This window comes from Oncorhynchus nerka, linkage group LG4 (genome assembly GCF_034236695.1).
Source record: "Oncorhynchus nerka isolate Pitt River linkage group LG4, Oner_Uvic_2.0, whole genome shotgun sequence".
NCBI classification, from domain to species: Eukaryota; Metazoa; Chordata; class Actinopteri; order Salmoniformes; family Salmonidae; genus Oncorhynchus; species Oncorhynchus nerka.
Window position 1 is genome coordinate 15,864,178 of NC_088399.1, and position 143,086 is coordinate 16,007,263.

Genomic DNA, 143,086 nt, shown 5'->3' on the forward strand with positions numbered 1-143,086 from the left:
CAGTTTTGCACATCGAGAGACTGAATTTTTTTCCCATTCCTCCTTGCAAAACAGCTCGAGCTCAGTGAGGTTGGATGGAGAGCATTTGTGAACAGCAGTTTTCAGTTCTTTCCACAGATTCTCGATTGGATTCAGGTCTGGACTTTGACTTGGCCATTCTAACACCTGGATATGTTTATTTTTGAACCATTCCATTGTAGATTTTGCTTTATGTTTTAGATCATTGTCTTTTTGGAAGACAAATCTCCGTCCCAGTCTCAGGTCTTTTACAGACTCCATCAGGATTTCTTCCAGAATGGTCCTGTATTTGGCTCCATCCATCTTCCCATCAATTTTAACCATCTTCCCTGTCCCTGCTGAAGAAAAGCAGGCCCAAACCATGATGCTGCCACCACCATGTTTGACAGTGGGGATGGTGTGTTCAGGGTGATGAGCTGTGTTGCTTTTAAGCCAAACATAACATTTTGCATTGTTGCCAAAAAGTTCAATTTTGGTTTCATCTGACCAGAGCACCTTCTTCCACATGTTTGGTGTGTCTCCCAGGTGGCTTGTGGCAAACTTTAAACAACACTTTTTATGGATATCTTTAAGAAATGGCTTTCTTCTTGCCACTCTTCCATAAAGGCCAGATTTGTGCAATATACGACTGATTGTTGTCCTATGGACAGAGTCTCCCACCTCAGCTGTAGATCTCTGCAGTTCATCCAGAGTGATCATGGGCCTCTTGGCTGCATCTCTGATCAGTCTTCTCCTTGTATGAGCTGAAAGTTTAGAGGGACGGCCAGGTCTTGGTAGATTTGCAGTGGTCTGATACTCCTTCCATTTCAATATTATCGCTTGCACAGTGCTCCTTGGGATGTTTAAAGCTTGGGAAATATTTTTGTATCCAAATCCGGCTTTAAACTTCTTCACAACAGTATCTCGGACCTGCCTGGTGTGTTCCTTGTTCTTCATGATGCTCTCTGCGCTTTTAACGGACCTCTGAGACTATCACAGTGCAGGTGCATTTATACGGAGACTTGATTACACACAGGTGGATTGTATTTATCATCATTAGTCATTTAGGTCAACATTGGATCATTCAGAGATCCTCACTGAACTTCTGGAGAGAGTTTGCTGCACTGAAAGTAAAGGGGCTGAATAATTTTGCACGCCCAATTTTTCCATTTTTGATTTGTTAAAAAAGTTTGAAATATCCAATAAATGTCGTTCCACTTCATGGTGGTGTTGATTCTTCACACAAAAATACAGTTTTATATCTTTATGTTTGAAGCCTGAAATGTGGCAAAAGGTTGCAAAGTTCAAGGGGGCCGAATACTTTCGCAAGGCACTGTATGTTGAACATTATAAAAAGTTCTGGAAAGCTTTTCTAAGAGACGAGGCACAACAGTAAATAACAGTATCATCAGCATAAAAATTAAGTTGCGCATTTTGGACATTTTTGTCTAAATTATTTATATAAATAGTGAATAAGAGAGAACCAAGTACAGAGCCTTGGGGCTCACCATTACAGACAGACAATTTAACAGACATGAGCCCATCAAATTGAGTGCACTGAATTCTATCAGACAGATAGTTAGCAAACCATGCAACTGCATGCTCCAAAAGACCTACACTCAATAATCTCTGCCTTAGTATAGCATGATCAACTGTATCAAAAGCCTTAGAGAGATCAATAAAAAGTGAGACACAGTGCTGTTTTTTCTCAAGGGCTTCTGTGATATAATTTAAAACCTTCATGGCTGCTGTAATTGTGCTATGCTTCTTCCTGAAGCCCGATTGGTACATTGATAAAATAGAGTTAGTAAATAAAAACCCTTTTAGCTGTTCACTCACAAGGGTTTCAAGTATTTTCACCAGGGGTGACAGCTTTGAGATTGGCCTATAATTATTTAAAAGAGTTGGATCTCTCCCTTTTAAAAGTGGTAGGACAAATGCTGATTTCCAGATCTTTGGAATCTCATTACATTCCAGGGTTAGATTGAACAGATATGTAAGTGGTTCAGCTATGAAATCAGCTGCCAGATTTAAAAAGCAGGGATCCAAAAGATCAGGACCTGCAGGCTTTCTCTGATCTAAGGATTTCAGGGCTTTATGTACCACCTGCACTGAGAATGGCAAAAAGCTACAAGTTTGACCAGCTCTCACTGGTTCATCCACACAGGGTTGTACAGAGACAGAGGACACTGAATCAAACAGCCTACCAGATGATACAAAATGCTTATTGAAACAATTCAGCATTTCAGTTTTGTCATATACATTTATTCATTAACATTACTGTTACCAGACATAGACTTAATAGCCTTCCAAAATGTTCTAGGGTCATTCAGGTTATCAGTGGTAACAGACATAAAATATTCAGACTTGGCCTTCCTGAGAAAAAAAGAAGACTTGTTTCGTAACTGCCTAAAAATAAGCCAATCAGCATCAGAACATGACTTCCTTGCTTTTGCCCAGGCTAGATTACGGTTGTGAGTAATACAAGACAGCTCAGAGGAAAACCATGGATTATCTTGCCCTTTAACCCTGAACCTGTGGAATGGGGCATGTTTGTTTACTATTTGGAAAAAACCACCATGAAAGAATTTCCAGGCAGTTTCCACATCAGGGATAAGCTCAATCTTGCTCCAGTCAAAATAAAACAAATCATGAAGGAATGCCTGCTCATTAAAACACTTCAAATTTATCTTATGAATAAAACGTGGGTTTGTCTTAGGAACCTTAGTATTTCTAACAGCAACAACAGCACAATGGTCACTTAAATCATTACAGAAAACACCAACCGCAGAATATTTATGTGGAACATTTGTCAATATCGAATCAATCAGGGTAGATAAGAGGAGCGAACACACTCCCCTTCTAGCGTCATAAGACGAGCACACACTCCCCCTCTAGCTTCATAAGACGAGCACACACTCCCCTTCTAGCGTCATAAGACGAGCACACACTCCCCCTCTACGTCATAAGACGAGCACACACTCCCCCTCTACGTCATAAGACGAGCACACACTCCCCCTCTACGTCATAAGACGAGCGAGCACACACTCCCCCTCTACGTCATAAGAGGAGCGAACACACTCCCCTTCTACGTCATAAGAGGAGCGAACACACTCCCCCTCTACGTCATAAGAGGAGCGAACACACTCCCCTTCTAGCGTCATAAGACAAGCACACACTCCCCCTCTAGCGTCATAAGACGAGCACACACTCCCCCTCTACGTCATAAGACGAGCACACACTCCCCCTCTACGTCATAAGACGAGCACACACTCCCCCTCTACGTCATAAGAGGAGCGAACACACTCCCCTTCTACGTCATAAGAGGAGCGAACACACTCCCCCTCTACGTCATAAGAGGAGCGAACACACTCCCCCTCTACGTCATAAGAGGAGCGAACACACTCCCCCTCTACGTCATAAGAGGAGCGAACACACTCCCCTTCTAGCGTCATAAGACGAGCACACACTCCCCCTCTAGCGTCATAAGACGAGCACACACTTCCCCTCTACGTCATAAGACGAGCACACACTCCCCCTCTACGTCATAAGAGGAGCACACACTCCCCCTCTAGCGTCATAAGACGAGCACACACTTCCCCTCTACGTCATAAGACGAGCACACACTCCCCCTCTACGTCATAAGAGGAGCACACACTCCCCCTCCAGCTTCATAAGACGAGCACACACTCCCCCTCTAGCTTCATAAGAGGAGCACACACTCCCCCTCTAGCTTCATAAGAGGAGCACACATTCCCCATCTACGTCATAAGAGGAGCGCACACTCCCCCTCTAGCTTCATAAGAGGAACGCACTCTCACCCTCTACGTCATAAGAATAGCAAACACACTCACCCTACACACACATGCTTTTACTGTTGTACAGCACACGCACACAGTAGCATGTCTAATGACTGGGCAGGCATGGTTGAATACACATGTGAAAGCACAGACAAAGACACATACACACACACATAGGAGCACACACACACGTAGGAGCACACACACGTAGGAGCACAAATACGCACACACATAGGAGCACACACACACGTAGGAGCACACACACACACACATGTAGGAGCACACACACACGTAGGAGCACACATGTAAGAGCGCACACACACATGTAGGAGCACACACACACACACACGTAGGAGCACACACACACACACGTAGGAGCACACACACACGTAGGAGCACACACACATGTATGAGCACACACACACACACGTAGGAGCACACACACACGTAGGAGCACACACACACACACGTAGGAGCACACACACACGTAGGAGCACACACACATGTAGGAGCACACACACATGTAGGAGCACACACACACACACACGTAGGAGCACACACACACCCGTAGCAAGGGGACAGTTGGGTGATTGTGAACATGAACCAATCATTGATTTAACTAGAAATAGTTAAAGGTTCAATAAAAAATACAATTACATTTTTTTATGTTTACATTTTTTAAATGTAACCTTTATTTAACTAGGCAAGTCAGTTAAGAACAAATTCTTATTTACAATGACGGTCTACGCCGGCCAAACCCTAACGGCTCTGGGCCAATTGTGCGCCACCCTATGAGACTCCCAATCATGGTCGGTTGTGATACAGCCTGGAATCGAACCAGGGTCTGTAGTGATGCCTGAGACTGCTGCACCACTCGGGAGCCCATGTTGCAGGTAACTGGCCTCCATTTGCATATTACACTGTCTTCAGGGTAGGCCTTGTTCCACGGCAGCATTCTAATACGCCTTTCCAATGTAAAGCATGGCATTGTGAAGCTAGTCAAAAGTCAAAAACTAGGTAATAAGCAGTCATGGAATTGCTTATGACAGAGTGATATTTCCATCGTACATCAATGATAAAGACGAAGTGTAGAGAAAAATGCAGGCACAACTCCCATTCACATTCACATCCCCAGCAGTAGCGTATTATCATTTATATGCTATGATATCAGAAAATGTATACATAGCCTATGACATACAGTCCCTTCAGAAAGCATTCACACTGCTTGACTTATTCCACATTTTGTTGTGTTACAGCCTGAATTCAAAATGGATTAGATATATATTTTTCAACTATCTACATACATGACAAACTGAAAATAGTTTTTTGAAATTTCTGCAAATGTATTGAAAATTATATTCATAAATATCTAGTTTATGGAAGTATTCACAACCCCTGAGACAATACATGTTAGACTCACCATTGGCAGCAATAACAGCTGTGAGTCTTTCTGAGTAAGTCTCTGAGATCTTAGTACATTATAATTTAAAAAGTTCTTCAAACTCTGTCAAGTTGGTTGTTGATTATTGCTAGACAGCCATTTTCTAGTCTTGCCATAAATTTTCAAGCTGATCTAAGTCAGAACTGTAACTAGGTCACTCAGGAATATTCAATGTTGTCTTGGTCAGCAACTCCAGTGTATATTTGGCCTTGTGTTTTAGGTTATTGTCCTGCTGACAAGTGAATGAAAGGTGAATTTGTCTCCCAGTGTCTGTTGGAAAGCAGACCAAACCACATTTTCTTCTAGGATTTTGCCTGTGCTTCCATTTCTTTATATCCTAAAAAAAACTCCACAGTCCTTGCAGATGACAAGCATACCTATAACATGATGCAGCCACCATCATGCTTGAAAATATGAAGAGTGGTACTCAGTGATGTGATGTGTTGGATTTGCCCCAAATATAACGCTTTTTATTCAGGACATAAAGTTAATTTCTTTCCCATATTTTGTGCAGTATTACTTTAGTGCCTTGTTGCAACAAGGCACTAAAGTAATATTCCAAAACATGCATCCTGTTTGCAAACAGGATGCATGTTTTGGAATATTTTTATTCTGTACAGACTTCCGTCTTTTCACTGTCATTTAGGTTATTATTGTGGAGTAACAACAATGTTGTTGATCCATCCTCAGTTTTCTCTTGACATTGTTATTAATCTCTGTAACTGTTTTCAAATCACAATTTCGTTCCTCTCTGGCCACTGAGTTAGTAAGGACTCCTGTATCTTTGTAGTGACTGCGTGTTTTGATACACCATCCAAAGTGTAATTAATAACTTCACCGTGCTCAAAGGGATATTCACTGTCTGTTAAAACAAACAAAAACCAATAGGTGCCCTTCTTTGCGAGGCATTGGAAAACCTCCCTGGTCATTGTGGTTGAATCTGTGTTTGAAATTCACTGCTCGACTGCGGGACCTTACAGATAATTGTATGTATGGGGTACAGAGATGTGGTAGTCATTTAAAAAAATCATTTTAAACACTATTATTGCACACAGAGGGAGTCCATGCAACTTATTTTGTGACTTGTTAAGCACATTTTGACTCCTGAACTTATTTAGGCTTGACATAACAAAGGGGTTGAATGGTTAAGACCTTTACGTTTTTTATGAATTTGTACAAATTCCACTTTGACATTATGGGGTATTGTGTGTAGACCAAAATATCAATTTAATCAATTTTAAATTCAGGCTGTAACACAATAAAATGTGGGAAAAGTCAAGGGGTGTTAATACTTTCTGAGGGCACTGTATGACAGATACACATTTGACTTGTTTTATGAGGAAGGCCATCCTACTCTTCCTCCCTGGATGAGCCTCCTCTGTTTTGTGGTAGACTGTTAGCCTTTCTAGTGTATGCCCCTTACACATCTCAGATAAATAAGTTGTATAGTGGTCCGAATGAATATCCATGTCCTTTCAAAGTCCTCCAGGTAAAAACGTCAACAATGCATCCAAAGTGGTGCCTAAATTAGCATTTACATTTGGTCCAAAAGGGATTTAGCCATGTCTAGCCAACATGGAAAATGTGTAATATCTCACAGTTATGGTGGTTATGACTAAAACTTCTGAAAGTTAGAAAATCACTTAGGAGGGCAGTGCTACGTTTCAGTGCCCTCACCTGGCCCATTTGCCAAAGTGCAATTCTCCTCACATTGATTTGATAAGCACTTGTTGTTCCCCCACCAGTGACTTGTTCACTACAATGGCCTTACAGCAACCTAGGGGTAGAACACAAGCACTTTCATTACCCAGAATAATAGATAGTACTAATATACACTCCTAAGTTTCAATGAACCACAGACAACTACTAATGATGTTGACCTTTGCCCTCTGATGGCTATTGTGGGTGGATTGAAAATCTTGTAAAAATGTGAAGGTTGAAAACTGAAAGTGATCGCCTCACAACTTCTTTTAATTGGGTGTTCGTAGACTTTTTCATTCTTCAGTGGGACAAGAGGGGAATGTTTAATGTAGCCTACCAAAAGCATGCAAATCGATACATTTAGGAAATAGGTTTTGGAGTCTTAAAACCTATTTGACACATGTAAGCATAGGTCTATATTCAATAGGCTACAGACACTAAAGTGACTTTTACATGTACACAATAAATGGTTCAGTTCTTCTTTTTCAATGGGAGAAGACAGTATTACCAGTTTACAATCAGTGGAGGCTGGTGGAAGGAGGAAGGGCTAATCGTACTGGTTGGAATGGAATAGTGGAACGGAGTCAAACATGTGGTTTCCATATGTTTGATGTGGTTGATACCGTTCCATTAACTCCATTCCAACCAGTACAATGAGCCCGTCCTCCTATAGCCCCTCCCACAAGCATCCAATGTTTGAAATGTCCCCAATTCAACATTCAGTGCACTAACTCTAGATTAAGCTCTAGTAGACACCAGGGATGCATGGACCGAGAATACCAACTGCATGAAGCACAACATTGCCATCTAGCGGTAGCCTGGAAGAAAGCAGATAGGTTGTTATTATCTATTAAAGATATAAGCCTGTAGTGTTCTCTGATCTACATGATGTCATTTTCTGCTCTCAAAAGTTCCATCCATATCCCTCTTTTTTTTGTTGTTGTTTACAATTCATCCTCTTCCTTGTCATAAAGTCAAATGTGTCACAATCACATAGACTCTTTCAAGCTAACTCCAGCCTGGACAGTGCTGTTTTTTAAAAGAGCTATGGTAGAATCTCAATGAGGTCTTCACTGCGGCATCAGCTAGTGAATTGATGCAGATTCCTATACATTTCATTTCATTGATATTATCTCTTCACATAGAACATACAGGTATCCTTGTGTGATAAAACTGAACTAAGAATTCTGATACTGAATGGAATTGTTTGGTTTTATTATTTCAAAATGCCACAAAAATAAGAAAAGATATTCCACATCAAGCTCTCAATTCAAAGAGGTGCAGCAACATTTCTGTGTAGCTCAATTCAGTTCATGTGTGTCAGGTGTTGCTAGAAGCAGTCCCCTCCACAGTAACAGTGACACAGCACAACCCTTCAGAGGGACCAATCAGATTTATGGCTGGTCGGTGGTTGGGACATCCTCGTCTGATAGACCTCGGCCTGTATTCATAAAGCTTCTCACAATAGGAGTGGTGACCTAGGATAAGGTCCCTCCTGTCCATATAATCTTATTAACTATAATCTAAAATGCTAAACTGATCCTAGACCAGCACTCCTACTCCGAGGCACTTCATGAAAACGGTCCCAGGTAATGCAGACCTCTTGGAGTAGCAGCTAGGGTGTTGGACTTTGACTGACAGACATCAGTACGATTTATGAATTTAGCCCAGCTACAAGACATAGACAATGGACTAGAACAGACTTAGATACTGGATTATGTTAGGATAATACAGTCGTACGAAACTCTAAGGCATTCATTCATAAGTTATATTCTTCAAGAATCAAATTACCGTTGAACAGCAGAAAATCTTGTAGATTTTGGATTTAACCAGTTTAGATAGTCTTCTTGGAGTTACCGAAATGCCTTCAGAGAACATTTAGATGACAGTCCCACAATATTGTACAATAAATGACACCTAGGAAGACCACAGTTATGTCCTGCAACCACAATGTTGGCAAAACATTTCTAAAATATTCATATCTCAGAATTAGGTCATGGCCTTATTACAACATTAAGAGAATGTTATTGTTGGGTTGCCATACTAACCTGGGCTGTATTCAGAGTTGAAATATTGAGAATGTTGCAGAAAGAACTGTAATAGATATGGCACAATGTCAGTCAATCCTATCTGTTCATATGCATTTCTTTCTGAACGTTCTGTAACGTTTCACCCTCCGAACAGGCCCTTTATTGGCAGACAGACTTCTTTGCCATTAAGTTTGATTGGCTCCGAGTTTTCCTGCTTCCCTCTAATTGAACGTCTTCCAGATCTCAAGCAACGAGACTGTAGATCTGTCAAAGCTCAGTGTAATGACATTTTTATATGGAGGAGACACAAATAAGTGTCACCTATATTGATGAGGCCTCTGCACTTCACACGTATTTCACACTGAATTGATAGTCACGTAAACCATAAGGCAGCACTTTGGTTTATATTTCAGATATACTTCTCGTGTAATATATGGGAGTCTAGTATTTTTCTCATGTAAATTTGGCTCCGTGATATTGGTAAGACCCTTGGGTTGGAATTTATTTTGCCTGTTGTAATATTTAAATACAGTCAGAGCCCAAAATTCGTCTAACTACGGAGTATACTACAGACAAAGAATGGATTTGAAATGAGCGTGCAACTAGAAATACTGTGATTTATACCTAATTATTGTTGATTTTTTTATCAACAAAAACAAAATACTTACATTTTGGATTCCAATCCTCAAATCGAGGGTTGAGTGAGTCACAATGGGGCATATGACACCTGGGGGAAAATGTGTATTCTGTAGTAATAGAAAGCTCTTGATGAGATCTACCCAATGGCAAAAAATCTACCTTAACATCAATCACATGAACTCAGCAAGGTGTGGGACAGGGGCTTAGCAGTCTTGGCATGTTGGTATGCATCTGCCCTGTGAAGTGGCGGCTTCACATGGAAGTGTTTCCTGTGTAAGCGAGTGTGCGTTTGTAAGCATGTACGGTATGTAGATGATGGCCCGGCAAGGCTGTGACCTTGTGCTTATGTGGATGGTGGGGGGATGAGGCGAGTTTCCGGATGTGATTAGGATGATGAGTGTCGCCGACTGACCTCAACCCCTAGTGAGCACCAGCTTACCCATCAGCTACCCCCTACCCAACCCCCTTCTCTCCATCTGTCACCTCCCAATCCCACTACTAGCATTCTAAAGATGGTGACCTTGGAGAAGTTCCTTGTTAAAGTACTCTTTCTCAATTCATCTTTCCTCGATTCCTTGCAATCATCTCTCTTCACCTCCTTTTCAAAATGCATAGAAAGAGAGGTGGGACCTTGGACCTTCTCTTCCAGTACTGTTGAGGAGGCAAGGACAGGAAGGGATTTGTTAGCATGTTGATCTGCCCAGACCTAAATCTTTGTCACACAACTTCAATAAGTCACATAATTTCAATTTAATTCAGGACGTACAGTACAGAAATATAGCATCCACCTATAAAATTATGTGGAAGATGCAAACAATCAAGTCGAAGACAGACACCGCGAGACAACAGGAGACACAGAAGGACACAAGAAAGGACAATTATTTGAAGAGGAAGTCTGTCGAGAGAGCAGACGGAGAGATGGTGGAGGTAGAGAAAAGCGTGGAGAGATGAAGGTAGGGAAGGGATTCTCAGGCTGGCGTTGCTGACTAAGGACTATCTGATAAAAGTGTTGATTTCCTCTCCATTTCCCTGCTGCTGCTTTGTAATTCTAATGAGCAGGGAGAGTGTCAGGCAGAGACAGAGAGAGCAGATCAGATTAGATATCGACTGACTTGGGGCTGTCCAACTTCCTGACAGGCAAGCATTGCACTGAGTCATCAGTGAGCACCGCCAACAGCTGGTGAGGAGGACAGAGAGAGAGAGGCAGAAACAGAGAGAAGCAGAAAGAGAGATAGATGGATAGATGAACAGATGTACGACAGACCATGTATACACCCTGCACACCCATTGACAAACAAACAAAACAAAAGCAAAGTCTTCTTCTCATGCTTTGTTGATTTCAAAAAAGTTTTGACTCAATTTGGCATGGACAGTCTGCTATAGAAATGTATGGAAAGCGTGTTGGGGGGGAAAACATATGACATTACAAAATCAATGTTCACAAACAACAAGTGTGCAGTTAAAATTGGCAATAAACACAGATTTCATGCCAATAAAGCCCCCTTGAATTGAAATTCAATTGAGAAAGGCAGGGGGAGTGATGGAGAGAGTGAGGAGAGTGAGAGACCAAGACAGAGGAAATTCAGAGAGAGAAAGGGATAGAAAGAGAAAGAAAGCGAATTGCTTATTTCACTTGCTTGAGCAATGTAAACATTTCCCATGCCAATAAAGCCCTTTGAATTTAATTGAGAGGCAGAAAAAGAAAGAAAGCAAGCGAGAGAGATAGAGAGAGAAAGAGCGAAAGAGCAAGATCAAGAGAGCAAGAGAGAAAGCGAGCGAGAGAAAGAGGGGGGTGGCTGATATAAAGTGGAGAGGGGTGGTGGAGAGCATAGACAACAGCGAAATGGACCAGAGGGAATGGGTGGAGAAAAGGGTGAGAATAGCGGGAGACAGAAAGAGAAAGAGGGGGGTGGCTGATATAAAGGGAGGGGGTGGTGGAGCTGATATGGAAAGGGAATGGAGAAAAGGGAGAATGGTGGATATAAAGTGGAGCAGAGCATAGACAACAGCGAAATGGACCAGAGGGAATGGGTGGAGAAAAGGGTGAGAATAGCGGGAGACAGAAAGAGAAAGAGGGGGGTGGCTGATATAAAGTGGAGAGGGGTGGTGGAGAGCATAGACAACAGCGAAATGGACCAGAGGGAATGGGTGGAGAAAAGGGTGAGAATAGCGGGAGACAGAAAGAGAAAGAGGGAGGTGGAATAGAAGCAGAAGAGAAGTAAACAGTTACAGTAGAAAGAAGATATGGAGGCATTGACTGATAGAGGGAGAGATGACCATATGAGAGGGTAATGGGGGGACTATGGAGAGAAGGGTACGGCAAGACAGGCCAGACAAACCCAACTTCTTCACGACACAACCAAATTCTCATGAATTATGATCTCTGCTGATGCACACACATACTGTAGCCCAACACATAGCCTATCTGTAATTCCGCGATAAACCACTGAGTGGAGACAGTGAACTATCTCATGCCACAAGCGCAAACCAAATAAGGAAATTGCGTGGACTGCAAGGCGTTTGGCAGTGTGGTGTACAGGGATGCGTTCGGCAAGCAGAAAAAAGCACGTTGGCACTTGATCGAGGTGTTTGGTGATTTAAGACGTACGTACGTGAAGGTAAATTGCCGCATCTCAGTTTGTAAAGATTAGCTTTGATTGAGGTCAGATGTTGGGCGCATTCAACTTTACAGCCTTGTCAACGCACTGATTCAACATGCGCTACCTACCGGTAGCTAGCTAAAGCTACTACGTGCTAGCTACTTTTCATCATTGATGGCTAAGTCAGTGGTTATCAGTCCTTGACAACTGTCTGCTTCCAAAAATAGATCCTTAAAGTAAAGTGCCTTGCTGTCATAACCACTTTGCTTGCTAACCTCCCAGATAGCCAAACTAGAAAACCATTGGCATTGCACTTCAACAAACAAGCTAGCTACCAACTAGCTAACATGGCAGTTTCTGGCTACCTGACCCCCATGTTCATTGTCAACGTGCACATTGGTTACTAGTTAGATTTGTTTTCAACCAGTAAGCTTTCTTCAATATTGGTGCATGTCACTAGTCGTGTCTGCCTTGTACATTTTGTTACGGTTGGTTTGATCATAGACCCTGGCCTGATCTGCGGAGGGTCGCCCTCCCAGTTAGACCAGCGAGCTACACTACTTGGCAAAAAGTATGTGGACACCCCTTCAAATGAGTGGATATATCAGACACACCCGTTGCTAAAGTGTGTATAAAATCGAGCACACCACCATTAATCTCCATAGACAAACATTGGCAGTAGAATTGCCCGACTTTCAACATGGCACCGTCATAGGATGCCACCTTTCCAACAAGTCAGTCAGTTCGTCAAATTCCTGCCCTGCTAGAGCTGTTATTGTGAAGTGGAAACGTCTAGGACAGGGCTGCCCAACCCTCTTCCTGGAGATCTACGGTCCTGTGGGATTTCAGTCCAACCGTAATTTAACACACCTGATTCTACTAATTAGTTGCTCAACAAGACCTTAACTAACTGAATCAGATATGCTAAATTAGGGTTGGACTGGAAACCACAGGACAGTAGATCTCCAGGAAGAGGGTTGGGCAGTCATGGTCTAGGAGCACAATAACGGTTTGTCAGAATCTGGGTTTCCATGGCCTCACACAAGCCTAAGATCACAATGTCAAGCATTTGCTGGAGGGGTGTAGCTCGCTGCCATTGGACTCTGAAGCAGTGGAAACGTGTTCTCTGGAGTGATGAATCACGCTTCACCATCTGGCAGTCCGACGGATGAATCTGTGTTTGGCCAATGCCAGGAGAACGCTACCTGCCATAATGCATAGTGCCAACTGTAAAGCTTGGTGGAGGAGGAATAATGGTCTGGGGGATGTTTTTCATGGTTCGGGTTAGGCCCCTTAGTTCCAGTGAAGGGAATTCTTAACGCTACAGCATACTATGACATTCTAGACTATTCTGTGCTTCCAACTTTGTGGTAACAGTTTGGGGAAGGTCCTTTCCAGTTTCAGCATGACAATGATTTGTGCACAAAGAACTGACCTCAACCCCATCAAACACCTTTGGGATGAATTGGAATGCTGACTGCAAGCCAGGCCTAATTGCCCAACATCAGTGCCCGACCGCACTAATGCTGTTGTGCCTGAATGGAAGTCCCTGCAGCAATGTTCCAACATCTAGTGGAAAGCCTTCCCAGAAGAGTGGAGGCTGTTATAGCAGCAAAGGGGGACCAACACCATATTGATGCCCATGATTTTGTAATGAGATGTTTGATGAGCAGGTGTCCACATACTTTTGGCTATGTCGTGTACTTGGTTAATTCTCTGCCATGCCCCACAATAACCCTGGTCACAAGATGAGTGCTGAACTGGGGCCAAGTTGGGCCACATTTGGCTACTCTCTGTGTGTGTGTGTGTGTGTGTGACAGGTGAGGATAAATGCAGACCTCTCACGTCATCACTAGGACTTGGGAGTAAGGTTAAACGTGTCTCCTAGGGTTTCCCGGGGACACATGCTGGAGAGAATACAAGACGTCAGCTAATCATACCATCATGAATAACATCAAGTCGGCGTCTCGGAGAGGAGTGAAGAAGCCTGGGAGGGGAGTAGGCACTGCTTCAACCAACGTAACACAAGGTGCAGGCCCTACTAAGGCAAAACATCTGATGGTCAGGTAGCCAGAAACTTACTAACTAGAAGTCAACCTAGATGTGGCATGTTCCCTGCATTGCTCACAATAAGGAGAAATAACTAAATAACCTTCCCCAAAGTCATGGGTCAGACCTACTAGTTGTTTTGTTATTCTTTCACTCTGTGTGACTTTAGCTTTAGTCAAAATAATCAACTTTATAATGAAGGCCCGAGGGGGTGTGGTATATGGCCTATATACCTCCACTAAGTGTTGTTCTTATGCACGACGCAACATGGGAGTGCCTGGATACAGCCCTTAGCCGTGGTATATTGGCAATATACCAGAAACACCAGAGGTGCCTGCCTTATTGGTATTATAAACTGGTTACCAATGTAAAAATGTTTTTTTTCATACCCGTGGTATACGGTCTGATATACCACGGCCTTCAGCATTCAGGGCTCGAACCACTCAGTTTATAATGATGCATATGTGGGCAGTCCTACTTACCTCAGCCCCTTGGGTTCTTCAGATAGGATGGGTGACGGTGTGCAGAATGAGACCGTTTTCTACTCCAAGGCTGAAAACTACTGGAGAGAAGTGGCGCCCACTGTGGATGGCATGCTAGGAGGCTACGGCAAGATCTCTAACATTGACATTGACGGCTCCAAGAAGTTCCTGCAGAAATTCCTTGGCGTAAGAACCAGTTTCCAAACTTCTCTGTAGAAACACACTTGAAGCGCATCATGTTAGGCTATTTATTTACATGCATACTTTGTTTGCACACATAACGAAACCTAATGGGGGGGGCGCATGGCTTAAAACATTTCAGAAAAATGATGGGCCAAGTATAGAGCATTATCTGGTGCTGACATGTCAAGAAACCCACTCTAACCTCTCTCTCCTGGCACTAAAAGCAGGGTGAAGGGAAGACCGGCAATGGCTGCGCCCTGGACTGTGGTGCCGGAATAGGGCGCATCACCAAGCGACTGCTGCTGCCCCTCTTCAACACTGTGGACTTGGTGGACGTGACTCAGGAGTTCCTGGACCAGGCTAAGGTCTACCTGGGCGACGACAGCAAACGGGTGGAGAACTATTTCTGCCTCGGCCTGCAGGACTTTATCCCACAGGACAGACGCTACGACGTCATCTGGATCCAGTGGGTCATTGGTGAGTCCTCTCAACTCACAATTCTAAAAGAAAATTGGGGTTAACTGACATACTGTAAGACAGCTCTATGTTTAACTTGCTTAATTCTCAGACTTAATGTTCTGTATTTATTTTACTCAGGCATATTGCAATTCAGCTTTCAGCTGCAAATGTGTACAACATTATGCAATAAAACCAGACTGTTAAGCTAGAGCTAGCCGCCCTTCCCTCCTTCCCCTCACCTCAGGCCACCTGACTGACGACCACCTGGTGGAGTTCCTGCACCGTTGCCGCGGCGGCCTCCGCCCTGAGGGACTAATTGTCATCAAGGACAACGTGGCCTATGAGGGCGTGATCCCCGACGATGTCGACAGCAGTGTGTGCCGGGAACTGGCTCTGGTGAAGAGCCTGGTGACCCGGGCAGGCCTCACTATCGTCTGTGAAGAGCAACAGATGAACTTTCCTGACGAGATCTACCAGGTCCACCAGCTGGCCCTCCGATAGGGACAGAGATGGAGACGGACGGGAGTAGAGGTGTGGAGGATGGTTGCCAATGCCAAAATGCTGCTGCCCATGCTCAAGCCATGGGACCTTCATGACAAGCCTCCTGTCCACTGAAAGTTGGACAGTCCAGCTTAGTGTGTAGGCGTGTTTGTCTAATGGCGTATATATGACCCACTCTGTGTGAATACATCAGGTAGAGGTTTTATGAATCGGCAGTGTAATTTACTAAAGGATAATTGTGACTGATTCTGGGATCACCCTTAGGAATTATGGATGTACTGTATGGGGGCAGATCAGGTAAGGCTCAGAAATGCAAATGCCACTGAGTCAATTCTTTACTGGAGGACATGAGTTACAGCACTTGAGTTCACATAGGACAGGGAGCAATTCTTTTCAGGGCCATGTTCCATAGGGCACACAGTTTTGCAATGGAAACTACACAAAAACGTATTTGGTCAAGTTCACGTACCTTATTGTAAATGACCCAGGTTCTCACTTTTGCCTAACGCACAATTCATTCATGTCACTGAATGCTCAGAGTATCTGGTCACATCTGTTTCCCCAAGTCGGAATTAGATCGAGCAACAAATCAGAAACAGAGTTTCCCATCACTGGCATATATTCCTCCACATACCTGTTTATGTAATTTATTCACAGTACCAAGAATACATAGATTGGCTGTTTGTAAGATGTGGCAAATACTGATGAAATTTAAGTACTGTATCTTTCCCATGAGTGTTTGAATGTCAAATTAAACAACTTTTCAGGGAATCTCATTGTTTTGTGGTTTAGGTTACTGGTTGTGGGGGTGTGATGAATCTTTGGTCTAGTAGTTTCTACAACATATGTTTTGATACCTTTATTTACATCAAGATAATGGTCAGATCAATGTATATATTCTATCTCAATTGGTCCACTAAAGGGACAATTCAAATTTTAGTACCTTCAGTGTCTCAACTTAAACATGTTTTTTTTGCATCTATTTATTATCTGCAATTTTACAGATAGTATGTGCATGGCAGTCAAAGTAATGAATGTCAGACTTAGTCAAATACACTTTGGAAACATTTAATAGCGCTATGCAGTGTTGCTTGTAGTAGTGCAGTAGTATAATATCTAGTAATATTTGACACCTATTTTCTAAGCTGATACCTAAACCATGGTACAGAAGTGGTATGGTGTTGATTTTGAATTCCTCTGCAGTGAAGTCACCAATAATTATCAAATGAAAGCACTTGGAGCAGTATACTGATAAAGCTTGCTGCGTTTGAATAGCACCGCCATGTGATCAGGACCAGGTCTCGCTCTGGAATCGGCCTGCCCTCTCCATGGCGACCAGCATCTCGTCCGCCTCTGCAGAGGACACGCCCCCTTGGCTCTGAAAGCCCTCCTTCAGGGCGTCACACACTGCCGTCGGCATCTGTTTGGCGTTGCTGGATACGGAAGATATGCATCAGTAAAGACCTAATCTGGGGTTGTGCTCATTAGGGCTGTGCTCATTAGAGTTGTGCTCATTAGGGCACACCATGCACATTCTGATTGGGAAAACATTCAGCTCTGTATTTCATTCCATTTTGTGTCTACTGAACACGACCAGGGTAAGATGCCCACACATTTACCAAGCACCATTTTATCAATGTAGCACACATTTCAGCATGTTAAAGTATACTCACCCTGCGATGTAAAAGTAGCCGTTCTTATTGGCGATCAGGTCCCATAGCAGCTCAGCTTGCTCCTGCACACGCTGTTGCACATAAATCTTGTCTTCCTGCAAAAATCACACAGAAACATACCCATCCATTAGAGTGAAGTGAAGTGTGCGTGTGTGAAGACAGGCTTTTGAAGAAGTGGCGAATCGCATCTCTGCATGTCTGGCAGACATATCAGTGTGGATGACGGATCACCACCTCAAGCTGAACCTCGGCAAGACGGAGCTGCTCTTCCTCCCGGGGAAGGACTGCCCGTTCCATGATCTCGCCATCACGGTTGACAACTCCATTGTGTCCTCCTCCCAGAGCGCTAAGAACCTTGGCGTGATCCTGGACAACACCCTGTCGTTCTCAAATAACATCAAGGCGGTGGCCCGTTCTTGTAGGTTCATGCTCTACAACATCCGCAGAGTACGACCCTGCCTCACACAGGAAGCAGCGCAGGTCCTAATCCAGGCACTTGTCATCTCCCGTCTGGATTACTGCAACTCGCTGTTGGCTGGGCTCCCTGCCTGCGCCATTAAACCCCTACAACTCATCCAGAACGCCGCAGCCCGTCTGGTGTTCAACCTTCCCAAGTTCTCTCACGTCACCCCGCTCCTCCGCTCTCTCCACTGGCTTCCAGTTGAAGCTCGCATCCGCTACAAGACCATGGTGCTTGCCTGCGGAGCTGTGAGGGGAACGGCACCTCAGTACCTCCAGGCTCTGATCAGGCCCTACACCCAAACAAGGGCACTGCGTTCATCCACCTCTGGCCTGCTCGCCTCCCTACCACTGAGGAAGTACAGTTCCCGCACAGCCCAGTCAAAACTGTTCGCTGCTCTGGCCCCCCAATGGTGGAACAAACTCCCTCACGACGCCAGGACAGCGGAGTCAATCACCACCTTCCGGAGACACCTGAAACCTCACCTCTTTCAGGAATACCTAGGATAGGATAAAGTAATCCTTCTCACCCCCCTTAAAAGATTTAGATGCACTATTGTAAAGTGGCTGTTCCACTGGATGTCTTAAGGTGAACGCACCAATTTGTAAGTCGCTCTGGATAAGAGCGTCTGCTAAATGACTTAAATGTAAATGTAAATGAAGCCTGGTCTACCTACCTGATCCCTGGAGAAAGCTGTGAAGAGTGTCAGCTGCCCTGCTTTCTCCATCTCCTCCCATTCTGAGCTGCAGTAGAAATCCTTAGACTGGGACCGACAGCCAAAATACAGCACATTGGCTAATATACAAGAGGAGAAACAGGATTCAATTTACTAACCGGTATACAAACAGAAGGGAACAAGTATAGCAACAAAGTTACAAATGTCTGTTACTAGGTAGAACACACATTGACTGACTCATACAGGAAATTATTGACGAGAGTGGGGAGAAAGCTATGACTAAATCATTGACAAGGCCATCGATGACATGACACCATTCACTCCTATGTGAAGAGTCAACAGCACATTTGAAGCCCAGGAAGTCGGTTTTTAGCTTGCCAAGACTGCATCTCATGGAGACATGTGTAGTTTGAGCTACTCCAGGAAGTGACGTTGCAGGCTCAAGGTGCTGCCCCCTCGCATTGAGGATAAAAAATAAACTGAATGGAGCTAACCACACAAAATCCTAGAGGAAAACCTTGTTCAGTCTGCTTTCCACCAGACACTGGGAGATTAATCCACATTTCAGCAGGACAATAACCTATAACACAAGGGCAAATCTACACGAGTTGCTTACAAAGAAGACCGTGAATGTTCCTGAGTTACCGTTTTGACTTAAATCTATGGCAAGACCTGAAAATGGTTGTCAAGCAATGATCAACAACCAATTTGGCAGAGTTTGAAGAAATTTGAAAAGAATAAATGGGTAAATGTTACACAATCCAGGTGTGGAAAGATCTTAGAGACTTTCCCAGAAACACTCACAGATGTAATTGCTGCCAAAGGTGCTTCTACAAAGTATTGACTCTGGTGTGAATACTTATGCAAATGAGATTTCTGTATTTCATTTAATATATTTGCAAAGAATCCTAAAATATATATTTTTACTTTGCCATTATGGAGTGTATTGTGTGTAGATGGGTAAGGAAAAAAAATATTTTTAATACATTTTGAATTCAGGCTATAACAAAATGTGGAATATGTCAAGGTGTATGAATACTTTCTTAAGGCACTGTAAATTATCCTTAACTTCTCTGTGCGATTTTTAAATAAAAAAAATAGGTTGAAGGACATACACTACCATTTCAAAGTTTGGGGTCATTTCGAAATGTCCTTGTTTTGGAAAGAAAAGCTCATTTTTGGTCCATTAAAATAACATGAAATTGATCAGAAATACAGTGTAGACATTGTTAATGTTGTAAATTACTATTGTAGCTGGAAACGGCCGATTTTCTATGGAATATCTACATAGGTGTTAATAGGCCCATTATCAGCAACCATCACTCCTGTGTTCCAATGGCACGTTGTGTTAGCTCATCCAAGTTTATCATTTTAAAAAGGCTAATTAATCATTAGAAAACCCTTTTGAAAGTATTTTAGCACAGCTGAAATTAGCCTTTTAAAATGATAAACTTGGATGAACTAACACAAAGTGCTATTGAAACACAGGAGCGATGGTTGCTGATAATGGGCCTCTTAACACCTATGTAGATATTCCTTTTTTTATTTTTTATCAGCCGTTTCCAGCTACAATAGTCGTTTACAACATGAACAATGTCTACACTGTATTTCTGATCAATTTGATGCTATTTTAATGGACCAAAAACAAGGACATTTTTAAGTGACCCCAAACTTTTGAACGGTAGTGTACATCTAGTGTATTAGAAGTAACTATTGATACCATGATCGTCTGCGAAACATTTATTTTTTAAATCTATACGAAGATTGGAAAAATGGCAATATTCGTGGCGATTCACTATAATGGGGGATCCTGTTTTCTGCTAACAATGCCTGCAGTACCGCGGTCTGCCTTAAACTACCGTGGATTCAAATGTGTATTTTTTATTTATTTAACTATTCAAGTCAATGAAGAATAAATTCTTATTTACAATGACGGCCTACAAAAGGCAAAATGCATCCTGCGGGGACGGGGGCTGGGATTAAAAATAATAATATAGGACAAAACATCACAAGAGACACCACTACAGAAAGAGAAACCTAAGACAACAACACAACATGGTAGCAACACAACATGGCGACAGCAGCACAAAACATCACAAGAGACACCACAACACTACATAAAGAGAAACCTAAGACAGCAACACAACATGGTAGCAACACAACATGGCGACAGCAGCACAAAACATTGCAAGAGACACCACAACACTACATAAAGAGAAACCTAAGACAAAAACACAACATGGTAGCAACACAACATGGCGGCAGCAGCACCAAACATGGTACAAACATTATCAAAGGCAAGAAGGTTGAGACAACAATACATCATACGAAGCAGCCACAACTGTCAGTAAGACTGTCCATGATTGAATGAAGAGATAAACTGTCCAGTTTGAGTATTTTTTATGCAGCTCGTTCCAGTTGCTGAGAGAGGGGGCAGTTCTTCTCCCCTACTAGAAAGGATTGGTTCGGAATTGGGGCCATATTTAATTCAGTAAATGTACAGTGTTGTGATAGAGGAGTGATGTTAATTTCATTAACAATAACAAAAAACATTTCGCCAACCACCTATTTTTCCTGACAAACTAATGAACATATCGAGATGCCCTGAAAAAAACGATAACTTAATTTAAATCGACAAACAAATGTAACGAGACGAGAATTCCACGAGACTAATGGACAGTTAATGTGACGTGAACCTTTTCATCGATGTTGTCCAATCAACATGGATGAAAAGGTATACCGGTATAATGCAATCCTCCCAGTAACCATGTTTTTATGGGATTAAAGTCCTACCGTATTAAAAAAGTTAATCACGAAAGCTGTGCTGGAAGTTTCCGTACAATTTTATAAATGCAGACAGATAATTTGTTCGTTAACAAGGTGGGATTTGTTTTGTGTTGGTAAAATGTATTATGCGAGAAATGGTGGTGGAAATGCCTTTAAAGCAAAAATATTGAAATAATAACCATCATATCGAAGTAAACTTGGACTCAGGAAATGTTGTGTGGTCCTCTCACTACGACTCATCTGGAAAACATGCATATTATTAGGCTACACATTCAATAAATTAGCTTTACAGGTTGGTCAAATTATACAGTGATCTTGATGCTCCTTTCAAATAAATATATATTTTTTACATTTAAGTCATTTAGCAGACGTTCTTATCTAGAGCGATTTACAGGGGCAATTACGGTTAAGTGCCTTGCTCAAGGGCACAGACACATTTTTACACCTAGTCAGTGCAGAGATTTAAATCCAGTTTCCTTTCAGTTAGTGGCCCCAAATGCTCTTAACCGCTATGTTATCTTCCGCCCTATATATCGAGGGTCTTATTCTGGTGACAAGATGATCGATGCTTGACTGCCGTTTAACAAATAAACATATTCTCGCTATTATCTATAATAATCTCATCATGTTGACTAGCCAACCCAAACTGTATCTGCAAGCTGTTGGCTAGCCTCTAGTAACTACCCATCCTGCATGAGGGAGCGTAATCATCGACTGACACTAATTAGCATAACGTAACGGACATAAATATTCCTAGAAAATATTCCTATTCATGAAAATCACAAGTGAAATATATTGAGACACAGCTTAGCCTTTTGTTAATCACCCTGTCATCTCAGATTTTCAAAATATGCTTTACAGCCAAAGCTAGACAAGCATTTGTGTAAGTTTATCGATAGCCTAGCATAGCATTTTGTCCAGCTAGCAGCAGGTAACTTGGTCACGGAAATCAGAAAAGCAATCAAATTAAATCGTTTACCTTTGATGAGCTTCGGATGTTTTCACTCACGAGACTCCCAGTTAGATAGCCAATGTTACTTTTTTCCAAAAATATTATTTTTGTAGGCGAAATAGCTCCGTTTGTTCTTCACGTTTGGCTGAGAAATCGCCCGGAAATTGCAGTCACGAAAACGCCGAAAAATATTCCAAATTAGCTCCATAATATCGACAGAAACATGGCAAACGTTGTTTATAATCAATCCTCAAGGTGTTTTTCAAATATCTATTTGATAATATATCCACCGGGACAATTGGTTTTTCAGTAGGACGGATTGGAATAATGGCTACCTCTGTATTTTACACGAGAATCACTCTGGGAGCCATTAGGTGACCAGTTGCCCAATGTAGCCGCTTACGGGTATTCTTCAACATAAATGCGTAAAACTACGTCACAATGCTGTAGACACCTTGGGGAATACGGAGAAAAAGTCATCTGGTTGATAGCCCATTCACTGCTCAATGGGGACGCATTGGAACGCAGAGTTTTCAAAACATGAGGCCTGCAACATCAGTTCTGTTATACTCACAGACAATATTTTTACAGTTTTGGAAACTTTAGTGTTTTCAATCCTAAACTGTCAATTATATGCATATTCTAGCATCTTGTCCTGACAAAATATCCTGTTTACTACGGGAACGTTATTTTTCCAAAAATGAAAATACTGCCCCCTAGTCACAAAAGGCTAGAGCACATATGCCAAAACCAGAGTAGACACATTTGCTATTAAACTCAACAGTTTTTTTGTGACAAAACTATCGGTAGAGTTGAAAATGCGATGCAAATACATTGAACTTTAGATTTTTATTCGTTATATGAAAAAGTACATTTTGTGTGCACTACGTATGTTTGGTGGAAACACCACTGGTGGGAAAATATGCATATTTTCGTTATGCAGATTTCTTAATATTCACATGAAACCTAGCTATTGGCTTATTGAGCTGATATGCCCGATCTCCCACACAACTCCCATGAGGTCACTTCAGTCACTCATCAATCTTTTGACCTGATGCCAGGACACTCCATTGTAACAAACCTCAACTAGAAAAAATTTACTTACAAACTTCAACTGCCTATTACCATGTGCACGGTTATTCATCAGTATTTCCGTTTCTTGCGGTCCACTACTGCGAGTGCAGTTGCTTTTTCCCGATTGGAAATACTCATGCTATTTGCTGAATATTTGACATACAGTAATACTTCTGGCATTGTTAGAAAGCTCAGATTCTCCCCCTTTGTCACTTATGTACCCCATCACAAGGCTAGGATGGGGAGCAAATCAGAGCTGTAGGCCTAAATTGTTTAACCCGTAGCCAAGGCTTTGTAACCTACAGTGGGGTAAAAAAAGTATTTAGTCAGCCACCAATTGTGCAAGTTCTCCCACTTAAAAATATGAGAGAGGCCTGTAATTTTCATCATAGGTACACTTCAACTATGACAGACAAAATGAGAAGAAAAAAAAAATCAGAAAATCACACCTACAAACAAGCAAGATTTCTGGCTCTCACAGACCTGTAATTTCTTCTTTAAGAGGCTCCTCTGTCCTCCACTAGTTACCTGTATTAATGGCACCTGTTTGAGCTAGTTATCAGTATAAAAGACACCTGTCCACAACCTCAAACAGTCACACTCCAAACTCCACTATGGCCAAGACCAAAGAGCTGTCAAAGGACACCAGAAACAAAATTGTAGACCTGCACCAGGCTGGGAAGACTGAATCTGCAATAGGTAAGGAGCTTGGTTTGAAGAAATCAACTGTGGGAGCAATTATTAGGAAATGGAAGACATACAAGACCACTGATAATCTCCCTCAATCTGGGGCTCCACGCAAGATCTCACCCCGTGGGGTCAAAATGATTACAAGAACGGTGAGCAACAAATCCCAGAACCACACGGGGGGACCTAGTGAATGATCTGCAGAGAACTGGGACCAAAGTAACAAAGCTTACCATCAGTAACACACTACGCCGCCAGGGACTCAAATCCTGCAGTGCCAAACATGTCCCCCTGCTTAAGCCAGTACATGTCCAGGCCCGTCTGAAGTTTGCTAGAGAGCATTTGGATGATCCAGAAGAAGATTGGGAGAATGTCATATGGTCAGATGAAACCAAAATATAACTTTTTGGTAAAAACTCAATTTGTCGTGTTTGGAGGACAAAGAATGCTGAGTTGCATCCAAAGAACACCATACCTACTGTGAAGCATGGGGGTGGAAACATCATGCTTTGGGGCTGTTTTTCTGCAAAGGGACCAGGACGACTGATCCGTGTAAAGGAAAGAATGAATGGGGCCATGTATCGTGAGATTTTGAGTGAAAACCTCCTTCCATCAGCAAGGGCATTGAAGATGAAACATGGCTGGGTCTTTCAGCATGACAATGATCCCAAACACACCGCCCGGGCAACAAAGGAGTGGCTTCGTAAGAAGCATTTCAAGGTCCTGGAGTGGCCTAGCCAGTCTCCAGATCTCAACCCCATAGAAAATCTTTGGAGGGAGTTGAAAGTCCGTGTTGCCCAGCAACAGCCCCAAAACATCACTGCTCTAGAGGAGATCTGCATGGAGGAAAGGGCCAAAATACCAGCAACAGTGTGTGAAAACCTTGTGAAGACTTACAGAAAACGTTTGACCTCTGTCATTGCCAACAAAGGGTATATAACAAAATATTGAGATAAACTTTTGTTATTGACCAAATACTTATTTTCCACCATCATTTGCAAATAAAGTCATTAATAATTTTCTGGATTTTTTTTCTAATTTTGTCTGTCATAGTTGAAGTGTACCTATGATGAAAATTACAGGCCTCTCTCATCTTTTTAAGTGGGATAACTTGCACAATTGGTGGCTGACTAAATACTTTTTTGCCCCATTGTATATGGTAAATCATGGCTTGCATTGGTTACAATCTGCCACAATAGCTATGTGCCAGCTATATGAAGGAAAGTAGGCCTAGTTGGACAAGGCTATCTTAATGTGCACATCATGGAAGTTACCAGTAAAAATGTGACTAAAAGTAGACTGAAATCTTCCAGAGTTTTAGTCAACTGATAATAACTAAAACTAAGGATGAAATGACTAAGACTAAATCTAAAATAACACGGTACAGGAGTGGTGAGTGGAGTGTAAAGCCAATCCAAGGGTAACTCACCAGTCTTGCCCTGGGCTATCCTCTCCTGCAGAGCAGACCTGAAAGGAGCCACTCCCGTTCCAGGCCCAACCATGATCACAGGGGAGTTGGGGTCCTTAGGGAACTTCATACTCCCCTTCTTCACCCACAAAGGCACATAAACGTCCTCTGCAAATTGGAAGAGTCAACAAATTGACTGATATGACAGCTGATATAGCTACTGTGTTAATACTATTTCTTCTAATTGAATTTGATATTAATTCAAATTCAATTTACAAGACTTTCTTTACCCAAAATGTGCTTGGCAAAACACTGAACGTTCAGTAGCTACTAGCTACCTGCATACTGCATTAGAGTGCCACCATTGCTAAAACCATGTAGTAGACAGTGCTAACAGACCTTGTGTGGGGTCCAGTGAGGCTAGCCAGGAGGAACACAGACCCTTGCGTGGCAGGTGCATCTTGGTTTTGTAGTGCACCACAGCTAGCAGTATCTGGATCCTGTTGGGATGTGCCTGTGTGGAGAGAAAACGGAATGGTCCAAGGGCCAGTGTAGGTGCAGGTTTTTGCTCCAGCCAAACCATTAACAGTTAATTCAACTAACAAAGTCTTGGTTGAACACAATTAGTTGAATCCGGTGCATTAGTGCTTTGGCTGGAATAAAAGCCTGCACCCACAGCAGCCCTTGGGGAACATCATTGCCCAACCCTGACATGGGGCCTTTCAGTGCTGTAACCTCACCAGCAGGGAGGAGGCAATGGAGAAGGAGCGAGGCTGAATCTCAGGGAACAGGTCCAGTAGGTAGTCTACACTCAGCTCTGCTGTCGTGTGGGGGAAGTCGGTCAACACCTGAGGACCATGCACGCACACACACACACACACACGACCCCACAAACACACACAGGGAGTGGGAATCTGGACGCAGTCCTGCCGTATTGACCTTTGACCTGGCTCACCAAATCTATTGAACATAATATTGATTATTGTTGTAAGAAGTGGGATCAACTGAACTTCCATCCTGTGCCCCCAGGTGGCAGCATAATCACATCATTACAGGTCCCTCTAACCTCCAAGGCGGTGCGTCGCGGCCTGTTGCAGTAGGCATGCAGCTCGTCCTGGCCCTGGGCAGAGTTAAACTCAGACAGCTTCTCCCGCTCCAGCTCATTGGTGGCAAAGGTGGCGAGGAGCTCGAAGAAGGAGCGACGAGGCACTGCCGCTATGTCCAGGAAGCTCTCCACCAGATGCCGAACCGTGCAAGGTTGGGCCAGGCGGGCTGGGACCGAACCTGGGGAGACAGGGGAGAGGGTGAGGGGGTAAAAGAGGGACATTATGTGGTTGTGGATGTGACCGTCTCTCACGTACACCGATACAGGCAGTCAAATATGACAAGCACAAACCTGTGTCGCAGTTTGTGGGGCTGAGGGTGAACTGGCGATCAGGGTCCAGTCTCAGGAGCTGACAGAACTGCTCCACGTCCTCAGGGGTGTTACAAGGTCTCATCATCACCACATCCCCAGCAGTGAACCTGCCAATGACACACACACACACTTCAGTCAACCAGTTAAACATTATCATCTAAAGTCAAATCCTTTTTAAGCACAGTTTAACAACCTCAGAGCAAGATGGTTCACCATCACAAAATACATTTTAGACAGTTACATTTCAAGAAATCGGTCAATAAACATGGTAGCAATTTCTTAAGGCTCAGTACATTAGAGCACTCACTCAATATCTGAGCCTGTGATGTCAAACTCAATGTGTCGAACATCCTGGAAGTGGGAGGCGTGCGTAACCCTTTTATTGGATACCACCCTGCCTGGAAAGGTGTTTGTCTGAGAGGGCGAGATCGGCGTCTCTGGCACGCTTCGCCTATCCGCCCTATTCTCAGTGACATCATCCAGAAATCTGAAAACGAACCTCGGAGGGAGTCTGTAAAATGAAAAACGGTAAGGGTACAGTTACAGTACATCATGGGAGCATATTCAGACGTAATATTAGACACATTGATTTGTCAACAGTCAAGTAAAGGAGACTTACGGTTCATCCACACTGATAAGACTCTGGCCTGCAGGTGTTGGATATAAAGCTTGTGCCCTCTCCCAGAATGACGTGAGCCAGGGGTCAATCACCCCATCTGCGCTGTTGAACACAATGGTTGAACAATCCAAACGGTCAACAAAAGTTACGAGAATTAAGTGATATAATGTACTGACTTTACAGGTTACAATATTGAGCCAACATGGCATTATGAAGAATACAGAGTATATAAAACCAATAGAGGAAAGACAGAACGGGCCAAAGACAGATCCCTGAGGAACCCCATGCAACGGTCTCTCACCCCAGGTCGTGCTGGTCATCTGCCAGTCCCACAGGCAGCAGCACACTGGCCCCCAGCTGCATAAGGCGCTTGTGAAGCTTCTTCGCCACAAAGTTGAACCTACAAGTAAAAATCTAACTGTATTATTCAAAGCTAGGGTATGTTATTTTCCAGATAGTGCCTCATACAGGGTACAGTTTCCAATTGAGTCAATGCGGGAAGTGACTTCACGTAGAAGTCCACATAGAAAAACAATGGGGAAGTTTTGATTCATTAATCAAATTTCACTTAATCTCTCTTCCAGTCATTGACATGCGTGCCGTGATCCATGTTTGGGTTGGTAACTCACTACCATCGTAAATAGATTTCAATGGTGTTGATGTATAGACAAAGGGATTTCGAATGATTTATGTGGTTGCGTTTTTGACGAAAGCCCTCACTTGGGATAGGAGGAATCACCCAAGCCCAGCACGGCACAGTCTAGGCGACACAGAGATCCAACGGGGAGAGACTTCCTAAACACGAACCGCCAGAAATTCTGCAAAGGAAGTGAAGAAAAAATTATACATAAAAACGTCCAAGTCACTTTGGATGAAAGTGTCTGCAAAATGCCATATATTATTAAGTGCAAATTGAGAGAAGCACACAGCAGCTTTTACCACAGACACACACAGTTTGGGCACTATTATCTGATACCTTCATGTTGTCTGGTGGATCTCCTTGGCCAGTGGTGGAACACACGAATACAACCAGTGACTCAGAGATGAGGTTAGCCTGTTGAAGAAACACAACCCTCAGATGCATGCCAAATACAACACCCTCTTTAATTGAGCTGAGCTCTAACCTTGTCAACTTAACAAATCCTATTTAAAGCACATAGCTCAGCCTCAGAAATATCATAGCAATATACTGAGAATACCAAACATTAGGAACACTTTCCTTATATTGAGTTGCCCCCCTCAGAACAGCCTAAATTTGTTGTTCCACAGGGATTCTCACCCATGTTGACTCCAATGTTTCCCACAGTTGTGTCACGTTGGCTGGATGTCCTTTGGGTAATAGACAATTCTTGATACACACGGGAAACTTTTGTTCATGGAAGACCCAGTAGATTTGCAGTTCTTGACACAAACCGGCACGCCTGGCACCTACTACCATACCCCGTTCAAAGGCACTTACATTTTTTTGTCTTGCCCATTCAGAGTGTCAAATCGGAGGGCATGCTGTCCGGTCCTCTGGCAGTCTCTATGGGGGTACCACAGGGTTCAATTCTTGGGACGAATCTTTTCTCTGTATATATCAATGATGTTGCTCTTGCTGCGGGCGATTCCCTGATCCACCTCTACGCAGACGACACCATTCTGTATACTTCCGGCCCGTCCTTGGACACTGTGCTATCTAACGAGCTTCAATGCCATACAACACTCCTTCCGCGGCCTCCAACTGCTCTTAAATGCTAGTAAAACCAAATGCATGCTTTTCAACCGTTCGCTGCCTGCACCCGCACGCATCACCACCCTGGATGGTTCCGACCTAGAATATGTGGACATCTATAAGTACCTAGGTGTCTGGCTAGACTGTAAACTCTCCTTCCAGACTCATATCAAACATCTCCAATCTAAAATCAAATCTAGAGTCGGCTTTCTAATTTGACCTACCTCATCCCCATACTGTTTATATTTATTTACTTTTCTGATCTTTTGCACACCAATATCTCTTACCTGTACATGACCATCTGATCATTTATCACTCCAGTGTTAATCTGCAAAATTGTAATTATTCGCCTACCTCCTCATGCCTTTTGCACACAATGTATATAGACTCTCTTTTTTTTCTACTGTGTTATTGACTTGTTAATTGTTTACTCCATGTGTAACTCTGTGTTGTCTGTTCACACTGCTATGCTTCATCTTGGCCAGGTCGCAGTTGCAAATGAGAACGTGTTCTCAACTAGCTTACCTGGTTAAATAAAGGTGAAAAATAAAAAATAAAAATGTTTTGTATACTCAGTGTATTCAGCTTTAACAAGGCAAGCAGATTCAATGGAGAATACTTATTTTTCATAGTAGTAGTGCTGTATGTTTGAATTATTTTAATTATTTAGGCACTGTGTGGCTCTCTTATCTCGCTTGCTAACTGACCACATTGTAACTGTCAAGAGCCTCCGCTTTCACTTGCATTCCCCTCCTTTGCGCCTGACGTCCAATCCGCTCGGCCGTGTCCTGGGCAGTGCCCGTCTGGCTCCCATATAGAATCAACAGCTTTGGGGCTGACATTCTCACTGTGGATAAAGATGGGCACTTAAATTATGATTCTTCCAATATAGCAGGCTGTACACACTAATCCGACATGTTGGACATACTGTATGTAACAGCAGTGTGTCAAGACACACAGAATAGCTAACCTAAAGAAGCATCCCATTGATGGCCTACACAATGGACACTTGATATGATATTGACATCCTTGAAAATTAGCTAGCTGTCTTTAGTCTGTTTACTCTTTTGGCAATTTACTTAGGTATTGACAAATGCATATGTAAGTTGCACCCAAGGTTATCTGTTTACACAGCCTTAGTTACAATCAGACTCGGTGCATGGTTATCTGCAGAATTAGTTACTGTTACAAAACTCAGCTGGAGTTTATCAGGACCACCATGTGACTTCAGGTAAAGTTTACTACACTACCTCCAGTGCCGTAAAGGGTCTGGACCGAGACTGAACTCCTATAAAGCAGGTTGATGTTTATTGTCATGAATCTTGCCCTGGAGGCAGAACTGAGCGATTTTGGCTAGATGGGCCAGCTGCAAATTCATAAAAATGCATCGAAACAAAAAAAAGTTTTTGGTCTTAGGGCTAGGATTGTGGTTAGGTTTAAAATCGGATTTTATGACTAGCTAGTGACCACTCTGCAGAGGGTGGGTATAATTTGTTGAACGTTCCAAAAACTTCGTAAATAACAAGGTTGACAACAAGTAACGCATACAAAGTTGTATAGCGGCAGAATAAGAACCGGGTATGGAGTGGACTACTTCATTAAGTTTTTCACTCACCACGTTTATACAAAAAAATGTCTGTCCTCACTCTGGTAGCCTATGGATAAACGTTAAGAATAAGCTACGTGTGAGTTGATGCCTATTCGGCAGCTAGTTAGCTAGGTCAATTGATCAGGCTACTTTGTATGCGTTGTTTGTTGACAACCTTGTTATTTACGAAGTTTTTGAAACAGATCCCTGTTGGAACGTTCCACAAATTATACCCACTTCCCTGCAGAGCTTCCTCCAGGTCAAGATTCATGACAATAAATGCCAACCTGCTACTGTAAACCCAATGCGAGCAGGGTCGTAGGTCCGACAAAAGGGCTGAAAGAGATAGGTGAAATTGATGGGAGATAATTCTACTAACTGTTAGTTTCATTTAATTAATTAGCTAACCTCTAGCTCTCGAGAATGGAGCCCAAGATGGCTTACAGTCTATTTGAATGGGCTAGCTAGCCTCTCGAGCAGTACCAGTGGCTAGTTAACTAACTAGTGGATACGTGACAGATCCCTCGTTCACGAAATACATCCATAAAAGCCGGATAACAGCCCTGCTCAGTTCAAGATGCTCACCTACGGTAGCTATAACAGATTATCCTAGGGGTCTTTGACAATCTCGAAAGTGAATCTAATAATAATGAAAAACTCCTTTCTTCGACTAGGACTACATTTCCTCCAGCGTGTTGTTGTGTTTGCGCTTTACGACTGCAGAGCTTGAGTTTTGATTGGTTACTGGGCCGTTTTACGACAGTAAGTTGACTAGTCAGCTGAGGCCATTCTACATGAAATGAAGGATGGAGGCATATTTGAAGTGTATCACTTGAACGTGCTGTTTGTGTGTGATGTTTCGCTAGACATAAAATACCCCCTGTATTTTTCTATTCGAAGGGTACGACACAGAGTTCTAGACATGTTTTGTGGTTATCAAGAAGGGGATTTTCTGTTGCCTAAAGGCGGGTGAGTTTACAGAGAAAAGGTAAACGCATGTGCAGTTGTTTTTTTATTTGCTTGCGAAGCGCATTGTCTTTTGATTGGATCATTCTTCATACACTGAGAAGAGGGAAAAGTCATGTTTTTTCATTGTAAACGTTGTTTCTTTTTTTAAACAATGTGTTACAATGTAACTAACAGTATCAACGTTTATTAGGCTACAGACTATATTTAGGGATGCATGAAAATAATTCAAATAATTGAAAAGTAGTGCAGCAAGCCTAAAAATAATATAGAATTAAATAGTGATTTAGATATTTATCTCATCTTCCTCCCAAATTGTTTTGCAGTCCTTAACCACGTGCATTGGATAAATCTTAACTATAATTTGTGAGTCTGAAGTGGCTATGTTGAAACAGGGGTGCCCTATGGACTTAGTCAAAGGTGGCATTATTGATTTTGGGGAAACTAATTTGGTGGAATGTGTGAGAGCCTCATAGCTTGGGTAAGCTAAACAAAAACTATTCAATTTAAACCAATGGATTGTGTAAGGGATAATCAACAAGGGACTCTGGAAAATAATGAACTCATAGCCCCTGGTTGATTATCCCTTACTTGGGATGTGACAGAGCTAGGCTGAGAAGCCTGTCCCACCTATGCAATGGTAGGGAACACAATGAATGGGAATATACCAATTAGACCACCTATGCTTTATCGCGATGTTTTCTGGTATGGCACCATAGCAGCATGGACCGTACTGCTAAATGGTTCCTTGTCATAACTGTATGGAACCGAGAGGATAGGATCAGAGAAACATCTGGCAGGGCACACAATCTGTTTGCCAGCCAGCTCCTCTCCTACCTGCCCTCCCCTTCTCGGTGTCTTCTTCATCTGGCACAGGGCCTCTGTCAGAAGCTACAAACTGGCGACCATGTCTGTAGTGTGGCATACTGACTACCTTTGGTGGGAGTTCCATGGGTCAGTATGTTCTGTGTACATGTGTTCTTTGAGAGAGAACCTAACCTCATCCCTAGGCTATTGTGCACAGAGGTCTGGAGTGTGAGACTAGAGAGAACCTATCATGTAAGTAAACATGGGGGGACTGGCTGCTTGTCTATTGGTTGAGTGTTGAGTTTATTTAACCAAAGGTTCACTGCTTTGAGTGCTGCTGTAGTTAAAAATATGTTTTAGCTTTCTTGAGGAAGGGGCCACCAAGGGTGGGTTAAATAGATATCATGGGATGCTGATCTCTATAGAGCGTGGATAGGCTTGCCTGGGGATGTCGTGTTTATGTCATGGGATGCTGATCTCTATAGAGAGTGGATAGGCTTGCCTGGGGATGTCGTGTTTATATCATGGGATGCTGATCTCTATAGAGAGTGGATAGGCTTGCCTGGGGATGTCGTGTTTATATCATGGGATGCTGATCTCTATAGAGAGTGGATAGGCTTGCCTGGGGATGTCGTGTTTATGTCATGGGATGCTGATCTCTATAGAGAGTGGATAGGCTTGCCTGGGGATGTCGTGTTTATGTCATGGGATGCTGATCTCTATAGAGAGTGGATAGGCTTGCCTGGGGATGTCGTGTTTATGTCATGGGATGCTGATCTCTATAGAGAGTGGATAGGCTTGCCTGGGGATGTCGTGTTTATGTCATGGGATGCTGATCTCTATAGAGAGTGGATAGGCTTGCCTGGGGATGTCGTGTTTATGCCATGTGGGTCTGATATTCCCTGCTAGTAATGCACTTTATATTGCATTTAGCACAGAGGGCGAGGAAATGTTATATTTTGAAGAATGTAAGTAGTGTTTTTCTCTTTTCTAGTCTTTGGAATATGTGGAAAATGTTTTGCATTGTAGAGATCATGTTCATTTGTAGCCTATTGCCTGGTAGCACATCACATTATACCAGAAAATACTTGTTCAACTTAACTTTCATGCAAACATTCATACTGGGCACTGACTGTCTATTATATTTTATGTTGCTCTGGATAATATTGGCTTCTAATCTAAATGTAATGTGAGCGAATTGAATCAATCACCTAAGCAAACAACTAGAAAGCTATGCTGTCTCTTCTCTCTACCCCGGGAAGTAAGGTTTGGATGATAGGAAAGCTGTGATAGTATCTGTTTGGATGTAAACAATTCTAAGTGACTGAATGGATATGATACAAATCATGATACAAGTATTTAACCCTGTGTTGATGCCATCATTGTCTCTGCTACCTCTTCATTGGGCTGTGAGTGGATTGCATTGTTTCGACTAGATTGTCATTCCAAGCTAAGCATTGTGATGAAGTGATCAAAACATACTCATGCTTGTGTAAGTTCCCATACATGCACACTAAAACTTGTATGTATTGTTGCCATACACATATGGTCATTTCCATGTAAATGAACCCATGAGCACCGACATGACTTAATGAACCCATGAGCACCAACATTACTTAATGAACCCATGAGCACCAACATGACTTAATGGACCCATGAGCACCAGCATGTCTTAATGAACCCATGAGCACCAACATGACTTAATGGACCCATGAGCACCAGCATGTCTTAATGAACCCATGAGCACCAGCATGTCTTAATGAACCCATGAGCACCAGCATGTCTTAATGAACCCATGAGCACCGACATGTCTTAATGAACCCATGAGCACCAGCATGTCTTAATGAACCCATGAGCACCGACATGACTTAATGAACCCATGAGCACCGACATGACTTAATGAACCCATGAGCACCGACATGACTTAATGAACCCATGAGCACCAACATGACTTAATGGACCCATGAGCACCAGCATGTCTTAATGAACCCATGAGCACCAGCATGTCTTTATGGACCCATGAGCACCAGCATGTCTTAATGAACCCATGAGCACCAGCATGTCTTAATGAACCCATGAGCACCAACATGACTTAATGGACCCATGAGCACCAGCATGTCTTAATGAACCCATGAGCACCAGCATGTATTTATGAACCCATGAGCACCAGCATGTCTTAATGAACCCATGAGCACCAGCATGTCTTTATGAACCCATGAGCACCAGCATGTCTTAATGAACCCATGAGCACCAGCATGTCTTAATGAACCCATGAGCACCAGCATGTCTTAATGAACCCATGAGCACCAGCTTAATGAACCCATGAGCACCAGCTTAATGAACCCATGAGCACCAGCATGTCTTAATGAACCCATGAGCACCAGCATGTCTTAATGAACCCATGAGCACCAGCATGTCTTAATGGACCCATGAGCACCAGCTTAATGGACCCATGAGCAACAGCATGTCTTAATGAACCCATGAGCACCAGCATGTCTTAATGAACCCATTAGCACCAGCTTAATGAACCCATGAGCACCAGCATGTCTTAATGAACCCATGAGCACCAGCTTAATGAACCCATCAGCATGTCTTAATGGACCTATGAGCATCAGCATGTCTTAATGGACCCATGAGCACCAGCATGTCTTAATGAACCCATGAGCACCAGCATGTCTTAATGAACCCATGAGCACCAGCATGTCTTAATGGACCCATGAGCACCAGCATGTCTTAATGGACCCATGAGCACCAGCATGTTTTAATGGACCCATGAGCACCAGCATGTCTTAATGGACCCATGAGCACCAGCATGTCTTAATGGACCCATGAGCACCAGCATGTCTTAATGGACCTATGAGCACCAGCATGTCTTAATGGACCTATGAGCACCAGCATGTCTTAATGGACCCATGAGCACCAGCATGTTCATGAGCACCAGCATGTCTTCATGAACTCATGAGCACCAGCATGTCTTAATGGACCCATGAACACCAGCATGTCCATGAGCACCAATATGTCCATGAGCACCAACATGTCTTAATGAACTCACGAGCACCAGCATGTCTTAATGGATCCATGAGCACCAGCATGTCCATGAGCACCAACATGTCCATGAGCACCAACATGTCTTAATGAACTCACGAGCACCAGCATGTCTTAATGGATCCATGAGCACCAGCATGTCTTAATGGACCCATGAGCACCAGCATGTCCATGAGCACCAACATGTCCATGAGCACCAACATGTCTTAATGAACTCACGAGCACCAGCATGTCTTAATGGATCCATGAGCACCAGCATGTCCATGAGCACCAACATGTCTTAATGGACCCATGAGCACCAACATGTCTTAATGGACCCATGAGCACCAGCATGTCTTAATGGACCCATGAGCACCAGCATGTCTTAATGGGCCCATGAGCACCAACATGTCTTAATGGATAAGAGCGTCTGCTAAATGACTTAAATGTAAATGTAAATGTAATGGACCCATGAGCACCAACATGTCCATGAGCACCAACATGTCTTAATCGACCCATGAGCACCAACATGTCTTAATGGACCCATGAGCACCAGCATGTCCATGAGCACCAACATGTCTTAATGGACCCATGAGCACCAGCATGTCTTAATGGACCTATGAGCACCAGCATGTCTTAATGGACCTATGAGCACCAGCATGTCTTAATGGACCCATGAGCACCAGCATGTTCATGAGCACCAGCATGTCTTCATGAACTCATGAGCACCAGCATGTCTTAATGGACCCATGAACACCAGCATGTCCATGAGCACCAATATGTCCATGAGCACCAACATGTCTTAATGAACTCACGAGCACCAGCATGTCTTAATGGATCCATGAGCACCAGCATGTCCATGAGCACCAACATGTCCATGAGCACCAACATGTCTTAATGAACTCACGAGCACCAGCATGTCTTAATGGATCCATGAGCACCAGCATGTCTTAATGGACCCATGAGCACCAGCATGTCCATGAGCACCAACATGTCCATGAGCACCAACATGTCTTAATGAACTCACGAGCACCAGCATGTCTTAATGGATCCATGAGCACCAGCATGTCCATGAGCACCAACATGTCTTAATGGACCCATGAGCACCAACATGTCTTAATGGACCCATGAGCACCGACATGACTTAATGAACCCATGAGCACCGACATGACTTAATGAACCCATGAGCACCGACATGACTTAATGAACCCATGAGCACCGACATGACTTAATGAACCCATGAGCACCAACATGACTTAATGGACCCATGAGCACCAGCATGTCTTAATGAACCCATGAGCACCAGCATGTCTTTATGGACCCATGAGCACCAGCATGTCTTAATGAACCCATGAGCACCAGCATGTCTTAATGAACCCATGAGCACCAACATGACTTAATGGACCCATGAGCACCAGCATGTCTTAATGAACCCATGAGCACCAGCATGTATTTATGAACCCATGAGCACCAGCATGTCTTAATGAACCCATGAGCACCAGCATGTCTTTATGAACCCATGAGCACCAGCATGTCTTAATGAACCCATGAGCACCAGCATGTCTTAATGAACCCATGAGCACCAGCATGTCTTAATGAACCCATGAGCACCAGCTTAATGAACCCATGAGCACCAGCTTAATGAACCCATGAGCACCAGCATGTCTTAATGAACCCATGAGCACCAGCATGTCTTAATGAACCCATGAGCACCAGCATGTCTTAATGGACCCATGAGCACCAGCTTAATGGACCCATGAGCAACAGCATGTCTTAATGAACCCATGAGCACCAGCATGTCTTAATGAACCCATTAGCACCAGATTAATGAACCCATGAGCACCAGCATGTCTTAATGAACCCATGAGCACCAGCTTAATGAACCCATCAGCATGTCTTAATGGACCTATGAGCACCAGCATGTCTTAATGAACCCATGAGCACCAGCATGTCTTAATGAACCCATGAGCACCAGCATGTCTTAATGGACCCATGAGCACCAGCATGTCTTAATGGACCCATGAGCACCAGCATGTCTTAATGGACCCATGAGCACCAGCATGTTTTAATGGACCCATGAGCACCAGCATGTCTTAATGGACCCATGAGCACCAGCATGTCTTAATGGACCCATGAGCACCAGCATGTCTTAATGGACCTATGAGCACCAGCATGTCTTAATGGACCTATGAGCACCAGCATGTCTTAATGGACCCATGAGCACCAGCATGTTCATGAGCACCAGCATGTCTTCATGAACTCATGAGCACCAGCATGTCTTAATGGACCCATGAACACCAGCATGTCCATGAGCACCAATATGTCCATGAGCACCAACATGTCTTAATGAACTCACGAGCACCAGCATGTCTTAATGGATCCATGAGCACCAGCATGTCCATGAGCACCAACATGTCCATGAGCACCAACATGTCTTAATGAACTCACGAGCACCAGCATGTCTTAATGGATCCATGAGCACCAGCATGTCTTAATGGACCCATGAGCACCAGCATGTCCATGAGCACCAACATGTCCATGAGCACCAACATGTCTTAATGAACTCACGAGCACCAGCATGTCTTAATGGATCCATGAGCACCAGCATGTCCATGAGCACCAACATGTCTTAATGGACCCATGAGCACCAACATGTCTTAATGGACCCATGAGCACCAGCATGTCTTAATGGACCCATGAGCACCAGCATGTCTTAATGGGCCCATGAGCACCAACATGTCTTAATGGACCCATGAGCACCAACATGTCCATGAGCACCAACATGTCTTAATGGACCCATGAGCACCAACATGTCTTAATGGACCCATGAGCACCAGCATGTCCATGAGCACCAACATGTCTTAATGGACCCATGAGCACCAGCATGTCTTAATGGACCCATGAGCACCAGCATGTCTTAATGGACCCATGAGCACCAGCATGTCTTAATGGACCCATGAGCACCAGCATGTCTTAATGGACCCATGATCAGCAACATGTCTTAATGGACCTATGAGCACCAACATGTCTTAATGGGCCCATGAGCACCAACATGACTTAATGGACCCATGAGCACCAACATGTCTTAATGGACCTATGAGCATCAACATGTCTTAATGGGCCCATGAGCACCAACATGTCTTAATGGGCCCATGAGCACCAACATGTCTTAATGGGCCCATGAGCACCAACATGTCTTAATGAGCCCATGAGCACCAACATGTCTTAATGGACCCATGAGCACCAGCATGTCTTAATGGACCCATGAGCACCAGCATGTCTTAATGGACCCATGAGCACCAGCATGTCTTAATGGACCCATGAGCACCAGCATGTCTTAATGGACCCATGAGCACCAGCATGTCTTAATGGACCCATGAGCACCAACATGTCTTAATGGACCCATGAGCACCAACATGTCTTAATGGACCCATGAGCACCAACATGTCTTAATGGACCCATGAGCACCAACATGTCTTAATGGACCCATGAGCACCAACATGTCAATGAACACCAACATGTGAAGTTCGTAGGAGAATGTCAAATGAAAGCTACAAGACTCATTTTGAGAAGTTTTAAGGCATACACATGCATTTTCCAACCATTATCCATCCCAGAAAATTGGAATTAGGAAAGACTTTGATTTGTGGTCAAACAGATGGAAAAGGGGTCTCAGAAAACATCTACCAGGAAAAAGTCTGAAAGGTGTTAGAAATGCATCAAAACACAATGTTGAAGTGAAGACCCCTGCCAACTAATATCAACACTTCTATTTCGTTTTGGTGAAATTATTCTGCCTTCTGTAAGTTTAACAAACATTGCCTTGTGCCTTGAAATTCTGTTACTGAAAATACACATACAGACATCCTGAGTAGCGCAGTGGTCTAAGGCAGTGCTTGAGGCATAACTACAGACTCTGGTTCGATCCCAGTCTGTGTCATAACTGGCCGTGACCGGGAGTCCCATAGGGTTGCGCACAATTGGCCCAACGTCCGGGTTTGGCCGGGGGGGCTTTACTTGACTCATCTCGCTTTAGCTACTCCTTGTGGCGGCCAGGTGCCTTATGGGCTGACTTCGGCTGTCAGTTGAACAGGGTAAAATACAAAATGTTTAAAAAAAGAATACACACACACACAGGGCCTTCAGAAAGTATTCACACCCCTTGACGTTTTCCACATTTTGTTGTTACAAAGTGGGATTAAAATGGATTTAACAGCTGTGACACCTAAATTGCTTTGTACAACATTTGCACATTATTATTTTTCAAATTCTTCAAGCTCTGTCAAGTTGGGCTCCCGAGTGGTGCAGTGGTTTAAGACACTGCATCTCAGTGCAAGAGGCGTCACTGCAGTACCTGGTTTGAATCCATACTGCATCACATCCGGACGTGATTGGGAGTCCCCTAGGGCAGCGCACAATTGGCCCAGTGTTGTCCGGGTTTGGCCGGGGTAGGCCCTCATTGTAAATAACAATTTGTTCTTAACTGACTTGTCTAGTTAAATACAAATCATTGCTAGACAGCCATTTTCAAGTCTTGCCATAGATTTTCAAGCCGATTTAAGTCCGAACTGTAACTAGTCCACTCAGGAACATTCAATGTCGTCTTGGTCAGCAACTCCAGTCTGTATTTGGCCTTGTGTTTTAAGTCCTTGTCATGCTGAAAGGTGAACTTGTCTCCCAGTGTCTGTTGAAAAGCAGACTGAACCCGGTTTTCCTCTAGGATTTTGCATGTGCTTAGCTCTATTCCATAGTCCTTGCCGATGACAAGCATACCCATGACCCAACATGATGCAGCCACCACAATGCTTGAAAATATGAACTAGTACTCAGTGACGTGTTGTTGGATTTGCCCAAAAAATAACACTTTGTATTCAGGACATAAAGTTAATTTCTTTGTCAAATTCTCTGCACTTTTACTTTAGTGTCTTATTGCAAACAGGATGCATATTTTGTACAGATGTCTCTTCACTCTGTCATTAGGTTAGTATTGTGGAGTAACCTCTACCTGTTTTAAAGTCACCATTGGCCTCACGGGGAAATCCCGGAGTGGTTTCCTTCCTCTCAAGCAACTGCGTTAGTAAGGACTCCTGTATATTTGTAGTGACTGGGTGCATTGATACACCATGCAAAGTGTAATTAATAACTTCACCATGCTGAAAGGGATATTCAATGTTTGTTTTTTGCCATTACCAATAGGTGCCTTTCTTTGTGAGGCATTGGAAAACCTTACTGCTTGACTGAGGGACCTTACAGATGGTTTGATGTGTAGGGTACAGAGATGAGGTAGTCATTAAAAAATCATGTCAAACACTATTATTTCACACAGTGAGTCCATGCAATTTATTATGACTTGTTAAGCAAGTTCTTACTCCTGAATTCTAGGCTTGCCATGACAAAGGGGTTGATATCTTATTGACTCAAACTTTTTATTCATTTGGAAAACATCATTCCACTTTGCCATTATGGCCAGTGACAATTTTTTTCTTCTAAATGTAATAAATTAAATTCAGGCTGTGACGTGACTAAATGTGAAAAGGGATGTGAATACTTTCTGAAGACACTGTACATGAAGACACTGTACATGAAGACACTGTACATGGAGACACTGTACATGAAGACACTGTACATGGAGACACTGTACATGAAGACACTGTACATGAAGACACTGTACATGAAGACACTGTACATGGATTTAACAGAGTTTTGGAAAAACCTGGACGCATAAAAAAACAAACTGTTACCAAACTTTGCATCTGCCTAGTTCTTCCAGTAAATGTGTTTCTGTAAAATGTTCTGTGTAAATTGTTAAAAGTATTCCTTGTGCATAGTTGTGTGGTTTGTTAAACTTTTTAATTCAACGTTTTTTGTTTGGCATACATTTTTAAAGTGAAAAATCAGTCCCAGTGCAATTCTGATATTTTGGAATTACCCATATACAGTATCGTTGTGTTTGTGTGTTGACAGAGCAAAGCTAGCCTCTCTCTTTGATCTGGATCAGGCTGCCAGTCAGGGCAACGAGTCCTTCCAGTTCAGAGCCCCCAAACAGCCGAAGAAAACCCCCACCGCTCTGAGTAAGATACGTCTGAGGCCCTGTTTAAACACTGGTGAAATCCATTCTCTCCTTCCTCCCTTTGACGTAAACACTGATCCGACATGATTGGATAGAGGGAGGTTATGACTCCTCTAGACAGCAGGAAGGATGCATTTCTTCAGTATTGTGGCTTGTACAGTTTAAACAGACTTCAGACCACGTGTAAACGTTAATGCAATTCTTCCAATACATCCATTAATGGATTGGTACAAAAGTTCACGTTATGGAAGTGTTTAAATATGGTCTGCGTGGTTTTTGTTAACTCTGTGTGCGTTTTCAAAGGCCCATCTCCTCAAAAGCCTGCACCAACTCCTTCTGTCCTTTTGGCTACTGCTGTTCATGCATTCCACTTGTGAGTATGTCCACCAACAAGCACCTGAAATCCATATCACTAGATAGAGTTGATATGTCTCAGAGTTGAATGTGTATGTGAGTATGTCCATTATTAGTGTGCTTGAGGTGATGCGTGCATGAGAGAATATGCGTGTGTTTGTTGTTGTGTTCACAGGTCCTGTTTGATCTTGTCGTCATGGTTTTGTGTTTGCAGTGTGAATGGCCAGTACACAAAACAGGGGAAGGTGGGAGCTGCTATCCTGGGAAATCATCCAACCAGAGAGGTACTTGAGCTGTGAAGGATATGTAAAACTATGTAAAAGTCTCCATCTCTTTACATTCAGTGCTTGGACTGAAATGGGTGCTGGTACTCATTTTGAGTGCTGTTTTTATTTAGGTGCTGGAGCTCTGCAATGTTTTTAAAGTGAATATTCTGTAAGAGGTGCCGGAACTCAAGCAGTAGAACATTTGAGGTGCTTGTGAGCTCCGCCCCAAGTCAAGCACTGTTTATATTTAATCATATGATTTTCCAACTCAATTAATGAAGGGTCTTGTATTCTGCTCTAACCACTTAATAAGAAATATGTGACTCAGTTAATTGTATGATCTTGAGATACTCTAGGCTGTTTTAGTGTAGAGTGAAAAAGGCTCATGATAAATTGTTTTAATTTGTCTTGATACAGTAATAAATCTATGGCAGTGATACAAACTTTTGTATAAAAGGGTTGTGTAAAACATAATGTAAATCTGCCTTTGTAACTACCACATAAATAAATGTTATTGTAAAGTGGGACCCAAGTTTATTCTGTTCATGCACACATCACGTTTGTGTTTGCCAAGTCATTTGTCTGTCTGCTTCATCTCGTCTTGATTGTTTTCTTCAGTACATGATCCTGCTTTATGGCAGCGAACAGAAACCAATCACAACTGCCAAGATCCATCTAGGATTCATCTTCACAGTGAGTAGTACATCTTCCTATGATGTGTACATGCTTGTGTAGTTTTAACTGTGTGGTGTGTTTTAACTAGACTATATCAGTTTTAACTGTGTGGTGTGTTTTACTAGACTATATCAGTTTTAACTGTGTGGTGTGTTTTACTAGACTATATCAGTTTTAACTGTGTGGTGTGTTTTACTAGACTATATCAGTTTTAACTGTGTGGTGTGTTTTAACTAGACTATATCAGTTTTAACTGTGTGGTGTGTTTAACTAGGCTATGTCTGATTTGACTTCTCAGGTTCAGCCAGGTAACTATGGAACATTCTACGATGACCTGAGGCAAAACTGGTCCCTGATGTTTGAGTCTGAGAAAGCTGGAGTGGACTTTTGCAAAGAGGTGAATGACGGAAGTCTTTTTTTTTCTCATACTGGACAGATATACACGGAGTGTACAAAACATTACGAACGCTTTCCTAATATTGAGTTGCACCCCCCCTTTGACCCTCAAAACAGCGTCAATTCGTCAGGGCATAAACTCTACAAGGTGTCGAAAGCGTTCCACAGGGATGCTGGCGCATGTTGACTCCAATGCTTCCCACAATTGTGTCAAGTTGGCTGGATGTCCTTTGAGTGGTGGACCATTCACAGAAAACGGTTGAGCATGAAAAACCCAGCAGCATTGCAATTGTTGACACAAATCGGTGTGTCTGGCACTTACCCCCATACCCTTGTCTCAAGGCTTAAAAATCCTTCTTTAACATGTCTCCTCCCCTTCATCTACACTGACTTGAAGAGTATTTAACAAGTGACATCAATAAGGGATCTTAGCTGTCACCTGGATTCATGTGTGCATAATGATTTGTACACTGTGTATATAGATCTCTATATATGGCTCTGGAAAAACAGATGGGTAGACGCATGGATAGTTTGTTTTATTGAGTTTTTTGCACACAGTAAAAATCCATAGACTTTTTTCATGTTTAAATCTTTACCCACCATTATAGCTGTGTGTGGCCAGATGGAACAGTGAGACCACTGTAGATACACTACTGACCCAGGACCTGCTGTTAGGAGAGGGACCGGCGGTGGACTATGGTGACACGGTAGAGGTGGCCTTCACAGGCTGGCTTCTACAGAACCACAACATCGGACAGGTGACAAATAACTCAGAATACAGCCAAAATAATTGTGCTGTATTTGGAGAAAATCAACTGGTTCTGACAAAATGAACTGCTTGTGACAAAATGAAAAGGCTCAGAAAAGCTCAGAGCATTGGGCAATTTGATTTGTGGCTTTATAATTTATTTATTTTTTAAATACAAAAGATCAGAATATATTCAAACATTGACAATATACTGACATTCTAGATGCTTTTGATTTGATTTATTTGGATCTCTTTTAGTCCCCATTTGGACTAATCTTCCAAGAGTCCCTAAACATTAAAATACAATTTATAATACTAACACATTTCTACATACAGTGGGGCAAAAAAGTATTTAGTCAGCCACCAATTGTGCAAGTTCCCCCACTTAAAATGAGAGAGGCCTGTAATTTTCATCGTAGGAACACTTCAACTATGACAGAGAAAAAAAATCCAGATAATCACATTGTAGGATTTTTAATGAATTTATTTGCAAATTATGGTGGAAAATAAGTATTTGGTCAATAACAAGTTTATCTCAATACTTTTATATACCCTTTGTTGGCAATGACAGAGGTCAAATGTTTTCTGTAAGTCTTCACAAGGTTTTCACACACTTGCTGGTATTTTGGCCCATTCCTCCATGCAGATCTCCTCCAGAGCAGTGATGTTTTGGGGCTGTTGCTGGGCAACACAGACTTTCAACTCCCTCCAAAGAATTTCTATGGGGTTGAGATCTGGAGACTGGCTAGGCCACTCCAGGAATTTGAAATGCTTCTTACGGAGCCACTCCTTCGTTGCCCGGGCGGTGTGTTTGGGATCATTGTCATGCTGAAAGACCCAGCCACGTTTCATCTTCAATGCCCTTGCTGATGGAAGGAGGTTTTCACTCAAAATCTCACGATACATGGCCCCATTCATTCTTTCCTTTACACGGATCAGTCGTCCTGGTCCCTTTGCAGAAAAACAGCCCCAAAGCATGATGTTTATACCCCCATGCTTCACAGTAGGTATGGTGTTCTTTGGATGCAACTCAGCATTCTTTGTTCTCCAAACATGACGAGTTCAGTTCTTACCAAAAAGTTATATTTTGGTTTCATCTGACCATATGACATTCTCCCAATCTTCTTCTGGATCATCCAAATGCTCTCTAGCAAACTTCAGACGGGCCTGGACATGTACTGGCTTAAGCAGGGGGACACGTCTAACACTGCAGGATTTGAGTCCCTGGCGGCGTAGTGTGTTACTGATGGTAGGTTTTGTTACTTTGGTCCCAGCTCTCTGCAGGTCATTCACTAGGTCCCCCCGTGTGGTTCTGGGATTTTTGCTCACCATTCTTGTGATCATTGTGACCCCATGGGGTGAGATCTTGCTTGGAGCCCCAGATCGAGGGAGATTATCAGTGGTCTTGTATGTCTTCCATTTCCTAATAATTGCTCCCACAGTTGATTTCTTCAAACCAAGCTGCTTACCTATTGCAGATTCAGTCTTCCCAGCCTGGTGCAGGTCTACAATTTTGTTTCTGGTGTCTTTTGACAGCTCTTTGGTCTTGTCCATAGTGGAGTTTGGAGTGTGACTGTTTGAGGTTGTGGACAGGTGTCTTTTATACTGATAACAAGTTCAAACAGGTGCCATTAATGCAGGTAATTAGTGGAGGACAGAGGAGCCTCTTAAAGAAGAAGTTACAGGTCTGTGAGAGCCAGAAATCTTGCTTGTTTGTAGGTGACCAAATACTTATTTTCCACCATAATTTGCAAATAAATTCATAAAAAATCCTACAATGTGATTTTACGGATTTTTTTTCTCATTTTGTCTGTCATAGTTGAAGTGTACCTATGATGAAAATTACAGGCCTCTCTCATCTTTTTAAGTGGGAGAAATTGCACAATTGGTGGCTGACTAAATACTTTTTTGCCCCACTGTATAACACACTATTACAAACATACATAATATACTAAGATAATGACCCAATAAATACTCAATCTAAAAAAATAGTGATTCTTCATCTACTATAGTCCCACAACATTTATATCTATTATATTTAAATTGTTTTAAAATAATGTTTAAATTTGTATTTTGAAAGGTTTCTGGTTTGCTCAGTTAATTTATTCAATTTCTTTATGGCTCTAAATCGAAATGTTATTTTGCCTATTTCTCTTTTCTGTCTGGACAACGCATAGATGGTGGACAATCTATTCCTAGTATTTACTGTCTGTCTCTTACCAACTGAATACTGTTCTATCTGGACAACACATAGATGGAGGACAATCTATTCCTAGTATTTACTGTCTGTCTCTTACCAACTGAATACTGTTCTGTCTGGACAACGCATAGATGGTGGACAATCTATTCCTAGTATTTACTGAATGTCTCTTACCAACTGAATACCGTTCTGTCTGGACAACACATAGATGGTGGACAATCTATTCCTAGTATTTACTGTCTGTCTCTTACCAACTGAATACTGTTCTGTCTGGACAACGCATAGATGGTGGACAATCTATTCCTAGTATTTACTGTCTGTCTCTTACCAACTGAATACTGTTCTGTCTGGACAACGCATAGATGGTGGACAATCTATTCCTAGTATTTACTGTCTGTCTCTTACCAACTGAATACCGTTCTGTCTGGACAACGCATAGATGGTGGACAATCTATTCCTAGTATTTACTGTCTGTCTCTTACCAACTGAATACCGTTCTGTCTGGACAACGCATAGATGGTGGACAATCTATTCCTAGTATTTACTGTCTGTCTCTTACCAACTGAATACTGTTCTGTCTGGACAACGCATAGATGGAGGACAATCTATTCCTAGTATTTACTGTCTGTCTCTTACCAACTGAATACCGTTCTGTCTGGACAACGCATAGATGGTGGACAATCTATTCCTAGTATTTACTGTCTGTCTCTTACCAACTGAATACCGTTCTGTCTGGACAACGCATAGATGGAGGACAATCTATTCCTAGTATTTACTGTCTGTCTCTTACCAACTGAATACTGTTCTGTCTGGACAACGCATAGATGGTGGACAATCTATTCCTAGTATTTACTGAATGTCTCTTACCAACTGAATACCGTTCTGTCTGGACAACACATAGATGGTGGACAATCTATTCCTAGTATTTACTGTCTGTCTCTTACCAACTGAATACTGTTCTGTCTGGACAACGCATAGATGGTGGACAATCTATTCCTAGTATTTACTGTCTGTCTCTTACCAACTGAATACTGTTCTGTCTGGACAACGCATAGATGGTGGACAATCTATTCCTAGTATTTACTGTCTGTCTCTTACCAACTGAATACCGTTCTGTCTGGACAACGCATAGATGGTGGACAATCTATTCCTAGTATTTACTGTCTGTCTCTTACCAACTGAATACCGTTCTGTCTGGACAACGCATAGATGGTGGACAATCTATTCCTAGTATTTACTGAATGTCTGTCTCTTACCAACTGAATACCGTTCTGTCTGGACAACACATAGATGGTGGACAATCTATTCCTAGTATTTACTGTCTGTCTCTTACCAACTGAATACCGTTCTGTCTGGACAACACATAGATGGTGGACAATCTATTCCTAGTATTTACTGTCTGTCTCTTACCAACTGAATACTGTTCTGTCTGGACAACGCATCGATGGTGGACAATCTATTCCTAGTATTTACTGTCTGTCTCTTACCAACTGAATACCGTTCTGTCTGGACAACACATAGATGGAGGACAATCTATTCCTAGTATTTACTGTCTGTCTCTTACCAACTGAATACTGTTCTGTCTGGACAACGCATCGATGGAGGACAATCTATTCCTAGTATTTACTGTCTGTCTCTTACCAACTGAATACCGTTCTGTCTGGACAACACATAGATGGAGGACAATCTATTCCTAGTATTTACTGTCTGTCTCTTACCAACTGAATACCGTTCTGTCTGGACAACGCATAGATGGTGGACAACCTATTCCTAGTATTTACTGAATGTCTGTCTCTTACCAACTGAATACTGTTCTGTCTGGACAACACATAGATGGTGGACAATCTATTCCTAGTATTTACTGTCTGTCTCTTACCAACTGAATACCGTTCAGTCTGGACAACGCATAGATGGTGGACAATCTATTCCTAGTATTTACTGAATGTCTGTCTCTTACCAACTGAATACCGTTCTGTCTGGACAACACATAGATGGTGGACAATCTATTCCTAGTATTTACTGTCTGTCTCTTACCAACTGAATACTGTTCTGTCTGGACAACGCATCGATGGTGGACAATCTATTCCTAGTATTTACTGTCTGTCTCTTACCAACTGAATACCGTTCTGTCTGGACAACGCATAGATGGTGGACAATCTATTCCTAGTATTTACTGTCTGTCTCTTACCAACTGAATACCGTTCTGTCTGGACAACACATAGATGGAGGACAATCTATTCCTAGTATTTACTGTCTGTCTCTTACCAACTGAATACTGTTCTGTCTGGACAACGCATCGATGGAGGACAATCTATTCCTAGTATTTACTGTCTGTCTCTTACCAACTGAATACCGTTCTGTCTGGACAACACATAGATGGAGGACAATCTATTCCTAGTATTTACTGAATGTCTGTCTCTTACCAACTGAATACTGTTCTGTCTGGACAACGCATAGATGGTGGACAATCTATTCCTAGTATTTACTGTCTGTCTCTTACCAACTGAATACTGTTCTGTCTGGACAACGCATCGATGGAGGACAATCTATTCCTAGTATTTACTGTCTGTCTCTTACCAACTGAATACTGTTCTGTCTGGACAACGCATCGATGGTGGACAATCTATTCCTAGTATTTACTGTCTGTCTCTTACCAACTGAATACCGTTCTGTCTGGACAACACATAGATGGTAGACAATCTATTCCTAGTATTTACTGAATGTCTGTCTCTTACCAACTGAATACTGTTCTGTCTGGACAACGCATAGATGGTGGACAATCTATTCCTAGTATTTACTGTCTCTCTTACCAACTGAATACCGTTCTGTCTGGACAACGCATAGATGGTGGACAATCTATTCCTAGTATTTACTGTCTGTCTCTTACCAACTGAATACTGTTCTGTCTGGACAACGCATAGATGGTGGACAATCTATTCCTAGTATTTACTGTCTGTGTCTTACCAACTGAATACCGTTCTGTCTGGACAACGCATAGATGGTGGACAATCTATTCCTAGTATTTACTGAATGTCTGTCTCTTACCAACTGAATACTGTTCTGTCTGGACAACGCATAGATGGTGGACAATCTATTCCTAGTATTTACTGAATGTCTGTCTCTTACCAACTGAATACTGTTCTGTCTGGACAACGCATAGATGGAGGACAATCTATTCCTAGCATTTACTGTCTGTCTCTTACCAACTGAATACTGTTCTGTCTGGACAACGCATAGATGGTGGACAATCTATTCCTAGTATTTACTGAATGTCTGTCTCTTACCAACTGAATACTGTTCTGTCTGGACAACGCATCGATGGTGGACAATCTATTCCTAGTATTTACTGAATGTCTCTTACCAACTGAATACTGTTCTGTCTGGACAACGCATAGATGGTGGACAATCTATTCCTAGTATTTACTGTCTGTCTCTTACCAACTGAATACTGTTCTGTCTGGACAACGCATAGATGGTGGACAATCTATTCCTAGTATTTACTGTCTGTCTCTTACCAACTGAATACTGTTCTGTCTGGACAACGCATAGATGGTGGACAATCTATTCCTAGTATTTACTGAATGTCTGTCTCTTACCAACTGAATACTGTTCTGTCTGGATAACACATAGATGGTAGACAATCTATTCCTAGTATTTACTGAATGTCTGTCTCTTACCAACTGAATACTGTTCTGTCTGGACAACACATAGATGGAGGACAATCTATTCCTAGTATTTACTGTCTGTCTCTTACCAACTGAATACTGTTCTGTCTGGACAACGCATAGATGGTGGACAATCTATTCCTAGTATTTACTGTCTGTCTCTTACCAACTGAATACCGTTCTGTCTGGACAACGCATAGATGGTGGACAATCTATTCCTAGTATTTACTGAATGTCTCTTACCAACTGAATACTGTTCTGTCTGGACAACACATAGATGGTGGACAATCTATTCCTAGTATTTACTGTCTGTCTCTTACCAACTGAATACTGTTCTGTCTGGACAACGCATAGATGGTGGACAATCTATTCCTAGTATTTACTGAATGTCTGTCTCTTACCAACTGAATACCGTTCTGTCTGGACAACGCATAGATGGTGGACAATCTATTCCTAGTATTTACTGTCTGTCTCTTACCAACTGAATACCGTTCTGTCTGGACAACGCATAGATGGTGGACAATCTATTCCTAGTATTTACTGAATGTCTCTTACCAACTGAATACTGTTCTGTCTGGACAACACATAGATGGTAGACAATCTATTCCTAGTATTTACTGAATGTCTCTTACCAACTGAATACTGTTCTGTCTGGACAACACATAGATGGAGGACAATCTATTCCTAGTATTTACTGTCTGTCTCTTACCAACTGAATACCATTCTGTCTGGACAACGCATAGATGGTGGACAACCTATTCCTAGTATTTACTGTCTGTCTCTTACCAACTGAATACCGTTGTGAATAGAACTTGGCCGTTTTAAATGATGTATATTATGAAATAAAATAAGCATGTTCCTTTCAATTATCTTAATGATTGATGACCAACCAAGAACATTGCGCATGACTGCAACAGAAGAACCATATCTCCACCTTTAAACAATCCTTTCTGGATCCTATATTTGCACAATGCACCCTTCCTCGCACGGTGCTCATTAGTTTACCTAATGAGCACCGTGCTGGCAGAAATTATGACTCAAACATTCTGACCAGTAGCTTAGCCTAGTATGGTCCTATACTCGTCATGTCAAACAGACTGACAAATGCTGATAATAATGAGAATAACCACTCCATTGTACAATTTGGGAATTTAAGAGTCCGTGACTTTGAATGTAGAGATGATGAGAGGGAAGATTTCACCATTAGAATTTGGGCCACGGTATGAATTTGCAGTCAGTGAAAGAGTAGATATGAGACCAGGCCCCCACATCATAAAAGGAGACCTGACCATCCTCACAATCCATAAACACCCCTGCCTTCTGTGGTGTGTCTCTCAGAAAGATGGGGACAAGGGTAGGTGTTACTGGCTTTGTACTCACACCCATACCTCTGCATAGTCCAGTATCCATTCTGAGGCCTTAATGTTATATCCCTCTTCCTGTTGACAGACTCACTGGCTACTTCTAAATCCTACTCAGTATTGCCTGTAACCATAACATTCATAGTAAAATCTCCCTGAAGAGAAGCCCTCAATTCCAAGGACATTGACAAAATAATCAAACCTCTCTGGGTGGTTTGGGAGATCATGTTCTTCTGTTTTTCATTTGCTTCCCATCCTAGACAGAATGAGGTAAGGAGGTGCTGTATCAGGGTCCAGGGTCACATCTACTGCTGAATCCCCTCCAGCTCAACATCACCAAACCTCTTCACTTCACTCATAAGTGTCTCCTCCAGCTGAGACACAGTTCTCCTCAGAGTCCCCAGACAGAGATCACTGTGAACACTGATCTCAGACCAGTCCTTGGTGGGTGGAGGGCTGCACAGGGATGGGAAGCTCTGGAGGAGTTGAAGGTGGCCCTCAGTGTGTGAGAGCTGCTCCAGCTCATTGCTTCTCCTCTGTAGCTCAGCGATTTCCTGCTCCAGCTCCTTAATCACCTCAATCAATGATTTCTACCTGGCTTCTCTCAATGGAACCACCAGAGCAGTGAAGACCTGCACGTTGTCTCTCTCTTTCCATTTCTCTTGCCGAGATCTGAGTTTGATCTCCTCAACCTTACTCTATCTTGTAAGCATCTTCTGGTCTACCTCTGCCATAACCTTTCCTAGTTTGGCCATTTTCTCTCTATACTCTTCTCTAGAGGGACAGTGTCATGTGGTCTGTTTTCAAGCAAAACACATGCAGACATGTCTGGTCACTTCAACAGAACAGATCCAGGAGTCTCTCGTGCTTCTTACGCATCCTGTCTTCCAGGTTCTCCACAGGGTCGATGCGCTTGTCTCTTTAAACCGGTGTCTCTCTGAGGCTCCAAGTGAGTCTCACGGAAAGATGTCAGACACCAGGCAGGACTTCAGGGCCTTGAGCGTTGTCCCAGATACATATGTCACAGGAAACTTCTAGAGGTTGAGCAGGGCTTTGGGCTGGGCCTTGGGTGAGGTCCTTGGTCTAGGCTTTCCCTTGAACTGACTTCCTGAACTGAGTAGCCATCTCAGAAATGAGAGTATTGATGCAAAGCTCCAGGTTTCCTGTCGAATTTCTCCAAACACATGGGACGCCGGCAAGGGTCACTAGTATCCCAGTACTCTTTGATACAGGCCATGCAGAAGTTGTCCACATGGAATGGCTACTGGCTCAGTGAACACATCCAGACACGTAGAGCACAGGAAGTGCTCCTCAGACAGCAGACTGCCGGAGGCGGCCATATCTAAACCGAGACCAAAGGTGAAACCATTATCAGTCAGTTCGAGATCATTTCAGTTTGAGTCAACATGGTACGATATTGCGATCCCTATGTGATCGTGACACATGGATCCTAACCAATTGTAATGCATGGTTTTACCTTTACAGGGCAACATTGTGCACGTCCTTAGATATTTATATGATGGGTCTTCATTGACAAAACCACAAAATGCTATAGAACAGAGGGATGGGGCTGGATAAATTTAACCACCAAATTATATCTACTATATGGAAAAAAAACAAAAGGACGAGGTCAACATGATAGTTTCTAGACAATTTGAAGCTGTACATTAATGTATGTTTATGACATAGCTTACAACCAATGGAGTAAAGCAACCTTATATTTTGGGTTATGATCGAGTTATCATGAATCAGCGGGCATAATGTATATAATTCATCATTAAAAAAATTGCTGTGTATATCACAGGGCCTTAAACATATGAGGCAAGCAATAGAGTTTGGGAAAATCCGTCTCACCTCTGTCGGGAATGTCTCTGTGCTTTCAAGAGGCCCAGATAAGGCTGACCCTAGTAAATGTTTTATCAGAGAGGAATAGACAAGGCCTAGTTAAATCTTTAGATTTACTTCTTTGCAGGGAAGTTTAATAGAACTTTGTTGTTCCCACCCACTTTTCTCTTCCTTGAGCACTTCACCCTTTACATGGCTGAACTCCCTCCCACCTTGTTTACTATTGTCTGGAGAGTCTAAATGACATGGATTTTAAAACAAGAATTTTAGTTGTTTTTTTTTCTTCCAGTGAATGTGTTTTGTGTGACTGTCCTATTTCTCTCTTTCTCTCACTCACTCACTTATCCTCTTCACAGTGCATGTTAATGCCAATTTGATCACCTATTATATTGTTTTCTGTGTGTCAGATGTTTGACTCCAACGTGGGCAAAGACAAGCTGCTGAGAGTGAAACTTGGCACCGGCAAAGCCATTAAGGTAGGTTGTAGAGCAGGCTGGTGGGAGGAGCTATAGGAAGACTGGCTCAACGTAATGGCTGGAATGGAATATATGGAACGTATGGAAACCACCTGTTTGACTCCGTTCCAATTATTCCATTACAGCCATTAAAATGAGCCCATCCTCCTATACCTCTTTCCACCAGCCTCCACTGGTGTAGTGGTCAACTCAGCAATATGACATCACCACACATAGTGAGGCAACTTCATGCTTACAGAAAAAAACAAATGTTTCTCTCTCTCTTTAGGGATTGGAGGACGGGATGTTAGGGATGCAGAAAACTGGGCGTCGCCTCCATATTGTGCCCCCCACCCTAGGCTATGGGTCAAAGGGCATCCCCAACCACGTCCCCTCCTCCAGCACACTGGTCTACAATGTGCAGATCTGCCGGGTGGGCGCACACACACTCACATTCAGTTTCAAACGTCAAACAGTATCTCACTGTAGCCATGTGGAACTGTTTGTGTACCGAAGCTAGAGGGCGTAATTGGCTAAAGATGGCTGTCTAGATGTTCTAACTCTGTGGGATGTATTTAGGTGAAGTTTGCTAAGGACAGTGGGTCAGAGCGACAGAGTGGGGGATTAACCACCAACTCTCCCTCCCCAAGTGTGGACAGTCTGAGCTTTGGGATGTCCCCTCAGTCTCAGCCCCCCAGCTCTATCCCAGCAGAGCCCAGGTATGTACCACTACCTTCACTGTTCCTCAGTGGGGGAGTTAGGAGGCTTTTTTATTTGGAGGTCAGATGTCAGGTTAACTATTTGACTTTTCTGCCAACAGGGGAAAGCCTCTGAATGTGAAATCCAATTCAATAAATGAGCAACTGATGGTGAGTGTTATTTTCATTTAGTTGAACTTCTTTGCATGCTTTCACACACACATTTTCACTCACAATTGCGCACACATGCTCGCTCGCTCACTCACCCACTCACCCACCCACTCACTCACTCACCCACTCACAGTCAATCAGACACAATCTCTCTCAAACCGTATTATCTTACATACAGCTGTTGGATACAGCCAAAGCCAAGTTGATCTCTCATATGGCCAAGATGGGTCAGCCCATGCTGCCCTTCCCAACAGGAGCCATCTCCGCCCAGCCAGACCACAGTGACTCCAAGACAGAGGTGGGCTCCATAGTGTGTGTGTGTGTGTGTGTGTGTGTGTGTGTGTGTGTGTGTGTGTGTGTGTGTGTGTGTGTGTGTGTGTGTGTGCACCTTCTGTTCTGTATAGAATTGTGCATTCCCACAATTCCAGTTTTTGACCAAGTCAATGCTTTTACTTTGGAACCTGTTTGCCAGGTATGCTGGAAAAGGAGTACAACCTACAAACCGTTGTCATGTTTGACACCCATGACAGTGCCACTGACCTGTTAATATTCTACTGTATCTGTGTCACCCTGCAGGACCCAAGTGAATCTCACCCTTCACATCACTGTCTGTTCCCCCAGCCCGTCCAGATGTCAGCTGCATCCCCTGTCCATGCAGGTAAGACCTCTAGTTCAGTGTCCATATGTTTGGTAGATCCACCAGTCATTTGCTTATATTCAGGGTTATATTTTCTGTTTCAGTGCCTGAGGTCGTTGTGCCAACAGCTGCCCAGCAACCAGTGTTTATGGAGACAGTGGTCCCACAGGCTGTGGACTGTGGTGGGAGCAGTCATGCATTCCAGGTATTGAATTTGAATTGAATAACCAATATTGATCTCCAAAGGGGAAATTTGAAATGATACAATATGCTTACCCCCCCTCCCCTCCCCCTCACAGCCATACCCATCGTTTCAGTCTGCCTTTGGTCCGTCCTACCTTGGTCAGTTCCACCCTCATCATGCAGTTTCATACCAGGGTAATGAAAATACCATTTTTACTGTCACCTTGTCTAAGTGCAGTATAGCAGACATACTATTGTAATATGTTTTCAAGCTTTTATCTAAAACAACATTTGACCCGTCTAGCACCTAGTGATGTCACTTCCTTGTTGATGACAGAGGTGCGACAGCACAACACTGAGATCGGACAGGCTGTGGGGAAAGTGGCAGATAAAATCAATCTGTTGGTCTCCAAGGTCAGCAGTGGACTTATTTGTAGTTCTGGTAACACTTTCTTGTATTGCATTGTTTTGCGTATGACCTCATCATTTCTTTTAATCTCATAATGATCCTGTCAAACTGAGACATTATAAGGGCTCATAACAAGTAACAAAGCATTGTAACAGTTTTAAGTCATGTTAACATATTTTATACCAGGTGGATGAGCTCCAGAAGCATGGTGGCGGCAACTCTCTGGGTCTGTCCTCGGTCTCCATGGAAACAGCCATGATCCTGCACAACATCCAGAGAATCACCCAGGTCAGTCATCTGTCCCACTAATCTACAGTGTCCTCCTCCTTTTCTGCTCTCCCTCATTCTGCACTGGTCTGAAAAAAAGGATTCTTGTCCTGGTCTACTGTCCTTCAACTGCACTGGTGTGGGGAAAAGTAGGATGGGTGAAAGCAATTACCTGATAAGCATTGACCATTGCATGGAACGGCATAACTTCTCCATTTGGGTTCCACAGGAGAACTTGTTTCTAAAGAAGGAGGTTCTGGAGAAGAGCACCCGAGTGGAGGAGCAGAACTGGAAGATCAGAGAACTCCTCGAGCAGAACCAGAGGTTTGAGTGTACAGTACGTCGTGTGTGTGCTTGTTCAATGAGTTCTGTAGATTTAAAAAATATATATATATATATACAGTACCAGTCAAAAGTTTACACCTACTCGTTCAAGGGTTTTTCTTTTATTGTTACTATTTTCTACATTGTAGAATAATAGTGAAGACATCAAAACAATGAAATAACACATATGGAATCATGTAGTAAGGAAAAGAGTGTTAAACAAATCAAAATATATGTTTATTTTTGAGGTTCTTCAAAGTAGCTACCCTTTGCCTTGATGACAACTTTTTACACTCTTTGCATTCTTTCAACCAGCTTCATGAGGAATGCTTTTTCAACAGTCTTGAAGCAGTTCCCACATTCTGAGCACTTGTTGGCTGCTTTTCCTTCACTCTGCAGTCCTACTCATCCCAAACCATCTCAATTGGGTTGAGGTCGGTTGATTGTGGAGGCCAGGTCATCTGATGCAGCACTTATCACTCTCCTTATTGGTCAAATGGCCCTTACACAGCCTGGAGATGTGTTGGGTCATTGTCCCGTTGAAAAACAAATTATAGACCTATTAAGCGCAAACCGGGTACGTATCACTGCAGAATGTTGTGGTAGCCATGCTGGTTAAGTTTGCCTTGAATTCTAAATAAATCATTGACAGTGTCACCAGCAAAGCACCATCACACCTCCTCCTCCATGCTTCACAGTGGGAACCACACATGTGTAAATCATCCGTTCACCTACTCTGTGTCTCAAAGACACGGCAGTTGGATCCAAAAATCTCATATTTGGACTCATCAGACCAAAGGACAGATTTCCACCCGTCTAATGTCCATTGCTCGTGTTTCTTGGCCCAAGCAAGTCTCTTCTTATTATTGGGGTCTTTTAGTAGTGGTTTCTTTGCAGAAATTTGACCATGAAGGCCTGATTCATGCAGTCTCCTCTGAACAATTGATGTTGAGATGTCTGTTACTTGAACTCTGTGAAGCATTTATTTGGGCTGCAATTTCTGAGGCAGTTAACTCTAATGAAGTTGTCCTTTGCAGCTGAGGTAACTCTGGGTCTTCCTTTCCTGTGGCGGTTCTCATGAGAGCCAGTTTCATCATAGCGCTTGATGGTTTTTGTGACTGCACTTGAAGAAATTTGAAAAGTTCTTGACATTTTACGGATTGATTGACTGACCTTCATGTCCTGAAGTAATGATGGACTGTAGTTTCTCTTCGCTTATTTGAGCTGTTCCATAATATAGACTTGGTCTTTTACCAAATAGGGCTATTTTCTGTATAACACCCCTACCTTGTCACAACACAACTAATTGGCTGAAACACATTAAGAAGGAAAGAAATTCCACAAATTTTACTTTTAACAAAGCACACCTATTAATTGCAATGCATTCCTGGTGACTATGTCATGAAGCTGGTTGAGAGAATGCCAAGAGTGTGCAAAGCTGTCACCAAGACAAAGGGTAGCTGCTTTGAAAAATCTAAAATATATTTTGATTTGTTAAACACTTTTTTTGGTTAGTACATTATTCCATATGTGTTATTATTCTAGAATGTAGAATATATATATATATTTTTTAATCCTGGGTAGGTGTGTACAAACTTTTGACTGGTACTGTATAAAAATATTTTATTTTAACAGGAAATATATTACAATGCATACATATCACAGTCAATTTATTTATAATTTGCCAAGGAAAAGGTTTGGAAACCAAAGTTGAAAAAAATAAACATACTCCACATGATTCATCTCATGAGGATAATGTAGAACTCTCATTACTTACACCAATAGAAGTTTGTCCCTAGGGGTCCACCGCCCTGCAGCACCCCAAACCTAACACACCCACACTTCAGGATCTTAGTGAAACATGTGTACTAGGCCAGAGTCAGAGTGACAATCCACAGGACGGTAGACCCCCGGGGCCAGGACAGAGCGGCCTAAAGAGGTATCCACCCTGACATGGGTATGTTTTTAATACCGACTCCTTTTGTCTTACGGTATTCAATACAAGGCCTCCACACCTTATGAAAGTCACCTGGTATATTCTTAATCTGGTAATAAATCAAATGTAGTGGGTCATGGCATTTCTACCTACCCATTGTGGGAGGATAACTAGCCTTCCAATTAATGGCAATGCATTTCTTAGCCGCTGTGAATGCTAGGGTAAGGATACACAGTATTTACAATGAATGGCAATGCATTTCTTAGCCGCTGTGAATGCTAGGGTAAGGATACACAGTATTTACAATGAATGGCAATGCATTTCTTAGCCGCTGTGAATGCTAGGGTAAGGTTACACAGTATTTACAATGAATGGCAATGCATTTCTTAGCCGCTGTGAATGCTAGGGTAAGGTTACACAGTATTTACAATGAATGGCAATGCATTTCTTAGCCGCTGTGAATGCTAGGGTAAGGTTACACAGTATTTACAATGAATGGCAATGCATTTCTTAGCCGCTGTGAATGCTAGGGTAAGGATACACAGTATTTACAATGAGTGGCAATGCATTTCTTAGCCGCTGTGAATGCTAGGGTAAGGTTACACAATATTTACAATGAGTGGCAATGCATTTCTTAGCCGCTGTGAATGCTAGGGTAAGGTTACACAGTATTTACAATGAATGGCAATGCATTTCTTAGCCGCTGTGAATGCTAGGGTAAGGTTACACAGTATTTACAATGAATGGCAATGCATTTCTTAGCCGCTGTGAATGCTAGGGTAAGGTTACACAGTATTTACAAGCAAATAAAACAACGGGAAGATAGAATGTGAATCTGTAGACATCCTGAGCTATAAACAAGATGGTGTGTGTGACAGGTGTATGGAGCAGAGTGGTTTACTGTTGGAACAGAGGAAAGACGTGCTGAAGACCAGCAACCAACAGGACCAGACCAGCCTACTGGAGGCAGAGCAGGGCAAGGTAGGAAAGAGCAGAGGAAACTTACTACACTTACACAGCGCAGGAGAGGGAGAGAGAGTCTCATATGCACACACACTTAAGTCCCACCCCCCACCTCTCTCTCTGTCTCTCTCTCCATCTCAGCCGCACCTGACAGAGTACCTAGCCGCCTCCTCTACCCTGGTCTCCAAGCTTCAGCTGGAGTCGTCCTCTCTGCAGCGCTCTGTCTCTGACCTGCAGACCCAGCTCAGCCAAGTCCTGCAAGACAGGGACAGCCACTGTACTCAGTTCAGCTCATTAGAGAGACTAGTAGAAGGTACAGGACTGGCAGAACCACTGCACTTGGATCTGTTTATTTGAGAGACTACACAATTTTGAATATCTTTTGAGTTGTGTCCAGCGTGCTGGGTGGGCAGGGTTTAAACTTTTGGGAATGGCTATTGGGTCATTACACCATGCTAACTAAAGAGGTGTGTGTGTGTGCGTACAGGGCTAAGGAAGGGGGAGGGGAGGGTGCAGGCCCAGTGGCATGCAGAGAAACTGAAACGTAAAGAGATGCAGCTGACAATCGCCAACACGGAGGAGGAGCTACAGGACCTGAGGGCTGGGAAAGGCAACCTGGACAAGGTGTGTGTCTGTGGAGACGAGCAGGCGGGACCAATGGGTATTATCAGGCTGCAATACCACTGTCCCACACGGTGCCAGTATTCTTCTAATAACTGTTTGGTATAAAAAATAATCCCCTGGCATTTCTTCTATAGAATATAGTACACTTACCCAATTCTGAATATACCCCTTGTTCCCAAAGTGTGCTCCCTTTCACTCACTCCTCCTCATTCATACTAATCCAATGCTTTTAATTCATTGAGTGGGAAGAAGTATAACCTCTGTCGGAGTCCCCATCACACTTCACAGAAGAGAAGGGGAATTAGACTTTGGTCTTGATCTTGTAACACTGTCGGTCTCTGTCAGATGCTGTCGGAGAGGACGTGGCAGTGTGAGCATCAGCGTCTGTCTGAGGAGGTGAGGAGAAGCAGCCAGAAGGAAACTGACCACCTGAGGGCCAGGAGAGGAGAAGTAGATCAGGGGGAACAGGTATATACACACGCTCTCTCTCTCACACACACACACATGATGATCCAGACTAAATACCAGCCATATCAGTTGAAATGTTGCTACATACACAACATTATTATTAATAATTATTTGCATATAATAATGCTTAACATTATGTAAAGCATTAAACCTGCAGGCTTTAAACGTGTGTTTATCTAAAGGTGGTTCTGGATATGGACTGGCAGTATGAGAAGGAACTACATAGCCATGAGCTAGCAGAAATCACACAGCAGAGAGACATTCTGGCCAGGACACTGTCAGAACTACAGGAACAGGTGAAGGACATACTGAGTGTACACTGAGTGTCCCTAAACATTAGGAAATGTAAACGATTCAAACAGTTGAATTCCAATGCTCTCTCGCTCTCAGTATATGGCAGCACAGAGCAGGGCAGAGACCACCAGGAAGCAGCTAGAAATGCTATTGGTTGAGCAGGAGAAGAGACATGCCCAGCAGCCCAATCAGGATGCAATGGCAGAACAGGTGAGTGTTCCAACATTCACCTCAGACTAGTCTGTACATGATTGGAGTAGTGTTTCTTTAATCCTGGTCCTGGGGACCCACCATTTTAGTTTGTCCCTAGCACAATACATCCGATTCCACTAATCACCTCATCAAACCTTTAATTAGTGGAATCAGGTGTTTAGTGCCTGGGCAAAAACTAAAATGTCCCCAGAAATACAGGAGTAGAGAAAGCAGACTTAAATTTTAAAAAATCTACCTTTGCTCTAACAAACTACTCCAATGAGCAACACCAAGAGAAATTGACTTCCAGCTTCTATATTGCTCTCATTCCTACCTCTCTCTGATCAGTGATTGTTTCAATGGTTTACGTGTTCCCTCCAGGTGAAGAGTGTGATGAACGGAGTGTTCCATTCTCTGAGAGGGGAGTTCGGCCTGCACCAGTCATACCAAGGAAGCGATGTCCTAGGAGTCATGCTTAGCACCATCAAGGTACAGTGCAACCAATACCTGGCGTTTCCATTTCACATTGCCCTGCAGATAGGGAGGCTGCACCAACAGTTGATAATCGCTGCTTATGGGTGGTGCCCATGTTAATCCTTTTAACACCATGGGTTGTCCTGCACCAGTAATTTGAATCCAGAGTATGACATTGAGCATGTTGTTAATGTAAACAAGGAAAATATGTTGTGTTAACGCTCCCCATCCTACAGAGTGTCACCCTGGATCTGCTAACAGCCCACAATTCAGAGGAAGAAGAAAAGGTGGAAGAGGAGGAGAAATGGACAAAAGCTGTAGAGTAAAATAGGAGGGATGATGATACAGAGATGAATCGATCCAATGGATCAATACAATGTTAGGTCCTTGTGGTCTGAGGCTCAAGTGGAGGAAGAGTCCATCAATTCGGAAGGCCTAGAAAACAAGGGTGAAGACACTCCAAGTACATCCAGAGAAGAAACACCTTCTAAGGCTTGGACTGGCTCAGAGAATGGCCCAATGCCATCATCTCTCATGGTTCTTATTGAGGAAATGTCTTGTCAAGTACAGCCTCTCGCAGTCCAAATTGACCAATCAAAGTAGATGGAAGTTGTACCTCCCCCACCATTGTTTAAAAAAAAAAAGATTTTGGAAGCTATACAAATGCATTTATTAATGTCCACATTTGTTTTATACCATGTTTATTCATTTTAAAAAAAAAGGTTTTTATTTAAACGGCCTACCCTGGCTAAACCCTATAACGACGCTGGGCCAATTGGGACTCTCAATCACGGCCAGTTGTGATACAGCCTGGAATTGAGCCAGGGTCTGTAATGACGCCTCTAACACTAAGATGCAGTGCCTTAGACTGCTGCGCCACTCGGGAGCCCCTATTAAACACCTTATTTTGGTTTGAGTTAACAATATTAACTTTTGAAAGTGAGATTTTCTTGGACAGTATAACACAGTATGTTCTGGGCAGCTACAAAATATTTGTTTTTTTGTCTTGTAGTTCAGGAATTCATGTCTGAATTAAATGATCAAAACGAACTTTCGCATGTTTGATTTGCGACCAGAGTACTATCAAAATGTAATGTACATTTTATTCAATAAATGTCAGTGCATTAAACGACTAAGATAATGCACTGTCAAATCACAAACCAAGAAAATGGTAGAGCAGATTTTATTTGCATAGGGTTTTTCCATCAAACTACCAGTGAAGAGAAGTGGCGGTAACCGTTACTCCACGTATCCTGCAATAACATTGTCATAAAGTGACAACATGCATGGCATGAAATAATTCAATATAAGCAAGGCTACATGAACATGCCTTCTTTTAATGCATGAATTCCTATGGTCATTATAGCAGGATACGGAGTGTTGCCTAAGTGATGACAACCCATACTTACCAACACTGGAATGAAAGAAGTATACATTAAATAGACTGAAGTGGTTTAACATCTAGAAAGTTCAGCATTTAATGCATAGAAGACCGAGAGCGATGCAGGCATAAATCTGAGGCTGGAGGCCTGACCATGTGATACTCTTAAATTAGCAATATGGTTTCCATCGAGGCTTAGGTCCCAGGCTATGCCCACTGCATCAAATGACACCCACATATGATATTTTATCTGCCCATTTCGTTTGTTCAGTTTCCTTCCAATAGTGTATATCAATCTAAGCAATAAGTAAATATTAAACAGGTGTGTGTATAACATGCTATTGTATGCAGTGTAACTATTATATTTGACTGCATACAAATTAAAGGATATATTCTATACATGTTTCTGTATATATTTACATTCTAGAGCAGCTTTAAGTGATCATGTACCTGACACTGATACTCTTTTCACACCAGTTTGCCAAACCTAACCAGAGATTTTCTTATGACATGGTAGACGCCTAACCAGACCAGGCCCCGGGTTTTCCCGATAGCGATGCAATTTAAGCTTACGAATGTTTTTAACGATGGATCGTTCATATAACGACCGAAGAAATCTCATGTTTCCCAAAGCACTACATTGGGAACATTCACTAAGTGCGTCGTTGGAGCATTTTTTTTTATACTGGTGGGGTCGAAACAAAGGCAGTGCTGCCCTTGGATCAGCTTTCTCCATTCAAATTGTTCCACAATACGACGACGGATCAGCTCCGAGATATCACCATATGGCTGCAAATATTGAGACAGCTTATTCCAATGTTGAGGCTATCCTATAATAATGCACAGTCGTAGCTTTGGAACATCAGTGCGCACGTTATACATTCAAGAGGAAAATTAGACAGCACTAAAATGAGCAAAATATAACTCGATGGAATTTACATGAAATTGATTTACATATTGGCCTATGTAGCCAACACATCTCGGTTTTAATTTGTATCATTCGCTTGTATGTAACAATTGCAAAGACATTGGAAACTTTGTATTTGTAGTTATCGGCGGTCACAGGTAAACATCCGTAGATCGTGTATAAACTGAAAAGGCAAAAAAATGTAACGACGCACTTAGCTGTTCTACAAGTGGTCTGAGGCTACCGTTAAATAACAAGCGTTAAGTGCATCTTTAGTAACGATGGTTTTGGGAAACAACGCTCCTACGACGAAGGTTCTTACGATTCACTTTTAGCCACAAGATGATTTAGGGAAACCGGGCCCAGCCCAGTTCAGCTCAGCTCGGCTCAGTGCGTGAAAAGCCATTGACAGTACATATAGGTGATCTACTGTGGCAAATGCTAGGAGAGAGTATGATAGCGTCTATTGAACCAACCAAGAGAATACATTCAGAAGCTGAATACACACACAAGTTGAAAGTGATCACATAACCAGCTAAGGAACATAACACTTACATCACCACATTACAATTTCAATTGAATATCATTAAATGTCTTCATATTCAGCATATGTTTAACACTCAGATTGTTTGATGGTATCATTCCGTACAACATAAGTTTCCTATAACCTGTAGCATGCTATGTTTACAAATGACTATAAGAGCACTTGAATGGAGAAAGAGAGAGAGAGATCAGAAAAGTGTCATTGGTTACCATTGGATGGATGCGCATAGATATGTATGATGATGCATTTTAAAGGGTGGCCAACCACTATTTCAACTATGAAGAGAGGAGTGAGCCAAGGTACAGTCCCTCAGACAGTTATTTCACTAAGGCAAGACATCTATCCCCCACCACACCTAACAGTCATTGATTGACCTTGTCCCTTTTGGGTCACAAAATGTGAATAAAAAAAGTGACTTGGTTGACAGAGTTAAAGATGAGAAAACAGGCTATTTCCTAGACTTGTATGATAAGAGTTGCAGATATTGCCAGGCATAAGACGAAGTGAGTGCTGGAACAAAAGCCTGCAGGTAGAGTGCTTGTGGCTCTCCAAGGCCACATTGAGGCCTCAGAGGGTTGGAAAGAAGGTCCCTTTAGCCGTGGTAGAGGCGTAGGTGCTGGGCGATGTTGCTGCGACACAAGGGGCAGGTCTGGAGGGCATTGCTGCACATCTGGCAACAGCACACGTGGCCACAGGGCAGGAAGATTACCTGAGACTGAGAGAGAGAGACACAATGAGAGGGAGACAGAATACAATAACTGGAGTGTCTGAATGTCTGCCTGCTTACCCCTGTCTCCATGCACACCACACACTCTGAGCTACCCGGGCCGTCTATGAGGCTGGGGGCTGAGGGGTTGATGGGGGTCAGTGGAGGGGTGGAGGTGGGTGTCTCGCCGGGGGCGCTGGGCAGAGAAGATGGTGACGGGACAGCTTCCTCTTCCTGAGGATCGGCCTTGCAGGCCCCTGGGGGAGAGGGAGAGAATTAGGTGACACAGTAATGGATAAAAAAATGCATTTGTAGCACATTCTATCACCCAATCGTGCAGTAGGTGACTTGTTTAAAGCAGAGTGTGTGTGTACCTTCAGAAGGCGTGGTGGGCTGCTCCCTGGCCCAGTTGAGAAGAGCCTTCTGGATACCCATCTCATTGATTCCCAGCTGGGAGAAAAGAAGAGGGGGGGGACACACAATAATTTGAACACACTGACATTAAAAAGGTGCGACACATTCTTTTTTTTTCTCCAGAAAATGTTTCAAAATTCTACACTGTTCACTCAACTTTAGTTTGAGAGAACAAGCACTGAAGTGTACGATCTAAATCGCTGTGTAATATCTTTTAAATAACAAAAAAAAGTGTTTTTACAGCTCTTTGAAGCTGGTGAACCAAAACCAAAAGTTGCTTTCAGTTTTAGTCCACCAGCTTTAAACAGCTGTAAAAACGTGTTTTTTGTTATTTTAATATGTTTCACAGGGATTTAGATGGTACAATGACTCCCTACACTATTCTGTGATCATTTTCTCACAAACTGAAAGAACAGTGTAGAATTTTAGCAGCCAGGAAATGACCAATTCTACTAGATAACACAGCCTCAAAGTCAAAACATTTTTCCCAGCTTGACAACAGATGCCACTCCGGCAGGAGAAATCAATAGGCAAATATCACAGCCAATCACAACACTGGCAGGTAAGGAATACTGTGAAACACTATCATTCCACTATAACTACAGATATATTATGGACATTTTCTGAAATTACAATGCAGAAATATCCTATGTGTAGCACCTTTAAAACATGTTATGGAATTGCCATGTCTGTGTTGATTCCATGACACAAACTTCATTTTTACACACCTTGCGGAGGTCTTTGGTGGTCATGTGGCGCAGGGCCTCGGAAGTGACTCTGTGGTGGGCCATGATGGGGAGATAGTGCTGGGCTGACAGCTTACACAGCAGACTGACAAGGTCACTCTCCACACCAACCTCCTGAGACAGAGAGACACAGAGAGAGAAGAGTTTAGGTCAATTCAATATCTTTGAGGAGGGGGACAACATTCAAAAAATTATCCAGGGACATTATCCTTCATTAAAAAAACTCAATGCTTTGGAATTTATTCCGTGTATAATTTTTGGTAATATAAAAATAACATACACCATTTAGCAGATGCTACACGACTTTATTGAATGGGCTGCCCCAGCGGGAATCGAACCCACAGAGTCCTGGTGCTGCAAGTGCATGCTCTACCAACAGCCACACAGGTGGTGTATTATGGTGGTATAAGGTAGTGTAGCTACCTGCATGCGTAGCAACAGAGGCTTGGCATCCAGCAGCCTCTGGTACTGGATCAGCCAGTAGTTCTGCTGGTTGGAGTCACTCTTCAGCTCCATCTCCTGGAGGACCTGTCTCAGCTCCACCTCTCTCTGGTCCTTCTCCTTCAGCAGCTGCTGCAGCAGGTCACTGAGAGCCGATCGCTGCTCCCACAGCACCTCCTGCGCGCACGCACACACGTCAGAGGACACTGGCAGTTCCTCATGCAAGTTTGTCTAAACCTCACTAACCTGCCTAATAGAGTTCACCAGAGAAAATAAGAGAATATTTGTATAATAATCCCAATCTATACGAATAATTAGTCACATACCGTCATGCATAATGCTGTGTAATATCTTATCCATACTCAATGCCCATACCCTGTCCTCTTCAAATAAGAGGCATGAAATGTACTCATGGCAGAATGACATGGAGGGGCTAAACCAAGGTAGAATATTCAAGAAAAGAAGCCGGGGTAGGGACCGGATAGAAGCCGGGGTAGGGACAGGATAGAAGCCGGGGTAGGGACCGGATAGAAGCCGGGGTAGGGACCGGATAGAAGCCGGGGTAGGGACCGGATAGAAGCCGGGGTAGGGACCGGATAGAAGCCGGGGTAGGGACAGGATAGAAGTGAGGGGGATCTAGTTTTGTAGTGTATGTAAAATAGTCATGACATAATCTCGTAATTTAGCAGACACTCTTTATCTAGAGCGACTTACAGAAGCAATTTTGGTTAAGTACTTTACTTAAGGGCATCGACAGATTTTCACGTAGTCGGCTCAGGGATTCGAACCAGCAACCAGCAACGCTCTTAACCGCTAGGCTACATGTCAGTGATGTCAAACTATTTGCTTATATCTATGACGTACCTGCAGGTTCTCAGCGTCCAGATTGTGTCTCTTAACCTCCAGTTTAGTCAGCTGCATTAACTCTCCTTCTATTAGCCTGATCTAGAAACATATGAACATAACAGGGAGGTGAGCTGGAGGCTCCGGCAGCAAACTCGGTAGGGGGATGATGGCATGTAATGCAAAAAGCACTGGGACCAATGGAAACCGCATGATTCTACCTTCAGACAAGCAGTCTTCCCCAAACATAAAAACAACAGAAAAGGCTGGGAGGGATCAGCTGTTAGTTAGTGATGGGCTGGAACAAAAGCCTGCACTCCCAGTTGGTTTCTACAGCCTAAAGTTTGTCTAAACCTTGATATTCAACGTGTGTGATTGAATGATACAGACGCCATAGTGGAGATGTCCAAAAATGATTACAAATAAATAATAATGTTGTCAAGGGTCTATAGATCTAACACAGGACTAATACACCTCTGTATTGCCAGATTTGTTGAATAGTGTGTAGTAGTCCTGTTAATGATATAAACATTGAATGTGTGTAATATTGAAAGATACTGAATGTTATATAAAATGACACTTAATGTGTGTATATCGAATGACAGTGAATTCATACTGAATGCATGTTGACGGTGTGTTACCACAGGTACCTGTTGTTGGATGTAGCCGTGCACACTGTCCTTCTGCAGCTGCAGTACCTGGAAGGCTGCCTTCTGCATCTCCTCCTGTAGAGGGCCACAGAGAGTAACTAATGTCAGCTATTTCAACTGGGCTGGGTTTCCTTGTTTTCCACGATTTACAATGGAGTTGAGTGGCGACTTGTGTGGGCAAACTAGAGATCTAACATCACATAGAATGATGTTGTTTTATCAAAAACTTTCAGCACCCAAAGAATAGCCTGCATTTACACAGGACAATGTCCAGCCTGACCACCACCAGTCACCGCTCAACTCTAAATCGTGGAGTTGAGTTTAGTCGGCTACCTGTTTCTATACTCTTTCCAACGTATGATCCAACCTTACCAAAGTGCGATGTCAGTACCAAGTGTTTCATGTAACACTAGACATTCTCACTAGCTTGTGAAAACATTGTAAATCTTTGTTTACTATCTATCTGTTTGTGATGCACATGGCAGTAAATATAGATTTTACCTCCTGTAGGATACAAGCGATGGCTTTGGATTTGTCTAGCTGCTGGAGCGAAAGCACCTGATCGAACTTCCTGTCCTGACTCTCCAGACTACGACGAGAGGAGAGAGGAAGCAAGGTGGAAATGCGTTTCTAATCAGGAACCTCCTACAAAAATAAAGTGCTCAAAGAGAACTACACCAAACAATATCTCATTGATAAAGCATGTGGTGTGTGTGTGTGCGTGCTTTGGTTTTACTATCCTTATGGGGACCAGAAGTCCTCAAGGACAGTAAAACAAGAACAATTCTGACTAGAATTTCACTAGTCCCCACAAGTAAAAAAAGCTATTTTAGACTGGGGTTATGTTTAGGGTTAGGATTAGAATTAAGAGTTAAAATTAGGGTTAAAAAATAGATTGTTGAAAGGGAATCAATTGTTTGGTCCCCACAAGGATAGTAAAACAAACGTGTGTGTCTGTCTGTGTGTACTGACCTCCTGCAGGCCTCAGAGACCAGACTCTGTCTGCGTGAGTCACTGGCTTCCTGCATCAGACGCATAGAGCAGCTCTCTGACAACATCTTCTGCATGGCCACTGGAGAAAGAAAGAGAGAGAGAGAGGAGACAAAGGAAAAACAAAGATAAGACTTTGAGAGACCCCATTCCTTATGCTAACTGCAATCCGTTCAGAGGTTATAGCTTCAATCCACATTGCCCTCCTTCCAAACTTGCTCTGGACCTTTTCTTGGAGACTACATTTCCCATGCTCACCTGCTACCTCTCTCTTCCTGAGTGAGTTGGTCTCTTCTTGTGTGATGGCCGTCAGATGCTCCATCCGTATCCTGCACAGAATAATGGAAAGAAAGACATCTCACACTGCAACAATTCTTTTTCAGCAGTATTCCGTTTTAATATTTTTTTTACAATTTTAATACGTATTCTAGAAGGAAATTCTGGCTTGCAGCTTCCATTTGGCACTGTTCGTAAATAGTCATTCTATTTGGAATATGAGTCAGATCGTTGAGTACCTCAGTCAGTGAAAGAACTGTAATCTTATTAGCTTCTAGGATCATAGATGGATTGATCCAGTAAGGGTGGATCGATAAGAAAGGCTCTCTCCCACTTACCGGTCCTGCTCCAACTGTTGGAGAAACTGTGAACTCTTTCTTTGTCTGAAAAGACAACACACAAACACACAGTCAATCAGAGATGGGAGTTAAGCCTAGAGCGCTTGAGACGCACGTCCAGCCTCAAGACCCATGATTGCAGTCCAAATGGCACCCTATATAGTGCACTTCTCTTGGTCAAAAGTAGTACACTACATAGGGAATAGGGTGCCATTTGGATGCAGAGCCTAGTGCCCAGCTGCCACATTAGTGAACCAAGGTACCCTGGCAATTGTGTGCTATGTCACCCCTATTTAGCCACAGAACACTGACAAAAATATGTATTGGGTAAAGTTTAGTACCAACAACATGGTCTTGTTTGAGACCATTAACTGAGACGGAGACCCAGACTGCATTTATGTGGTCTCAAGACCAAGACCACAAGATCAAGATTAATGATACATGTCAACAAATGTCATCATCCATTATTTTTAGAATCTTGAACACGTCTCCTTTTTCTGCATCTCATTGTCCACTTTTATTACGAGTAAACCTGGCAAACGTGCGCACCCCCCTCCCCCTCCTCCTCGCTCTCTCTCGCTAGTCCTCACCGTTTGTTGTCCAGTAGCAGGTTGTTGATGCGGTTAGCGATGCCCGTCTCGGCCTGGCGGACCTTACCCAGAATCCTCTGCCTCTCAACCTCCTGGAACCTCTGCTGCACTGACACGCCTAGCTCCAGACGCTCCTGTTCCTGGAGAGGGGGAGAAGACATGACTACCTACCGCCGTTGTGCCCTTGAGCAAGGCACTTTACCCCGAAGTGCTACAGAGGCGCTGCTGTGTACTGTGACAGCAAAAATAAATTATATCTGGGGAAATGCACCAAATAAATAAATTATTGTATGTCAACTTTTAATAGGACAATGGAAGTCTGCTTTAAAAAAAAAATAATTATTAAACCCAACACGTTTCAGCAAATGCCTTCATCAAGGTATGACCTGTAGAGGGGAAGAGAAGTGCCGAGGCAGGGAGTAAAGGATTGGCCAGCTCAACTCAACATTCTCTGACATATAGTAATAGGGCAGTGATATTGAAACTTTTTCAGCAGGGAACCCATTTCTTCTGCTAGAGTTCTGGGGACCCCATTTTTTCCCCCAAGAATTTCTTGCGACTTCACCCCAAAACTAATGACACAATCTTAAAAATCGGTACAATTCGATTTTACGTCAACAAATAACATCTCTTATCAAAATGTAAAGAAACCAATAACTACATTTACTCAATAAACAGTGCCTTCGGAAAGTATTCAGACCCCTTAACTTTTTCCACATTTTGTCGGGTTACAGCCTTATCATAAAATGTATTTGTTTTTTCCCCCCTCATCAATCTACACACAATACCCTATAATGTCAAAGCAAAAACTGGTTTATAGACATTTTTGCTAATTTATGAACTGCAATATCAAACTTACATAAGTATTCAGACACAACAGTACTTTGTGGAGCACCTTTGGTAGCGATTACAGCCTTGAGTCTTCTTGGGTATGACACTACAAGCTTGGCACACCTGTATTGGGGAGTTTCTTCCATTCTTCTCTGCAGATCTTCTCAAGCTCTGTCAGGTTGGATGGAGAGCATTGCTGCACATCTATTTTCAGGTCTCTCCAGAGATGTTTGATCGCGTTCAAGTCCGGGCTCTGGCTGGGCCACTCAAGGACATTCAGAGACTTGTCCTGAAGACACTCCTGCATTGTCTTGGCTGTGTGCTTAAGGTCATTGTCCTGTTGGAAGTTGAACCTTCGCCCCAGTCCGAGGTCCTGAGTGCTCTGGAGCAGGTTTTCATCAAGGATCTCCCTGTAATTTGCTCCGTTCATCTTTGCCTCGATCCGGACTAGTCTCCAGTCCTTGCCGCTGAAAAACATCCCCACAACATGATGCTGCCACCACCATGCTTCACCATAGGGATGGTACCAGGTTTCCTCCAGACGTGATGCTTGGCATTTAGGCCAAAGAGTTCATTCTTGGTTTCATCAGAACAGAGAATCTCATGGTCTGAGAGTCTTGTGCCTTTTACTGAGGAGTGGCTTCTGTCTGGCCGCTCTACCATAAAGGCCTGATTGGTGGAGTGCTGCAAAGATGGGTGTCCTTCTGGAGGGTTCTCTCATTTCCACAGATTAACTCTGGAGCTCTGTCAGAGATTGCTCAGTTTGGCCGGGCGGCCAGCTCTAAGAAGTCTTGGTCGTTCCAAACATGTTCCATTTAAGAATGATGGAGGCCAATGTGCTCTTGGGAACCTTCAATGCGGCAGAATTTTTTTTGCTACCCTTCCCCAGATCTGTGCCTGGACACAATCCTGTCTCTGAGCTCTATTGACAATTTCTTTGACCTCATGGCTTGGTTTTTGCTCTGACATGCACTGTTAACTGTAGGACCTTATATAGACAGGTGTGTGTCTTTCCAAATCATGTCCAATCAACTGAATTTACTACAAGTGGATTCCAATCAAGTCGTAGAAACATCTCAAGGATGATCAATGGAAACAGGATGCACCTGAGCTCAATTTTGAGTCTTGTAGCAAAGGGTCTGAATACTTATTAAAAATTAAAAACAGAAATACCTTATTTACATATATTTGCAAACCCTTCTAAAAACCTGTTTTCACTTTGTCTTTATGGGGTATTGTGTGTAGATTGATGAAGAAAGTTTTATTTAATCCATTTCAGAATAAGGTTATAACGAAACAAAATGTGTGAAAAGTCAAGGGGTCCGAATACTTTCCGAAGGCACTGTAATTCTATATATTGTTGTGCCACACCACCCCGGCTCTGAATAACACTGTAGTAAGGCATATGTAGTCTTATACTAAATTAAGTTCTAATGAAGGTTGCCACTGAACGCTAAAGACTATTATGGGCTTTCCAAGGGTCTTTACAATGACTGTGATGGTTGCTATATTAGAGATTGTGTCTGTGTGGTGCGTGTGTGTGTGTGTGTGTGTGAGCCCAGCAGTCACCTGTCTGACAGACAGCAGGATGTTCTCCTTGTGGGAGTTGTTCATGAGGATGAGCTGGTGATGCTCCTTCTGCTTCTGTTCCAGCTGACGCTCAAATGCCAGTTTCTCCTGGTGCTTCTGCTCCTGTGTGTGTGCGTGTGTGTGAGAGACAAAGAAAGAAAGTGATAGAGACTGTCATTAACTCTGAGTCACCAACCATTGAGTGACGATAAAATGTGATTAAAAAGTCTCCTATAGTACCTTTCTCTTCTCAAAGTCATTGAACTTACTCTGCAAATGGAGACAGGGAAACAAGCAGTGTAATCAGTCAGACAGTTATGACAATAATCAAAATAAATCATTACATTGAGATTGTCATGGTGTGTGGGTCCATCTCATGGTGTGTGTACGTGCTTTCATATGTGCGTGTTTGTAAAAGAATGAAAGAGAGAGCTCCTTCATTGCTCTGTGAAAGGTTGGTGTATGTTCCTCTCTAAAAATGGCCCTTGCTGCTCCACAGAACTAAGATGGTTGCAAGGTGACAGCCCAGGCCAGCACTCACCTGCCAGGCCCCCTCCAGGCTGTCCACATCGTCCGGGCTCTGCTTCCCTGAGTCACTCTCCAGCACGGGCAGCAGGAACTGAGACGAGGGGCAGTACTCCTCCCCCAGCTCTGTCAAAACACACACACACACAGACAGATGAGACAAAGTGTGTAAATGAGTGGGTAGAAGTGAGAGTATTGACTGAATTTCCTCTTCTGACTTGGGACTTCCTTATACTTATGTCATGTTCTGTTGCCATTTTCTTGGAAACTGAGCAAGTTTGTTTGGGGTGTCTGAATCAGAAGTCCTGAAATTATGGAATAACTGCACTGTTTTATAGTACAGTAGGGACCACATGTCTACATTGCAATTCCACCAAAATTGTCTGAGTAACACTATACTAATAGTACTTTTCTAACTCACCAGTGCAGAGGAACCGTTGGATGTCCTCAGTCCCCGTGGTGCACACCGAGGCAGGGGGGTAGGACATGAGAGCAGCGTCCAGGGTCAGGCTCTGGTGTGAGAAAACACAGACCGGTTGTTAACAGCATACAGAATGTAAATGAGTGTCATTACAAATAGAGGTCAACCAACTAAATCGGAATGGCCGATTAATTAGGGCCGATTTCAAGTTTTCAAAACAATCGTAAATCTGTATTTTTGGACACCGATTTGGTCAGATTTTTTTTGTTGTATTATTATTATTTATTTTTTACACCTTTATTTAACTAGGCAAGTCAGTTAAAGAACACATTCTTATTTTCAATGACAGCCTAGGAGCGGTGGGTTAACTGCCTTGTTCAGGGGCAGAACGACAGATTTTTACCTTGTCAGCTCGGGGATTCAATCTTGCAACCTTACAGTTAACTAGTTAAACGCTATAACCACCTGCCTCTCATTGCACTCCACGAGGAGCCTGCCTGTTACACGAATGCAGTAAGAAGCCAAAGTAACTTGCTCGCTAGCATTAAACTTATCTTGTAAAAATCAATCAAACATAATCACTAGTTAACTACACATGGTTGATGATATTACTAGTTTATCTAGCATTCGCGAAAAAGGACTGTCGTTGCTCCAACGTGTACCTAACCATAAACATCAATGCCTTTCTTAAAATCAATACACAAGTATATAAACCTGCATATTTGGCTAAAAGAAATCCAGGTTAGCAGGCAATATTAAGTTAATATTGCCTGCTAACATGAATTTCTTTTAACTAGGTCAATTGTGTCACTTCTCTTGCAACAGAGTCAGGGTATATTCAGCAGTTTTGGCTGCCTGGCCCGTTGCGAACTGTGTGAAGACTATTTCTTCCTAACAAAGACAGCCAACTTTGCCAAACGGGGGATGATTTAACAACAGCGCATTTGAGAAAAAAAGCACAATCGTTGCACGACTGTACCTAACCATAAACACCAATGCCTTTCTTAAAATCAATACACAGAAGTATATATTTTTAAACCTGCATATTTGGCTAAAAGAAATCCAGGTTAGCAGGCAATATTAACCAGGTGAAATTGTGTCACTTCTCTTGCGTTCATTGCACGCAGAGTCAGGGTATATGCAACAGTTTGGGCCGCCTGGCTCGTTGTGAACTAATTTGCCAGAATTTTACGTAATTATGAGATAACATTGAAGGTTGTACAATGTAACAGGAATATTTAGACTTAGGGATGCCACCCGTTAGATAAAATACGGAACGGTTCCGTATTTCACTGAAATAATAAACGTTTTGTTTTCGAAATGATAGTTTCCGGATTCGACCATATTAATGACCAAAGGCTAGTATTTCTGTGTGTTATTATTAAGTCTACGATTTGATATTTGATAGAGCAGTCTGATTGAGCGGTGGTAGGCAGCAGCAGGCTCGTAAGCATTCATTCAAACAGCACTTTTGTGAGTTATGCCAGCAGCTCTTCGCTGTGCTTCAAGCATTCCGCTGTTTATGACTTCAAGCTTATCAACTCCCGAGATTAGGCTGGTGTAACCGATGTGAAATGGCTAGCTAGTTAGCGGGGTGCGCGCTAATAGCGTTTCAAACGTCACTCGCTCTGAGACTTGGAGTAGATGTTCCCCTTGGCTGTTGTCGATGTGTTCCTGGTTCGAACCCAGGTAGGGGCGAGGAGAGGGACGGAAGCTATACTGTTACACTGGCAATACTAAAGTCCCTATAAGAACATCCAATAGTCAAAAGTATATCAAATACAAAATGGTAGAGAGAGAAATAGTCCTATAAATACTTTATTAACTACAACCTAAAACCTCTTACCTTGGACTATTGAAGTCTCATGTTAAAAGGAACCACCAGCTTTCATATGTTCTCATGTTCTGAGCAAGGAACTTAAACGTTAGCTTTTTTACATGGCACATATTGCACTAACTTTCTTCTCCAACACTTTGTTTTTGCACTATTTAAACCAAATTGAACATATTTTATTATTTATTTGAGGCTAAATAGATTTTTATTGATGTATTATATTAAGTTAAAATAAGTGTTTATTCAGTATTGTTGTAATTGTCATTATTACAACAAAAAAAATGTTTTAGAAAATGTTTTTAAAACGGCCGATTAATCGGTATCGGCTTTTTTTGGTCCTCCAATAATCGGTATCGACGTTGAAAAAAAATCATAATCGGTCGACCTAAGCAACATTCCTTCTGGCAATGTACGAGTACACACACACACCTCTAGAGTGCGTGCCAGAGCCAGGTCCCGGGGTAACTCCCTCACACTGTTCTCACTCAGGTCAAGTGTGCGCAGGCTGCTCATACGGCCCACAGAGGTAGGCAGCTGACTTAGACAATTACCTATGGAGGAAGATAAAGTACTTTACAAACACAATGCCATACCGACAGACACATACACCAACAAATCCATATCCTATTCAAACTAAGTCAAAATCCATGCATCCTTTTCCTGAATAAAATATACTTCCTAAGTTGGCTTCCCCTGGAAGGCGACCCCATTCAGACCAAAGGTAAACAAACCTTTCACATTGAGGGTCTGCAGAAGTCTGAGATTCCCAATGGAGTCCGGCAGGGCCTTGATCTGGTTATTTTCTATATTCAGCACCTAAGTGGAGGATTCAAAATGGCAGCGGGTGAGCATCCATTTAGGTACAGTATGTTTCCATTGATATCCTTCTGTTATTAAAGCTAGAATCCTTAATGGCTACATCCATTTTTGGACTTAAATATTAATGATATATACTCATTGATTCTTAAAGAATAACTTCTAAATGCCTCATTAGTTTAGTTCAACTGTTGTACCCCATCGGAACACAAAATATAAGCTTGTTTAACTCCAATGTTTGTAAGCAACGTAAATGTAAACAAACACTGAATAGCCTCAAATGATGGTTAAAACTATACATTTGCATCCATAGCTCTGTCTATGACTGTGAGAGTGGTTACATTTCTCCAGCACCATCACTCAGCTTTTTAGCGAAACAGGGGATGGGAGCACAATTTCTTAATGTTTCAGTTAAGGATTCTAGCTTGAAAGGCTATTATATGTATGATGATCTGACCTGCAGGGATGCCAGTTGCCCTATATCGTCAGGGAGGGCGGTCAGCATGTTCTCGTGCAAATCCAACACCTATGAGAAATGGACAGGGAGAGCGGGAAGGGTAAGGATGTACCTCGTTGGAAGGAGTCATCCGATTGAATGTTTGCTGAATCATGCAGGTAATTATGGTTAAGTCATTGACTAACTAACCCCTTATGCTTATTAGGTTAAACACAACTCATCAAATGTAAATCGAGTCAACAAAAAAATACTAGTTCCTTCAACTCGTAATATCACTAAATGTACATAGTGATCAACTAATAACAGGTATTCATTTTGAAAAAGACTGAATGGAATTTCTAATGTTTGTTTTTTTCCAATGTAATGACTGTATAGTCGTGTTTGATGTGTCCTTCGTGCTCATCCAGTACAGTACATGTCTTGCCCCATCTAATACTACTAGTGTCTAATGTAATGCTCCCATTGTCCATACCTCGCATCTTTAGTGATGTTTTTGTGGTGTTTTTGTCCTGTGCAATGTGCAGTGTCCTATGCAATGCTTAGGCCTACTGTGTCCTATACAGGCTAGGTAATGCCTACTGTGTCCTATACAGGCTAGGTAATGCCTACTGTGTCCTATACAGGCTAGGTAATGCCTACTGTGTCCTATACAGGCTAGGTAATGCCTACTGTGTCCTATACAGGCTAGGTAATGCCTACTTTGTCCAATGCAATGTTTTGTCTTCAAACCTTTAGTGTGACCAGAAAGTTGATGCAACAGCCTTTGGGCACCATGGACTTCAGTTGGTTTCCATGGAGAATGAAGACCTTGGTAGATCAAAGAGTCACACAGAGATGTTATTGGCTTACCAGTGTTCTAAAGAGCAACACTTCTGCACTTTGTACCTACAAGCTTGAGATTAGGTCAATTCCATTCAGAAAGTGATATTAAATTAAATTCATCAAGTTCCTTTATCGACCCAGACTTCCACATATAATTGGTAGTCTTACCTTCTTCTGTAGCACCTTGCATATGGAGAACGCACTGGTTGGAACCTGACCAGAGGGGACACCAGACATATTTTCCTCTTCATGTCAACAAGACGATCAATGTTTTTTAATAGCTACATGATGCTGATAGTACTGCTGTCATTTCAGAGATTAGATTTTACTTTGAAGAACTTGGTATACTTAAAGGCACACGTGGAAGTTTTAGTGTTGACTAGACTACAAGATAGCCCACAAAAAGATTCTTACATTCTCCTGTCCTCCATTTACAACATGACTTGAGCGTTAATTTATCATTAATACCTGCTATACTACACATCTATGCAAATATGTAGACCTACATCACACTTACCTCTGTGAGCTCACAAGCGGAGATGTCCAGAATATCACCAGCCCCTACTTCTTTAGACTGCCAAAACAAAGAAGATGTCAATGCAAGACCTGATCATAGATCAGCACTCCTACTGTGAGACACTCCTACTGGGAGCATGAAAACCAAAAGTGCTGCTGACTTCAATACCCGGATTACTCACATACACAGAGAGATAAAGCTCCTTACCAGGCACAGTTGATGCTCCAGACGCTTCTTGGAGTCCTCACTGGGCTTCCTCTTTCTGAAGAACAGAGGCATCCTGATGCCTGTCTGTCCTTCTGCCAGTCTGTCTGTCTATATATCTGTCTGTCTGTCCCTCTGTCTGTATGAGGCTGAATTTGTGCCCCCTCCTCTCGGGTATTGAACTCCGAGCAGAGGGCAGATGGCTTGAGGTTTGAAATGACCCGTGTGGAGAAATCAGTCTCACCAATACTGTAGAACAGAAAAATACATTGTTAATGTTCACATAACCCTTTTTCAGCATACTCTCGTTTAGGAGTTATTGTCAATACATAAGTTAGGCCTAAGAACAATATAAAGACACAGAAACACACAAACCAACAAAATCACAAAAAAATGTGATGTTGCCAAAATACGCTACTGTATCAACAAAACATTACAGTTGTCGTATCTAAAGGTTAGAATGACTTCTATAACTAGCTAGTTTAACCAGCTGAATGCCTCTATATGGTATAGCTAGCTAATTTAGCTAGCAACAATCCGGTTGACAGAGCAAATTCTTCTAATGATGTATAATAGCTACTTAAAGTAAGCTAGCCTTAGCTAGCTAACAAGTTACCACAGTTTTCTAATGTATGATTTAACTGGCTAACTAACGTTAGCTTTCGGCTTAGTCATTTTGGACAAACCTTTAACTAGAAACGACTAGTTTTGGGATAAATCCGAATTGGAGTCTGAATATAACGTTGAGTACGCAGGTCAATATTCAGATAGAGACATAGTTTGCCGTTTTTATTTGATGGTTATTCTGTTTGTCTGTTTTTGTTTAGTGTTCCCGTTGTCAAAATGAGTTCTGCCCAATGGGCGGATTCGATTCTGCTGAACCGCTGGGCACCGGGCATAGGCTGGTCACGTTACCGGGCCAAAACGGGGAGAGGCGCGCCCCTCTCAAATCGAACAGTAATCTGCATCGCTCCGTCATTTTGGCAATATGGTGCATCGTCCAGAAACATACATCTCTTTTACATTAAATACATTTTTGAATTGTCTAACTATTTTTCATTGGGAAGGCATATAAGCGTTTTGGGAAAACACAGAATAATAGTAATTAAGTCATTTTTGTTTTGAGCCGACATCGCAGTGGCTTTGAACGGGGATTTAGAAATCCTGACAAGCGCCTCACTATGGAACTCCCAATCACGACCGGTTGTGATACAGCCTGGATTCGAACCAGGGTGTCTGTAGTGATGCCTCTAGCACTGAGATGCAGTGCCACGCGGTCTAAGAGCCCACACAGAAGCCAGACCAATGCGTCATTGGTCCAGGGTCCGTGCTATCCGGAATCCTTCAGACGTCCCAATGCCACTGAAGTTGACATTTTAAATGGTACGGGTTACAAATCGGATTAATTATCATAAGGGCAAAGATTTGTATAACTAAACCAAGATAGACCACAGCCCGTCGTTTCAAATTGGAACAAATAGTGAGCAAAACAAGCAAGGAGGTGGGCAGAGCCTAGCGACATCCTAATTGGCATGTTCTAGTAAACATATTTCTATGTGCATATTTCCGTTAGGGAACGTATACTCTGAAGTGCGCGTGTGCAATAACACAATTCGACTTGTCACTCCTAAATAACACAATTTTGTCAAACTTTGGCAAAGGGTAAATTCAACAAAACATAGTCCACTCTGTGGATAACATATTTTAGTTTTGGGAACAGAAAATTGTATTGAGATCAAATGTTTCGTCGATGAGAAAATGTGCATAATGTCGTCCAAAATCCATCTCGTTCCATCTTCTCCCACTGCCGACCACTAGGCTTTCTTGGTAGTGAGTGGAAACACCTTCTTCTTCTATGAGGTTTAACGGCGGTTGGCACCAAATTTCTTGCATTACCGCCACCTACTAGACTGGAGCAGTGTTGCCAGTTTAGAGGCAGGTTGATTTGTTGCTAAAAGTTGCTAAATGACGTTGTGATGTCATTACGTAGAGTACACAATAACTTTACTCAAATTGACTGGCCAATACAGCGAAAAATATGATTTGACATTTGTTCAGGTACAGACTCCCACTATTTTCCGTTCTTCTGGCTGTACAATTTTGATTGAGACGTGTTGATTTATGTTGTAAATTCTGTTCAAGATCAAACATACGTGACCAACTATATTCATTGGCTTAGGCTCGTCGAACCTGTTCTACCAGGTGGCCTGCTGCTCACAATGCACTTTTGCAGCCAGGCACGTGTGTTGTGACTGAGTGTGTGACAGAAAATAGTTTTTGTGTAATTTAGAGGGAAAATGCGTGCATTTTAGCATTTGAGTCACTTTTCAAATGTTGCTAAAAGTTCCAAATAAAAAAATGTATGTAGCTAAATCTGTTGCTAGGTACTGTTTGAAAAAAAAAGTTGCCAGGTAGTCTGAAAAGTGGCTAAATCTAGCAACAAAATTGCTAAATTGGCATCACTGGACTGGAGTACAACTCCCTTATACTTTGCTTGAAAAAAACATGTACTAAATAAATACCTTACCATCTAACACTACACTCATTTCTAAATGATATAAATTCAAATTAACACCACCCTACTCCACTAATTACATGTATTTTTTCCCCACCTCATGCCATCCTGAAAGGATGGGACCTCACCACTTAACACACCCCGTAACTCTTCTGACGTCAAGTCTCGCACACCCAAATCTCTCTGCAGCTGCCGCCACAACCTCCATTTTCTGCGACTTCAGTTCCATCCCTACGGTACAGTTGAGTGGAAACGCCAAGCGGATGCTTCACATTTATACATCCGGTGAAATATCTGGCTCATTATTCAGTCTGTGGTATGGGTAAGAGTATTTTTTTATTAACAATAAATCAATACAGAGAGTACATGAGGGAACACAAGTATATATAGATTATATACAATGGACAATTGAGCAATTGACAATTGAGCTATTACACAAGGACCTTAAGGGACATACATACACTTATAATTCTAACAGCTTTTTTGTTAGAGTATTTAATTGTCTTAAAATACAGTTAAATTTATTTTTGTAGGGTAAGAAAATGTGTTTTTTTTGTTTGTAAATTTACATTTGTGAATATGAAATTTGGCCAAAATAATTAATTACATAAAAATGTTTCAGCTTATTCCTATCGTAGGTAAATAATCCAAGCAGTACATCTCTCCACAATAGTGTTAAATAAACCTTCATAAAATTGTTAAATTATAAATCTACTGATGTCTTGCCAGTTTTACTATATGAATACAATGCAACACTGTTTCTGGGTGGTCATTACAAAAGGAGCCATTTGAGTTGATGTTTTCCTTACATATAGTGGTTGGCAGGATAATATTTATGAATAATTTTAAAGGAAACTTCCTTAATTTTGTTAAGTAGGTATGTGTTTGGCAACATCCTAACTTTAACCGATTTTATCAATAAATCATTCCAATAAGGCATGACATAAGGTATAGATACAACATCCTGCTGAAACAAGGTTTGTATTGCTCTGTTGTTGATTGGACCAAAAGAGAAACAAATCCTTCCTACTGAATAGTCAATAGGGTCAATAGAAGGTAGGCTCTGAGGGTCAGGTCTTGCAACGTTCCTGAATAACAGAGCAACACCTGAGGGAATGGCATCTAAAACAATTGCTAAAATCTTTAGGTGTTACAGGGACCTTGTAAAGTGATAAGAATTCCTTATAACTGAGTAAAAGACACTGCATTTACCAGTTGGCTCACCAATAGGATATTATTTCGGAACCAATATTCTAAAAACAAAGTATTTTTATACAATATTTCCAGATTATTCCATATATTCCACCACTTGCCAAGATGGCGTAGCAGTCGGACGTGTGTTTTGTCTTGTCCCGTCCTGTATAGTGTAAATATAGTTTTTCCTCGTTTTTTTTCTGTATATATTTCGTACATATTTTAATCTCACTTTCCAACTACAGGCTGAATATACTCTCCTGCAACCCGCATCACCCAATGTGGTACGGATCTGCTTTTTCTATACTTTAGAATCGGAACCCTCATCAGAAGCTAGCCAGCTAACTAGCTACTAGCTAGTAGCTAGCCACTGCTAGCGGTCTTCAACGCTAACTAGGACACCAGCGCGACATCTACCCAAAGCATAATAGACGGCTTTTTCTCTACCACATCTCCGGATTCCTACCGCAAGCTCTGAACCTTTACACCGGATCATCGCAACTAGCTAGCTGCAATCCGAGTGGCTACTCCTGGCTAACGTCTCTGTCCCAGAGCAAGCACCAGTTAGCCTGGAGCTAGCCTCGAGCTAAGCCCATCTCCCGACTAACCGAAGAGGTCCAACAATACCTATTTTGCCAATTGGCCTGGACCCTCTACTGCCGACACGGAGCCCCGCCGATCCATCACGACTGGTCCGCCGACATAATCGTCCGAGGGGGTTTCAACAGGCTTTTCCACTGCGACATCGCCAAAGATCCATCTGCTGGCCAAGGCCCGCGAGCTTTCTGAATCGCTGTATCTCCAGCTCACCGCATGAAGAGGAATAAACAGACTCACCCCATCGCGACGTCCCCCAAAGGTTAACTCTCTAGCCCTCGCTATCTCCCTGCTTGCTAATTCGGCCTGCTAACGGCTAGCTTGTCAAGCTCCGGTCCGCTAACTGCTACCTTGTCTAGCTCGGGCCTAAGAACTGTTAGCCTGTTAGCACAGGCCTGCTAACCGTCTGAACCACCGCGTCCCAATCACTCTCTGACCCCATATACTTTCTATCTCTTTTTGATTTTTAATTTGTTTATACCTTCCGGAAACCTGCCTCACCCAATGTGATACGGAATCGCTATTACTTTTACTCTTATTTTTATTTTTATGACACACTCAAGAACCTCCAGACGCTAACCAGCTAACTAACTACAAGCTATTTAGTCATTGTTAGTTTTTTAAAAACCTGGATAACACTCGCCAGCCCAGCCTCCCTGCCCATCCACCGCTGCCCCCTGGACACTGATCTCTTGGCTACATAGCTGACGCACGCTGGACTGTCCATTAATCACGGTACTCCTTTCTGCTTGTTTGTCTTACCTGTCGGCCCCGTTGCCTAGTCAACGCCATTTTACCTGCTGTTTGTTGTGCTAGCGGATTAGCCTCGCCTACTGTTTTTAGCCAGCTTTCCAAATTCAACACCTGTGATTACTGTATGCCTCGCTGTATGTCTCTCTCAGATGTCAATATGCCTTGTATACTGTTGTTCAGGTTAGTTATCATTGTTTTAGTTCACAATGGAGCCCCTAGACCCACTCTGCATACCCCTGTTACCTCCTTTGTCCCACCTCCCACACATGCGGTGACCTCACCCATTACAACCAGCATGTCCAGAGATACAACCTCTCTCATCATCACCCAGTGCCTGGGCCTACCTCCGCTGTACCCGCACCCCACCATACCCCTGTCTGCGCATTATGCCCTGAATATATTCTACCATGCCCAGAAACCTGCTCCTCTTATCCTCTGCCCCCAACGCTCTAGGCGAACAGTTTTGATAGCCTTTAGCCGCACCCTCATACTACTCCTTCTCTGTTCCGCGGGTGATGTGGAGGTAAACCCAGGCCCTGCATGTCCCCAGGTACCCTCATTTGTTGACTTCTGTGATCGAAAAAGCCTTGGTTTTATGCATGTCAACATCAGAAGCCTCCTCCCTAAGTTTGTTTTACTCACTGCTTTAGCACACTCTGCTAACCCTGATGTCCTTGCCGTGTCTGAATCCTGGCTCAGGAAGGCCACCAAAAATTCAGAAATTTCCAAACCCAACTATAACATCTTCCGTCAAGATAGAACTGCCAAAGGGGGTGGAGTTGCAGTCTACTGCAGAGATAGCCTGCAAAGTAATGTCATACTTTCCAGGTCCATACCCAAACAGTTCGAACTACTAATTTTGAAAATTACCCTCTCCAGAAATAAGTCTCTCACTGTTGCCGCCTGCTACCGACCACCCTCAGCTCCCAGCTGTGCCCTGGACACCATTTGTGAATTGATCGCCCCCCATCTAGCTTCAGAGTTTGTTCTGTTAGGTGACCTAAACTGGGATATGCTTAACACCCCGGCAGTCCTACAATGTAAGCTAGATGCCCTCAATCTCACTCAAATCATCAAGGAACCCACCAGGTACAACCCTAACTCTGTAAACAAGGGCACCCTCATAGACGTCATCCTGACCAACTGGCCCTCCAAATACACCTCCGCTGTCTTCAACCAGGATCTCAGCGATCACTGCCTCATTGCCTGTATCCGCCACGGAGCCGCAGTCAAACGACCACCCCTCATCACTGTCAAACGCTCCTAAAACACTTCTGTGAGCAGGCCTTTCTAATCGACCTGGCCGGGTATCCTGGAAGGACATTGACCTCATCCCGTCAGTTGAGGATGCCTGGTCATTCTTTAAAAGTAACTTCCTCACCATTTTAGATAAGCATGCTCCGTTCAAAAATGCAGAACCAAGAACAGATACAGCCCTTGGTTCACTCCAGACCTGACTGCCCTCGACCAGCACAAAAACATCCTGTGGCGGACTGCAATAGCATCGAATAGCCCCGTGATATGCAACTGTTCAGGGAAGTCAGGAACCAATACACGCAGTCAGTCAGGAAAGCTAAGGCCAGCTTCTTCAGGCAGAAGTTTGCATCCTGTAGCTCCAACTCCAAAAGTTCTGGGACACTGTGAAGTCCATGGAGAACAAGAGCACCTCCTCCCAGCTGCCCACTGCACTGAGGCTAGGTAACACGGTCTCCACCGATAAATCCACGATTATCGAAAGCTTCAATAAGCACTTCTCAACGGCTGGCCACGCTTTCCGCCTGGCTACTCCAACCTTGGCCAACAGCTCCGCCCCCCCCCAGCTCCTCGCCCAAGCCTCTCCAGGTTCTCCTTTACCCAAATCCAGATAGCAGATGTTCTGAAAGAGCTGCAAAACCTAGACCCGTACAAATCAGCTGGGCTTGACAATCTGGACCCTCTATTTCTGAAACTATCTGCCGCCATTGTCGCAACCCCTATTACCAGCCTGTTCAACCTCTCTTTCATATCGTCTGAGATCCCCAAGGATTGGAAAGCTGCCGCAGTCATCCCCCTCTTCAAAGGGGGAGACACCCTGGACCCAAACTGCTATAGACCTATATCCATCCTGCCCTGCCTATCTAAGGTCTTGAAAGCCAAGTCAACAAACAGGTCACTGACCATCTCGAATCCCACCGTACCTTCTCCGCTGTGCAATCTGGTTTCCGAGCCGGTCACGGGTGCACCTCAGCCACGCTCAAGGTACTAAACGATATCATAACCGCCATCGATAAAAGACAGTACTGTGCAGCCGTCTTCATCGACCTCGCCAAGGCTTTCGACTCTGTCAATCACCATATTCTTATCGGCAGACTCAATAGCCTCGGTTTCTCGGATGACTGCCTTGCCTGGTTCACCAATTACTTTGCAGACAGAGTTCAGTGTGTCAAATCGGAGGGCATGCTGTCCGGTCCTCTGGCAGTCTCTATGGGGGTGCCACAGGGTTCAATTCTCGGGCCGACTCTTTTCTCTGTATATATCAATGATGTTGCTCTTGCTGCGGGCGATTCCCTGATCCACCTCTACGCAGACGACACCATTCTATATACTTTCGGCCCGTCATTGGACACTGTGCTATCTAACCTCCAAACGAGCTTCAATGCCATACAGCACTCCTTCCGTGGCCTCCAACTGCTCTTAAACGCGAGTAAAACCAAATGCATGCTTTTCAACCGATCGCTGCCTGCACCCGCATGCCCGACTAGCATCACCACCCTGGATGGTTCCGACCTTGAATATGTGGACAATATGTGGACATCTATAAGTACCTAGGTGTCTGGCTAGACTGCAAACTCTCCTTCCAGACTCACATCAAACATCTCCAATCGAAAATCAAATCAAGAGTCGGCTTTCTATTCCGCAACAAAGCCTCCTTCACCCACGCCGCCAAGCTTACCCTAGTAAAACTGACTATCCTACCGATCCTCGACTTTGGCGATGTCATCTACAAAATGGCTTCCAACACTCTACTCAGCAAACTGGATGCAGTCTATCACAGTGCCATCCGTTTTGTCACCAAAGCACCTTATACCACCCACCACTGCGACTTGTATGCTCTAGTCGGCTGGCCCTCGCTACATATTTGTCGCCAGACCCACTGGCTCCAGGTCATCTACAAGTCCATGCTAGGTAAAGCTCCGCCTTATCTCAGTTCACTGGTCAGATGGCAACAACCATCCGTAGCACGCGCTCCAGCAGGTGTATCTCACTGATCATCCCTAAAGCCAACACCTCATTTGGCCGCCTTTCGTTCCAGTACTCTGCTGCCTGTGACTGGAACGAACTGCAAAAATCGCTGAAGTTGGAGACTTTTATCTCCCTCACCAACTTCAAACATCAGCTATCCGAGCAGCTAACCGATCGCTGCAGCTGTACATAGTCTATTGGTAAATAGCCCACCCATTTTCACCTACCTCATTCCCATACTGTTTTTATACTGTTTTTTTATTTTTTTTATTTATTTTTTATTTACTTTTCTGCTCTTTTGCACACCAATATCTCTACCTGTACATGACCATCTGATCATTTATCACTCCAGTGTTAATCTGCAAAATTGTATTATTTGCCTACCTCCTCATGCCTTTTGCACACATTGTATATAGACTGCCCATTTGTTTTCTACTGTGTTATTGACTTGTTAATTGTTTACTCCATGTGTAACTCTGTGTTGTCTGTTCACACTGCTATGCTTTATCTTGGCCAGGTCGCAGTTGCAAATGAGAACTTGTTCTCAACTAGCCTACCTGGTTAAATAAAGGTGAAATAAAAAAATAAAATAAAATATAATATCTGTGTGGGGAAAATTGTGTTTACAAATGTAAGGGGTGCGTAACTGGTGGCAGGAACGTCAGACGCAGGAGAGCAGAACTAGGTAATAGCCGGAGCAGTTTAATATCAAAACCAACGGCGTAAAGAAATAACCAACATGGGTAGAAAACCCGACGCGCACCAGTCAACATGTGTACAAGCACTTACAACAAACAATACCACACAAAGACATGGGGGGAACAGAGGGTTAAATACACAACAATAAATGAGGGAAATGAAAACCAAGACAAAACAAATGGAAAATGAAAAATGGATCGGCGATGGCTAGAAGACCGGTGACGCCGAACACCGCCCGAACAAGGAGAGGAATCGACTTCGGTAGAAGTCGTGACAATAAATTAAGGACCATGACAAGAAAACCTGCCGATGAAAAGCAGAAAGTTTCACTGGAACTTTGTCAATATTATAATTGCAAAACAACATGAAGTTAAGGCCACCAAAAGTAAAGAAGACATGATGAGGAATAAAATTCCAGATAGAAGTGGGTCTTCTTAGGAATTGTTTTATCCAATTGATCTTAAAAGTATTATTTAAGGTAGTAAAGTTCAGAAAATTCAGCCCACCATTCTCATAAGTATTCATTGCAACAGTTTTCCTAATGTAATGGGTATGGTTTCTCCACAGAAAGTTGAAAAGCATCTGGTCTATCTCCTTGCTTATTTTACTGTCAAGATATAAAGACAGAGCGCCATATGTTAGTCTAGAGATACCTTCAGCCTTGGTTATTAGGACTCTACCTTTTAAAGATAAGTCCCTCTGTAGCCATTGATTTAGCTTCTTCTGGGGTTTTTTAATAAGAGGGTTAAAATTTAGTAAGCCTCTAGACTTCTGATCCTTTGTAGTGGTTATGCCTAAATATGTAAGTTCTTATTTGACTGGAATACCATAATATGAAGGCAGCCATGAGTTCACATTTATTAATGTTAAGATATAGACCAGACGCTTTGGAAAAGGATTGTATCACATTGATCGATATGGGAATTTGGTTAGCATCTTTCAGAAAAAAGTATCGTCAGCCAGCTGGTTTACAATAATTTCTTTACCAGCTATGGAAATATCTTGTACAGGACTATTATTTTAAGAATTTGCAAGAAGTTGGGTGATTAATTAAAACAGGTACAGAGAGATAGGGCAACCTTGCCTAATTCCTCTCTTTAACTCAAATCTAGGCGAGGTGCCATATTTCAATTTGACAGAGCTGTTACCATTTGCATAGAGAGTCTTAATAGCCTTACAGAAAAAATCCCCAAAGCCAAGTCTCTCAAGGGAGTGGAAGAGGAACTGATGCTCTACTGTGTCAAATGCTTTATAAAAATCTAAAAAATAATAGGAAGCTATCCTCAGTTATTAGGTCTGAGTAGTCAAGTATGTCTATTACTAGTCTGACATTGTTAGAAATATGTCTGTTCCTCATAAATCCAGACTGTGTTTCATCAATGATTGCATCCAGGACTTCTTTCAATCTTTTTGCAAGTAGTAAGGCTAATATCTCAGCCAGCAGTAAGAGTAAACGCATGGTTTAGGGTAGAGACGTCCCAAGGATTCCGGATAGTACTGACCAATGGGTGATTGTTGTCTAAACGGGTGCCTCAGCTCATCCTGTGTGAATGACGTACAGACATGACAGCGCGTCATTTCGGCCAAGTCTCGCGTTATTCTCGGTCTATAAAATGTCACGCACCCTATTTTCGTTCTTTCCTTTATCACTTTAACGGTGAAGGTGCAACAGTAATCGGTCGTCCCGAATCCGGGTTCATCCGACACCCTCACCAACTCAAGCTGAACTGAGCTCAACTTCTACTGCAGCACCATGCCTCCTAAATTCGACCCCAATGAGACTAAAGTTGGTATGTGTGGCATCTACTGTAAAATTGTTGTTTCAGATGAGATCCAAAATGGAGTCGACTTCTGTCTGGCGCGTCCATGCAGGGGCAGCAATGAGCTGATGAAATGGTAACGTTAGTTAGGATAAACAGCTAAAATCTCTTGAATGTAAATGTGAAATGACAGATGTTCGTGATGCGTTCTAACGAACATATTCTGTTGAGAAACTATTTTTGTGTTACCGCTATGTAACCAACGATAGCCCATTTCATATCCATGATGTTGGCCTAGCCAAGTAGCTGCCGCCACGTGGTTGCAAGTAACACTTTCTGATGCGTCTAAATTGTGAAGTGAAGGATATTGAAATTAAATACTTTATTTTAGTTTGGCTACCAATATCATCAAATTCCCAGTAATTTGAAAGACGTGTGACATGGGCTGGATAGACTACATGCTCTCATATAACATTTTAAAGCAACTACAATCTGTTTTGCCACTTTAAATTTGGTATGCAAATCAAATGTCAACCTAGCAGGTGATCAATTTTGACAAGTCTAGAGTCTTTTGTAAATTTCTGCCTGGGTGGCCTAGTTATGTGAAAGTTTGCACGGACCTACAAGGGTACTTGTTGTTCATAGGCATTTGGCGTTGACAGCAGAATTTCGGATGCATTATTCTGATTGTGGTCCACAAATGTATATTGTCATATTTGCCACTTACACAGTAATGCATTAGATGGTTGCTATTTTCACAGAAATCCAGTATTTACCCTAGTGGAATACGTGTGATGGGGTATTTTTCGTTCATTGTCACCCCAGAGGCAAATTCTATAATATACTTTAAGCATTGGGACAGTCAATGATTTGCCTGCTATTAGGATTCAGCCTCCCGCCACTTTGCCAGTTGTCTGAGTGACTGAGTGTAGTCCAGTGGAGGCGAAGATGGACCCAGTTCTAGGAAACAGGGCTGCCCTGGCGGTGGGCAACTTTGTGCCGAAAGTCCTGGAACAATGGTGCCCTCATACTAATGGAGGTTTCTGTCATTTGTGAATTCTATAACTATTGTCTGGTGAACCAGCATGGAGCTATAACTCATACATAAGGATGTTTCTTCCCCCTCAAATAACCTTTTTATCCCTTGCAGTGTACATGCGATGCACAGGCGGAGAAGTTGGTGCCACCTCAGCGCTGGCCCCAAAGATTGGACCCCTGGGTCTGGTAAGTGTTACATTCCTCCCATTTTCTACAGATCAGCCTCCCGCCACTTTGCCAGTCTTTGAGTGACTGAGTGTAGTCCAGTGGAGGCTAAGATTGACCCAGCTCTAGGAAACAGGGCTGCCCAGACGGTGGGCATCTCTGTGCCGAAAGGCCTGGAACAATTGCCAATATTGTCATTTGCCTCTGAATTGTCACTATTGAGCAGTTTGGCGCTTGATGCCCTTTCTGTTATTTTAAATCTGTACATTCCTTGTTTTGGCATTTAGTCTCCTAAGAAGGTTGGTGACGATATCGCCAAGGCCACCGGAGATTGGAAGGGCCTGAGGATCACTGTCAAGCTGACCATTGTGAACAGGCAGGCAGCGGTACGTACCAAGTCTATTCCCAAATGGGTTGGCCACTGAATGTTTATCAATCATCTGTTATTAACATGGTTTCTTGATCTATTGTAGATCGAGGTGGTGCCCTCTGCTTCAGCGTTGATCATCAAGGCCCTAAAGGAGCCCCCTCGTGACCGGAAGAAGGTCAAGAACAGTAAGTTGCCCTGTGCTTTTTCCTGTGTCTAATGCCGCTTTCAATTTAACCTGTAGTGGGGGTACATTCCAGCCTCCCGCCACTTTGCCAGTCTGTCTGTGTGACTGAGTGTAGTCCAGTGGAGGCTAAGATGGACCCAGCTCTAGGAAACAGGGCTGCCCAGACAGTGGGTAACTCTGTGCCGAAAGGCCTGGAACAACTGTGCCAAAAGGACCACTTATCTAGTAACATAGCTGTCCCATCTGTATTTACAACCAACAATGATTCATAGATCCAGTGTACGCGTCTAAGCATGCTGTCTTTGTTTCCAGTCAAGCACAGCGGTAGCGTGACCTTCGATGAGATTGTGACAGTTGCCCGCACGATGAGGCCCCGCTCCATTGCCAGGGAGCTTTCTGGTAAGAGCCCCTATCCTCTCAGGGTCACTGAATCACCTGTTATGATTCCGCCTCCCGCCACTTTGCCTGTCTGTGTGACTGAGTATAGTCCAGTGGAGGCGAAGATGGACCCAGCTCTAGGAAACAGGGCTGCCCAGACAGTGGGAAGCTCTGTGCCGAAAGGCCTGGAACAAAGTTGCCCCTATCCATACAATATAAACTATTGTCCCCTGCTGGTTCCTAATGTCTTTATTTTCTTAGGCACTATCAAGGAGATTCTGGGAACTGCCCAGTCTGTGGGTTGCACCATCGATGGCCGCCCTCCCCATGATGTCATTGATGACATCAACAGTGGCAAGGTGGAGTGCCCATCTGAGTAAAGCATCAAATGGAGAAATAAATAAACATGAATATTCATTTTGTCTTATTTTATGGTTGCCAGTTATTTACCTTTCTGTCAGCCTACTATTTACACACTTTGTATGCATTTTTTTAACTCCAGTGTTGGGCAGTGTTTCTATTTGCTGGTTAACAGCTATTGATGGTTGACCTTGAATTATACATAAGAGTTCACCTAAAGAACAAAAGGACAGATTGGCTTCTGAGGGCACATGTGCAATGTGTTCCACAGTGGGTTGAGTGCCTGCAGGTTTTCATTTCCTCCCTTGTTCTTGATTAATTGAGGTAACTTAAGGCGCTCTCCACCTGGTTGTCTAGGGCTGTAATTGTAGGAAAAATTCCTAGTGAAATTTGACGGTTTGAATCCAAAATGGGTACCCTACGTAATTGGTTTAGAGCCGATGAAGTTTGCCAGTTACCTTACAGCAGCATGTCCCTTGAACAGTAAAGAGGTAGGTGATAAGTTAACTGATTAAATACATTTTATGGTGTTAAAATGAGTTGGATAATAGTTAAACAGCAACAGTAATGTTACAACAGATGGTGTTGGTAAAATCTAGCCTAGTATCAGCTAGTACAGTACATTTACATTTAAGTCATTTAGCAATGTTATTACTCATTCCTCACGTTATAACATGTTGCCAGGGTTCAGTAAGCAATTTGAAATGCGAACTACCTATCTAAACGGGTGTATTTGGTCAATTTTCCGAATTGGGCATTGCTGGTTAAACAAGGAGCTATGCCTGGCTTATGCAGGATGCCACTGGAGGTGAATAACACGTTCAATAGTGGCTAAAGTGATGCCAAGTCTATGCCAACGAAGGGTATCATGCTCTGCTGCTGGCACACTGTAGAACAGATGCCCACAGGCAAATTGTACAATGCAGACAATATATTGTCTAACTGAAGTTATGAGTTAGGGGTGTTCACATGTTGGGAATGTTATTTTTGCACACATGTAGCCTTGTGCATTTGTAGTCAGTGGCCACTAATGGAGCAACAAATGTAATTAAAGATTCATTCTATTTCTACTTTAAGCTGGTTTTTGCTCCATGTGCAATATTTAGGTGTTGGTTTAAAGTGTTCTATTAAGGCTGTCATGGCTAACTGCAATAGGTTTCTCAATTGCGAACATTGGATTGCTTTTTAAAAATAAATTGGTTGTGCTTTAGGTTCAAACTTATTTTTGACTGATCATTTAGGTGATCTTTAGTTAACCTGCATTTCACCCTAGTATTGATTTTTTTTTTGCTGCACACAAAGTGCCCTCACCACTTTGCATCCATGTCTGCCAGGTCAGTGTAGTGGTCTACCTGGTGAAATAACTGAATCTCTGTCATACCCTAGGGATTTTAAGCAGTGGTGGCAAGGGTACTAGCAGTGGCAAAATGGCATGCTAGCTGTTCCTGTAGTCATTGCCTCAAAGTATTTAAAAGCCTGTCTCAACTGATGCATATTTTAAACCCTTAAATCGTTTGTGGTGTATTGGCAACAATGTAGCAGTGGTGGGCCACTTCTAAATATAGGGGAATATGGTTTCTGGCCCTGTGAGCAGTCTGCTTTAAAAACCTGGCACTATAAGCAAATGCTCAAATTCTAGTCTGTGGCACAAATTCAATGGAAGTTAGTGGTACATCTCTCTTCTGTGCTTGTCCACATCTTAAGGTAACCTGCGCTACACATTTAAGATACGTGAGGGTTTGGATGGTTTATGGAATTCCCGGCGTCTGCGTTGACCAGACAGTATTTACTGCACTGTGGCCTCTGCAGGAATCAGGGTGTTCACACTACTTGCCCCCCCACCTACCATCAATGTGGAGCTATTCGTGGGCCCCTCTGTATTTGGGAGGTGTACAGCATTTGATTTGACCACAATCCTCTGGAGGCTTCCAAATTGCTTCTGAGCCTCTGGACCACATTGTCAGGTCAAGCATGAATCTGCTTTAAGGAAAGTAATTTTGTAATTTGGGAGAATTGTCCCTTTTAAGATTTTAATCTGCGTTTACCCCAATGATTGGCACTGTGGGACATTTAATTGTAAGTGGAGTGCACTGAAGTGTAGAAAATTGGGCACCAATATTTCTAAAATTGTCCACTTAGTGTCCCAAGTCCCCTGTGTTTGAGTTGAGTCTGAGTCAGTCACCAATGATTTAGTTGAGTCCAATTTATAAAAAGTAATTAGGCATTTGTTTCTAGTTGCCGCTCCCTAATGAAAACCAATGTTATTCATTATTACCTCTTCAAGTTCTACTCTGTTTTACTACTTATTTACTACATAAATGAATGGCGAAGTCAGGTGCTCAGCTACTTTTTTGTTCTAATTTCCTATTTGTGTAGGTTTATTGCAAAGTGAAAACTAAAGGGACCTGTCAGAACTTTGCTATGGGATGCAGGGGAAAAGTGGGAGGGTAGAGGAAGATGACATTCAAACAGGCTACTTTTCTATTCTCAAGGGGAGAGAAAGAAAAATAGCGAGACTTAATATTAAACTAGTATCATTTTCAATTTCGTATAGAAGTTTGTTTCTCATCCAGGCAAAGCTAAATAGTAAACTGGTGGTTACGGGGAAGCAAGGGTCGCTTGAGCGAGCGGAGTCTGCCTGCCCAATGTGGGCTGTGTGTGCCTGGTGCGGCGCGTCTTTCCCACTGATAGAAAACATCTTTCAGTGCTGCTAATATTCTTCTTGTCATAGTAGCCTATCCAGTGCAAGTCACCATTGGTCTAACCCAAACGGAGTCACAAAAATCTGGATTAGAGTACACTTGTCAGCATCTGTAGAAGGTCATGGAAATAATACCCAAGAATGGTTGCCTTTTTCGGTGAGTCAACTTGCAAAACGTGCAGACTCTAGGCCTTCCATGGAGTAGGTTTGACACCCCTGTCCCAGTTTTTCAGCAGCGGTGGCAAGGGTAGTGAACACCGGGAAGTGTTTTTTGATGAGCTAACTTCACAAGTAATTTTGCAGTTAATGGAAAAGCATTCAGTGGTTTATACAAAAATCTTTATTGAAAAAACAGTGTATCCAACACTACAAAAGTACAGTTGATCCCCTGAAAACAGTCTTCACTGGAGGCCTTCTGTTCTAAAGAAAAGTGATTCACCTACAACATATAATAGCTCACTTTTGGTAATCTGTAGCCTGACAAGGACATGATAGTTACTTGCATGGCTGATTTTGAAAGCCTTAATCCTAGTTTGTCATCTTCCAAGATTCCAGACAGACCAAATAATTCATTTCAAAGCCAGAGTTTGAGTCATGACCAACAACCACACAGCCTATGAACATTTTTTACATTCTCTGCATCATTCTTTTAAGGTCAAGTATGGCTGATCTCATTTGTGCCAAAGACTAGTATTTGGATGTCAGGTACACAAATCTGAGTTCAGTGAGGACGGAGAGTCAGTCGACACCAAGTCTACCAAACACGAGTAACTTCGTTGCTATCAAATCTACATTGGGATAATTAGTACATCTGAGAACATCAACTAATTATATCAGTATAAGGCCTTTCTGATCAGAATACAGCAAGTTTGCATTGTGCTTTATTCCAGCAAATAACTGATGGAGATGGTTGTTGGTCTAAATACTACTCCCTTTATTCAGAGTGAGCCAGTGGCTGGAAGACAACAGAATAGAACTATTACATTAATGCCAAGGCACTATTTGTTTACCTTGAAAAAACACCCTTCATCAAAATAAAATCACTGATCTGACAACTGAATCTGTGAATGCTGTGTAGAAGAGTATCTGTTGCTGGATGGAACATGTTCATGCGTTTTAAAAATGCTCAAACCAAGAGACTATTATATTTACATATTAGTGTGCCTTTTCCAAGTACTCAAACAGGGCCCCTGCCTTCACATCTGTGTTCTGATCAGTGCTTTACTACATGAAGAATAACAGTCAGTTATCAATTCTCAACTTCTTCCTCTTCAACCTCATTCTCTGCTTCCTGGTCTTCATCCATGCGCTCTTCCTCCTCCTCTTCTTCCTCCCTGCTCTTGTCGTTCTCCTCCACATCGTTCTTTTTCTCCTTTGCATCTTTGCGTTTTTGTTCCGATGCCTCTTTCTTCCCCTTCTGGCCCTTCTTGTAAGCTGTATTGGAACAACATTGTTATAAAAACAGCATTCACTTAATAAGTCAGTGGTTAGTAAGGTGGACAATTGTAGTCGACACTGGCCACAATTTTCCATAGTTTTATAGAGTGCTATAAATATCCACCCCATAATAGGAAAAAACGTGCATTGTTCCAATGAAGGGGAAATTAGATAAATGAGGTTTAAATGGGACAACTGGGCCTACACCCAGCAACCTCTGCTACTTATAATCCTCTGTGGTGGCAGTCACAATTAAAATGGGAAAATGTGTCAGGTTCTCTAATCAAAACAAAATGTAATACAACAAGAAGTGTCCCCATTAATTCAGAACATTGTTCCAATAGGCTAAAATGCATCAAGCAGTCTGCAAGAACTGACCACAATGCATTGCTGGGCCATTTTCAGGCCAAGCCAGCCAATGGCCATGTTTGAGAGTGTCAATACTGATCAGTTGCTGTTGAGCAGACAGACCAATCCACAAATCATAATAAGTTGTTATTTAGTGTAGATCTGTCCGTCTGCTCAGTCAATGATTAGCGACCGATTATAATTGATGCGCTCAAACACAGCCAATGTCTCCAAAACACACAGGCTGTTAAGAAATTCAATGTTGATCGGTGATGATCATTTGAACATTTACCCTCCAAAGATTCACGTAGAGGCTGCAAGAAGCGTTCAAACTCCATCTCCTCCATCGCAGACATCACATCTGTTGCGTTTAGAGTTTTCCGTTTGGCTTTCATGGCAAAGTTGTTTGCACTGTTGGCAAAGGGGGGGGGTTCAATTAATATTATTTGTTGCACTCAGAAAGATACCTTTATATGTATATATTCCAGGTGCTGAAAGCACTTGACTGTATGGAGGTATGTATTATAAAATGGCCAATTAATAAGCGTTTATTGCATAAACCTGTTGCACGTGTAGTTTCTCTTACCAAGATGTTGCATAGAGGACGAATACACTGGCAGCTTGAGATATGGCTCGCCTGGCTTCTTTTGACACGTTCACCCCATCTGGGAGCTATTTACAATAAAATAGTGAGAGTAGTGTTACTAGATTAGCTGGCAGTGTTGTCATTTGCAAGCATGTGTTGTCACTATACACACACGAGCCGAAAGTGGACTAAAAGGAGCCTTACGTTGCTCCTTATAGTCCCAACGACCTTAAAAATGTTGTTTAATAAGGGTTGAATTGGCTCTGAAAACCTCACAAATACCCCAGCTAAAGGTGAATTAATTTAATTGCAGTACGGTTCTAAAAGCATATATCCCTCTACTTTCATATCACATCAAAATGATTTACAAAAAAACAAAACACACATTGTATACCGTTTTAACACAGTTGCAGCTGAGAGTATTTTTCAGTGATTAAACAGAAGACTGACACCAAACGTGTTCACATAGATAGTCAACTGTCTTCCGTCCGTTTGCCGTAAACAAACACTAACATGGAGATATGGCCGTGTGGGAACACAGACCCTATAAATAGGTGTATTAATTTAACCTTTTTATTATTTCTTGCTGATATGAAAGATACGGTCCTTATGAGTGTTAATGTTCAGAGCGTCGGGGCTCTTAACAAAACTCCCCTGTACAGAAGACGCCTTGGCCAATGACTTGTGTAATGTGGAACTGAGTCATGATCAAGGGCTATAAAGACACAATACTGAGATTTGGGTATAGGCTAGGTTCAGAATGAATCTATAATAACATTGTAGGTTCCCACAAAAACACTAGCTACTCCATCCATGGTTGTTTTATGATACAGAATTTATTTACACACACACCAGTTTATTAGGTACACCACCCGTTCACAAAAATGGTTCATCCTACAGTGAGTCACGTGGCTGTGCCTTGCTATATAAAAGCAGGCAGACAGGCATCCAGTTACTGTTCGCTTTAACTGAGCGTGGAATGATCGGTGCCAGGCCCGCTGTTACCAGTATCTCAGAAACGGCTGGGCTTTTACTGAGAATGGTGCAACAAACAAAAAACATCCAGTCAGCAGCAGTCGTGGGAGAAAACAGCTTGTTTATGAGAGGTCAAAGGAGAATGGCAAGAATCGTGCACGCTAACAGTTGGGCCAAAAACAGTAAAAATAAAAATGCAATACAACAGTGGTGTGCAGAATAGCATCTCGGATCGCACAATTCGTTGGTCCTTGTCACGGATAGGCTATTGCAGCAGATGACCAGATCGGGTTCCACTCCTATCAACTAAAAACAAGCAGTGGGCACACAATCACCAACACTGAACAATTGATGCGTGGAAAACATAAAAAGATCCCACGAATCCCGGTTCCTGTTGTGTCATGCTGATGGCAGAGTCAGGATTTGGCGTAAGCATGTGTCCATGGCCACATCCTGCTTGGTGTCAACGGTGGTGTAATGGTGTGGGGAATGTTTTCCTGGCACACGTTAGGTCCCGCGATACCAATTGAGCAACGTTTGAACACCACAGCGCATCTAAACATGGTTGCTGACCAGGTGCATCCCTTCATGACTACAGAGGGGTCCGACCCGGTACTAGATGGGTGTATCTAATAAACTGTCCATTGAGTGTATATGCCATTTAGCTTCGTAAAGGTCATGGGAATGGCAGGCATTTGTCCCATTGTTGATTTACCAGTATGCTCCTATTGAAACAAAAATCTGTAGAAAATGTTCGCACTCACCGCCTCCTTGATGATGCGCGTGATAACTGCATTGGGCAGATTGAGGTCCTCGGGTCTTTCTGCCATTACTTTGTTAGTTAGCTAGCTAGTTTACGCGTATTTTAACAAAACGAACTAAATACAATTGTTGCAATTGAGGCAGCCTTCGCTCTTTCTCCCCTAAATATGAGAAAAGTCGTCTTGAACTGTAAAATAGCTAGCACGTTACAATGGAATTAACGTTAGCAAAATAATCTAGCCAGCTAGCTATCATGTCCCGGCAAAAAAGACAACTGCAACAAATAAGGTATTCGTGTAACATAAGCTTGTTCACTCTGTCCAGAACTGAATAGCCTAGCAATTTTACTTTAATAACACGCGAACATGTTATTGACTTTAACTTCAAAGCTAGCAAGAACTCTGTCACATTTGTTTTTGAGATTACTCTTTCGCGCGTATCTTCCAACCACGTGGTTCTCCTATCAACTTTCAACTTTGACCTTTATTAAAAAATATATATATATATTTAACTTGACTTTGCACATACCGCCTCGGTGCAGCGTTGTTTGTGCAAATGAACATATATATATATTTTTTAAGAAGAAGTATTTAGCTGTTGGTGGGAAGAAATGGCTAGATGCGTTTGTCAAATTGACGTCTATAAAGTTTTATAAAATTTATTTTTTGCTAACCTTAACCAAATGTTCCTAACCTGCTACGTTAATTATCCTAACCTGCTACGTTAATTATCCCAACCTGCTACGAAAAGTCCATTCTGGTCAGTTTTGACTGTAATCTACATTGTCAAAACCAGGAAACAGTGACACACTGCTCATGCGCTGTAGACCTTTTTAAATCTTCACCCGATTAGACGACAATCACCCCATTAAAAGGTGTGATTGGTAAAATGATTTCCTTTTAATGGGGTGATTGTCTAATCGGGTGGAATCTTGGACCCTTGACCTTTACCAGTCCGTTGTGTGGCGGCCCAGGCATATTTTTGTTATTTTGGTTGTAGTGAGCACAGTCAAACAGTCGTAGAGAACGCCAGCTACTGTGGTAAAATGAATTCAACTTTGAATATCAAGATGATGTCCTCGAAAGGGTCGTGTTGCTGTGTTTACGGGTGTTTGTTGAGACCTGCAACAAACAATTCAAGTTTTTAGTTTTCCGAAAGAAAGTGGACCACTGCTATGAATAAAGATGTTTGGCTACCAACAGTAAATTGGAAGAGTTTCCGTGCACGCTTAATTAGAGGTAACGTGAATGTGTTTTGTCTTATCTGCTTTCCTCTTAGTGTTTGAGAGCCTGTTAAAAAAAGCGGTCAATGTCTTTACTTGCCCTTATTTTACACGGTAAATTGACTGTGAACATGTTGGGTGCGTTAGACTAGATCAATTTTGTCTAGGCCAGGGGTGTCAAACTCATTCCTTGGAGGGCCGAGTGTCTGCAAGTTTGTTTTTTTCCCTTTCAATTAAGACCTTGACAACCAGATAAGGAGTTCCTTTCTAATTAGTGACCTTAATTCATCAGTCAAGTATAACGGTGGAGCGAAATCACTCACACTGCCCTCCGTAGAATGAGTTTGACACGTGCATTATGGGGATAAAAAATTATCACAGGTCAAGCGGTTTCTGATAAAGTCGGCTTCAAGTTGCTTCTCACCAACTGCACCATGCAGCCATCGCCTACCTGGTAGAAGGCACTATTTGTCAACCAATTATTAGGATGTTTTTAGATGACTCACGTGAAACTGACCAAAGACGTGACTAAAAAGGGACGCAACGTTACCATGATTCTAAAGCTACAGGGGATGCAAATGAATGTAATTGAGACCTCTAACCAATTAATTGTACACATGTCATTATTTTTCGTTTGGGAGTGTGTGATATGGAAACCTTTTATTTTGAAAATAAAAATACAGTAGCAGCTACAATTAAAGTCGGAAGTTTACATACACATTTGCCAAATACATTTTAAACTCAGTTTTTCACAATTCCTCACATATAATCCTAGTAAAAATTCCCTGTTTTAGGTCAGTTAAGATTGTGAAATATCATAATAGTAGTGATTTATTTAAGCTTTTATCCCTTCATCACATTCCCAGTGGGTCAGAAGTTTACGTACACTCAATTAGTATTTGGTAGAATTTCCTTTTAAATTGTTTAACTTGGGTCAATCTTTTCGGGTAGCCTTCCACAAGCTTACCACAATAAGTTGGGTGAATTTTGACCCATTACTCCTGAGAGAGCTGGTGTAACGGAGTCAGGTTCGTAGGCCTCCTTGCTCACACATGCTTTTTCAGTTCTCCCCACAAATGTTCTATAGTATTGAGGTCAGGGCTTTGTGATGGCCACTCCAATAGCTTGACTTTGTTGACCTTAAGCCATTTTGCCACAACTTTGGAAGTATGCTTGGGGTCATTGTCCATTTGGAAGACCCATTTGCGACCAAGCTTTAACTTACTGACTGATGTCTTGATGTTGCTTCAATATATCCACGTAATTGTCCATCCTCATGATGCCATCTTTTGTGAAGTGCATCAGTCCCTCCTGCAGCAAACCACCCCCACAACATGATGCTGCCACCCTTGTGCTTCACGGTTGGGATGGTGTTCCTCGGCTTGCAAGCCTCCCCCTTTTCCCTCCAGTTATATTTTTGTTTCATCAGACATTTCTCCAAAAAGTACCATCTTTGTCCCCATGTGTACTTGCAAACCGTAGTCTGGTATTTTTATGGCGGGTTTGGAGCAGTGGCTTCTTCCTTGCTGAGCGGCCTTTCAGGTTATGTCGATATAGGACTCGTTTTACTGTGGATATAGATACTTTTGTACCGGTTTCCTCCAGCATCTTCACAAGTTCCTTTGCTGTTCTGGGATTGATTCGCACTTTTCGCACCAAAATATGTTCATCTCTAGGAGACAGAACGTGTTTCCTTCCTGAGCGGTATGACGGCTGCGTGGTCCCATGGTGTTTCTACTAGCGTACTATTGTTTGTACAGATGAACGTGGTACCTTCAGGCATTTGGAAATTGCTCCCAAGGATGAACCAGACTTCGCTGATTTCTTTAGATTTTCCCATGATGTCAAGCAAAGAGGCATTTAGTTTGAAGGTAGGCCTTGATATACATCCACAGGTACACATCAATTGACTCAAATGATGTCAATTAGCCTATCAGAAGCTTCTAAAGCAATGACATAATTTTCTGGAAATTTCATAGCTGTTTAATGTGACAAGGGGGCAGTGTTTTAATTTTTGGAAAAAATAATGTTCCCGTAGTAAACGGGATATTTTGTCAGGACAAGATGCTAGAATATCCATATAATTGACATTTTAGGATTGAAAACACTCTAGTTTCCAAAACTGGAAAAATATTGTCTGAGTATAACAGAACTGATATTGCAGGCGAAAGCCCGAGAAAAATCCAATCCGGAAGTGCCTCATGTTTTGAAAGCGCTGCGGTCCAATGCGTCCCCTATTGAGCAGTGAATGGGCTATCAACCAGATTACTTTTTCTCTGTATTCCCCAAGGTGTCTACAGCATTGTGACGTAGGTTTTACGCATTTATGTTGAAGAATACCCGTAAGCGGCTACATTGCGCAACTGGTCACCTGATTGCTCCGAGAGTGATTCTCGTGTAAAATACAAGAGGTGGCCATTATTCCAATCGGTCCTACTGAAAAACCAATTGTCCCGGTGGATATATTATCGAATAGATATTTGAAAAACACTGAGGATTGATTATAAACAACGTTTGCCATGTTTCTGTCGATATTATGGAGCTAATTTGGAATATTTTTCAGTGTTTTCATGACTGCAATTTCCGGGTGATTTCTCAGCTAAACGTGAAGAACAAACTGAGCTATTTCGCCTACAAAAATAATGTTTTTGGAAAAAAGGAACATTGGCTATCTAACTGGGAGTCTCGTGAGTGAAAACATCCGAAGCTCATCAAAGGTAAACAATTTAATTTGATTGCTTTTCTGATTTCCGTGACCAAGTTACCTGCTGCTAGCTGGACAAAATGCTATGCTAGGCTATCGATAAACTTACACATGCTTGTCTAGCTTTGGCTGTAAAGCATATTTTGAAAATCTGAGATGACAGGGTGATTAACAAAAGGCTAAGCTGTGTCTTAATATATTTCACTTTTGATTTTCATGAATAGGAATATTTTCTAGGAATATTTATGTCCGTTGCGTTATGCTAGTTAGTGTCAGTCGATGATTACGCTCCCTCATACGGGATGGGGAGTCACTAGAGGTTTAAAGGTACAGTCAACTTAGTGCATGTAAACGTCTGACCCAGTGATACAGTGAAATAATCAGTCTGTAACCAATTGTTGGAAAAAAGTAGACATCCTAACCGACTTGCCAAAACTATAGTTTAACGATTCATTTGTGGAGTGGTTGAAAAACAAGTTTTAATGACTCCAACCTAAAGTGTATGTTAACCTCTGACTTCAACTGTATGTTGACACTGCCATGTTGATCTGAGCCTTGCTGTCTGACTTGGCTGTCAGATGCATCTCCCTTGGCTTCACTCACCAAATTTCATCTACATTCGGCTTCGTTAGATGTATTACTCAAACACACCATTCTCTTTTACAGCAATGACTTGGGGAAGAGTTACAGGTGGAACTTGAGATGATTGAAAGCTAGGGATGAATAGGTCTATTGAAAAAATTAAATAATAATCCCCATTTAACAACCCTTAAATATATTCTCAGATTGTGGGTTGCTAGATCAGGCCTTGCGACCCAATTATGCACCCTTTCCCCTGAAGTATGCACTTGTCCACTACCCCCACATGGAACTCACCTGTAAGCATAAGCCTATGCTTACACCAATCCTATGCTTTTAATTCCACGATTGGGAGTGAACAAGTGTGCACTTCACGGAAAGCGTTGTTGTTTGCCTACATCCATCCTCTGATTATAATAGATTGGGAGATGTTAAGGGACAAAGACAAACATCTATTGTAATAAATGGACAAAGTAAGTATTTTCATCTTAAGTCAAATGTCATTACCAAATTAGTATTGCATACTTTTATCTAATTAAATTGCCATCCAATGCTTCTGAGCTCCTGTCTTTTGGAGAGATATAAACCACTACTTTCTATTTCCAGGTAAACCATCCAAGGATGCCATGCACCCACATTTTGTTCCTTAACTCCCTGACAAAGATGGGGACCACGGTAGGGAGAGGTACAACAGGTAATTGAATAGAGCGGCTCAGAAAGACAGCCTGCTGATGGAGGAGATTAGAGTGGCAGTGCAGCAAATGGAGGAAGCGCCTCAGTTTACCAATGTTGACATGCAACTACATTAGCATTTTGAAACTGTATATATTTGCAATCACTATTTGGTCTGACACAGAGGCATAAACTTCCCAGAACACATTATCTCACAATCTCTGCAGGTCAGAATGTTGAATATAATCACATTTGAACATACTCTACTAGTTGTATGTGTAACAGTATAACTTTAGACCGTCCCCTCGCCCATACCCGGGCACGAACCAACAACAAGGGGAACTACTACTTCAAGGTCTCAGAGCAATGGACGTCACCGATTGAACCGCTATTTAGCGTGCACCACCGCTAACTAAGCCAGCCGTTTCACATCCGTTACATACGCTTGGTTCGTCCTTATGCAGTCGGGAAATTGAAGTCCAAAATATCCACAGGAAAACATTATTAAACCAACTTTTAAAAACGCTGGTACTGATGTGAGGCATGCACACGCAATGTAAACAGGTGCACAAGCTCTGCTATTGTTAACCACGTCTTGTGTATGTATTTACAACGCAAGCCTCTGATGATGGAGACAAAACCCTCAGTATCAGCATTTTGAAAAGTTGGTTTAATAATACTTTCCTGTGGATATTTTGTCTCAAATTTCCGACGGTGTATATCCTGGGCTTGTGGCAGACAGAGGGGGTAAAGCTTTGGCTCAGCAGGGAAGCCAGAATGTTATTTTGGGAACAAAATTAGGTGTTTGCCCACAATAAGAATTACTTATGGGTGTTCCATTTTCAGTTAATTGCTATAAAACTGGTCTGCTAACTGTGTGGACCAAAATATATCAAGCTGCTGTTTGAGCATGTGAATCAAGTAATTCTGAGAAGGTTGTAAAAAGAGACTAGGGGAAAGTTCCAACAGAAAATTCCCCAGTAATTCTTACCATTCTATATCTCCCCTCAACCATTGTGTTTATTTTCATGCTGGCAAGCCTCAGCAGTGTTAGTGTGTACACTTACCAAGATTATCATCTGGGAGTCCAACTGTGGAAATATTTAGATTAACACACTTTTCTCTCCAGCTGTGTCTAATGATAAGCATCAATCAATGGCATCTTAATTTAGTGGGACATACTGCCAACTGCATTAGTGTCAATAATGAGGGTACGTCTTTGATCCTTCTTGGGAAATGTCTGAACCGTACTTGCCTGTGTGGGAATTCATTTCAAGAATGGAGTTAAATGTTAAACGTCTTGTACTGACACATTGTACTGAAATAACTTTGTGAAAAGGGCAAGGAAAATGAACTCAAGAATGTATATATTTATTTTGTGAGAAAGCAGCACAGGGAAAGGGCTGTGTTGGTTATAATATCATTACATTGTAGGCTCCATGCTTTAACACATGCACACCTGAATGTTAGATCATTTAAAGATGGGAGACTTTATTATCAGAAAATAGTCCTTTTTGCAGTCTTTTATTTGTATTCCTTACACCCGGACCACACACACACACACGAGGCTGGAAGCAGCACAGAGTCAGCTGCAGAGCAGGTTTGGGGTGAAGTGCCTTGCTTAAAGGGCACAATGACAGTCAGTGGCACCTGAGGTTCTGATATCAGCAACCCTCCCATTGCCAGCTTACTCTCCCAGGTTCTTCATCATGAGCCTTGGGATTCAAACCAGCAACTATTCCTCTATTCCCAAAACAAACTACTCTTCCATATATGGTTCTAGAGTTACCTCATTTACTAGTACAGGCTTCAAACTCTGATCTCAAGTTGTGTGTGGCCTTACCCCAGGTTTAAGAGTTCATAACAATTTGCATGTGGAATTTTCACAAGAAATCTAATCTACACATTGCAATAAAACAAGCAACAAAGGGCCATTGTGTCATTTGTGCTCAAGCAACACTTTACTATTTACATGACCTCAAACACTTACTTGTGGTAAGTATCATGAATTTCCATGACCTTTTTTATTTTTAATCGTTTTTCAAAGTTTCCCTTTATCCAAAAGCCCTGAGGTTAATGTGATATATTTACTTAGAATGCAATGATCATATTTAACCCTATGTTTTATTGAGCTGATGTAGTCATTTTTTTCCACTCTGTCAATGGCAGGGAAGTGATGTCATGGTGAAGTGCAAAGCAGCCTTGCTTGGTTGTACAGTAAGTGTGGCTGAGAACAATAAGACTGCACTGTTAACCACCTCTCTCTTTAATTCTGCTTTGATGTCAAAATGGTTTAGCACATCATGGCCATTCAGCTTGTGAAAACATATTGTTTAATTTTTGCATCTGTCATCTGTTGCAGGTGGCAATGTTATGGCGTTGGAGACCCCTTAAATCTAAAACGTTGTTTTAGAGAATTTTGCAGTATGTCCAACCGGCCTCACAACCTCGTTGTGTGGGCAAGCAGTTTGCTGATGTCAACGTTGTGAACAGTGTCTTATGGTGTCGGTGGGGTTATGATATTGGCAAGCTACGGATAATGACCACAATTGCATTTTATCGATGGCAATTTCAATGCACAAAAATACAGTGACGAGTTCCATTGTGAGGCCCATTTTTTTAATATAATTTTTTTTATATATATATATGTTTTAATGTATCTGTTACCAACCGATGTATATCTTTATTTCCAGTCATGTGACATCCATAGATTAGGGCCTAATGCATTTATTTCAATTGACTGTTTTCCTCATATGAACTGTAACTCAGTAAAATCTTTAAAATTGTTACGTTTTATATTTTTCAGTATAATTCTAGATATGTAAGGAAGGATGCATACACATTATATGGGTTTAATACGTGCAAGAGTATCTATTTAAAGGTTCATGTTCTAAGGAAAACGCATAATAATAATAATAGCTTAAACACAATTCCTGGAACTACTCACCATTTTCTCAAATCTTCACACACAATTTTAAAAACTCACCCAACGGTACAAACATCTAACTTCTGGGTCCCAATTCAAACTTTGCCCTCAGACAACACAAGCTGTCAAACGCAGACTACATGACTGTTTGTTACGCACTGGAGGGATTCATTCAAAACACTGCTACCAAAATGTTTAGAATAGCTTTTCAGATAAATAATTTTAAACTTTGTAAAATCACAGCACTGACTATCCAGATAACCCTTTCAGGAACACCCTGGCGAGAGAACTTAAACAGTACTGTAATAAATACCTCTTACATTAGTGGATAAGGGAATACTACTGGCTATGCTGTTTTGGTCAAAAACCTGACCTTTGTAATGTCACACTGACGAAACATGTAAGGAAGAGTCCATGCACAGTAAAACACGCAATTTCCAAAAGCTTTATTTCCGCATGTACAGGTTACTCAGCGTCTCAGGTCTGGGTCCGGCCATAATATCTCATCAATGTCACACATTGTTTTCTCTTGCCAGGCAGTGTGGGGAAAATGCCCTTGTGTGCCTTAGAAAACCCTGGATAGAATCCACAGACACATCACCACAGGTGTCCACCATTACATCCAGGAGGTTTTGCTGTGCGTAGGGGTTACAGTCATACACTCTCCACCGCCATGCTGAGAGAAATTCCTCAATCGGATTCAGAAATGGTGAATATGCTGGTAAAATAAGAACTGTGAACCTGGGGTGGTCATTGAACAAGGCGCCAACCAGAGCAGACCAATGGAAACTCCCTTAATCTCAAATGACAACATATTTGGCTTGTTCTGGTTGCCCTGCTCCCCTTCCTGTTGAGGAATGTTATTATGCAGCTGATCTAGAAATTAAAGGAGTTGTGCCGTGTTGCATGGACCCACTTTGACATGGCGGTGGAGGACGCCAGGACTGCTGATGGCTGCACATAGGGTGACGTTGCCCCCTCTGGCCAGGAACTTGTATGATGGCATGGTGACCAATGCACCGCCTTTTGTTAGGTTGAACCCTACCTCGTCGATAAAGGTGTACTCCTGTGGGTCTGCCATGGCATCCAGCTCAAAGATTCTCTACAGAAGTAAAACATTTGTTTTTACTCTACTACAAATACAGTACTGTAGTGTACAACTACTGGAATGAAAGATTGTGTACTGCAGTTACAGTATCACGTTACTATACAGTACTGTATTGATTTGCTGGATAGATGGGCCATACTTTACATACTGTAAAAAGTCTACAGTATAGCAATTACCTGCACATATTGGAATCGTTGCTCCTTAACTATTTGAATTCCTTTCAAAAGGCACACGGTTGTCCTTATGTGGTTCTTCTGAACGATCCGGTCAATGGTGGAAATGCTGATGCTGTCAATTCCTTGGAACACTACCTGGTCTTCAACTATTTGGGTTTGAATTTACCTCTAACAGATGACATTATTACATTATTACCAATAATCAGAAAGCGTTTTGAATATTGAAACGTGTGGAAACTGGTGAATAGTGTTTACGGTTATGGGAAATGTGTGTGCATTTTTGGTAATGACGTAAGGGTATGTATTTTTGTGCTAATGGAACCAGTTTTTGTGTTTTAAGTAATCGATAACTGTAATAGATACACAATGAGTAACTTGGCTAAATACAAGGGGTAATGAGTCGATGTGCTGGGGTACGAGGTAATTGCGGTAGATACAGTTGAAGTCGGAAGTTTACATACACCTTAGCCAAATACATTTAAACTCAGTTTTTCACAATTCCCTGTCTTAGGTCAGTTAGGATCACCACTTTATTTTAAGAATGTGAAATGTCAGAATAATAGTAGAGAGAATAATTTATTTCCGCTTTTATTTCTTTCATCACATTCCCAGTGGGTCAGAAGTTTACATACACTCAATTAGTATTTGGTAGCATTGCCTTAAACAATTTCAACCTCGGTCAAACGTTTTGGGTAACCTTCCACAAGCTTCCCACAATAAGTTGGGTGAATTTTGTCCCATTCCTCCTGACAGAGCTGGTGTAACTGAGTCAGGTTTGTAGGCCTCCTTGCTCACACACACGTTCTGCCCAAAAATGTTCTATAGGATTGAGGTCAGGGCTTTGTGATGGCCACTCCCATACCTTGACTTTGTTGTCCTTTAAGCCATTTTGCCACAACTTTGGATGTATGCTTGGGGGTCATTATCCATTTGGAAAACCCATTAGCAACCAAGCTTTAACTTCCTGATTGATGTCTTGAGATGTTGCTTCAATATATCCTCATAATTGTCCTTCCTCTTGATGCCATGTATTTTGTGAAGGGCACCAGTCCCTCCTGCAGCAAAGCACCTCCACAACATGATGCTGCCACCCCAGTGCTTCACGGTTGGGATGTTGTTCTTCGGCTTGCAAGCCTCCCCCTTTTTCCTCCAAACATAATGATGGTCATTATGGCCAAACCGTTCTAATTTTGTTTCATCAGGCCAGAGGACATTTCTCCAAAAGTACGATCTTTGTCCCCATGTGTACTTGCAAACCGTAGTCTGGCATTTTTATGGCGGTTTTGGAGCTTCCCTGCTGAGCGGCCTTTCAGGTTATGTCAATATAGGACACGTTTTACTGTGGATATAGATACTTTTGTACATGTTTCCTCCAGTATCATCACAAGGTCTTTTGCTGCTGCTGTTCTGGGATTGATTTTCACTTTTCAAACCAAAGTACTCTTTATCTCTAGGAGACAGAACGCGTCTCCTTCCTGAGCGGTATGACGGCTGCGTGGTCCCATGGTGTTTACACTTGCGTACTATTGTTTGTACAGATGAACGTGGTACCTTCAGGCGTTTGGAAATTGCTCCCAAGGATGAACCAGACTTGTGGAGGTCTACAATTCTTTTGGCTGATTTCTTTTGATTTTCCCATGATGTCAAGCAAAGAGGCACGGAGTTTGAACGTAGGAATTTAAATGCATCCTCAGGTACACCTCCAATTGACTCAACTGACGTCAATTAGCCGATCAGAAGCTTCTAAAGCCACAACATAATTTTCTGGAATTTTTCAAGCTGTTTAAAGGCACAGTCAACTTAGTGTAGGTAAACTTCTCACCCACTAGAATTGTGATACAGTGAAATAATCTTTGTAAACAATTGATGGAAAAATTACTTGTGTTATGCACAAAGAATATGTCGTAACCGACTTGCCAAAACTATAGTTAACAAGAAATTTGTGGAGTGGTTGAAAAACGAGTTTTAATGACTCCAACCTAAGTGTTTGTAAACTTCCGACCTCAACTGTATGTACATATAGCTAGGAATAAAATGACAGATTGCAAGCAGTAGCAGCGGTGTATGTGATGAGTCAGAGTTAGTGCAAAAGGGCGATACAGATTGTAAGTGTAGCTAACTATTTTGAGGTCTAATGGCTTGGGGGTAGAAGCTGTTCATGGTCTTGTTACTTCCAGACTTGGTGCGTTGGTACCGATTTGCCGTGTGGTGGCAGAGAGAACAGTCTATGACTTGGGTGGTTGGAGTCTTTGAGAATTCCTCTGACACGTTTGGTATAGAGGTCCTGGATGGCGGGGAGCTCGGCCCCAGTGATGTAATGGGCCATCCGCACTAACCTCTGTAGCATTTGCGGTCAGATGCTAAGCAGTTGCCATACCAGGCGGTGATGCAGCCAGTCAAGATGCTCTCAATGGTGTAGCTGTAGAACCTTTTGAGGATTGGAGGGCCCTCTTCATGATTTGAGGTGTTGTCGTGCCTTCTTCACAACTGTGTTGGTGTGTTTGGTCCTGATGGATCCTTAGTGATGTGTTGTCCTGGCACCACACTACCAGGTCTGAACTCACTGTAGGCTGTCTCGTCGTCAGTGATGTGCATGGCCACGCAGTCATGGGTGAACAGGGAGTACAGGAGAAGACTAAGCACACACCCCTGATGTGCCCCTGTGTTGATGGTCAGCGTGGCGGATGTGTTGTTGCCTACCTTCACCACCTGGGGGTGGCCGTCAGGGGACTAAGCACACTCCCCTGAAAACCTCTGTAAATGTATTCCGTTTTCTTCTGTTTTCCTTTATATGATCTCTTTTCAAACATGATTAGTCAGTAATCCAATGAAGCTGATAAAACATGACATTTTGCCTGTAAAGATGAATAGGGCTGATACTTCCTTACTACTCTGAGATAATTTCTGACATATCTATGATAAACAGGAACTTGGACTGTAAAAGCTGAGGCACAGCAACAGCGAAGAAAACACAGATAGCGGAATGGCAGTCTTGGTGTGCAGGTTAGCATTTTTTCGTTATGAAACTTGTTCTGGCGGCAGCGCTGCAGAGTGGTCACTAGCTGGCACAACCACAAAGTCCTATAGTTCGATTTTAAACGTACACTCTTAGAAAAAAGGTTCTATCTACAACCTAAAATGTTCTTTGGCTATCCCCATAGGAGAACCCTTTTTGGTTCCAGGTAGAACCCTTTTGGGTTCAATGTAGAGAGTTCTACCAAGAACCAAAAAGGGTTCGCCTATGGGGATAGCCGAAGAACCGTTTTTCCTAAGAGTTTAACCTTACATTTAATTCATTTTTACAATATAGCCAATTTTGACTTTGCAGCTGACCTATCAAAGTGGAAATCACTCAGTTCTTCCTCCAGGACAGACTCCTGACAATAAACATCAACCTTCTCTTGGTAGTTGTGTGATTGGGCTCTCTTGTCTGAGTCATTGGGCCCAATGTTGTGCAGGCATAGGACAACAATGGAAATTAAATCCTTAGTGAATCCCTCGACAACATGGGTGTCCTGATCAATCCCTTGACGAACCGAGCAGAAAAAACAATCTCCCTGGAAGACATCATCGCGATGCAGATTAAGATGGCAGACATGGAAGCCACCGAGGACACAAAGCATGAAGAATAACATCTAAAGAATGACAATGCAGGTAATGTATAATTGAATATCAGGTACCAATGTGGCTATGACTTCAAAGTGATGAATTGTTGTTATCAATGGGGATTGGTCTTAGAATAGATGTCACGGTTGTCGAATGAACTGGACAATCCCAAAAAAACAACCGTGAAGCTAAAGGCTATAGTGCCAACAAACAAAGACAACTTCCCACAAAAACAGGTGGGAAAAAGGGCTGCCTAAGTATGGTTCCCAATCGGAGACAACGATAGACAGCTGTCCCTGATTGAGAACCATACCCAGCCAAAACAAAGAAATACAAAACATAGAATGCCCACCCAAATCACAAATCCCTGACCAAACCAAAATAGAGACATAAAAAGGGCATGACAATAGATTGATGTACCTTATATTTTTGTAGTTCTGGAATTGAAGCTGAAGCTGTTGGATTCCAAGTTGGTATCCCTGCAGAGAGAGACTGAGGGTAGGATAATGTAGTCATTTTGGGTTAGCTGAGAAGTAGTCAGAATAAGTTTGAATAGTTCTCAACCATTGGTGTTCATTTCATTACAGTTCAAGTGAACGAGATGGACCAGCTGAAGAAAAATAATCAATGTGAGTGTATTGTATGTATCCCAGTTACATATGTATATAAAAGCATACTACCACTAAGGGAACAAGGAATCATCAGTAGTATTTATATAATTCATACAAAAATCTATTTAGAGTCAAACCCTATTGATTGTCTCACACATTTTATATAAGGGCTCAATGCAGTCTGTATCACTGACATGTTAGCTTGTGTGATAGAAATGTCAGTTCATTTCAGATTGAGCTGACATTTTATTTCACTTTTATTTAACCAGGTAGGCCAGTTGAGAACAAGTTCTCATTTACAACTGCGACCTGGCCAAGATAAAGCAAAGTAGTGCGACACAAACAACACTATATACAGTGTGTGCAAATGAAGTAAGGTTAGGGAGGTAAGGCATTAAATAGGCCATAGTGGTGAAGTAATAACAATTTAGCAATTAAACACTAGAGTGATAGATGAGCAGAAGTTGAATGTGCAAGTAGAGATACTGGGGTGCAAATGAGCAAAAAAAAAAAATGGGGATGAGGTAGTTGGGTGGGCTATTTACAGATGGGCTATGTACAGGTGCAATAATCTGTAAACTGCTCCAAGACTCCAGCTTCAATGATTTTTGCAATTCGTTCCAGTCATTGGCAGTAGAGAACTGGAAGGAAAGGAGGAATTGGCTTTGAGGGTGACCAGTGAGATATACCTGCTGGAGCGTGTGCTATGGGTGGGTGCTGCTATGGTGACCAGTGAGCTGAGATAAGGCGGGGCTTTACCTAGCAAAGACTTATAGATGACCTGGAGCCAGTGGGTTTGGTGATGAATATGAAGCGAGGGCCAGCCAACGAGAGCATACAGGTCGCAGTGGTGGGTAGTATATGGGGCTTTGGTGACAAAATGGATGGCACTGTGATAGACTGCATCCAATCTGCTGAGTAGAGTGTTGGAGGCTATTTTGTAAATGACATCGTCGAGGATCGGTAGGATGGTCAGTTTTACGAGGGTATGTTTGGCAGCGTGAGTGAAGGATGCTTTGTTGCGAAATGGGAAGCCGATTCTAGATTTAATTTTGGATTGGAGATGCTTTGATGTGAATCTGGAAGGAGAGTTTACAGTCTAACCAGACCCCTAGAATATGGGGACAACTACAAATACCTACATCAGAACCGTCCAGAGTACTGATGCTAAACGGGCGGGCAGGTACGGGCAGCGATCGGTTGAAGAGCATACATTTAGTTTTACTTGCATTTAAGAGCAGTTGGAGGCCACAGAAGGAGAGTTGTATGGCATTGAAGCTCGTCTCATTGCAGCGTTTACCATAAATGCAGTCTCCGCTAACCTTTGTGTATGTTTGTGAGTGTGTGGACACGTATGCATGCCAATCCTAATCTCTCAATTCTTCCCACTGAGATAGGCAACTTCTGAGCACCAGTGAGAGGAATCTATTGCTTTACCTTAAGCTGCTTCAAACACAATGACTACATAATGAATGTGCACTTGATGAAGGACTGAGTTGCCGTTGCTGGTGTGTAAGATCACAGTGCTCCTGGCGGGGGAGATGGGTGACCAACGGAGTTACCGTGTTGTTGAGTTTGGGGAACAGATCTATGCTTTCTTAATTAGCAGGTCACAGGTCATTGGTTATGACCTACAAACCACCTTCAATGGTTTTCCTCTGTACCCCATGTGAGGAAAAAGCTGGTAGAGGCAAAGAGCCATCCCAAATAAATTTGATTCACAGAAAGTTACCACAATGTTTTCTTTCTGTTCTGTGTAAGTTTGTTTTTGAACATTTTGTTCTAGCTGGGATATACAGTAACTCTGTACAATTAATATCACATGCCATGATTGAAGTCCTTTGGTAATTATGTCTGTCTGTGTGGTACCGTGTAGCTCAGTTGGTAGAGCATAGCGCTCGCAATGCCAGGATTGTGGGTTCGATTCCCAAGGGGGATCAGTATGGGGGAAAAGTATAAAAATGGATGCACTCACTACTGTAAATTGCTCTGGATAAGAGCGTCTGCTTAATATGTACATGGTACAGGTGGGAGACCTGTACCATTTATTTTTTTGTATGTTCATACATTTTTGTTGCAAATGCATTTTGTGAATGATGAAATACAGTGAGGCCTATGTCTGTTACAGATTTAGTTGTTTGGGTACATCTTGTTACTGAGTGACATCATTCCAGATGACAACACCAGGTGTCACTAATGACTGGAAGCAAAGGGGATCTGAGAATTACGGGACCATGGTAACTGCCAGTCCCAAATCCACCCTACTGCAGGCTATAATGTTGTAAACTATAGCTGCGAAATGCAGAAAACAGACACATTTATAAACAACAGGTGTACTCGTAAATGTATAGACTAATGTTCTTCTTTTACCCACAGTCATCTTTTTACATATATATTTTTTGACAATCTACCAATACCCAAGAATAAGTAGCAATGAGTAGGTAGTATGTGTGTTACACCCTACTGGAAATGAAATGTGCATGACGTGAAGCATAGATCTGTGTTGGTTTACAAAACACATTTGAGGAGAAACATCTGTGCTAATGTCTTCTGTCATTTTATGAAAAAAATAATGTTCTCTACTCCTCTTGGGGAATTCAAGCAAAGTGCCAGTGGCATCACCATAGCAACTGTCCTAATGACCGCAGAGTGAGTCTGTAAACAAACCAACAACACAAATTGCATTTTCGTTAAGTGATTAGTCTAACTCAAGTCCACTCCTTATTATGTCACTTAGATACAGTGGGCTCGGTGACGTTTTGAGTGTTGTGACATGTTATGGTACTTTATCATAGACTCAAAGCTGTTTAGAAGGGATGGGCTGGTTTTCTAGACAGAATGTATTCAGGATTCAATGACGAGCACTCTGCGAACAGCATTCATAAGTACTGTACATTGCACATTTTGCAAGTGGCACTATATTTCTCCCATACCTTTATTTTTTTTAGATTTGATCTTATTCCACCCAGCTCCTATAGTGATAAGAATATGAAACCCTAACAATCTAGGTTATCTTTGCTATGGAAAATAAGGAAGAAACCCTTGCAGGAACAAGATGTTTGAGGGGGGGAGTTGCCATCCTCCTCTGGTTCAACCAAAGTTGAGCACTCACAATGCCTTGCCCTGTGGAATTGTCCAGCAGGACAAAGAGGACCTCAGATCATTGCTCCACACGTGCTTTCCATGCCCTGGATGCTGCTGGGAACCATTTAGTAAACCACAGCCCTTAACAGGTTTTCCATCAAACAGTATCAAGAGGTCCTCCCTCCTGCTGTTTTTTTCCTCTCTCTCACAGACCCATCCTAACTGCAGTAATGTCTCAAGCAGGATGATGTAAACTTTTCCCTCCTTTTTCACCACAATGCTACCTTTTCCCCTGCACCCTCAGTACCCACAATGCACCATTGAGTGAGGATAGGCCTTTCAAAACAAACCCCCCTAAGTATGCTTTAATTTTCTTTCTCTCTCTCATACACAGACACACACACACACACACACACACACTAATGATCGTTCCTTGAGCTTATGTTGAGTCTTTGAGCCAGAGCTTTGAACTAAGGGAGGGGTATGTCAACCAAGTGACAACATGGAGAACATTTTTATGAAGCCTCTGCCACCAGTTTAATGCCTCCACCATGCCTCCTTTATTTATTTCATAATTAGAAAACAATGGTAATTACGCCTCATAAATTGTTACGAGATTCCACAATAAAAGCCCAATGCTGGTCACTTAAGTCTTCCTTTGATGATTATATTCAATATGGAACAATGGAAAAATTGGGGAGCGCCCTACCAGTGTTTAAATTGTCATTCCAAAACCGCCTGATGATTTTAGAATTGCCTCTTTAAAACCAAAAAGCTTTATACGATCCTTGTAGTTATTCTCATTAAGTCCAATGATTTATGCTAGTGTAGTTCGAGGGTTTTGTGTCATTCTGACTGAATGATTCAGTGTGACTGGATCAGCAATACATGAATTAGTTGAGTTATAGTAGATGACATCAGTAGAGTTACCCGGTAGGCACTGCACTATCCAATCAGAATAGCCTACAGGGAAGCTGATTTTAAATAACAACTCATTAAATAATCTTACACCAGTATACTAAGTTAGATGTATAGGCCCATTTGATCGATTACGTGCATGGAGAGGGAATTGTATTATATTACTGATATTGCTGTGATATTACTCACTATTAGTGTTGATTTGAGGAAGATAAAAGAAGCCCAACCTAGAAATAACATATTTGTATCATCTTAACTTCGCCCGCCTGCTTATTTGACCTTCTCTCCCGTCTAGCCGTTCCTCAGGAGAGAAAGGAAGTCTGAAATCACTTCCTCCCCCACCTTCTGCAGAGACTAGGTTGAATAGAAACAGGAAGATCTGTTCATCAACCAACTTCAATACATATACTCAGGACGCGGGCTGACTGAACAAAAATCCTAAATAAGCTCGTTACTGTCTGTACATTTGTCTGGCGTAAAATATCTGCTGCAGAAATCCCAGAGGGGTCAAATAAAGGATTTTCAAGGCCCACCCTGACAACGAAGACAAAATGGCCACCGAAAGATACTTTGTTCATCAGGGAGAAATATTATGCATTTCAGCTGATTTAAGAGAAACAGTCAGCGTCTGTGACTGTGAGACCTTTCAAGCCACCTCAGACCACCAGGTTGTGGTTGGAAATACTATCTGTAGACAACATGTACTGTTGATGTGTATGACTTGAATATTTAAATGGCTGTCTGGTGGGAGCATTTTCAAATCTCTAAGTGAACTGAAAAAGTGTTAAAAAATAATAATAATTGTGCTGAAACTGCACATCACTAGAGTAGATCTTGTATGACACTGATCTAGGCTGAACTGGGCCAAACATCAAGGCTGAACTAGGCCAAACTTCAAGGCTGATCTGGGGCCAAACATCTGTCCTAAAGATGGAGGAGAAGTATTTTCTCTTGTTTACCACAATTTGAAACTCATAAAATCGCAGCCAAACTTGCCTGTGCATTAAATGCTCCCCTATAGCGGCAGCTGTCTTGAGAAAGTGGAGCATGAGATTACACTGTATGCTGTTGTTCACCAATCTGAGTGTACAGCGAAGACGCTAGCCAAAATCGATCTCTTCAAAATTAATTTATGTCCGAGCGCAATTCAAGCTGGCTTGGCAGTGTAATAAAGAAAACATTTACATTTAAACAACTATTGTTTCTAATGGAAAAACAAGGTTGTCCTCTTTTAACTGTATGTTGTTACACAGAGCTACACCAGAGTGTTATTTTTCCTGTTGAAAGGTAAAGGCCTCTCGCTGCGTGTTTCCTCGCGGAATGCTCTGGACGTCCTGTGGTCAACCTAGCCTTGTACCTTTACCGTGTCTTGGCGTGTATCGCAGCGCCACACAAACATTTAGCTTTCCTCCGGATGGGATGGTTGACGTGGGTGTCAGCGGGCAAACAGAGAGGGCACCACACAGCTTGGCACTGCGAGGACCCAGTCCAACTGGTATTGGAGCATGTCCATTTTGGAACAGGCTTCATCACAGGCTTAGGCAGCCAAGCATTAAAGAGCAAATGTGAAATGAATATTCCATGTAAACATGACCACTTGGCCAGTCCAGTTACACTGGTGCAGGTAAGCTGTTACCCCCTGGGCCACATTGTGAGGCTTTTGTCTGTAGAAGATGTGAAACTTGCCGGTAGCATGTTGGTTGGAGTACATCGGTGACATCAATCCGCCTACCCATCCATCTAGCCGTTCATTGATTTTGGCATATTAAATGTGATGGCTGAGAAGACAAGTTCATGTGAAACATACGTCAAAGTCCATATCTGCCTCGTCCTGAGGCCTCCCCAGGTGGCATATTGCAAGGCAACAGCGTTTACAAGGCAGTTAGCAGGGGAACTACAGCAGGAGTGATGCCATCAGCACAGTCCCCTCTTACAATCCTACCACCACACACATACTCCTCAGGACCCTCGACCTAGAAACCCCACCAGAGCCTGGGAACGAGTGGGGGGTCGTGTATATGTGTATGATTGTCTGAGACACATTCCAATGTTTTGATCCAAGGAAGTCGTCTGTAGCCCCAGTCAAAGGTGCTTGCTTTCCTCCCCTAATGAGAAGTCCCAAGGCCATACAGAGAGACATTGAGCTTAGCAATGCCCTCAAAGAAAAGCGAGTGCTTGGTGTTAACAAACTCTCCGCTTTTGAATCCCCCGGCGAGTGAATGGGACATCTGTGTTCCATACTGGACTGTAGGTGGGGCGCTGGCCCTCTCTCTGAAATACTAAACAAACAAACCAACCGACGGTGGGAGGACGATGCCCACCGATGCCTGGCTGCCCCTGCTGATGCTACAACAGCTTCACGTTTGCCCTCTCCCTCGGTGCCAAGTTGGGCTGCGAGGTAGTGAAGGACTTCAACGTGCTAATATACCAGTGTATATGCTTACTGTTTTCATGTCATCCTTGACATTGTTTGAATTACTCCATCCAAAACATTATATATTTTTAAGGTGAACATACTAAGTATGTTTTTATAAATTTTATTTAACCTTTATTTAACTAGGCAAGTCAGTTAAGTACAAATTCTTATTTACAATGACGGCCTACCCCTGCCAAACCCGGACGACGCTGGGCCAATTGTGTGCCGCCCTATGGGACACCCAATCATGGCCGGTTGTGATACAACCTGGAATGGAATCAGGGTCTGTAGTGACACATCTAGCACTGAGATGCAGTGCCTTAGACTGCTGTGATACAGCCTGGAATCAAACCAGGGTCTGTAGTGACACCCCCAGCACTGAGATGCAGTGCCTTAGACCGCTGTGATACAGCCTGGAATCAAACCAGGGTCTGTAGTGACACCTCTAGCACTGAGATGCAGTGCCTTAGACCACTGTGATACAGCCTGGAATCAAACCAGGGTCTGTAGTGACACCTCTAGCACTGAGATGCAGTGCCTTAGACCACTGTGATACAGCCTGGAATCAAACCAGGGTCTGTAGTGACACCTCTAGCACTGAGATGCAGTGCCTTAGACCACTGTGATACAGTCTGGAATCAAACCAGGGTCTGTAGTGACACCTCTAGCACTGAGATGCAGTGCCTTAGACCACTGCTTCGATCGGGAGCCCATTATACGTTACATTATATGCAGTTGGTAACTGAGGTTTTGGAAGGTTTATATTATGTGCTGGTATGTTTGTTGATCAGTAGTAGAGGATAGCTCTATGTTTCCCTGTGTAGGAGCTTTCTCTCTCTATCTGCATCCCACTCTCAATCTCTCTCTCTCATGCTAATGGGTGCTTCAGAGCTCCATGTCGCCCTCTCAGCCAAACCCACAGAGGCAGACTCCGGTAAGTAGATACTCCTCTTTCATCTCTCCCTCCCTCTAACATAACGTCCTCTGTTGACCAACCTCACCATCAGCTTCAACCCTTTAAGTCCTTTAACCTTTTGGTGTGTCTGTGTTTGTCTGTGTTTGTTTGTGTTTTGTGTGTATTTAGTCCAGTAAGAGTGAATGGGGAGCAGTATATAGTATAAAGTCGAAAGTTTACATACACCTTAGCCAAATACATTTTCACAATTCCTGACATTTAATCCTAGTAAATATTCCCTGTCTTAGGTCAGTTAAGATCACCACTTTATTTTAAGAATATGAAATGTCAGAATAATAGTAGAGAGAATTATTTATTATTTATTTCTTTCATTACATTCCCAGTGGGTCAGAAGTTTGCATACACTCAATTAGTATTTGGTAGCATTGCCTTTAAATTGTTTAACTTGGGTCAAATGTTTTGGATAGCCTTCCACAAGCTTCCCACAATAAATTGGGTGAATTTTGGCCCATTCCGCCTGACAGCTGGTGTAACTGAGTCAGGTTTGCTCGCACACACTTTTTCAATTCTGCCCACAAATGTTCTATAGGATTGACGTCAGGGCTTTGTGATGGCCACCCCAATACCTATGCTTTGGGTCATTGTCCATTTGGAAGACCCATTTGCGACCAAGCTTTAACTTGAGATGTTGCTTCAATATATCCACATAATTGGCATCCTCATGATGCCATCTATTTTGTAAAGTGCATCAGTCCCTCCTGCAGCAAAGCACCCCCACAACATGATGCTGCCACCCCCGTGCTTCACGGTTGGGATGGTGTTTTTCGGTTTGCAAGCCTCCCCCTTTTCCCTCCAAACATAACGATGGTCATTCTAACCAAACAGTTCAATTTTTGTTTCATCAGACCAGAGGACATTTCTCTAAAAAGTACGATCTTTGTGCCCATGTGCAGTTGCAAACCGTAGTCTGGCTTTTTTGGGCGGTTTTGGAGCAGTGGCTTCTTCCTTGCTGAACAGCCTTTCAGGTTATGTCAATATAGGACTCGTTTTACTGTGGATATAGATACGTTTATACCTGTTTCCTCCAGCATCTTCACAAGGTCCTTTGCTGCTGTTCTGTGATTGATTTGCACTTTTCGCACCAAAATATGTTCATCTCTAGGAGACAGAACGCGTCTCCTACCTGAGCGGTATGATGGCTGTGTGGTCCCATGCTGTTTATACTAGCGTACTATTGTTTGTACAGATGAATGTGGTACCTTCAGGCGTTTGGAAATTGCGCCCAAGGATGAACCAGACTTGTGGAGGTCTACCATTTTTTTCTGAGGTCTTGGCTGATTTCTTTTGATTTTCCCATGATGTCAAGCAAAGAGGCACTGAGTTTGAACGTGGGCCTTGAAATACATCCACAGGTACACCTCCAAGTAAACAAGGAACACCTGAGAAAATAATATGGCCACAATGCAGGTTATACATCTGGGTCCTTGAGCTTGACCATTGCAGAGTTAACCCTTTACAGGATACTGGCATCCATAGGTAGCCCACTTGACAATCCTTTCCATTACCTTGTCACTGTTCTGTCCTCCTCCATCTTGCTCTTCAAACTCATTATTATCTTTCCAATGTGGTCGTTCATCTTGTACCATGCCACTTAAACGCTTGATGGAATGTCCATTTAACTAATGAACCAGCTGCAGGAGCACACCTGGGCACGTTCACCCCACAATAGGGAGTCTATGGCCATGCAAGGGGTGGGAAAGTTGGGGACTTAAGGAAGCTTTTTCACCACCCATCAGCTTTCATCGCTTACATTAAGATGGGTGAAGGTATGTATAGCCTACAGTTTAACTTGCAGTGTCATATCACTTCTTTTTTTTAAACTCTCATTGGGAAAGGATTGGAGGACAGAGGCTAAATGAAGGCTTCCATTGTACCCTCAGGTGCTCGTGTCCTAGTCCCACCTGGAAGGCTATGAGGAGGAGGACCTCTAGGTGAGGTTGGACAAGGCAGGTTTCATCAGCTGGAGAAGGTGATTCACCACTGCCATGGCGAACCTGAGATTAGAACCAGCGTTCTCAAAAACACAATGAACTCCACAAAGCTATGGGCATTACTGAAGAATAATTATTCACTGCTAGCGTCCCATCAGGTTTCAGGAAGGTGACCACTGCATGATGTGAATTTAGCCTTATCGCTATAAATACTAATGTGCATGGATTGGACATTGTTACCCTTATTGCTGCCCTCTGCGGATCTTCAGGTTAACCTTGTGAAATGGTACAGCAGCTATCCTATTGGCTGCAAGCGATTTGGGCTTTGAATTCATCTTATAGAAACTTGAGTAAATTCCCATTTGTACAGTAATTGTGTTTTAAAACCTGCAACCTGTGGTTGCTTCGTCTGCTGCTGCTACAGATTTCCAGTCAAGTCCCGTTCTGAGGTGCTGTGAATCCAGACATTTCCCTAGTTACTGTGGAAGAGCTTTGATGCATTAGCCTCTCATGGTAGAGATTTTTGTGAATACAGAAAGCCTTGTGTGAGCCAGACAGCACCTGTGTTCCCCAACTATGCTGTTACACGGAGACACAGACTCAACCATTTACATGCTGACTCACGTACTCACACACTGACTCATGTATTCTGAACAAAAATATAAACGCAATATGCAACAATTTCAAAGATTTTACTGAGTTACACATCATATAAGGACATCTGTCAATTTAAATAAATTCATTAGGCCTTAATCTATGGATTTCACATGACTGGGAATACAGATATGCATATATTGGTCACAAGTACCGTAAAACATTTTTTGGGGTGCTGATCAGAAAACCAGTCAGTATCTGGTGTGACCACCATTTGCCTCATGCTGCGCGACACATCTCCTTCCCATATAGTTATCAGGCTGTTGATTGTGGCCAGTGGAATGTTGTCCCACTCCTCTTCAATGACTGTTTGAGGTTGCTGGATATTGACGGGAACTGGAATAAGCTGTCATACACATCAATCCAGAGCATCCCAAACATGCTCAATGGGTGATATGTCTGGTAAGTATGCAGGCCATGGAAGAGCTGGGACATATTCAGCTTCCAGAAATTGTGTACAGATCCTTGCCACAATGGGCCGTGTATTATCATGCTGAAACATGAGGTGATAGTGGAGGATGAATGGCACAACAATGGGCCTCAGGATCTCATCACGGTATCACTGTGCATTCAAATTGCCATAGATAAATGCAATTATCCGTAGCTTATGCCTGCCCATAACCCCACGGTCACCATGTTCACAACATTGACATCAGCAAACCGCTTGCCCACACAACACCATACATGTGGTCTGCGGTTGTGAGGCCAGTTGGAAGTACCGCCAAAATCTCTAATGACATTTGGTAGAGAAATTCACATTCAATTATCTGGCAACATCTCTGGTGGACATTCCTGTAGTCAGCATGGCAATTGCACGCTCCCTCAACTTGAGACATCTGTGTTGTGTGACAAAACTGTGCATAGTTTTAGTGGCCTTTTATTGTCCCCAGACCCTTTACCATGAGATTCGAAATTCTGCTCAGGTGCTTCCTGTTTCCGTTGATCATCCTTGAGATGTTTCTACAACTTGATTGGAGACCACCTGTGGTAAATTCAATTTATTGAACATGATTTGGAAAGGCGCACACCTGTCTATATAAGGTCACACAGTTGACAGTGCATGTCAGAGCAAAAACCAAGCTATGAGGTCGAAGGAATTTTCCATAAAGCTCTGAGACAGGATTGTGTCGAGGCACAGATCTGGGGTAGGGTACCAAAAAATGTATGCAACATTGAAGGTCCCCAACAACACAATGGCCTCAATCATTCTTAAATGGAAGATGTTTGGAACTACCAAGACTTTTCCTAGAGCTGGCCGCCTGGTCTAACTGAGCTATCGGGGGAGAAGGGTCTTGGTCAGGGAGGTGACCAAGAACCCGATGGTCACTCTGACAGAGCTCCAGTGTTCCTCTGTGGAGATGGGAGAACCTTCCAGAAGAACAAACATCTGCAGCCCTCCACCAATCAGGCCTTTATGGTAGAGTGGCCAAACGGAAGCCACTCCTCAGTAAAAGGCACATGAAAGTCCGCTTGGAGTTTGCCAAAAGGCACCTAAAGGACTCAGACCATGAGAAACAAGATTCCCTGGTCTGGTGAAAGCAAGATTGGCATGAACTCTTTGGCCTGAATGCCAAGTATCACGTCTGGAGGAAACCTTTGTCCATCCCTACTGTGAAGCATGGTGGTGGCAGCATCATGCTGTGGGGAGGTTTTTCAGAGGCAGGGACTGGGAGACTAGTCAGGATCGGGGGAAAGATTAACAGAGCAAAGTACAGAGATATCCTTGATGAAAACCTGCTCCAGAGCGTTCAGGACCTCAGACTGGGGCGACGGTTCACCTTCCAACGACCCTAAGCACACAGCCAAGACAACGCAGGAGTGGATTCGGGACAAGTCTCTGAATGTCCGGACTTGAACCCGATCAAACATCTCTGGAGACACCTGAAAATAGCTGTGCAGCGACGCTCCCCATTCAACCTGACTAAGGTTGAGTGGATTTGCAGAGAAGAATGGGAGAAACTCCCCAAATATAGGTATTTTATTTATTTTTTTATTTCACCTTTATTTAACCAGGTAGGCTAGTTGAGAACAGGTTCTCATTTGCAACTGCAACCTGGCCAAGATAAAGCATAGCAGTGTGAACAGACAACACAGAGTTACACATGGAGTAAACAATTAACAAGTCAATAACACAGTAGAGAAAAAAGGGGAGTCTATATACAATGTGTGCAAAAGGCATGAGGAGGTAGGCGAATAATTACAATATTGCAGATTAACACTGGAGTGATAAATGATCAGATGATCATGTACAGGTAGAGATATTGGTGTGCAAAAGAGCAGAAAAGTAAATAAATAAAAACTGTGGGGATGAGGTAGGTGAAAATGGGTGGGCTATTTACCAATAGATTATGTACAGCTGCAGCGATCGGTTAGCTGCTCAGATAGCTGATGTTTGAAGTTGGTGAGGGAGATAAAAGTCTCCAACTTCAGCGATTTTTGCAATTCGTTCCAGTCACAGGCAGCAGAGTACTGGAACGAAAGGCGGCCGAATGAGGTGTTGGCTTTAGGGGTGATCAATGAGATACACCTGCTGGAGCGCGTGCTACGGATGGGTGTTGCCATCGTGACCAGTGAGCTGAGATAAGGCGGAGCTTTGCCTAGCATGGCCTTGTAGATGACCTGGAGCCAGTGGGTCTGGCGACGAATATGTAGCGAGGGCCAGCCGACTAGAGCATACAAGTCGCAGTGGTGGGTAGTATAAGGTGCTTTAGTGACAAAACGGATGGCACTGTGATAAACTGCATCCAGTTTGCTGAGAAGAGTGTTGGAAGCAATTTTGTAGATGACATCGCCGAAGTCGAGGATCGGTAGTATAGTCAGTTTTACTAGGGTAAGCTTGGCAGCGTGAGTGAAGGAGGCTTTGTTGCGGAATAGAAAGCCGACTCTTGATTTGATTTTCGATTGGAGATGTTTGATATGGGTCTGGAAGGAGAGTTTGCAGTCTAGCCAGACACCTAGGTACTTATAGGTGTCCACATATTCAAGGTCGGAACCATCCAGTGTGGTGATGCTAAGACGCGAGGCTATAATCGCTGGCGAAGGTTCTTCAACAAAGTACTTAGTAAAGGGTCTCAATACTTATATAAATGTGATATTTCAGTTTTTTATTTTTAGTACATTTGCAACAATTTATAAAACCTGTTTTTGCGTCATTGTGTGTAGATTAATGAGGGAAAAATACAATTTAATACATTTTAGAATAAGGCTGTAACGAAACAAAATATAGAAAAATTCAAGGGATCTGAAGACTTTCTGAATGCACATCTTCATAATTGTTTGTACTCGTCCCCCATGGGAATCAAACCCACAACCCCTGGCATTGCAAGAGCTATGCTCTACAAACTCAGCCAAATGGGACCTATATACTCTGCATATACTGTACATGCAGACAGACACTACCGTTTAAAAGTTTGGGGTCACTTAGAAATTTCCTCGTTTTTGAAAGAAAAGCACATTTTTTGTTCATTAGAATAACATCAAATCGATCAGAAATACAGTGTAGACATTGTTAACTTCTTCAGGATTGCGAGACGGTTGAGCTAACGTAGGCTAATGCGATTAGCATGAGGTTGTAAGTAAAAATACAATTTAGACATAGACATATCTATGGGGCGGCAGGGTAGCCTAGTGGTTAGAGTGTTGGACTAGTACGCCTCACAAGACTAGAGTGTTGGACTAGTAACCGGAAGGTTGCAAGTTCAAATCCCCGAGCTGACAAGGTACAAATCTGTCGTTCTGCCCCTGAACAGGCAGTTAACCCACTGTTCATAGGCCATCATTGAAAATAAGAATTTGTTCTTAACTGACTTGCCTAGTTAAATAAAGGTAAAATTAAAAAATTAAATATCTGATATTGACATAAAGCTTAAATTATTGTTAATCTAACTGCACTGTTCAATTTACAGTAGCTATTACAGTGAAATAATACCATGCTATTGTTTGAGGAGAGTGCACAGTTTTGAACATGAAAAGTTATTAATAAACAAATTAGGCACATTTGTGCAGTCTTGATACAACATTTTGAACAGAAATGTAATGGTTCATTGGATCAGTCTGAAATTTTGCGCATGCAATGCTGCCATCTAGTGGCCAAAATCTAAATTGCACCTGGGCTGGAATAATACATTATGGCCTTTCTCTTGCATTACAAAGATGATGGTACAAAGAAAATACAACAAAAAAAACAGTTTTCTTTCTTTGTATTATCTTTTACCAGATGTAATGTGTTATATTCTTCTACATTCCTTTCACATTTCCACAAACTTCTAAGTGTTTCCTTTCAAATGGTACCAAGAATATGCATATCCTTGCTTCAGGGCCTAGAATACAGGCAGTTCGATTTGGGTATGTCATTTTAGATGAAAATTGAAAAAAAGGGGCCAATCCTTGTCAATGACTATTGTAGCTGGAAACAGCAGAAAAAGAAAAAAAATGGAATATCTACATAGGTGTACAGAGGCCCATTATGAGCAACCATCACTCCTGTGTTCCAAAGGCACGTTGTGTTAGCTAATCCAAGTTTATAATTTTAAAGGCTAATTGATCATTAGAAAACCCTTTTGTAAATATGTTAGAACAGCTGTAAACTGTTGTTCTGATTAAAGAAGCAATAATACTGGCCTTCTTTAGACTAGTTGAGTATCTGGATCATCAGCACAAAGTACTTTCTTCTGAAACTTGTCAGTCTATTCTTGTTATGAGAAATGAAGGCTATTCCACGCAAAAACAATTCCAAGAAACTGAAGATCTCGTACAACGCTGTGTACTACTCCCTTCACAGAACAGCGCAAACTGGCTCTAACCAGAATAGAAAGAGGAGTGGGAGGCCCCGGTACACAACTAAGCAAGAGGACAAGTACATTAGAGTGTCTAGTTTGAGAAACCGACGCCTCACAAGTCCTCAACTGGCAGCTTCATTAAATAGACCTGAAAAACAACAGTCTCAACATCAACAGTGAAGAGGCGACTCCGGGACGCTAGCCTTCTAGGCAGAGTTCCTCTGTCCAGTGTCTGTGTTCTTTTGCCCATCTTAATATTTTATTTTTATTGGCCAGTCTGAGATATCGCTTTTTCTTTCCAGCTCTGCCTAGAAGGCCAGCATCCCGGAGTCGCCTCTTCACTGTTGACGTTGAGACTGGTGATTGACTTCATCACTACTTGTTTTTGTAAGAAGTGTTGACAAGCTGAATGCAAGGGTATGCATGGACACCCATGCATACCCCACAAGACATGCCGCCAGAGGTCTCTTCACAATCCCCAAGTCCAGAACAGACATGGGGAGCGCACAGTACTACATGGAGCCATGACTACATGGAACTCTATTCCACATCAGGTAACTGATGCAAGCAGTAAAATCAGATTTAAAAATATATACAGTACCTTATGGAACGCACTCGACACACACGTACAGTACCAGTCAAAAGTTTGGACACACCTATTCATTCAAGTTTTTAATTTTAATTTTAACATTTTCTACATTGTAGAATAATAGTGAAGACAAAAACCATGAAATAAACATATGGAATAATGTATTAACTCATTCTGTGAATGACTGAGTGAATTAAGCTTTGTTGTTGATTCTGTGGCATGAGGATAGCACCACAGGAAGAAAATGTTGTCAGAATCTGAAACCCAACAGAGACCAAGAGGTCTGCTTTTAGTCACCAAAAAAGCGTTAAACAAATCTAAATATATTTTATATGTGAGATTCTTCAAAGCAGACACCCTTTGCCTGGATGCTATTCCTGGGGATCCTAATAAATAGAGATACAGAGATGGCATGTGAACATTTTCATACATAGATGCTATATACATTTACATTTACATTTAAGTCATTTAGCAGACGCTCTTATCCAGAGCGACTTACAAATTGGTGCATTCACCTTATGACATCCAGTGGAACAGCCACTTTACAATAGTGCATCTAAATCTTTTAAGGGGGGGGGGGTGAGAAGGATTACTTTATCCTATCCTAGGTATTCCTTAAAGAGGTGGGGTTCATATGAACACAACTATGAGTGACTAATACTCAGACAGGAATATAGAAGGATAAAGGAATATAGAAGGTCATGCATGTACACTTGCAGGTTTGTGTAACATACATACTACTGCAGGTTGGTGGCACCTTAATTGGAGAGGACAGGCTTGTGGTAATGGCTGGAGCTGTATAAGTGGAATGATATCAAACACATGGTTTCTTTGTGTTTGATGCCATTTCATTTGCACCGTACCAGCCATTATTATGAGCCGTCCTCCCTTCAGAAGCCTCCACTGATACATACACACACGTACTCACACAGTTTACTTGAGTTCCTATTGAGTCTTCGATAAGCCCAGTGACCTATCCCAGCGTCAACATTGGGAAAAAAGGGATCAACACTCGATAGAGCACTCACTTCTCTAGAACAATACTTTTATGGTCAGGAGCACATCACATAAATTAAGATGGAGCAGACGTTGCTTACAATACGTCAGAGCTTCCTTAATGATCCTGAGTTATCTCCGGTATCTGCCGATGGTATTTTAAGTGACCTCTGAAATTCCGGTGAAGAAACGGTTGCTCGGTTGTCTTGGCGGGAGCGCCACATATTTTCCACATCAGTGCACCTCTGAACAATATCATAGAACCACCGTTACTGATGCAAGACTGGTCGGGGTGTTTAGAAATTGAAGGTGATTCAATGAAGATACATATTTAAGGAGTTAATTTTGGAGCTTGCTGTGAGGCTGTTTCCATCTTAGAATACTTTTCCTACTCCGCGAATGTGTTTTCTTCCCTGAAGTGAGACTTAATGAGGGACTCATTGGGAATTGTGGGGCCTTCAGTCCTTCACAGTCGAGCCTAACAGCTTCACGGGGGGACACATCCCCTCTCTCCCTCCTCCCATCTCTCTCTCTATCCCTCCCTTCCTCCCATCTCTCTCTCTATCCCTCCCTTCCTCCCATCTCTCTCTCTATCCCTCCCTTCCTCCCATCTCTCTCTCTATCCCTCCCATCTCTCTCTATCCCTCCCATCTCTCTCTATCCCTCCCTTCCTCCCATCTCTCTCTCTATCCCTCTCTCCCTCCTTCCATCTCTGTCTCTATCCCTCCCTTCCTCCCATCTCTCTCTCTCTATCCCTCCCTTCCTCCTTCCCTCTCGCTCTATCCCTCCCTTCCTCCTTCCCTCTCTCTCTATCCCTCCCTTCCTCCTTCCCTCTCTCTCTATCCCTCCCTTCCTCCTTCCCTCTCTCTCTATCCCTCCCTTCCTCCTTCCCTCTCTCTCTATCCCTCCCTTCCTCCTTCCATCTCTCTCTCTATCCCTTTGTCCCTCCTTCCATCTCTCTCTCTATCCCTCTCTCCCTCCTTCCATCTCTCTCTCTATCCCTCTCTTCCTCCCATCTCTCTCTCTATCCCTCTCTTCCTCCCATCTCTCTCTCTATCCCTCTCTTCCTCCCATCTCTCTCTCTATCCCTCCCTTCCTCCCATCTCTCTCTCTATCCTCCCTTCCTCCCATCTCTCTCTCTATCCCTCTCTCCCTCCTTCCATCTCTCTCTCTATCCCTCTCTTCCTCCTTCCATCTCTCTCTCTATCCCTCTCTCCCTCCTTCCATCTCTCTCTCTATCCCTCCCTTCCTCCCATCCCTCTCTCGATCCCTCTCTCCCTCCTTCCATCTCTCTCTCTATCCTTCCCTTCCTCCTTTTTTAATTTTTTAATTTTTTTTATTTCACCTTTATTTAACCAGGTAGGCCAGTTGAGAACAAGTTCTCATTTTCAACTGCTACCTGGCCAAGATAGAGCAAAGCAGTGCAACACAAACAACACAGAGTTACACATGGGATAAACAAACGTACAGTCAATAACACAATAGAAAAGTCTATATACAGTGTGTGCAAATGTAGTAAGATTAGGGAGGTAAGGCAATAAATAGGCCATAGTGGCGAATTAATTACAATTTAGCAATTAAACACTGGAGTGATAGATGTGCAGAAGATGAATGTGCAAGTAGAGATACTGGAGTGCAAAGGAGCAAAAAAATAAATAATATGGGGATGAGGTAGTTGAGTGGGCTATTTACAGATGGGCTATGTACAGGTGCAATGATTGGTAAGCTGCTCTGACAGCTGATGCTTAAAGTTAGTGAGGGAGATATAAGTCTCCAGCTTCAGTGATTTTTGCAATTCGTTCCAGTCATTGGCAGCAGAGAACTGGAAGAAAAGGCGGCCAAAGGAGGAAATATACCTGCTGGAGCGCGTGCTACGGGTGGGTGCTGCTATGGTGACCAGTGAACTGAGATAAGGCGGGGCTTTACCTAGCAAAGACTTATAGATGACCTGGGGCCAGTGGGTTTGCCGAAGAATATGAAGCGAGGGCCAGCCAACAAGAGCATACAGGTCGTAGTGGTGGGTAGTATATGGGGCTTTGGTGACAATGTGATAGACTACATCCAATTTGCTGAGTAGAGTGTGAGGCTATTTTGTAAATGACATCGCAGAAGTCAAGGATCAGTAGGATAGTCAGTTTTACGAGGGTATGTTTGGCAGCATGAGTGAAGGATGCTTTGAGGTGAAATAGGAAGCCGATTCTAGATTTAATTTTGGATTGGAGATGCTTAATATGAGTCTGGAAGGAGAGTTAATAGTCTAACCAGACACCTAGGTATTTGTAGTTGTCCACATATTCTAAGTCAGAACCGTCCAGAGTAGGGATGCTAGACGGCGGGCGGGTGTGGGCAGTGATCGGTTGAAGAGCATGCGTTTAGTTTTGCATTCTCTCTCCCTCTCCAGGACACAGTACCTTATCGACGCAGAGAGTCCCCAGAACCTTATCGACGCAGAGAGTCCCCAATACCTTATCGACACAGAGAGTCCCCAGTACCTTATCGACGCAGAGAGTCCCCAGTACCTTATCGACGCAGAGAGGCCCCAGTACCTTATCGACACAGAGAGGCCCCAGTACCTTATCGACGCAGAGAGGCCCCAGTACCTTATCGACACAGAGAGGCCCCAGTACCTTATCGACACAGAGAGGCCCCAGTACCTTATCGACACAGAGAGGCCCCAGTACCTTATCTACACAGAGAGGCCCCAGTACCTTATCTACACAGAGAGGCCCTCTTACAGAATTTCCCTGCCAAGGGCGCTGTGGGACTAATTTACAGCGTGTGTGTTGCTGTTTATGTCTGGCTGGCACTATCTAGTCTCACGTGAGAGATTTTGATCACCTCCAGCTCATGGCTTCAGCCAATCAGACTGTCCCCATGCACCCCACATTTGCCCATGCATCCTGTGATTGGTCAGATGCTCATATCTAGCTCAGCACTGGCCAGTCGGGACCGTTGAATGCTCTTCAAAGTGTATAAATATTCCCCTGAGCTTGACGTGTGATCATGGGTGGAGTTATGTACATGGGATGCGTGCACACAAAGTAAGTTGTTGTTGTTGTTTAGCTTTGATTTGAATTTCACTATGTAGCTATTACAATGTTATATGCTGAAGTTGTTGTTAGTATTGGCTATTATTACCTTTTAGTGTAGTTTCTATGTGTAATAATTGCTATTTATGTTGCCTATTTGTATAGCCTCACTGTATGGTTATACTGTTGTTATTATTGTACTACTGGCTATTAGATACAGTCCTGTTGTTATTATTGTACTACTGGCTATTAGATACAATCCTGTTGTTATTATTGTATTCCTGGTTATTAGACACAGTCCTGTTGTTATTATTGTACTACTGGCTATTAGATACAGTCCTGTTGTTATTATTGTACTACTGGCTATTAGATACAGTCCTGTTGTTATTATTGTACTACTGGTTATTAGATACCATCCTGTTGTTATTATTGTACTACTGGTTATTAGATAAAGTCCTGTTGTTATTATTGTACTACTGGCTATTAGATACAGTCCTGTTGTTGTTATTGTACTACTGGTTATTAGATACAGTCCTGTTGTTATTATTGTACTACTGGCTATTAGATACAGTCTTGTTGTTATTATTGTACTACTGGTTATTAGATAAAGTCCTGTTGTTATTATTGTACTACTGGTTATTAGATACCATCCTGTTGTTATTATTGTAATTCTTGGCATTATGCAACAGAAGACCAGATCCTGGGATTCTTCCTGGCAGGGGATCCCTCTCCAACAGGTTGCCGTGAAGAGCATGGGACAGTCATATGAAGGACAGCAGCAAGAAGTTGTCTCATCTGCCCCGGAACCGTTGCCAGGTGTGACTGTGACTATTGGGTGTGACTATATTGTCTATCCAGCCCCGGCACTGTGGTCAGACACGGCTGCAATTGAGACCGGGCAGGGACCTCGGCCCCCTCTGGTCCTGAGGAGTCACCTGCTACGGAGACTGAGCCCACACCAGATATCATTTCCGATCCCCCCTCCGCTGTCGAGGAGTCTGGGGGAACCCTCTCCCCAACTTGGGCAGCCTATGAGATTCCTGCAGCATCGCCACACGGTAGTGAGCCTATATTGCTGACTGGACCCTATTTCTCACCACCACCAGATCATCACCAGCCAAATCTACCGGGGTGACCACCCAGACATCACCCTGTGACCTGTCCCAGAGGCACGACCCATTCCTGCTCCTGGGGTCCAAGCTGATCCACCATCTGCCCTGGATTTACCAGCACTGCCTCCTAATCTGGCCCTGACCCTGGATCTTCCGTTGGTGCCTGCTCCAAGGCTTGCCATGGGCCCTCCTCTGGTTCCTGCACTGAGAGCACATCGCATGCCTGCTCTCCACTGCTGGGGCCTGGCCTGCCTCAGTTGGGGAGCTGCTGCCGCTGGGCCTGTTGGGGAGCTGCTGCCGCTGGGCCTGTTGGGGAGCTGCCGCCGCTGGGCCTGTTGGGGAGCTGCCGCCGCTGGGCCTGTTGGGGAGCTGCTGCCGCTGGGCCTGTTGGGGAGCTGCCACCGCTGGGCCTGCTCTCCTCTCTCCTCCCAAGCAATGGACACAGTGGTCGCATACACATATTTTGCAGATGTTATTGAGGGTGTAGTGAAATGTTGTTTTCCTAGCTCCAACAGTTCTAGGGGTGGCTGTTCCCTGCCTATGACTGTTCGCAGCACCTCACAACCCTGAGCTGCACACTCCACTGCCCATCCCCTAGGACCGGAGCCTGAGAGTCTCAGGGGAACCATGAACCTGCCTCTCAAACTCACCCTGACCTATGTGTCCTGTGCCCTGATACAGTAGGTTGCTAGGGAGGTTACTAGTGGGCTGGACATCTGCCTGTCCTCTTGACTCTGCAGGTCACACTGTCAGTACTGTCAGTCACCCTCAAGCAGTGGTAGAGAGCAACATCTCTGTCTCTGCCCATCAACAACTGGACTCACTCATATCTCTGGACGTGTGGGATGGTGTGCGTGCCCAAAGTGAGTTGTGTGACATTTGTATATTGTTCTTCATAGTTAGTTAATACTATTGCCTATTGTATGTTGACCCTCTGAGTTTACTGTGTTGTGTAATACTCTGCAGGTGGCATATGCAATCTATACAGTCATTTGACATGTATTACTGCTTTATTCTGTAAGCTTATGTATCTGTGCATTCTTTCCCTGGTGTATTCATTTGGTATGTGTGTATTCATTACCTCAGTGGTTCTGTAATGGACAGAAACAATCATTCCACTACCTTTCCCAATGTACATCCCTGTGTACATCCCATGTTCATCTTCCTCAGTGTGTGTGAATAAAGTTCCAGTGTGTGTGAATAAAGTTCCAGTGTGTGTGAATAAAGTTCCAGTGTGTGTGAATAAAGTTCCTGTGTGTGTGAATAAAGTTCCTGTGTGTGTGAATAAAGTTCCTGCGTGTGTGAATAAAGTTCCTGCGTGTGTGAATAAAGTTCCTGCGTGTGTGAATAAAGTTCCTGCGTGTGTGAATAAAGTTCCAGCGTGTGTGAATAAAGTTCCAGCGTGTGTGAATAAAGTTCCTGCGTGTGTGAATAAAGTTCCTGCGTGTGTGAATAAAGTTCCAGCGTGTGTGAATAAAGTTCCAGCGTGTGTGAATAAAGTTCCAGCGTGTGTGAATAAAGTTCCTGCGTGTGTGAATAAAGTTCCTGCGTGTGTGAATAAAGTTCCAGCGTGTGTGAATAAAGTTCCTGCGTGTGTGAATAAAGTTCCTGCGTGTGTGAATAAAGTTCCAGCGTGTGTGAATAAAGTTCCAGTGTGTGTGTGAATAAAGTTCCTGTGTGTGTGTGAACTCTTGGGTTGCTTTATTCCCCTCTGACAGGGGGCGGAGTCAGTGAGTCACAACCCATTAAAATAGGTAGAGCCAGGTCGCTGTTTTTCAGGCCCCAATACCTTATCTACACAAAAATACTCCAGTACCTTATCTACACATGAAGAGTGCTACTCAAACCAAGGTCAGCATCAGGGAGACTGAAAGGCCCTCTTTTCCACATCCTAAACATAACAGCCTGTTTCCTGACTGGTTCCTAACCGCTCCATCTCACAAACCGTGTTGAAATCATTTGATTGAGGGCGTTTTTTGTTTCTTTTGGGGAGGGGGGTTATTGTGCCTGTCACAAATACGTCCTTTGACTGGTAGCACCACCGACCAGACTTGTCAGTCAGTGGTTTCTATGGTAATTTCACACCCATTTGTTTTGTTGTTGTACTTGTATTGTGATGTAAAACAGAGGAGAAGGAATGAGCTTTTTGTGGGGGTGGAACATTTACATAGAAAACAAGTGGTTGTGACACAACGCTGCGAGGTTGTTCAATTGTGGCCCAGAAAATAAAGTCAGTAGATTCTTAGTGTGCTGCTCCCAAGCCTTTATCCACAAGTACGTAGACAAAACACACATGTGAACACACCGGTATGCAAGCACTAAAAGAGGTCTATATACACACTCACACACTCACACACACACACACACACACACACACACACACACACACACACACACACACACACACACACACACACACACACACACACACACACACGGTCTTCGATCCTCACACTGTGCAGGTGGTTCATCTCTCAGCTTTGAGGCTTATGAAACTCTTGGTGATGTATGGATTCGACCCCCCTGACCTGGACTGGCTGTCACCCTGGATATGTCTGTCTGGACGGCTGACAATGTATGAGTGTGTTGAAATCAATGATGTAAATAAACCCTGGATTGTCCAATGAGAGGCTTTAAAGCCACTGGTTGGCCATATTGGTACTCCTCAGAAGGAGCAGTCCTCCATAGGAATGAATGGAATTCTACAGTATTTCAAATAAATGACAAAATTAGGACAAAATTACATGTATTTAAGTATTTATTTGTAAAAGTGGGGAGAGTATCATTAGTACTCTAAAAAAAATACTTTAAGGAATAGGTTTTTATATACTCTATAATTTAAAGTATGTATTAAGGCGTTTGTAATATAATATACTTTTCAAAAACGAATGTAGACATTAATACATGCATTTCTATAGCATTCAAAATTCAAAGTACCAAAATGGCTGCGTGGCAGCTTCAAAACAGCACCCCCTGGGACTCATCTAAGGTTAATACATATCATTGGTTGAACTGGCAACACATGGTCTGTCTTTCAAACACACCTAACAGAACTCCCCCCCCCCTTCCTGCTTGGATTGATTATGGGTGATGGATTGTTCAGCATGTGCATCTGACCCACACGTCTAACACTCACCTTCGCCTTCCCAAGACTCAGGGTTTTTAGACTTGCCAAGTCACTTGCATTTTTCTATCCAGCTGGATGTTAAGGGATGCGTGTGATAGCGTCTGCACGTGACGATTATCCTTCGTGTGTAGATCTATCCACATCATTGATTCATATTCACCCCTTACCTTACAAGTACTGTACTACCATGGTATTATTCACTCAACTAGCTTCCACTGTGACCTCATTTTGTCATGTACACCACAGCACATTTATCATATTTTTTTCTAACATATCTTCTCCCTCTCACTCCCGCTTAGCGCGAGGACTCCGCTCTCATATTTTGAGGCTTGATCCCAGGCCGAGCGTGTCACTGGCCCAAGCTGGAGATATGTACCGTGTGTGTGTGATGTCCCGGTGGTTTGTTGGAGAGAGGACCTAGTCTGACAGACTGTCTGCATCCACGGTGAGAGGCATTAGTCAGAGGAACCGACCGTGCCTTTCAGCAGCTCTCCTGACTGAGATGTGCTAAATTACATTTCCTGTGTTTCATAACAGCGACTACCCAAGCTCTGACTGACGCTAGGACTTCCTGCTCAAGTCAAACATAAACACTTTTTTTTGCCGTTTTTAGGTAACGTCGCCGCAGGGTTGACAATGGAGATGTTCTTTTGGCCCTGTGTAAACAAGCAGACTTTAAGGACAGGGAATATTTGTTTCCTGGAACGTGTTTGTGTGCATAGCTGTGTGTCAGTGTACATACAGAACATACTTGGCTTCCTTTCCTCATTTCCAAAGTCATTGTAACCATTGATAGTTGGTAGAGCTGGTAGAGCAACGCCAGGGTTGTGGGTTCCATGTGGCTCAGTTGGTAGAGCAACGCCAGGGTTGTGGGTTCCATGTGGCTCAGTTGGTAGAGCAACGCCAGGGTTGTGGGTTCCATGTGGCTCAGTTGTTAGAGCAACGCCAGGGTTGTGGGTTCCATGTGGCTCAGTTGGTAGAGCAACGCCAGGGTTGTGGGTTCCATGTGGCTCAGTTGTTAGAGCAACGGGTTGTGGGTTCCATGTGGCTCAGTTCCATGTGGCTCCAGTTTGGTAGAGCAACGCCAGGGTTGTGGGTTCCATATGGCTCAGTTGGTAGAGCAACGCCAGGGTTGTGGGTTCCATATGGCTCAGTTGGTAGAGCAACGCCAGGGTTGTGGGTTCCATGTGGCTCAGTTCCAGGGTTGTAGGTTCCATGTGGCTCAGTTGGTAGAGCAACGCCAGGGTTGTGGGTTCCATGTGGCTCAGTTGGTAGAGCAACGCCAGGGTTGTGGGTTCCATGTGGCTCAGTTGGTAGAGCAACGCCAGGGTTGTGGGTTCCATGTGGCTCAGTTGGTAGAGCAACGCCAGGGTTGTGGGTTCCATGTGGCTCAGTTGGTAGAGCAACGCCAGGGTTGTGGGTTCCATGTGGCTCAGTTGGTAGAGCAACGCCAGGGTTGTGGGTTCCATGTGGCTCAGTTGGTAGAGCAACGCCAGGGTTGTGGGTTCCATGTGGCTCAGTTGGTAGAGCAACGCCAGGGTTGTGGGTTCCATGTGGCTCAGTTGGTAGAGCAACGCCAGGGTTGTGGGTTCCATGTGGCTCAGTTGGTAGAGCAACGCCAGGGTTGTGGGTTCCATGTGGCTCAGTTGGTAGAGCAACGCCAGGGTTGTGGGTTCCATGGGCTTTGGTGGAGTTCCATGTGGCTCAGTTGGTAGAGCAACGCCAGGGTTGTGGGTTCCATGTGGCTCAGTTGGTAGAGCAACGCCAGGGTTGTGGGTTCCATATGGCTCAGTTGGTAGAGCAACGCCAGGGTTGTGGGTTCCATTCCCACTGGGGACTGGTTTGACATTGATTTTAATGAAAATGTATTCACTCACTACTGTGAGCTAAAAGACTAAAATGTAAATAGAAGAACCTTTTTTGGTTCCGGATAGAACCATTTTGGGTTCCATGCTCCTTTCCACAGAGGGTTCTACCTGCAACCAAAAAGGGTTATCCTATGGGGACTGAACCCCTTTGGAGGGTACTTCCTGTATGCTATCAAATGAGATATATTTCCAGTGTATTGCTCTCCTACAACCCACTCACCATCACTGTGCCACAATAGAACACTTTCATTGACATTTTAACCTCTGTCTTCTAGAAACAAACGAGGAGCCTCCATTGGTAGGAAAATGCATTACAAGGTTCTTTAGATACCATCATCTCAATATGGCCTTTTTCCTGTTGCTTTACTACAACCTTGCTCTTTTCCCACCATCTGACTTCATTTGTCCAAGTCCTCAGTCTGTCTGTCCTCCTCTACCCCTCCCTCCCTCTGTCTGTCTGGCTGCCCTCCTATACCCCTCCCTCTGTCTGTCTGGCTGCCCTCCTATACCCCTCCCTCTGTCTGTCTGGCTGCCCTCCTATACCCCTCCCTCTATCTGTCTGTCCTCATCTTCCTCCGTCCGTCTGTCCGTCCGTCCGTCTGTCCTGTCCTGTCCTCGCCTCCCTCCCTGTCCCCCTCTGTCTCTCTGTCTGCCCTCGTCTTCCTGCCTGCTCCCTTCTCTGTCTGTCCGTCTGTCCTCATCTCCCTGCCCCCCTTTGCCCTCTCTAGCATCTGAGAGAGGGCTTGTGATGATGTCACACAGGGACATCTGGCCTCTATAAAAGGGGGAGCCACTGTGAAAATATCTTAATGAAGTTGCGAAGAGCCTGAGTTGAGCTGAGCTGTGCTGACTACTTCCACCTCCATAGAAACGGATCAAGTTGGACTTGAATTTTCTCCTTAGAAAACACCAAAACATACAGGCTCACCCACACCTCCTTCAGATAGATGAGAAGATACAGGGAGATATCATTTGAAAGCAGTGAACAGGTCCTATTCTTCACATTGGTTTGATCACTGCGTCTTTCGACACTGCTAGCCCTGAGAGTGACGGGTCTAGCTGACATATTGGGAAAACTTTGTATTCATTTTTTTCCCGAACCCATGAAAATCACGTTTTCTTTGTGGACAATGATGCGACAAGCAACCATCTCCTCGGTGGTGTTTCTATCTTGCACTGTCATGCTGGTAAGTACTTTTTAAAGTGTTTCATATGTGTGCTTTTACCACTCCATTCAAATGAGTGTCTTTACATCATCGGGTTCTACATACTTCACCATAAGCTCTTAAAAATCTTTAATATTCAAATTGAGAAATTGCAAGTATATATTATGGTCAAATTCATTTCAAATTATGCATATTATATTGTCCATCTATTGACTGAAATAATGAGACCGGGATCTTTGAACAAATGAATAAACTCATCTCCATAGATATTGAGGGCTTGTTTGATACTTTTGAGCTTGATGATCTAGTCTGTGTCGCTCCAGGCTGATGTGTAACAACCATGCTTAGAAAGGTAGAGGCAGAAATGTGTCCCAACCAGATTAGAACAGGGTGCCGGTTTGAATGAAAGCATTGTTCTAAATCAAATTCCTTTGTACAATCACAGTTTAATTATTCGGATATTTGGGTACACAATCAGAGAATTTGGTGAGGAATTTCTGCTGAGTGTTAGCTGATATTTGACCTGCACACTGTAAATGAACGTATCTGAAATACCAGTAAGAGTTTTTGCTTGTGGATAATCAAGAGGACTTTAGATCTTTGGGTAAAACCTTATTCTAGGTATACACTTGATTCCACCATTTTTTCTCCTCCGGATATTTACTCAAGCATTGTACAATCCCTCTTCTGTGGGGGCTTCCAACACCAAAGGATGCCCTTCCCCTGTGCCCTGCAGTGAACATATACACACTAACTCTCAATCCTCTCGCTGTGCTTCCCAGGTGCAGGGTGGATGCCCTTCCCCTGTGCCCTGCAGTGAACATATACACACTAACTCTCAATCCTCTCGCTGTGCTTCCCAGGTGCAGGGTGGATGCCCTTCCCCTGTGCCCTGCAGTGAACATATACACACTAACTCTCAATCCTCTCGCTGTGCTTCCCAGGTGCAGGGTGGATGCCCTTCCCCTGTGCCCTGCAGTGAACATATACACACTAACTCTCAATCCTCTCGCTGTGATTCCCAGGTGCAGGGTGGATGCCCGCGGCAGTGCTCGTGCCCCACCTCACCGCCCTCATGCCCACCAGGTGTCAGCTGGGTGACAGACTCCTGCGGCTGCTGTAAGGTGTGTGCCAGGCAGTACAACCAGGACTGCAGCCCTAACCAGCCCTGTGACCACATCAAGGGCCTGCACTGCCACCTAGGGTCTGGAGGAGACCCGGAGACAGGACTGTGTCGAGGTAAAGGCATGGACATCGAAATGACCTAGGGTGGGACATACTTATGCTATGCTTGACATTTCCTATCCACCTTCTGATTGGCACTGGTAATATTATTGACAATGCTAACTCTAATGAATATAATGATATACACAAAAGCGACAATGATTGTACAAAAATGCATTGCTCCTGTCCCAGCTGAGGCCATGGGTCGTCCCTGTGAGCTGAACGGCCGGGTCTACCAACACGGGGAGGACTTCCAGCCCAGCTGCCAGCACCAGTGCAGCTGTATGGACGGCGTGGTGGGCTGCATGCCCCTGTGCCCACACCAGGTACCACTACCAGGTTGGCACTGCTCCCGGCCCCGGCTGGCCAGGCTGCCAGGACGCTGCTGCGAGGAGTGGCTTTGTGACGATGACAACCATATCAAGGAGGACTCCAGAGAGGTTGACCACGCTCCACCTCCTTCCCCACCCCAGCACCCTGATCTTGCCAGCAATGAGCTGCTCATGGCTCCCACCCCCTGGGACTCAAGTGCTGGAGCGTCATATCAAGGTACATAATGATACTTTCTTTTTTGTAATGAAATATACATTTGTAATGTTTTGTATCAGTCAGAGGAGAATTGTGTTCCTCATGGTTCATGTTTGGCCCTCTCTTCTTACAGAGTGGATCTCCTCCCCCCAGTCCCATGCCTTACTTCCCTCAACCTGCTTCCTGCAAACCACTGATTGGTCGCCTTGCTCAGCCACGTGTGGGATGGGTGTGTCCAGCCGAGTAACCAGTAGCAACGCTGAGTGTCGGTTGGCCAGAGAGACACGACTGTGCCAGATCCGGCAGTGTGATCTTGCCCTCACCCCTTCTCCCAAGGTAAGACATGGACAACGTGTGGGCACACTTTTTCAATGAGAAGAAACACAATGGTCCAGGATCATCAAATGGGAATTACACTACTATAAATTGACCACTAGACAGGTTATGGAATTGTACCATGTGTAATTCACAGCTATCCTCCTGTCAAGCAGTGGAGGCAGCTGAGGGGAGGACAGCTCATAATAAAGGCTGGAACGGAGTTAATGAAATAGAAACCATGTGTTTGATACCATTCCACTAATTCTACTCCAGCCATTACCACGAGCCCATCCTCCCCGATTAATGTGGGCCACCAACCTCCTGTGCTGTCAGGGTGTATGTATTTTGACCTGTGACCCCATTTCTCTTACAGAAAGGGAAGAAGTGCCAACGCACAATACGTCCTCGCAAACCTGTCCGGATCAAGTTCACCGGCTGCTCTACAGCGCGCCAGTATCGTCCTCGTTCCTGTGGCTTGTGTGCCGACGGCAGCTGCTGCACTCCTTCTCTGACGCGCACGGTGAACCTTCACTTCCGCTGTCCCGGAAGCAGGCAGGACTTTATCCGTAGCGTCATGTGGATCCAGCGTTGCCGCTGCAGTCAGAGCTGCCAAAGTCAAGGGCTTGCCTCCCCGGGCTCTCTCAGTCTGCCTAACGACATCCATACCTTCTCCCACTGAGCCCCATGTCTAAACACTAGCATTTCTTGCCACAAGAACATGCCCTTGACTTGACTCTGGCCCTCGACTCTAGGGTTCACCCTTGCCCTAATCTCACTGTCTCCTTCCCTCGTTCCAAAAATGTTTCCTGTTCCCTAACCCCAGGGTTTATTTCTGCCATAGCCTCTTTACCCCAGTCTGTGTTCCTTTACCCCAGGACTCCCCCTGACCCTGTCTCCAGTCTGTGTTCCTTTACCCCAGGACTCCCCCTGACCCTGTCTCCAGTCTGTGTTCCTTTACCCCAGGACTCCCCCTGACCCTGTCCCCAGTCTGTGTTCCTTTACCCCAGGACTCCCACTGACCCTGCCTCCAGTCTGTGTTCCTTTACCCCAGGACTCCCCCTGACCCTGTCTCCAGTCTGTGTTCTTTTACCCCAGGACTCCCCCTGACCCTGTCCCCAGTCTGTGTTCCTTTACCCCAGGACTGACCCTGTCTCCAGTCTGTGTTCCTTTACTCCAGGACTGACCCTGTCTCCAGTCTGTGTTCCTTTACCCCAGGACTCCCCCTGACCCTGTCCCCAGTCTGTGTTCCTTTACCCCAGGACTCCCCCTGACCCTGCCTCCAGTCTGTGTTGCTTTACCCCAGGACTCCCCCTGACCCTGTCTCCAGTCTGTGTTCTTTTACCCCAGGACTCCCCCTGACCCTGTCCCCAGTCTGTGTTCCTTTACCCCAGGACTCCCCCTGACCCTGTCTCCAGTCTGCCCTCACCCCATACAGAAGGCTCCATCAGCTGGAGGAAGGACACTGATGCGATGTAGTGAACTGTTTTACTCTTACAGCTGCCTAATTGTGTGCCCAACACTTCTCTCTCTCATTCTCTCACTGGTGGTAACTCCCCCCATAATCCAACAAATCAGCACCTCCATATAACTTCAGTGATGGACTGACTGACTGAATTTAAAAGACAGTTGGGGGTGCTTCTGTGTTACTGTAGTTTGGAATGGTGAATTGTACTCTGTGGGACTGTACTTATAACTACCCAAAGAGAAAGGTTAGACTGAATATCAGACAGGCAATCTCACAGAGACATTTGCGTAGCATCCCTTCTGACAAACGCCTTTATAGCCTTACTGCCCTTTTCACTTGTCTGTTTTGCTTGTGTTCAGTAAGTGACAGATCTGTGGGCGATTGTGTCATTCTACAAATGACCTCTGTCAGTGGACCTCCTATCAAATTTGATGGGCAAGAATATAAATGCACAGGTGTTCATGGTTTACACTCTGAAATATGAATCATCATTGTTATAGACACAGAGGTTTTAAATGGACCTTTGTAAGTTATTCATGTTTAATTATTGTAGCGATGACTTGTAAATATGTATTTACTATACTTTGTACAGTTAGGCAATGTTGATTTGTTTGTCATTAGGTATATATGTCTGTTTCGTATGGTCTCTATCTGTACAGACTTCACTTAACGATGGAGTGAGATGTTTTGGATATTACCTCCTTTTTCGAGGTGCACAGAATATAAACAATAGTGGACCGAGAATGTAATATGTTAATTTATATCACTTTATTTTCATTCATATATTCAATAAATGTCTTATAATGAAAGTGCCTCTTGTAAAAAAAAATTACAAACGCCATGAAAATATATGTATTTCTACAAAAACAAATGTGCGTGATATTTTGTTCCCATAATTTGTGTCCCACTTTTCTGTTTACCAGTAAACACACCCACACACCTAGTCTGGGATTTGGTTCGATTACTCTACAGTATTAAATGTATTATTTTGTATAGATATCATTACTAGATATTTGTGTAGAAATATG

At 43.0% G+C, this 143,086-nt stretch overlaps 7 protein-coding genes, 1 long non-coding RNA gene and 4 other non-coding genes across 22 annotated transcripts; 9 read left to right on the forward strand and 3 right to left on the reverse strand.

The window, feature by feature from the left end:
• Positions 1-12,094: 12,094 nt before the first annotated feature.
• ntmt1 (N-terminal Xaa-Pro-Lys N-methyltransferase 1) lies at positions 12,095-16,658 on the forward strand. Of its 6 annotated transcripts, none has more exons than XM_029647582.2 (5): positions 12,095-12,226; positions 14,097-14,237; positions 14,762-14,925; positions 15,150-15,399; positions 15,626-16,658. In XM_029647582.2, the coding sequence occupies exons 2-5, from the start codon at positions 14,153-14,155 to the stop codon at positions 15,880-15,882; spliced, it is 756 nt and encodes a 251-aa protein (XP_029503442.1). In that variant the 5' UTR covers positions 12,095-12,226; positions 14,097-14,152; the 3' UTR covers positions 15,883-16,658. The 6 variants fall into 6 exon arrangements, with proteins under 6 accessions (XP_029503442.1, XP_029503420.1, XP_029503443.1 ...); XM_029647560.2 differs by having other exon boundaries at positions 12,097-12,226; positions 15,147-15,399; XM_029647577.2 differs by having other exon boundaries at positions 12,104-12,212; positions 15,147-15,399.
• Positions 16,659-16,936: 278 nt separating this feature from the next.
• ndor1 (NADPH dependent diflavin oxidoreductase 1) lies at positions 16,937-31,663 on the reverse strand. The gene is made up of 15 exons (XM_029647551.2): positions 31,523-31,663; positions 30,057-30,196; positions 28,612-28,689; positions 28,356-28,453; positions 27,937-28,035; positions 27,636-27,737; positions 27,324-27,527; positions 26,996-27,123; positions 26,666-26,883; positions 26,340-26,447; positions 25,999-26,113; positions 25,621-25,767; positions 18,692-18,810; positions 17,556-17,650; positions 16,937-17,315 (listed from the first exon to the last, which is right to left on the reverse strand). Exons 2-15 carry the CDS (start codon positions 30,189-30,191, stop codon positions 17,171-17,173), a joined length of 1,791 nt encoding a protein of 596 aa, XP_029503411.1. The 5' UTR covers positions 30,192-30,196; positions 31,523-31,663; the 3' UTR covers positions 16,937-17,170.
• Positions 31,664-31,730: 67 nt separating this feature from the next.
• Positions 31,731-61,747, forward strand: fkbp15a (FKBP prolyl isomerase family member 15a). Of its 3 annotated transcripts, none has more exons than XM_029647518.2 (26): positions 31,731-31,906; positions 41,699-41,805; positions 42,108-42,177; positions 42,373-42,442; positions 43,043-43,117; positions 43,398-43,496; positions 44,104-44,253; positions 53,722-53,790; positions 54,059-54,202; positions 54,349-54,488; positions 54,590-54,638; positions 54,817-54,936; positions 55,215-55,296; positions 55,380-55,480; positions 55,575-55,653; positions 55,763-55,872; positions 56,054-56,155; positions 56,364-56,458; positions 59,273-59,375; positions 59,499-59,670; positions 59,845-59,981; positions 60,327-60,449; positions 60,632-60,745; positions 60,840-60,953; positions 61,317-61,424; positions 61,646-61,747. In XM_029647518.2, exons 1-26 carry the CDS (start codon positions 31,737-31,739, stop codon positions 61,733-61,735), a joined length of 2,793 nt encoding a protein of 930 aa, XP_029503378.2. In that variant the 5' UTR covers positions 31,731-31,736; the 3' UTR covers positions 61,736-61,747. The 3 variants fall into 3 exon arrangements, with proteins under 3 accessions (XP_029503378.2, XP_029503386.2, XP_064873330.1); XM_029647526.2 differs by having other exon boundaries at positions 55,796-55,872; XM_065017258.1 differs by lacking the exons at positions 31,731-31,906; positions 41,699-41,805 and having other exon boundaries at positions 41,837-42,177.
• Positions 61,748-62,576: 829 nt separating this feature from the next.
• Positions 62,577-80,926, reverse strand: lrsam1 (leucine rich repeat and sterile alpha motif containing 1). Of its 2 annotated transcripts, none has more exons than XM_065017259.1 (24): positions 80,844-80,926; positions 78,235-78,480; positions 78,028-78,084; positions 77,679-77,723; positions 77,418-77,495; positions 76,689-76,757; positions 76,147-76,231; positions 75,845-75,966; positions 73,582-73,672; positions 73,177-73,286; positions 72,876-72,905; positions 72,636-72,758; positions 70,236-70,375; positions 69,646-69,690; positions 69,290-69,360; positions 69,014-69,113; positions 68,543-68,630; positions 68,042-68,116; positions 67,413-67,493; positions 66,531-66,725; positions 66,090-66,221; positions 65,322-65,397; positions 65,029-65,204; positions 62,577-64,956 (listed from the first exon to the last, which is right to left on the reverse strand). In XM_065017259.1, exons 2-24 carry the CDS (start codon positions 78,304-78,306, stop codon positions 64,834-64,836), a joined length of 2,184 nt encoding a protein of 727 aa, XP_064873331.1. In that variant the 5' UTR covers positions 78,307-78,480; positions 80,844-80,926; the 3' UTR covers positions 62,577-64,833. The 2 variants fall into 2 exon arrangements, with proteins under 2 accessions (XP_064873331.1, XP_029503401.2); XM_029647541.2 differs by lacking the exon at positions 80,844-80,926 and adding an exon at positions 78,918-79,211.
• Positions 80,927-88,835: 7,909 nt separating this feature from the next.
• rpl12 (ribosomal protein L12) lies at positions 88,836-91,533 on the forward strand. Of its 3 annotated transcripts, none has more exons than XM_029647609.2 (6): positions 88,836-89,001; positions 90,122-90,195; positions 90,462-90,560; positions 90,648-90,729; positions 91,041-91,127; positions 91,368-91,533. In XM_029647609.2, exons 1-6 carry the CDS (start codon positions 88,965-88,967, stop codon positions 91,484-91,486), a joined length of 498 nt encoding a protein of 165 aa, XP_029503469.1. In that variant the 5' UTR covers positions 88,836-88,964; the 3' UTR covers positions 91,487-91,533. The 3 variants fall into 3 exon arrangements, with proteins under 3 accessions (XP_029503469.1, XP_029503474.1, XP_029503461.1); XM_029647614.2 differs by lacking the exon at positions 88,836-89,001 and adding an exon at positions 89,037-89,107; XM_029647601.1 differs by lacking the exon at positions 88,836-89,001 and having other exon boundaries at positions 90,067-90,195.
• Positions 89,866-89,990, forward strand: LOC115129096 (small nucleolar RNA SNORA65). Its single transcript, XR_003863618.1, has one exon. It is a non-coding gene; the product is annotated as a small nucleolar RNA SNORA65 (small nucleolar RNA).
• LOC115129094 (small nucleolar RNA SNORA65) lies at positions 90,235-90,358 on the forward strand. The gene has a single exon (XR_003863616.1). It is a non-coding gene; the product is annotated as a small nucleolar RNA SNORA65 (small nucleolar RNA).
• LOC115129092 (small nucleolar RNA SNORA65) lies at positions 90,805-90,930 on the forward strand. The gene has a single exon (XR_003863615.1). It is a non-coding gene; the product is annotated as a small nucleolar RNA SNORA65 (small nucleolar RNA).
• LOC115129095 (small nucleolar RNA SNORA65) lies at positions 91,181-91,302 on the forward strand. Its single transcript, XR_003863617.1, has one exon. It is a non-coding gene; the product is annotated as a small nucleolar RNA SNORA65 (small nucleolar RNA).
• A 2,956-nt stretch (positions 91,534-94,489) lies between the features above and the next one.
• On the reverse strand, positions 94,490-98,717 carry pole3 (polymerase (DNA directed), epsilon 3 (p17 subunit)). The gene is made up of 4 exons (XM_029647623.2): positions 98,278-98,717; positions 96,539-96,624; positions 96,245-96,363; positions 94,490-95,601 (listed from the first exon to the last, which is right to left on the reverse strand). The coding sequence occupies exons 1-4, from the start codon at positions 98,341-98,343 to the stop codon at positions 95,417-95,419; spliced, it is 456 nt and encodes a 151-aa protein (XP_029503483.1). The 5' UTR covers positions 98,344-98,717; the 3' UTR covers positions 94,490-95,416.
• Positions 98,718-98,834: 117 nt separating this feature from the next.
• LOC115118901 (uncharacterized) lies at positions 98,835-106,212 on the forward strand. The gene is made up of 4 exons (XR_003861918.2): positions 98,835-99,513; positions 103,387-103,474; positions 105,622-105,669; positions 105,815-106,212. It is a non-coding gene; the product is annotated as an uncharacterized LOC115118901 (long non-coding RNA).
• Positions 106,213-138,183: 31,971 nt separating this feature from the next.
• Positions 138,184-142,914, forward strand: ccn1l1 (cellular communication network factor 1, like 1). Its single transcript, XM_029658972.2, has 5 exons — positions 138,184-138,544; positions 139,549-139,762; positions 139,940-140,296; positions 140,409-140,611; positions 140,967-142,914. The coding sequence occupies exons 1-5, from the start codon at positions 138,461-138,463 to the stop codon at positions 141,270-141,272; spliced, it is 1,164 nt and encodes a 387-aa protein (XP_029514832.1). The 5' UTR covers positions 138,184-138,460; the 3' UTR covers positions 141,273-142,914.
• Positions 142,915-143,086: the final 172 nt, after the last annotated feature.

Coding starts and splice junctions, on each gene's coding strand:
- ntmt1 (XM_029647560.2), top strand. CDS start 14,153: ATGAATAACATCAAGTCGGCGTCTCGGAGAGGAGTGAAGAAGCCTGGG. Junction 14,238..14,761: donor TTCAACCAACGTAACACAAG/GTGCAGGCCCTA, acceptor TGGGTTCTTCAG/ATAGGATGGGTGACGGTGTG. Junction 14,926..15,146: donor TCCTGCAGAAATTCCTTGGC/GTAAGAACCAGT, acceptor TGGCACTAAAAG/CAGGGTGAAGGGAAGACCGG.
- ndor1 (XM_029647551.2), bottom strand. CDS start 30,191: ATGTCAGCCCCAAAGCTGTTGATTCTATATGGGAGCCAGACGGGCACT. Junction 27,124..27,323: donor ATCACAGGCTCAGATATTGA/GTGAGTGCTCTA, acceptor TGTCATTGGCAG/GTTCACTGCTGGGGATGTGG. Junction 26,448..26,665: donor CGCGACGCACCGCCTTGGAG/GTTAGAGGGACC, acceptor CATGGTCCTCAG/GTGTTGACCGACTTCCCCCA.
- fkbp15a (XM_029647518.2), top strand. CDS start 31,737: ATGAAGGATGGAGGCATATTTGAAGTGTATCACTTGAACGTGCTGTTT. Junction 54,203..54,348: donor ACAATGTGCAGATCTGCCGG/GTGGGCGCACAC, acceptor GGATGTATTTAG/GTGAAGTTTGCTAAGGACAG. Junction 59,376..59,498: donor TGGAGGCAGAGCAGGGCAAG/GTAGGAAAGAGC, acceptor TCTCCATCTCAG/CCGCACCTGACAGAGTACCT.
- lrsam1 (XM_065017259.1), bottom strand. CDS start 78,306: ATGCCTCTGTTCTTCAGAAAGAGGAAGCCCAGTGAGGACTCCAAGAAG. Junction 68,631..69,013: donor GTCTCTGAGGCCTGCAGGAG/GTCAGTACACAC, acceptor CTCTCGTCGTAG/TCTGGAGAGTCAGGACAGGA. Junction 65,205..65,321: donor GCCCACCACGCCTTCTGAAG/GTACACACACAC, acceptor CCTCTCCCCCAG/GGGCCTGCAAGGCCGATCCT.
- rpl12 (XM_029647601.1), top strand. CDS start 90,082: ATGTTTCTTCCCCCTCAAATAACCTTTTTATCCCTTGCAGTGTACATG. Junction 90,196..90,461: donor AGATTGGACCCCTGGGTCTG/GTAAGTGTTACA, acceptor TTTGGCATTTAG/TCTCCTAAGAAGGTTGGTGA. Junction 91,128..91,367: donor CATTGCCAGGGAGCTTTCTG/GTAAGAGCCCCT, acceptor TTATTTTCTTAG/GCACTATCAAGGAGATTCTG.
- pole3 (XM_029647623.2), bottom strand. CDS start 98,343: ATGGCAGAAAGACCCGAGGACCTCAATCTGCCCAATGCAGTTATCACG. Junction 96,364..96,538: donor GTCCTCTATGCAACATCTTG/GTAAGAGAAACT, acceptor CTTTGCCAACAG/TGCAAACAACTTTGCCATGA. Junction 95,602..96,244: donor TCTACGTGAATCTTTGGAGG/GTAAATGTTCAA, acceptor GTTCCAATACAG/CTTACAAGAAGGGCCAGAAG.
- ccn1l1 (XM_029658972.2), top strand. CDS start 138,461: ATGAAAATCACGTTTTCTTTGTGGACAATGATGCGACAAGCAACCATC. Junction 140,297..140,408: donor TGCTGGAGCGTCATATCAAG/GTACATAATGAT, acceptor CTCTTCTTACAG/AGTGGATCTCCTCCCCCCAG. Junction 140,612..140,966: donor CCCTCACCCCTTCTCCCAAG/GTAAGACATGGA, acceptor TTTCTCTTACAG/AAAGGGAAGAAGTGCCAACG.